At 45.1% G+C, this 121,984-nt stretch overlaps 1 protein-coding gene across 2 annotated transcripts; it reads right to left on the bottom strand.

Annotated features, from left to right (window-relative positions):
• Positions 1 to 3,060: 3,060 nt before the first annotated feature.
• GSN (gelsolin) lies at positions 3,061 to 96,606 on the bottom strand. 2 transcript variants are annotated; one of them, XM_029611119.1, is made up of 18 exons: positions 96,455 to 96,606; positions 59,309 to 59,513; positions 58,802 to 58,956; positions 54,090 to 54,251; positions 51,737 to 51,886; positions 34,641 to 34,730; positions 33,452 to 33,584; positions 32,928 to 33,016; positions 30,697 to 30,912; positions 27,904 to 28,037; positions 22,390 to 22,480; positions 21,557 to 21,583; positions 14,088 to 14,258; positions 13,481 to 13,655; positions 10,026 to 10,147; positions 9,687 to 9,764; positions 4,235 to 4,295; positions 3,061 to 3,441 (listed from the first exon to the last, which is right to left on the bottom strand). In XM_029611119.1, the coding sequence occupies exons 2-18, from the start codon at positions 59,502 to 59,504 to the stop codon at positions 3,272 to 3,274; spliced, it is 2,220 nt and encodes a 739-aa protein (XP_029466979.1). In that variant the 5' UTR covers positions 59,505 to 59,513; positions 96,455 to 96,606; the 3' UTR covers positions 3,061 to 3,271. The 2 variants fall into 2 exon arrangements, with proteins under 2 accessions (XP_029466979.1, XP_029466978.1); XM_029611118.1 differs by lacking the exons at positions 21,557 to 21,583; positions 96,455 to 96,606.
• Positions 96,607 to 121,984: the final 25,378 nt, after the last annotated feature.

The following is a 121,984-nucleotide window of genomic DNA, read 5'->3' as shown; positions in this document are numbered from 1 at the left end:
GCTAATTTGGCTGTTGTGTGCAAAAGGGAGATTAGTCCTGGAGGAATTAATTTATTTAAAGGGTCTCTTATACCGATATTAGTCGAAACATCATATCGGTTTACATCGAACTATAGGAAGGAAATTACAAAAAACAGGGGAGTGGGGAGCTATTGCAGAGCACAGTATTTGCACAGAATCCCCCCCCCCCCCCCCCGCACAGAAAATGGCAAACAGGAGACCCCAGCATGCTGCGAGCAGGGCACATCCTGCTCGTGGTGAAGATGAAGGCCCCGGTGAATGTGTGTGGGGGGGGGTGCTTGAGTGTGGGTGCCAGAGAGCCTATATGAGGAGGTTGTGAAGGAGTGTGTATGAGAGATTGGGAGCGTGTGTGTATGTGAGGGTGCTAGCCTGTGTGAAGGGATTGGGTATGAGACATAAGTAGCCTGTGTGGGTGTGTATGCAAGAGAGGGACCCTTTTATGTGAGAAATGACTCCAGGTGTTGCTATTTCAATAATATGGCAGGAGATTATATTTTAATCTTAATGATTTTATACACGCTGCTAAACACACTGACAGACTGAGTCATTCCTTCCCCTTCCCTTTTTCCTTTAGTAAACCACAGAATGTATCTGCTAAGAGCAGACAGCTAGAGCTAAAGAGGAAGGGGCACACAATCTCTTCCTGGCAGAGGACAAGGTGGCACATAGACCCCCCCCCACCCCCTCCCCTTTTTGAATACCTGCATAAACTCTTGTGATGCTTGAAACCATTGTCTAGGCTTGTTGGACCCCCAAGAGCAAAGAAACACTGGCCTCTCTATAACAAGAGGCACAGAACCAAAAACCTGCCCAGCCTGTGATGCACTTCCCTTTTTCTACCGGAGCCATTAGAGGTCAAATTAAGAAATATGCGCTTAGTTTTGCTGAGTATTAAGGAATAAAGTGTAAAATGCTGAAGAAGCAATCCCTCTGTGAAACCCCTCCCCCCCCCCCCCTTGCTTGCTTGCTTATGTTTTTGTGCAGAAACAACAAATTAGAGCAGCCTGCCACACGTGGCAAGAGATTAGGATAGAGCGAAAATGCTGACCGCAGGGATTAGCAGAAGGGTCTATAATCTGTGAGCTGATGCATGTAAAGCGTGCCCACAGTTTTGTGGTCACCTGGCTTGCAAGTTCGTAACAATAAAAAAATTGTTTCACCAAACTTTTGTGTTCCATATATAATTTTCTAAGAAGGTACCATACCGTTTCTAACATTTTATGAGGGGATGTATGTTTGTGAGAGGGAACCTGTATGAGGAGGTGTGATGTGCACTAGAGAGGGAGCCTGTATGAGGGGCAGTCCTGAGAATGGGGTCAAATTCTGGGAGTGGTGATAAGAGTGGAAAGGGTTGAGCCTAGAGGTGGAGGGGAGAGATACTGGCAGGTGGAGGAGTTGGGGCTTGAGAGGGCAAAGTGGCCAGGGGAGAGAGTGGAAGGGCCACTCTTAAAGTGATTTTCTAGAGAAATTCTGCTCAAAATATTAAAATTCTACATCTTTAAGTAATAATTTTTCTGTATGTATTTAAAATGTAATTACTTAAAGACTGTCATGTATATTGTGTTTATTTTGACCAATGTAAAGTATGCAGAATTTTAAGTTTTGGTGTACAGAATTCCCCCAGGAGTAAGAGGCATTTCATGTCTTTCAGTGTTTAGCCTTGGTACTGAACCTACTCCACCATGCTTTGCTTAATCTGTTAGATTAAAGCCAAGATGTTTGCAATGCCTTTAGTATTTTCATTGTAAGCTTTATGGGAAACTTGACCAGTGACAAATTTAAAGTGGCAGCACAGAAGGGAGGCACCTTTTCTGGCTAATGATGCTAGACATGAGTCCGAAGGTGCAAGGCAGCTCAGAATGTAGCTTAATAGCTAAACATCAAAGGTGAGGATATCCACCCTTAGAACAAATGGGTTCTCATAATTTGGGGGGGGAGGGGGAAGAAGGATGGAATGCATTGCTAGTAAGCAAGCACATTTTATTTTACTAACCACCCATGGGCAATTGTGATATTACTGTCTTGCATGTAGAAGCTTTTTGTAAACAAGTGTTCATGCAAACTGCTGCTGTTAGTTCTAGGCATGCTGAACTAGTCATGCCTGAAGGTGAATTAATAAGTGTGCCATGGCAGTGTTGTGTAGGTTAGGTTGTTTTTCTTTTTGGTTTATTTAAGACTAACCTTTGTTCTGGAGTTCAGTATGTCACTTGGTACTGCAATATCAAGAAAATTCAGATATGCATGGGTTAGCCTCCATTACCCTCTCTATATAACCCAGTCTGCTGTTCTCATAAGCAAACCTTTCATCATGCAAGTGCCTAACAGCAGGTGCATTTATATGGATGGAGTACATGAATACAATAGTGGGCTACAACCAGCTTGGTGCTGCAGATGCATAGCTTATAAAAAAAAAATAAAACAGCACTAAGTGTAGAGGTGGCTCCTTTATTGTTGATTTGGGTATTGCTGGTGCTCTACCTGTCCCAAAAGGTCTAATCAGTGAGTGCGCAAGAGTTCAGATTCTGTGATTGGCCCCAAGGGATCAAAACATGGCAGTGAAGACAAAGGCAAATGGTTCTTCTGCCCAATAATACTGAGAGAACTGTTTTTTTAAATAAGCATTTTTAACATGCTCTTTACGAATGCCTCTATGCCACAGTTAACTGTCAACCCGATTTTAGCTCATCTAAATTGTTTTAATGAGAAGTAAAATCTTCCTGCTGGCATGCTGGGGCCAGGAAGGAAAGCAGCCTGGGCAGAAGCAGTTCTGGGGTGGGGGTTCTCTAACGAGAAACATCTTTTATTACATAAAATTGTGAAAACAGTGAATGTGAGCACCACTGAAAGTTCAAATGGCATGGGCTGATCTCAAGCTATAAGAATGAGGCATCTAAAGGGCGTCTTCAAACTACTTCATTTCTAAAGTTTCCCCTCTCCCTGTCTACTAACTTGGCCAGAGAAAGGGTCTACTTTCGCCCAGTTATGATGCTTCCTCATCCAATGACGTCGTTAAAGCAAAACAAATTGAAGCATTTTGGGTCTGTTATGGTTTCCATAAAAGCTTTATTACCTTAAATATGTGAAACACAGCTTACTAGGCTATTGCTTGCAGGAAATGTCTATTATGGTATGATTAATTCATTAGAAGATTAAAAAAAAATAAATCTTAAAATGCCCCTTAGGGGTTTCAAATTGCTGTCTGAGGCAGTGAAGGCACCGATGTTTGTTTGGGGAGGTCCAGGATTTTGCATCAGGCGTTGAGCTCAGCCATGGCGCTTTCCAGCGGGTCAACACTCCAGTAATCATTGTCCCAGCCCAGGAACCAACCCGTAAAGGTGGGAGGCTCAAATCCTTGTTTCACGATAGCGATGGGCGTTCTCTTATCTCTGTTTGCAGGATCGGTCTCTATATACTTTGAAGCTAAAAATACATAAATTGAAAAAAAAATAGGCATTAAAAATTTTTTTTTTCTTAAATCACTTTCAGCAATGTCGCCACCGCCTGCATGTGCCTGCACAACCTTTGTCTCTGGGAGGTCCCTACTGCCCCTGCATCAGGTCTTCTGCCTGCTAGGGTGATCAGGGATACTGTGCAGACACTGTTCACAGCTCCCCGGGGGTGGGAGAGAGTTGTGCTCATCCCTTGTGGGTGATACTTATGGGCTGGGTTTACTGCCTATAACTACTTAGTGCGGAAGACAGTCCTGGTGTATTGCCTCTTACTGAGGACCACTGCTGCAATGACTAGGCTAGCTATGTTGGAGGGGGGGAGGGGGAATATTAAAAAAAAAAAAAAGCAAGGGAGAAATCCCCAGGTACTTGCAAATGAAGGCTCATGGTGCCATGATCTCACCCTCCAACTGAGCTTGAGCAACAAACAAAAGGAGGAAACTATTGGGTCAAAAAATATATATTCTGGATTTTAGTTCCATTAGCACCCAGAATATCTAAGTCTTTTCAACAAAGCTGTCTCTACCTGCAAATAGGTCATGCAAATGCTTGCCAAGTTACTCCATGGCTGCACAACATGGCACAGCTCCCCCTTCCATGTAAATCCAGGAAATGAGGACCAATTAGCTCAGCTCTCTGCCTTTGGGACAATGGAAAAGTGCAGTAACACACCCAGGATCTCAACACACTGCAGCTCCATTGGCATGAGAGAAGGAGACTGTGTTGTAACCTCCCCCCAACACTCTACCCCCAAAGTCAATTACCAGATGCCAAAGCCTCTTTCTTTTCTTCATCTTGGGCTTCAGTGCCAATCCAGACAAACACCTAAACATTAAAAACAAACACTCCTTGAAAACAACCTATGACAGGAAATTACAAAGAGAAAGATGGATAACAAATGTTTGGACTGAATTTATGGCACTGCATTAGCTGCAACCTTCACTCTTTTGCCAAGAAAGCAAACAGTTACTGGGATTAAAAATTCTGTGTACAGAGTACCAAACACATTACTCCCTCATCGTAGCTGGATAATTAGCATGGACATATTATTTACCATGGAAGCTAGAAAGTTTGGGCCAAAAAGGAAAATTTCCTAGTGTGTAGACAGGACTTATAACCAGTGGGTTATGCTCCCCTGCCAGCAGATGTAAACGGAGCAAGCTGATGTCACAGTATATATGTTCCTGCAGTGACCCCAGCCTGCCAGTATTCTCAGTCTCCAGCAGATGGTGGATGTGCATATCCCTATGGAGATTACTTCAGATTTTAGGAGAATTTAAAATTGTAACACAAGTCCCGCTCTCCTGCGGCGATACCAAATGGTTCCTACCCCAGTTGAGAATTCCTAAGGTGATTTCCGTAGTCCCTCAGATGTGTGCCTTGGTCCGGTTTCCCGGTGTGGACTTGGCTGATTATACAGCTTAAAGGCAGCGGGTACAGGAGGCCGAGCGCAATGGTGACGGCATGTGCCCTCTCCTCCTGCAGCCGGAGACCGTCACTGTACTCAGTGGTAAGGGCTGAGCTCGGGTAAGTTTTTAAAAAATATTTATATATATATATATATATATATATATATATATATATATATATATATATATACAGGCAGAGACAGTGTAAAGGTGTTTGCAGGACTTTCTGTTCTTTGTACTCTGTGCGCCGTTCCAAAGTTCATTCCTGCTCCTGTGGAGGTTAGGGGAACTGGGTAGCCTGGCAGGTTGAGCGGCCCCTAGTGGGCTAGGTCCCGCAGTTAAGCTTTTTTCTTGTGCACCACGTTGTAGGCTGCAGTGCCATTTTCACATGTTTCTGTGCATGCTTTACTGCCTTCTACATGACGTCAGGGTGTGCAGTGCATCGGCTCTGCGCATACTTGTGCTCAGTTTTGGGCACACCTTTTGTGCGCACACATTTTTAAGCATTGGAGATGTGCCCAGATTTTGGTGCACTGTTTGTACGTGTATTTTTTGCAGCGCTTACTCGTGGGGCACCTGATTTTTGTGCGCATTAAGTTTTGTGCACTTTCAGACATTAGAAGACCTGTACCCCTCTGGATCCAATGGTGAGATAACGTTTGTGTTTTCCCAAAGTGGATGCACTAGTCAGGTGCCATCTCTAAGCGGACGACTATTCCTGTGGAGGGAGGAGCAGCCTTGAAGGATGTGCATGATAGGAGGTCTTTGAAGCAGTGGCGATGACTTTACAGATAGCTTCCTGTTACACCCTAGTGGCACGTTCTTGTCTGCTTCTCTCTCAAGAAGTTGATGATTCTGAAGTGAATCCCAGAGCAGTTATGGAACCCACTGCCGCCTTTTTGGCAGATGCGAGCTGCGATTTGGTCCATACCTCAGCCAGAGGAGTAGTTTGGTCCATACTTCAGCCAGAGGTTGTAGCAGGTGTCAGCCATGATATGGAATTGGTTGGCTGACGTAGTCTCCAAAGCTAATCTTACAAAAATGCCTTTTACAGGCTCACTCTTGTTTCGGAGCGAATTGGAGAAATTGGCCAGTAAGTGGGACAAATCGCCAGTCCCCTCAGTTGCCGAAGGATAAGAAGCAGTTGCAGTGCCCCTCTGGTATGAGGGGTCATCTCCGGGGTTCCAAGTGTTCTTGTCCCTACAGAGGATCGACCTTTCAGAGGGCTAGGCCTTTCGGTAGATCTCAATCCTTTTATCCCTGACAGCCCAAGAGAGGAGCAGGCTGGGGTGGTGGATCCACCGGAGCTTTCCAATGAAAGTTTGCCGACCCACCTTTGGAAACGAGAAATAGGGGGACGCCTCTCTCTTATCAGAGGTGGGTTGAGATCACATCAGATCAGTGGGTCCTGGAGGTGATACGAGAAGGATATGTGCTGGAATTTTACAGTATTCCTTGGGATATGTTCATGGTGTCTCCTTGCCACTTCCTGCAGAAGAAGCAGGTAGTAGAGTCTATGCTTCTCAGGCTCCTTCAGCTGAGGGCTGTGGTTCCAGTGCCTACGTCTCAAAGTATGGGGCAATATTCCATTTTGTTGTGCCCAAGAAGGATGACTCCTTTCGTCCCATCCCAGATCTCAAATGTCAACCGTCATTTGCAGGTTCCTCATTTTCGTATGCAAATCTTTCACTCAGTGATAATGGCCATGCAGTTGGGGGAATTTCTGACCTCCCTGGATCTGTCTGAGGCCTACCTTCATATTCCCATCTGTTTGGAGCACCATTTTCTGCGTTTTGCGGTGTTGAGGCGCCATTATCAGTTTTGGGTGCTGCCTTTTGTTCTAGCCACCACTGCCAGAACGTTTTCCAAGGCTATGGTGGTAGTAATGGCGGCATTGAAGAGATGGGATCTTGGTACACCCGTATTTGGACAACTGGCTAATTCGAGCCAAGTCTCAGGAAGAGAACCACCTGATGGCTCGCATGTTCAACTCTTTGTTGCAGGAGCTTGGTTGGGTGGTGAACTTGGCCAAGAGCAGTCTTCAGCCTTCTCAGTCATTGGAGTATCTGGGTGTTCAGTTTGACTCGAGGCAGGACAAAGTTTTCCTGCATCAGTTGGTGAGCACTATACGTCCAACAGTGTGGTCCTATCTGTAGGTGCTCAGTTTGATGGCAACAACCCTGCAAGTGGTGCTGTGGGTGAGGGCGCATATGCATCCTCTTCAGAGCTCACTGCTGTCTCGTTGGAACCTGCAGTCTCAGGACTATTCGGTTTGGCTCCACTTGCTGATGGAAATCTCCTCTCGCCTCCAGTGGTGGTCGCAGGAGTCTCATCTGAGAGAGGGTGTTTCCTTGACCTCCCCGAACTGGTTGATATTTACAACAGATGCGAGTCTCCAGGATTGGGGAGCTCAGTGTCAGGAGCTGATGGCTCAAGGATATTGATGCCGAAGAATCCCTCTGGAACATCAATCGCCTGAAAGCCCGGGTGGTCCAGTTGGCGTGCTTGCAGTTCAGCCACAGACTGCGGGGTCACACGGTCCGAGTGATGTCGGACAATGCAATGACGTGGGCCTATATTAATTGACAGGGAGGAACAAAGAGCCAGCAAGTGTCGCAGGAAATAGGCCAACTTATGGAATGGGTGGAAAGACATCTACAGATCTCAGCCTCTCACATTGCAGAAAAAGACAACGTAAGAGCAGACTTTCTTAGCAGGAAGAGTCTGGACCCAGGAGAATGGGTGTTGTCGGATGAGGGGTTTCAGCTGATAGTGGATCACTGGGGCCTTACATTTTTAGACCTGCTGGTGATTTCTCGCAATGCGAAGGTTCCTCGATTCTTCAGTCCCAGGAAGGATCTGTGGTCCCTGGGCATAGATGCTCTCGTAGAGGTCTGGGCAGAAGACAGGTTACTTTATGCCTTTTCTCCGTGGTCCTTGTTGGGCAGGATCGTTCGCAAGATCAAAGGCCACAGGGGGCTGGTACTCATGGTGGTGCTGGATTGGCCCAGGGGACCATGGTATGCAGATCTGTGAAGACTCCTGGTGGATGTTCCCCTTCATCTTCCACCACACAAGAATCTGCTGCAGCAGGGACCTGTCCTTCACGAAGATACGACTCCGTTTCATCTTGCAGTCTGGTCCTTGAGAGGGCTCGCTTGTTAAAAGTGTAGATATTCTTCTGCGGTGATTGCTACCTTGCTCCGTGCTCAGATGTTCTCCAATTCCTTGGCCTATGTGCTGGTTTGGAGAGTGTTTGAGGCTTGGTGTGTGGATTGAGGTGTTCTTCCTCGTTCGGTTAAGATCCCGCTCATTCTGGAATTTTTACAGGATAGGTTAAATAAAGGGTTGGCCCGTAATTCCTTGAAGGTACAGGTTGCAGCTCTTGCCTGTTTCAAAGGCCCGGTGAATGGTGAATCCTTATCATCTTATTCTGATGTGGCCTGTTTTTTGAAGGGAGTGAAGCATCTACAGCCTCCCTTGTGGTTGTTGGTTCCATTGTGGAATCTTAATTTGGTGCTGGACTTCTGGCCAGGCCCTACGTTCTGACTTCTGCATAACCTTTCCTTGCGGTTATTGACCTTGAAGACAGTGTTCCTGGTGGCTAAATATTCTGCCCGTCAAATTTCTGAGGTGCAGGTCTTGTCTTGCCAGGAGCTGTTCCTTCGGGTGACTCCAGGGGCATTACAGTTGCGTACTGTTCCAGTCTTCTTGCCTAAGGTGGTCTCTGAATTTCATTTGAATCAGTCAATTTCCTTGCCATCTCTGGATAAGGTCAGACACACAGAGGAGTATCGCCTCCTGCTGCCGTTGGATGGCAAGAGCTTTGTCATATGGTATCTGGAGCTTTCTGAACCTTTCTGAAAGACGAATTGCCTGTTTGTCCTTCATGGTGGAAGGAAGCAGGGTGATCTACCTTTGCAGGTTCACTAGCTCAGTGGATTAAGGAGGTAGTTACAGCCGTGTATGTGGATGCTGAAAAGCCATGGCCTACTCAGGTTAGAGCTCATTCCACTAGGGCTCAGGCAGTTTCATAGGCAAAGGCTGGATCATTATCTCTCATCGATATCTGCTGAGCTGCGCCGTGGTCCTCCTTACATACTTTTTCCAGGTTTTATTATCTGGCTGTGTAGGCCCGGGAGGACGTAGCCTTTGCACGGGTGGAGTTGACTGTACCATGGGCGCCTCCCACCCTTTTCGGGAGTAGCTTTGGAACATCCTACTGGGCCTGAGTCCACCTGTCTACATGCTTGGAAAAGAGAAATTACTACTTACCTGATAATTTAGTTTTCCTTAGTGTAGACAGATGGACTCAGCTTCCCACCCTCGCCTTCTGAATGATTGTGTCAATGGTCCTCCTGTGGGGCTATGTGCTCCAAGGGATTACTGGTAAGTATTCATCCAGATCCTAGATTGGGGTACATACGTTTCTTGCTTGAGTTCAGTGTTTCTTGTTGGTTGAGTACAGTAATGGTTGACTATTTAATCAAGTTTTTTGCTATTCTATCCACAGTTGCTTTTGAAGAGAATAGTGGCAGGGTCACTGCAGGAGTATATACTGTGCTGTCAGCTTGCTCCGTCTCCATCTGCTGGCAGGGGCGAATAACCCACTTGTCCTGAGTCCATCTGTCTATACTAAGGAAAATGAAACTGAGGTAAGTAGTAATTTCTCCTTCTTTACCCAAAGGAGTTTTCACACAATGCAAGAAACTTTTTTAGGTTTTTTTTTCAAAGAGAAACCAACAGTGATCTGGCTAAACCTTAAGCTACAGCGATGGCGGCTGATCTACACTTATACGACACCTACCTGGTCCCAGGTATCAAGGAGCATGACATCATCTGTTGCTAAGTCATCTTGAGTGTTTTCACCAGGCACTTCTTCAATCTGAAAAGCAGAAGAGCACAGAGTAGAGAGGATCTGAAATTCCCAAGTGAAGCCTTCCTTTGCTGCTACCTTATGCCCAGCAGCTCGAAACATGTTTCTGAGTTGCTGATAAATACTTTCATCTACATGAATTTGCTGGAATAAACATCACGTTCCTCCCGCTCTAGCCCCATCTACACATGTGTACCTATAGGTGCGTGGGTTAGCATTAGTGTGGCTATTACAGATGGATGTGTGTTTCAAAAATCAGGTGCAACATACAATGAATCGGCCAGTCTTGTTGGAGCAGGCAAAAAGGCGTGGGGGATGGGCATTCAATCGATCCTTCAGTCTGGAGGATGTGCGATAAGCTGCTTTCCCGCCCAATGCGGCCCAGAAATCATCTGTAAACAGAGACCAAGAAATACGGCACTTGAAGCAAAAGCCAGCTTCTACCTTCCTTCGCACAGACCTGGGTGCATGCATGCACAGAATCCATGTCAGGGCTTCAAATGAATAACTGGAAAAAGTTATGTGTATAAATACAATAGATATATACAGAGATAGAAACACCATGGAAATTAGCATGAAAATAACAAAAATCTGTTTACTAATTTTTCACAATAAAGTTAAATAAGTCATCACAATCTAAGAAAAAACTAGCTAGCACTGTATACTGGCTTCCTCGGGGGGGAACTACTGTTAAAACACCATACAGACATGCTGTGTTTCTGCAGTTTGAAAGCCTGATCGGTACTAGCACAGTGTTGCACAACACATCAAAGGAAAGATTTTCAATAGAGTTTAAGCATTATAAGAAATCATGGCATTCAAACCTTCAGCATGTCTGTACAGTGTTCTTGACACTACTTCCCCTAACCCCCCCCCCTCCCCCCCAGGAAGCCAGTATGGGTGAAACAGCTGAAGGCCTGTTCCTTCAGTGGAGTCCTTCTGCTACATGTTTATCTGTGAATATTCTAATACTCTACAGACTCTTGTTTTCACACAGCAGCCTTTGCCCTGAACGGTTGAATTCACACAGTTCTCCCGTGGAGCAGCTAATTTAAGTAACATTTGTGCTGCGCCTATTTCCAAGTAACTTCTTACAATTTGGAGCAGGTTTCTGCTCCCACAGGATTCATATAAAACTTTGAGTTAACATTTTTCCATATAGACATTTTGGGATTCTTCACCTCTCAGTCTGGCCAATACAGTAAGGGCGCGTAAGAAAAAGTGCGGCAGTGCCGGGCGCCCGCTCGTTTGCCGCGCGCATGGTTCGGATCACATACCACTCGATACAATATTTAAATGGCATGCAAATGCAAGCCGCGTCCAAAGCGCAATCCATTTTACTGTATAGAGCGCTATACAGTATCCTGGGTGCGCTGGTACCTGTCATTTCACATGTTCAAATGACATTTGAAATGACAGGTACCAGGAAGTGGATGGTTCTCTTACGCTCGGGCATCGGGGATTGCCAGTCCTCTCCCCCCCCCTCCCGAAGCAAGGCGTAGGGCGAAAATTGACTTGACATGTTATTAAAGCAAATAGAAATTGTAACAAAAGTAAACTTACTGCATGCTTCCAGCAGCCCCAGTCCTCTCTCCCCTCCTCCCGAGGTGCCCACCGCGGCTCCCCTGCCTCCCGGGGGCAGCCGGCGGCGAAAGCAGCTTCCAGCAGCCCCGCCGGCGAAGATGGATGAACGCACGTCCAATTTGGGTGCTCAAGCAACGAAGGCGCATGAGCGCACGCCGTGACCTCGGACGTCCATCCGGGCGCTCAAATGTCGAGTTGATTTTCGCCCTGCGCCTTGCTTCGGGAGGGGGGGGGAGAGAGGACTGGGGCTGCTGGAAGCATGCAGTAAGTTTACTTTTGTTACAATTTCTATTTGCTTTAATAACATGTCGAGTCAATTTTCACCCTGCGCCTTGCTTCCTTTGTCTTTGATTTAGATAAAGAGTCTGTAATGCATCTTCTCTTTAGAAATAAGGAATGTTTGTTTATGGGACAAAAAATATGGTTCTTTCCTGATGCTTCTTATGAAACTCAAATTAGGCGTAAGCAATTTTTCCAAACGAGGCAGGAAGTTCCCCATTTGAGTGGTGAGGGGTTTTTTCTCTTCCTTTTCCGTGTTAATGCCCAATCAAATTTGAAAAAGTTCACTGTATAGTCTTTGACCCAGCACAGACGTTTTCTTGATTTGAAAATTGCTGTAGCTAATACTAATGCTACCAATTAGGATTCATTAGTTCTGCTTTAACAGTGATGAATACCTTTAGTTTCACCTTCTCTTTCTTATTTGATTTCTTTTCTATTATGTTGTCTTTTATGTTTCCTATTATTTCTTATGTTTCTACTTTCATTGATAAGAGTCTCCGGGGGAATTCTGCTCTACTGCGGAGAGCAAAATCTATGCAGAATTCCCTCCTGCACAACTGTGTAGAATTCCCCATTGGGGGGGAGAGGGGTGTATGTGTGAGAGGGCCTGGGTGAAGAGGTGTGTTGGGGTGGGGGTGAGCGAGAGAGGGAGGGAGCCTATGTGTAGGTAAGTGTGAGAGAGACTGGGAGCCTGTGTGAGGGTATGTGTGTGTGTGAGAGAGAGGGAGCCTGTGAGGGCAGTACTGAGAGAGGGGTCAAACTGTGGAAGTGGAGATAGAGTGGAAGGGGTTGAGCCTAGAGGGGGAGGGAAGAGATAGTGGCAGGCGGAGGAGTTGGAACCTGAGACAGCAAAGTGAAAGGAGACTGGCCAGGGAAGTAGGGAGAAAAGGTGGAAGAGACACTCTTACAGTGAACTTCTAGAGAAATTCTGCTCAAAATATTTAAAACTGCATATTTAAGTAATAACTTTTTTCTTTTACATTTTAAATTAAATACTTAACATAATATACAAGATAGTCTTTATTTTCACCAATATAAAGTATGCAGAATTTTGCAGAATTTTAAATTATTTTGCACAAAATTCCCCCAGAAGAAGCTATTTAGAGGTGTATATGAGAATTGACTATTTCTTTTAAGATATGATTTTTTTGTTATTTTTTTTCTCTTGTTCTCTGTATCCTAATTTCTGCATAAATGATATTTTATTCAATTTTCCCCATGTCCTTACTGTTTATCTCTAATTCAGGCAGTGCAGACAACTCATGCAAACCAGGAGCATTTCAATTTGGTCTGAATTCAACAGAAATTTGAGATGCCCCTATATCAAACTTGACTAAAGGGTTTTGGTGAATCCACGTGAAAAGATCTGAAGGAAATATATAAAAATGTGCAATTTAAATTTGACAAATCCTTTTCGGCTTTTCAGGCAACTCAGAAAGCAGGCCTGCCAACGTCATCTTCCACGTGCCTCTTCCAAAAAAGATTCAAGTAACAACTGGCTAAAAACGGTTTGTTCTTTGTTTGTTTTTTGAGAGGTTTGCCCATAATGCAATCTAAAATCCAGAGCTGCAGCTGCAAATTGCAATGGCCTCTCCAAACTTTCTTTCTGGAAGAAACGGCCCTGACTAGCACCATTCTACATCCACAACCTTGGCTTGTGCTTCCCATTGCCAGAATATACAATGATCTACAGCTGTCCTGCACAAATCAGACTAGCCAGAACAGAGAAACCACAGTGATCACGTTAATAACAGATAATCTGCAAATAATTCTGCCTGTGATGTAGCTAGCTGGGGCTTCCCCTTTTGATGGCTTCTGTGGGAAGCAAAAAGAAGAGATGCATGTCTCTACATGTCTACCTGTCTCTCTGCCTTCTGCGATGCTTGAGGCTTGCACTCCCAGGATGCTCAGCAGTGCCTGCGCTCCCCGCTTCTCCGCAGCACTGGACCCTTGACCAACCCAAACGTAGGCGGCCGCTGATGTTTTCAGGACAAAGACATCATTGGAGTTCAGGTTGCTGGCAGTGGCCTCCAGCTGGAAAAAAAAAAATCCAAACATTATTGACTTTACTCGCTTGAAACACTGGGAGCTTTCCACATTGCCTGCAACTCCTCAGAGCAGGGGGATGAACCTATACTCAAAAAAGGTTTTCCCTTTAGTGGTCTAATTATACTACTATAAGCAATACAATATTACATAGGTGCACATAAATATACCAACTAGTCATAACCACTGTTAGAGGGAAATGCACAGTTCTAATACATAGGAGCCTGCAGCATGGGTCAACAGTCTGATCCATGTATGCTCTCCACCATCCAAGGCAATTTAGATCCTAAAGAATAAATTGTGAGCTATTTATGTAAGGAATCCTTCAACAGATCTGTGTGTGCAGTTGTCAATTCAGCACACATAATGTTAATCTCCAAAAAAAAGGTTTTTACATGCTGTTATTGCCTCAGGCTGTACCTCTATTGCTCTGGTGCAGCCGGAAGAGCTGGCGCGGACTTGGAAGAGCCGGGTTTCAGCAGGCTCCGTCTGACCGCCTTGTCTGGAGGTTCCACCTCTGTATACAACCAGCGGCTTCCCATCGAACATGCTCATCAGGTGAGCGGGCTCCTTCCCCTGTACCACGCGTACCTGAGGCGGGAGAGAGGGAGATAACATAATCAGTCAGAGATGCAGGACTGCAAGGAACATGGAACTGGCTCGGAGAAGCATGTGGACATCCACTGTAAGGAAATTGAGATCTTCCCAATTTCTAGTCCAAAGTGGGGGTGGCTGAAGCAACAACCAAATCTGGATCAGAAAGGAAAAGGGTGATCTGTTCAACAATGAATGTTTAGTTTATAAGATACCTATGAGCTGTAGGTTTCACATCTTTTCATACTAAGGTATGGATCTCCTAAAGGGTTTGTTTTTTTTTCATTTTGTGTCTATGAGGAAAATGCTTAATTCATCTGGCCCTAAGTCACCTATGCAAATCCAACCCACAATTCAGTCAGAATGCTGTGGAAGTGTTCAAGGTTTAGCTTTCTGATTAAGACGGGCAAGCAAATGTTGCTCTGGGACTCATCACTAAGTTTTCATAGCCAAGTTGGAATGACAACAGGCCTAACCTTGAACCACACCCTGTGCACCAATGCCTGTCCTTGGGCTGATGATGCACAGACCCAATCCTCCTCTCTGAATACATGTTAGCATTTGCCTACATTTTTTCTTTCTGTCCATGTCCAGTTTCTGGTTGGGTGACTCTAATGTAATACTGCAATTTGTTCTGTCTGATGGCCACATAGAGACCAAATTTCAAAGTTATGTACTTAGCTGAGCACTTTGCTCTTTACCTAACTGCCCATGCTGAAATTTGCACACCTCAACCCAGCTAGAAGTGTGCATGGGCTTCCACAGTATGCCCACTTTTAGCCTGATTGTGCACCTACAAAATAATTTGTTTTTTTTTCATTTTCTATCAGTCATGTATCCGTGGATCACATATTGCCAGCAGAACTAAGTAAGGCAGGCAAGCTAGGGAAACAACACATGTAGACTGGATTTTCACATTTATGTGCAATGTTTGACGTGGAAAGTTTGCCCACACAAAAAAACCACTATTTAATCTGCGGTCCTCATAGGCAATTTTCCAAAGGAAAACCATTTCTGTTTGAAAATGAGCTGCAAGGTCTGCAGGTAAAAAGATCAGCAGACTTTACAGCCACGCAAGCTGTTTGGAAAGTGGCCCCGTAATACTTAAAATATCAGAGAGAGACACTTTTTAACACCATACCTCTTGCCATCTCATAAACTGCATGTCCTAGCCTTGCTACTGCTAACCGATCTTCTAAGAAAGGTGTGGAACGTTTACACATATCTTGCGGATCTGGGTTGACGCCATCATGGAATGAAGATGGTAAACAAAACCACTGAACATTCATTCCAAACCTTATCAAGGTAGAAATACACTACCTTCAAACAAAGCAAAGTATACCAGAGATAACATCTGACCTCTGTGCATACAGTGATTATAAAACTATAAATGCTTCTTTTCAAGAAAACACAATAGTGATTCAAGGTAATGAAGAAATAAAACCATTTTTTAAAATGTTCTCTCTGAACATGTTCCAATCACATGTTAAACTTCATTACATTTAAGATCTGCACTTGTGGGCATGGAGAAAAGAGGATGGTCTTGAGTTGCAGTGATGACAGGCCGGTATACTGTGGCAGGTTGGGAGTTGTGGGGGTCACAGGGTTTAGGGCTGGCTCTAGGCCAAATTGCCCTATGTGAAAATTGTTGATGGTGCCCCTTCCCCCCCCCCCCCTCCCCATCACGACCAGCTGATCCCTGCTCCTCAGAAGCAAAGGGTAAGGAAATCAGACTGGGAGGAGGAGGAGGGAAAAGGACAAACACCTCCCTCCCGCTTCAAATTGACATGGATTAGCGGTAGTGGGAACACTTTATCTCTCCCCTTGACCTCAACACTCTTCTCATTCCCCCCCACCACTCCAGTGCTGGCCTTAGAAATATATAAATACATATTCCCTAGGATATAGAAATGTATCTACAAAATATAAACATTTTTTTTTCATTTTCTATCAGTCATGTATCCATGCCAACAGAACTAAATAAAAAATCTCCATATAAATTTTGGCAGCCAAGGGCGGAAGCTGAATTCATCTGCCTAGGCTAAAGACAAGAAACTTATAGGTAAGTAGTAATTTCTCATTTCTTAGCGCCCAGACAGTTGAATTCAGAACCAGTGGGATGTACCCAAGCTACTCCTGAATAAGGTGGGTGGCTGCCCTGTACATCCAGACGATAATACCTGGAAAAGATGTGTAAGGAGGACTTTGTCGCAGCTTGGCAAATGTTGACGGGAGACAATAATCTAACTTCCGCCCATGACACTTCCTGAGCCCTAGTGGAATGAACCCTAACCCAACTATGTATCAGCTTTTCAGCATCCACGTACGCGGCTGTGACTACCTCCTTAAAGCAGCAAGCTACTGTAGCCCGCAAAGCTGGCTTGCCCTGTTTACCTTCATTGTGGAGGACCAACAGGCGATCCGTCTTCCGGAAAGGTCTAGAAACATCCAGATACCTCATGATATGTCTCTTGACATCCAAAGGTCGCAACAAGTGATATTCCTCCACATCTCTTTCCCTATCCAGAGATGGCAGGGAAATATTCAAGTAAAAATCTGAGACCACATTGGGCAAAAAGGAAGGAACAGTACGCAGTTGAATCGCCCCCGGAGTCACTCGTAGAAACAGCTCTCAGCAAGATGAGGCTTGCAGGTCGGATATGTGACGCGCAGAACAAATTGCCACAAGAAACACAGTTTTCAAAGTCAGTAACTGCAAGGAAAAACTATGCATCAGTTGAAACATAGGGCCCGCTAAGGAATCCAAAACCAGATTAAGACTCCACAAGGGTACCGGTAACCTCAAGGGAGGACGAAGATATTTCACTTCCTTAAAAAAACAGGCCACATCTGGATGAGCCAATAAGGATTCACCACTCACCTGACCTCTGAAACAGGCAAGAACCATTACCTTTAAGGAATTAAGGGACAGCCAAATTCAATCCATCCTGCAAAAATTCCAAAATGAGCGGGATCTTAACCGAATGAGGACGAACCCCTTGATCTTCATACCAAGCCTCAAACACTTGCCAAACCCGCACATAAGCTAAGGAAGTGGAGAACTTTCTCGCTCGTAGCAAGGTGGCAATCACCGCAGTAGAAAATCCATGCTTCAGCATGCAAGCCCTCTCAAAGGCCATATGACAAAATCGAGTCAGAACATCGTGAAGAACATGTCCCTGCCTCAACAAATTCCTATGCACCGGAAACTGGAGGGGGGAGTCTGCCAGAAGACTTCACAGATCCACATTCCATGGTGTCCTGGGCCAATCTTGTGCTACTAAAAGCATCTTGTCTCTGAGACTCTTGACCCTCCAAACCATTCTGGCCAACATGGGCCATGGGGAAAGGCATACAGCAGCTTTTCTCTGGCCATTCCTGCATGAGAGCATTGATACCCTTTGGATCTCTCCTGCAACTGAATAATCGAGGAACCTTCGCATTGCGAGAAGTTGTCAGTAAGTCTAGAATTGGAAGGCCTCAGCGATCCACTATGAGCTGAAACGCCTTATCTGATAATATCCATTCTCCCGGGTCCAGACTCTGTCTGCTGAGAAAATCCACTCTTACATTTTCCTGCAATATGCAAGGCTGAGATCTCCTGAAGATGTACTTCCACCCATTCCATAAGTTGGTCTATTTCCTATGACTCTTACTGACTCTTGGTTCCTCCCTGCTGATTGATGTTAGCTACTGTCATTGCATTGTCTGACATTATCCAGACCACTTGACTCTGCAGCCTGTCGAACTGTAAGCATGCCAACTGTACCGCTTGAACTTTCAGCTAATTGATGTTCCAGGCAGACTCTCTTCTGCAATCCAGTGCCCTGTCAGTTCCTGACAGTGAGTTACCCACCCCTGGAGGCTCGCATCTGTCATGAGTATTAACTAGTCTGGTGATTTTAGGGAAACTCCCTTTCTTAGATGATCCGCTTGTAACCACCAATGTAGTTGAGAGCAGACCTTCATTGGCAGGTGGAGCCGAATCAAATAGATCTGAGACTGTGGGCTCCAATGAGGCAGCAGGGAGCGCTGAAGATGACGCCTATACACCCTCACCTATGGCACCACTTCCAGGGATGCCGCCATCAAACCGAGCACTTATAGATAGGGCTACACTGTCAGGCGTATTGTGTTCATCAACAGACGCACCTGTGCCATCAACTTCTAAATACAACTTTCTGGTAGGAAAACCCTGCCCTGCTTTATCTTGAACCAAACAGCAAGATACTTTAGTGACTGAGAATGCTGAAAACTGCTCTTGGCCAGGTTCACTACCCAACCAAGCTCCTACAACAGGGATATCACCTTGCGATCACCAGGCGACTCTCTTCCAGAGACTTGGCCCAAATCCACCAGTTATCCAAGAAGGGGTGTACCAGGATCCCATCTTTTCTCAACTCTGCTGCCACCACCACCACCATCATAACCTTGGAAAAAGTTCTGGATGCGGTGGCGAGATCAAAAGGCAGCAATCAAAACTGATAATGACATCCCAAAACTGTGAATCACAGAAAACATTAATACACTATTCAGATGGTAATATGCAGTTACACCTCGGACAGATCCAAGGATATCAGAAACTTCCCTGACTGCATGGCCATTATCACTGATTGCAATGTTTTCATGCGAACACGAGTCACCCGCAAATGACGCTTGAGCCCTTTGAGATCCAAGATGGGATGAAAGGAGCCCTCCTTTTTGGGCACAATGAAATAAATGGAATATCAACCTGTATTTTCTTGAGACGTGGGCACTGGAACCACAGCTCTCAGATTGAGGAATCTTAACAATGTACCCTCTCTGCCTGCTTCTTCTGCGGGGAGTGCCAGGAAAACACCATGAACCTGTCCCGAGCAATATTGAGAAACTCCAGCACATATCCCTCTTGTATCACCTCCAGGACCCACTGGTCTGATGTGATTTCAACCCACCTCTGATAAAAGAGAGAGGGATAACCCCTCTATCTCCTGTTCCTTGGGGTGGGTCAACAAACCTTCATTGGGAGGCTCCACTACCCAAGCCCGCACCCCATCTGGGCTGTCTGGAACAAAAGGACTGAGATCTACCGAAAGGTTGAGTCCTCTGACAGGTTGCTCCTCTGTAGGGTCGAAAATGCTTGGATCCCCTAGCACAACCTCTCATGCCAAAGGAGCTTGACATCTGCTTCTTATCCTCCAGCAACCGGGGACTTGCCCCACTTATTGGCCAGTTTCTCCAACTCACTTCCAAACAAGAGCAAGCCTTTAAAGGGCAATTTCGTAAGGTTAGCCTTGGAAGTCGCATTGGCTGACCAATTTCTCAGCCATAACTGATGTCTGGCCGCTATTACCAAAGCCACCCCTATAGCTGAGGTGCGGACCAAGTCGCAGCCCGCATCTGCCAAAAAGGCCAAAAACTCACTCCCAGATTCACTGAACTCTTGAGAGAGAAGTAAATAAGACTGAGCCACCAGGGAGCAACAAGAAGCTATCTGTAAGGTCATTGCCACTGCTTCAAATGCTTGCTTAAGGATGGCCTCAGTCCTTCTATCAAGTACATCTTTCAAGGCCGCTCCTCCCTCCATGGGGATAGTCATCCGCTTGGAGATGGCACACACAAGCGGACCACTTTTGGAAAATGCAAATGTTATCTCACCACTGGATCCAGGGGGTACAGAGCTTCCAAAACTTGACCCCCTTTGTAATTAGCCTCCGGGGCGCCCCACTCAAGATCATTCAATTCTTGAATGGCCTCCATAACAGGGAAAAAAAACAAGAGGCCTTACACAAAGAAACCAAAATGGGATTCTTCTTTGGCTCAGACATGGAATCAGCCCCTGGTACTCTCAGCATCTTTAATGTCTGGGAAATAAGAGCCGGTAATTTATCTCTGTGAAAGAATCACAACATAGTCCTATATAGTTCCAGTCCTGGAGGAATTTCCCCATCTTCCAAAGAGTCAGAATTGGCCTCATTATCAATGCCATCCGGTTCCCTATCGGGAAGACCGGCTGCCAATCTAGGTGTACTCTGGCGCTTAACAGTAGCACTGGGCAAGGAAGAGGTCACCACCTGCGACTCTGACCTGGCAAGATTGGTCGGGGCTGAGGACTGTGCCTGAAGAAAAGGATTGAAATCTTGAAAAATTTCCACCCAAGAAAAGGCAGAAGGATCCATGCCAAAACCAGAAGGCACCTGTGCTGTGCCCACTAAGCTAACTTCCCCCACTGACGAACCAGTTAAGGGAGTTCCAAGGTCAGGTGCCCCTCCTGACATATCTTTACCCAGGCCCTCATCAGTCTGGGAAGAACCATGCTTAGTAAAATCATGTGAATATAATTCTCCCTGGGCCTCTAAGTAGCACTGGCACAAGTTAGAGGGCACACCAGGCTGAGATGCCCGAATATGACAGGCAGCACAGAGGGAAAGATGCTTAGGTTTCTTAGCTATAGGTGCCATCAACCTGTCAGTACACTTAACAAGCAACTGAAAAAGTATGCATCCAGCTGAATTCACAGTATAAAATATATGCATCCAAAATTTAGGCATCCCAAACATAGCCGTCCAAACTTAGGTGTCCAAAACGTATGCGCACAGCCAATGCAGCCCAAGTTGTGCGTACAGGTTGTGCACCTAACACAGATACCTCTACCCTGGACACCCAAGCAGGCATACGACTAAGCATCCAAAAACTGGATGCACAGCCAGACACGCTTGCATGAACCAACGGTCCTGAAGAGGACAGCCTAACATGTAGGAAAAAGCACATGAAAACACCACTGCGGCCTATCATGTGGCACATGGAAAAAAGCCATGGGATGGGGGTCCAACGTGGCCCTTCTGGGTCGTTTCTCTGCCACCGCAGGGTCCGCAATGCTGGCAGTGCTCAAGGTGCCCCTCAGCTCACGGTGCCCATTTGACCACCAAGCCACCCCATGCCACTGCACGATATGCTTGGGAGATTGGGGGTGGGGGGAAAGAGTGTTGGGTGTGGTTTTTCACCACTGTGAGGTTTCCGTGCTCTGTGACTGTTCCACAGTTCCTGGAGTTTTTTCAACTAGGGATCTCAGACGTTGAACCTTCCCTCAAGGCCTCCACCCTGGAGAGAAAGCCACAGTTCCCCTTGTTGAGCTAGTAACTCACATTACCAAAGCCTGACAGCTTGTTTTGCTTGAAGGAGATGAGGTGGATGTGTGGGGTATAGTGATTGTATTAAAAATTTCAAACCAAAATTCCTCCTCCTCAGAACTGGCAGTACATGCAAAACCATGTTTCAGGGGTCAAAGGCATGCAAGTCTAGACATGCAACAATACCTGCGACCTTGATAGACTGCCCAAGCTCTACAGGACACAAAAGACAAATATTTTTTTTTTTTCAATTAAGCAACACTTTGAGCTGATCAAACTGTTCCAGGTGTGGCCATGGATGCAGTGGGACCAAATGTGGGTTTTGGGGATAGCAATAAGGCTTCCACCTGGATATTAATCGCTAACATTCATTTTACACTCACTGATGGCCCCCCACAGCCATGCCTCAGGCCAAGAGATCCTTCCGAGTCAGCTAGACCGAACTGCTTTCAATAAGGGGGATTCTGGCATTTTTCAGATAACAAAGATAATAGTTCATAGTTTAAATATACTCTTTACAGCAAATTACAGACTCACATAACCTCCTGGCCATAAGCTGACAATGGTTTTAAGGGGGGGAGGGGAAATTTTCAAACTATGCATTATGGAACACAGTCCATGGGGTATTTTGTCCCAATTTTCAAAGCAGAAGTGCATGTGGTTCTTTCACTTTGCAACTTGTGGTGGGTACAAAGTACTTGTAGACATTTACACCTCTTACACACTTTCCAGTAGCAAAACTAGAGTTTTAACTGTCCATCGGGTCTGCACCATCCATAGAGCTGTAACACATGCACAGTCACAGACACACACCTGCTTTATGGACTTTTACTCAGTTAACAATTAAATAATCTCCAAGTTAACACTTAAAAAAACAAACCAAAAAACGGATGGCACTAACTCTCCGGACTGGGCAGGTATAGAAATGTCAACTTATCACGCAACCGCCTGAGTAGGAAAGTCTGTGTCATGCTGCCTTGCATGCAGTGGCTCAGGTTACATTAGTTGATATGTCTTACCTGCACTGGTCCCCCACCCAGTGTCTCGTCCAGCTGAGCACTCAGGAAAGCAGACGTAGTGATCTCATCTGGGGTGGAATCAGCACCCTGCCTGAAGGGGCAAAGAGACAACAACATTCTCAGCGAGATCCTATGACTTTATTCAGTCCCGCCTCCACGAGGTTGTGGAAAACTCAACGAAAAAGCAAGGGACACAGTATATGGAGCCCGAAAAGTCGAGGCTGTGGGCTCTCACGGAGACGGTTAACTTTGAAAAGGGGCACACATGTGCACACGTTTGCCAGTTCGTAACATACGCGTGTGTATGCATGCGTGATGTAAAATAGGCTGAGCACCCGTACATATGCGTGCAGTTTTAAGTGGATGCGGGCATGTGCGCACAAAATCCCGCTTCCACCGTGGGAGGATTTTAAAAGGGGCGCATGTCCACGCCACTGCCAGTTTCACCAGTTCGTTCCCAGTTCATCCAGGCAAGAGATAGGACTTCCCAACCCCCCCTAGTTTAATAGTCTCCCCTTCCCCCTGTTAGCCCCAAGCCTTAAAACCCTGCTGGCTAGCCTAGATGTTTCAGTTTTATTACTTACACGCCATCCATAGCAGTAGTAAAGTTGCACAGCAGGGGAGCCCAGCCCGCGCCTGTGCACATATGGTTTTACGTGCACGTCTCTCGGTCTTCACCCAACATGCCCACGCCCAGACCCTTTTTCAAAAATTCTGACTTGTGCGTGTAGCAGGAGATACGTCTGTAGACAGGTGGCTTATAAAATCCCCTCGGCACACGCCGACCCAACTTGCCCACGTATCTCCTAGCTTTGGCACGCCCAGGACTTTTACAATTTGCCTTTTGAGTGATTCGGGGTGGGTTTTTTTTATTTACAAATGCTTTTATTTAAATCTTGAAAAAAATATCATTTGAAAAAATATGGATTTGCAAACTATGGTATGTTTTTTTAAACTAGGAAAGGGTTTGCATTATTGGTAAAAGTGTCTGAATGAAAGAGCCGTTTGGGCTACCAGCGCTTTGATGGCTCATGACAAAAAGAAGGGCACAAGATCACAGAACATAAGTCACTTCTTCTCATCTCCCCGTCCCTCAATAAAATAAAACAAGAACATTTATAAAAAAAAAATAAATCACAGGACATATCATAGGAAAATGCCCATAATCCTGATCCCATGGGAATCACAAATCATGCAGACCCACATATAGGGAGATGAACAGAGACACAGATGGCAACACCAAATGAATTTACAGAAGGAAGGCGTGCGGAGGAGACGGGACCGAGGGGTCACAATAAAGGAGAAAGAGCAGTTTGCATGGAGGGATCTTCCCGCACCCCTGCTCAGGGTTCCTATTTTAAAACTTAAGTAGCACGTAATCCCCTCTTAGAACCCGCAAGCCATCACCATTATCATCCATTTCTTACACGCTTTTCAGGTTTCGACCCCCCCAGAATCTATGGTACGATACAGCCGTACAATAATAATACAACAGGGTTAACCTCTAAATGGGGCTGAATTAGGTAAAGGCATAGCAAGCACAGGATAAAGTAATTCAATATCTGAAATACAGCAGCAAAAAGATGAGGCATAAAGACAAATGTAGTGAGCAAAAGGGGATCTGCTACTTTTCGGACAGTCTTTTTAAAGCCTGCTTATCCTTAGGCACCTTGCTAGCCACACAAGTATATCCAATAGTGGATGCCAAGCTTGTGGACACTGGGCAAAAGCCATAATGCCTGGCAAGAAGTTAATAGAAATTGCCTTTGCTGAATGACTAATTTACCGTCACTATACTTGTTTATTGTAACTAAGTCTCCCTCCATGGGTGACTGGGCTTATCCACACAGAACTTCTTTAGATGAACCAGAAACTAGGGGCTACGGTGCACTGGTTTTATGGCTCTGGGCCAACTGGCTCCCTGGTGCTCCCACAGTAACCGCTTGTTGTTGCTAGTTCCTTATAATAATGGGGCATGTTACATTCAGGGCCGTGTTATGCAGTGTCAGTTTCTCTGTCCTTGTGCTGAGATGCAGTCAGCTGCTGCCGCCTCCCAGTGCCGCCTTCAGGCAGGCACCTTCCTTGCATCTAACTGACCCTCCCGCACTTCTGCATCAGCCAGACCGAGGAATGGAAATAGTATGGGCTCAGTTCACCAACAGCCATTCTAAATCCCACACTGCTCGGGCAGTCTGATCCCTAGCGGCAGAATTTTATGGCAGGAAATTCCCCATTCCCCCCCCCCCCCCCAATGTGTATCCATTACTGTACCTTTGTATATCATCCAGTTAACCCCCCTCCCCCGTTCATTGTAATTTCCTTTCTCAGTTACTTGTAAACCGACATGATGTGTCCTACGAATGCCGGTATAAAAAAAGTGTTAAATAAATAAATAAATTGCTGGAAGATTCCATGGGGCTCAGGCTGCTAGGTGGGGAATCTGGGATTGGATCCCGTATCGGATGGGACCAGCCAGATCTAGGCACACTGCACAGGGGGTGCGCTCATGCTCAGCTAGGAATTGGAAAAGCCATGACTGCTTCAGTAGCAGCTCCTACTAACAACGAGTGGAACTGGGGTGCCTCAGAGAAGGTGCCCCTCCAACCCTTGGGCCTATGTACCACCCACATACCACCTGCGGTGGGAAGAAAATAAGGGCAAAAAAATGATAGAAATCGCAAAAAAAAAAACCCAAAAAGGTCCATCATCACTAGAGTCACGCTGGCCATTCGGGCCTAAAGGCTCCTCTCTGCAGAGGAGGGACATGAAAGATCTACAGGAAATCATCTCAAGATCCAGGACTCAGAGGTAGACAGCGAGGGCTGCAGCCACCATAGGAGCCAACTTCTGAAAAAGACTGCAGGTGCTGCACTCAACACAAATTGCAGCGCCCCCAGTAAAAAAGAAAAAAACAAAACAAAACAGAGCACAGTGGGTTGTGAATGTGACTGACCAGCCTGTATGAAAATATCTAGAGAGGAGCAGGTAATGTAGGCATGGGGCAGACTCATATGGGTACTGGCCGGGCCAAAACAAAATCCCACCAGCCATTCTTCTCCCTGCTCCATTCCCCTCCAATAGCTCATCCACACCAGAGTCTCTTCTCCCACCCTCACTTTTCACCCCCACTCTCTCTCATTCTTCTGATCTCTTCTTCCTCTTCTCCCAGTCTTTTGTTGTTCTCCCCCCTTACTCCATCTGCACTCTTAATTCTCCCCCTCCTGCATGGGCATACTTTGAATTTTCTATTTGAGGGGAGAGGGGATTAATACCTTCTCTTCCTGCTCCATTCCCTACATCCCCTTAGCCTTCTCTACTTCTCATTTCCTACTGACCTAGTCTCTGTTCCCCTCCTAGTTCCTCTTCCCATCCCTCTTCACCCCAGCAGGTTCCTCCTCACTCCTCCTTAGCCAGTTGCCCTCCTCTGCAGGCTTGGTTCAGCCATCCCTTCACTGATTTCCACCCCCCCCCCCCCCCCCATCATCATATTAGGTTTCCCTTCGCTGGCAGGCTCGGCTCACCTTTCAGTTTGTGATTCCACCTCCTCCACAGGCTTGGATCACTTCCCTGCTCCGCACTCCCCGAACCCGGACACTTTTTCTTCTGGAACTGCTCCGGCCTCCCCACCCACTGCAGCCCTTCCCCCGGCACTGGCAGGTTCCAGGCCCCAGCCAGTCCCAAGCCTGCAGAGTCCGCAGGAGACCCTCCACCACCTGCATGCCCTGAGCCCTAGCAGCTCAGCAGTCAGTGCCTCCCCAGCGTGCGGCAAACCCCAGAGATAACTGCTGTCTTGTGGGATATATCAAGGGAAAGCTGTACTTATTTTTGCAAACAGGGGGGGGGGGGACGGACGGACAATGTTAACTAAATTCCCCTTCAGCTCAAGCCCTGATCACAGCCCCTCACAATACTGGAGCTGCAATTTTTGAGGGCTTTTGAGACTACAATATCACCTGCCACCATGACCGCCTTCCCCCTTTCCTGTCCTCTCAGTAAAATTACTTAATTACTCTGGAGACTACAGGGCTGGAAGAAAAGGGCAGATATCACCTGCCGCCCCACTCCCTTGACCCTGCCCAGCTGGCACATAAATCGAAGTTTGAATAAACAATTTTCTGACCTTTGTATCTATCCTCTGTTTCTGCTTGCACTTGGCTTTTTCTTAGTTTCCTTTCTGCTTCCTGATTCCTTTCAAAGCTTAGTTTCTGATCTTCCTTTCATTTCTTTGCTATTTTTCTTCCATGTGTACATCTCTTTCAGTCCAGCTATCTTTCCACAGCTAATTATCCTCTCTCATCTCCTCCTAGTCTCCCCCTCCTACCACTTCCATCTCTCTCCTCACCTTTTCTTGCCTCTTCCCTTGACCATGATCCCCTATTTTCTCACAGACTTTGTCTTGATTTACTTCCCCATCAGCCTCCTCCTCTCTGTTCACAAGGCTCCTCTTCCTCTCCCACAGCTGCTTTCCGTCTTTCCCTCACCCAGCCAGGATTCCTTCTGTCAAGTCCTCTCCCAGACCCTCCTAGCAGCATTCTCTCTCCCAGCCAGCATCCCCTTTTAAACCATCTTCTAGCAGTTTTCTCAGCCCTTCTTTCACCTCCTTATAGCGCCCTCTTTTCCTTTCCTAGTTCCTCTATCAGCAGCCCGCCTCATCACCACTATACCTCAAGAAGAGTGCTACTGTCTGGTCCCCCCTGCAGCCCCCTGGTCAGAAGACAGAAGCCGCTCCTTACTGCCCTCTCCAAGAGCCCTACAGCATGGAGCTCACAGCTACCAATATACAGGAGTGCAGGAGACAATATCAAGCGTCCTCAAACACCCACAGAGCTGGTGCCTATGGCAGCCACCACAGCTTATCTCTATTCAGTAATCTGCTCTTAACTTCCTTCATTAGGGCCAGACCAGATGGACCCATTGGTCTTTTTCTGTCAACACTTATTATGTGACTGTGTAAATGCTCATATTTAATTCTGTGCAATGGGTGGTGAGTCATCAGAGGTGAAAAATAAAGACAAACTCTAGGGAATGGCAGGTCCTGAACCCGAAAAGGCCCTTTCTTCTGCACCGCCAGATCATTTTTATCTAGTTTCTTCACCATTCGGTCAATGTACAGATGGAACATTTGCATCGTTGCAAGTAGCACATTTAAGACTAATCGGAGAAAATTCTTTTTCACTCAACGCACAATAAAGCTCTGGAATTTGTTGCCAGAGGATGTGGTTAGTGCAGTTAGTGTAGCTGGGTTCAAAAAAGGTTTGGATAAGTTCTTGGAGGAGAAGTCCATTAACGGCTATTAATCAAGTTTACTTAGGGAATAGCCACTGCTATTAATTGCATCAGTAGCATGGGTTCTTCTTAGTGTTTGGGTAATTGCCAGGTTCTTGTGGCCTGGTTTGGCCTCTGTTGGATACAGGATGCTGGGCTTGATGGACCCTTGGTCTGACCCAGCATGGCAATTTCTTATGTTCTTATGTTCTTATTTTTGGCAATTGTCCCGTTGATAAGTCTACTCACCAAGTGTAGATAATTTGTCCTTGTTTTCCTCCATGCTTGAAGTTATAAAGAATAATGTAGCTGTCCCCTCCATAGAACTGACCGTAGTGGGCGATATCCACAGGAACCTTGGCAGATCCTTCAATGCGCCAGATCTAAAAGAACAGAGAAACAAATGTATGGGAAGGGAGCCATGGAGCGAGACAGTGATGTGTTTGGGATCTACAGGGTACTCAGGACCCAGATTGGCCACTATCAGAGACAGGATCCTGGGCTCGATGGACCTTTGGTCTGACTCAGCATAGCATATCTTATGTTCTATCTAAATAGAAGCTTCTGGCTTGTAGTCTGCTGTCAGTCATAGCTCTCTCACACCATCTGCTGGGTGAAATTAAATGAGCTGCGCTCTCCCGTCTATTACTAAAGTGTAAAAAGGAGTGTCATAGATAGCTGTATTAGTCCATTTGAAAGCAGACAAATAAAGGTTAACAAAAAACTATAATATAAGGAGATGCATTTTTATTTGGATAAATTAATATATTTTCTAACTAGCTTTCAGGAGGTAACACTGACATCCAAAGAAAATGAGCAGGTGAGTGCAAGAGATGCCACTGCCAGAAAATACAACAGAATCACAGAATACACTGCAATGGTAGTGCAAAGGGAAAGGGGAAGGTTGATGTGTTAGAGCAGGGGTAGGCAAACAGGTCTGGTCTTCAGGATATCAGCAATGAAAATGCATGAGGTATATTTGCATGCACTGCCTCCACGGTAAGCAAATATATCTCATGCATATTCACTGTGGATGTGCTGAAAACCTGACCTGTTTGTGGCACTCCAGGACTGGAGCCGTCTACCCCTGGGTTAGTGTGATAAGACAGGCAGTAGATTTATTTCTGGTAGTGATTCATTTGTATTTTCTGACATGCTGTGACATGCTTAGGAAGACTCACATTATATCATTTTTCGTTTGTTAACCTTTATTTTTAATTAAAAAAAAAAAAAAAAAAGGGTAATAAATGGTTTCATCCTTCTATGCCTTAATGTCTGAAAGCAAAGCAGAGAGCAACTATTAAAAAAAAGCTCAGACCCAAGGCAGCGAGTTAATTTTAAAAACCCCTAAGGAGCCTACAAGACAAGGAGTTAAATATAAAAGAAAAGAAGACCCTTTTTATTGTTTGCTTAATTAATTCTTCAGCTGTAGAAGGATTTAAATAATCATCATGTTCTAGCAACTTCAATCCATTCTCCACCTGAAATCACAAGCCCACAAGCACCCAAAGGGATTTTTCAATGGGAGACAGGCCTTGACAGTTCAACAGGGAGAAAAACTTGGTGAAAGAGCCAGTGTAAGTACAGCTACCCCACGAGAGTCGGCTCTCTCTCTCTCTACGTTATAGGCCTCCCTTCCAGGACTGATGTAACCAACTGGCTGGAAGAAGCGGAGCACCCTGGAGCTATTATACAGCTTCTTCCACCACCACCGCTTCTCCAACAGACAAGATTCAGAGCACCTCCCTTGCAAAATGAACTTCGGTTTCCTCAGACGTGTCATTTCACAGCCGTGCAGAAATGCAAGGATTTTTCTGGGGCAGTATTTTACCTCCCCTGCCACCCCCACCCACCCAGGTATTTATGTTTAAATAAAGCTGGAATCTGTGCAGGCTGCGATACCTTTTACTGGACCCAACACAAGAATGTGCCAAAGATGCTGCAGTCCTTGGGCTTTTCAGACTATAAATATCCCGTCATCACATGTGCCTAAGAAGAGCTGTCCAAGGTAGAGCTACTTATATAGAGAGCGCTGGTCAGGCAAACTTGTACACAGATCGGGATAACGCCTGTGTTGGTCCAATATGGTATATTACAACCTGCAAAGAATCCACTTTTCTCCAAGACCAGTGTTACCAGAACTAAAACTTTCCATATTTTCAACAAAATAACCCAGAAGGGCCCACTTAGAGCTGCGGGAAACTGCAGAACCAAATTTTGGGTTTCTCCATCAGGAACTGGCTGTGTCCTCTGGCAGTTTTCCTTATCTCAGGCTAATCTGAAGAATATTTACAGGCTGACACCATGATGCCATTCTCTGAGGAATTACAGGGACCCTCTAATAGTGTTCACCAGTAGGGCACTTCTTCCTCATTACATTTTCATTATTTAGAGTCTGCTGCATGCACAACATAAAAGTAAAAAATACTAGAGATGTGCTTCGGGTAAAAATTTCATGTCGGGCTTCGTTTCGGGCCCCCCCGCGGGAATTTCATTTTTCCCACGGTTTGGGGTTTTTTTTTCGGGGGCCCCAATTTTCAGGTTAGTGCGCGCTAACCTGGCAGAGTTAGCATGCACTAACTGGAGTTAGCGTGCACTAACTCAAAAATGAATTTTTTTCCGAAATTTTGGAAAATATTCAATCATTTTTCAGTTCTCCCGAACCATTTTGCATTAGGCAATTTCGTTGACATTGCCTAATTCGGGCAAAACGATTGCACATCCCTAAAAAATACCATGCTTTCATCACTAAGGAACACCAACACAACACACTGCACCAAATGGAAGCATCACCTAACAGCTTTCACTGTAGTTGGTATCCTCTGTGCAAGCCTAGTATTATACCACCTAATTTTAATTCGGGGGGGGGGGAGGGGCACCAAAATGCTCTGCTCCCTAAAGTCTAATTCAATCAGACTTGACTCTTGATTCTCAGTCTTACAGCCAGCTCATCAAGGCTGGACAGGGATTGCTCAGATTTGGATACCCATTAGGGGTCCCTCAATCATCTTATCTAAAAGCTGAACTGCTTCAGAATTCTACCTCTTTCTTGCCCGAACCATCGTCTACCATCCCGTGTTGAGCAGCCATGGCTGGAGATGTGTGAAGACTGGACACATCAAAAGGCACATTCTCAATCTTGGCAATGTGGTTCGAAACATAGGCAACGCCCAGCCCTTCTGTCTGATCCTTGTCACGCCAGTTCTTGAAGAATTGCTTGAATAATGGGGTCTCCCCACTCTCAGGAAGAACTTGGATCTGTAAGAATGCACAGAAATGGATCCTCTCTGGTACTGCAGGTCCAGGAGAAGGCTAGAACCATTCTCTCTGTGACACAACATTCCTAACCAGCACACTCACAAGTAGTCTTACAACTACAATGCAATTTGGCCTAAGCATCCCGAGGTCCATATTCAGAAACATTTAGATGGATAACTCAGGAGTTATTCAGCTGAATGAATATTTTGGCATTTATCCAGCTATATTTTAGCCAACTATCTTATTATCTGGCTAAGATTTAGCTCTTAACTTAGGAGCATTCTGAGAAGGAATTACATTAGCCGACTAATTCCAATTTTCAAAGTCAGTTGGATATTCGTTGACTGAATATGGACCTCCCCATTCCCAACAGAGTCAAAGTTTGCATATTCTACTGTGTATTTATTTGATTTATATTCCACTTTTCATCACATCAAAGCAGATTAAGTTCAGGTATTGTAGGTATTTACTAAAACCCAACAGTAAGATAACAGTCCATGGGAAGCAAGGAGGTTTAACTATCTATACCTTCTTCTAACTGCAAAACAATCTGCACATTTCCAGTCAAATACTAAAAAACTACATCCTATTTCTCTGTCAAGAAAGCATTTGATCTCTTCTGGACTGCTTTAACTATAAACACAACAAATCTAATTCATGTAAATATCTCACATTTTATTTTTCATACCTGGCACAGTTTGTTTCTGTTCTGCTAACAGAACTGACTAAAATTTTATTTTATGATAGATTAATTTAAAATGCACACACAATGGGGCGGATTTTCAGAGCCCTGCTCGCCTAAATCCGCCCAAAACCGGGCGGATTTAGTCGAGCAGGGCCCTGCGCGCCGGTGAGCCTATTTTACATAGGCCTACCGGCGCGCACAGAGCCCCGGGACTCGCGTAAGTCCCGGGGTTCTCCAAGGGGGGTGTGTCGGGGGGGCGGGCCCGGTCGTCGCGGTGTTTAGGGGGCGTGTTGGCGTTTTGGGGGCGGGTATGGGGCGTGGCTACGGCCTGGGGCGGTCCGGGGGCGTGGCCGCACCCTCCGTACCCGCCCCCAGGTTGCGTCCCGGCGCGCAACAGGCCCGCTGGCGCGCGGGGATTTACTTCTCCCTCCGGGAGGCGTAAATCCCCGGAGAAAGGTAAGGGGGGGTGTAGACAGGGCTGGGCGGGTGGGTTAGGTAGAGGAAGGGAGGGGAAGGTGAGGGGAGGGCGTTGGAGGGAACGGGGATAGGCTGCGCGGCTCGGCGCGCGCCGGCTATACAGAATTCATAGCCTTGCACGCGCCGATCCAGGATTTTAGTGGATACGCGCGGCTCCGCGCGTATCTACTAAAATCCAGCGTACTTTTGCTTGCGCCTGATGCGCCAGCAAAAGTACGCCTATTCGCGTTTTTTGAAAATCTACCCCAATGTTTCCAAATCACATATGGTAGCTAGCAGCTAATACACTAAGGGGTAGATTTTAATACATTGGCGCGTGCGCGCTTCCCGGTGCGCACCCAAAGACATGCTGATTTTATAACATGCGCGCGCCGGCGTGTGCATGTTATAAAATCAGCAGGCTGCATGCAAATGCGCGCTGGATTTCATAATCCACGCGCTCATGTGCGTGCCGTGCGTGCAAGGGGGGTGGAATAATGCAATTTTTGTGTAGCGATGCATCCCAGGCTTCCCCAGTTCCCTACCCCCTTCCCTAACCTCCCTTCGCCTTCCCCTCTCCTCCCCGCCCCCTAATTCTACCCTACCTTACCTTTTATTTTTTTGTTTTTCAAGTTGCTGCTCCAGCTGTACCAGTGCCTCCAGCCCCGCCCCTCCCCGCCCCCGGACCACCCCTTTAACTGGGCCCGGCACTTCAGCACGTAACGAGGGTTACACACGTGGCTGAGCCCCTTTGAAGATGCTCGCTGTGCGCGCAAGGCCCAGCCTCACACATAACCCCCGTTTTTCATGTGCGCAACATTTTGAAAATCTACCCATAAGACTTTATAGGTGGATTTCCCTGGCCACCTTTTACCTGGGTTTGCTTAGGATATCCCATCTTTGAGATAAATTCTGTGGCAGTCTTCAGAGCCACTTTCTTTTCTTCAGTATTGGCGCCTTTGCCTTTAATGAAAAACACAAGGAACTGAATGTCATCCTGGAAGGATTCATCCTGCCCATTACTGCCCAGTTCTTAAGGCAGAGAAGCTTCCCAACCTACAAGCCATAGCGTCCAATCATTTCCCCCCACATGTGGATTTTTTACGGAATATCAAACTCAACATTTCTAACAAGGAAAATATATTGGCGATTTGTACAGTGGTTTCCTCGCTACTGCCCATGGCGAGTTCATTGATGGCGCACCAGATATTTTGCATATGCATTGCTATTAGGGCCCTTGTGAATTAATTAGAAACTGGAAAGAACTTTAAACATTTAAAAGGGGCCTCTAAACAGACAAATTATCAGCTTGAACCGCATTGGCAACCCACAGCTAAGGCCAATTTGCTTGCTACATCTGGAATACGCCAGCCATCATTTCCATCAACAGGCCTTCACCTTTCCAAACGAAGATCTTGCCATCTGAGCCATGGTCCAGAATGAAGCAATCTCCCGAGTTCAAGGCAGACTGAGTGAAGGGGTTCTCATCTGCCACCAGGGAGACAGACATGGCTCCACTGCCATTAGAGACCTTCAAGAGTTAATAACAAAGGGTCACATTTATTACACAGATCTTCTTTTCACAGCAACATACTTGATGATGGCAGAAAGAGACCATCCAGTTTGCCCCGATATTCTTGTCCAGATGGCTAAAGATATATCCCAGCTGCCAGCAATACAGCATGACTGCCTATAGGATATCACTCTTTATCTAAAATAGTTTTTGTCAACTTCCTCCTTTGTACTGCTTCCTCCTGGGAAGATGATCATGAAAAACCCCCTCTTTAGTGCACCCCCAGCACCACGCCATTATCTAACCAAAACGTTTATAATAATCTAAATAGTTACTAATATTAGCATAGATATGAACTAAATAGTAATCACGGAAATACACAAAGAATGCAAACCAGCACATAGTATAAGGGGTAATTTCCTTTACACATTGGTAACAGGCATGACAATGATTGACAAAGTGACTCTTCCTATGTATTCTCAGCTGTGCTCAAGGCCAGATTTACCTCTGGGGTGCTCCGAGGTGCAGAATTAGGATATTGCTCCGGAAACTGTGGCACTGGGTGCACCATGATCAGTGGGTGCCTCTTTCTCCGGGCAACCCTCCAGACACAAGGCACCCCTAGGCAGAAGCCCTAATAGGAAATCCACCCCTGCTTATGCAATCTTAAACAGCAAATTTTGCAAGCTTCCACTGGAGGGTAACAAAGTGGTTCCACATGATGGGAAGTTTAACATCACTTTTGCTATTGCTAAAGTGCTGCTAGTACCCCCATTCCCCAATCTCACCTTCCCTAAATTAGTCATATAAGTCTGCCGCTGAATGCAGTGCAGCTAACTAATACAGTGTAAAGATGGATTTCAGTCCACAACTTAGTTAAGAGAGATTTGTGGGCAGAGCTGTTATATAAAATCTATCCTGCTTCAATTAAATAGAAAGACAGATGATCTGCAAACTGTTTTCTTCTTTAGTTACACTGTAGAGACAGGTCTACGCCATCATTCTCTGTCAATATTATTGCAACCTTTTTTTTAGATTCCAGAGCTCCCCATAAGACCATTTACTTGCCATTACCCTATAAAGTTTTGCCAACTTCCTATTGGACGCATCAGCTTTGATATCATCAGCGGGACCCTCTGGCAGATCTGGCTTGTCTCCCATGACCTGCAGAAAAATAGAATGAAACGAATTTGAAATGTCTTCTCTTCCAATCTCTATTTAAGACCTTGTACATTTCAAACAAATAAAAAAGGATAAAAAAAGAACCCCTCAGAATTTTACTTCATATGGGGCCTTTTGCATAATGCTCAAAATGCTTTCCAATCACTGGGAAGTTCCATTTGCAAGAGAACTTGTCTATGTTTTCAAAACTAATCATCTACAGCAACTGTATTGTTTGTCAGAGGAAAAAAATATGTCTTGCAGCTTGTTTGTAATTCTACAGATGGATCGGAGAAAAACAAACAAGAACCTCAAGGCATGCAAGGCCGACTTAACGCTCTTAGGGGAACATTTTCAAAATGTCTGCAGTGGGATAAAGTCCACCTATTTGCCGCCTAGAGCTGTGGATTTGGGCGACATATAAATAAGTTGCCTAAATCCACAGCTCTAGGCGGCATAAGTAAGTTTTAAAGCCAAAATATGCACATACTTTCGCACTGAAAACAGTTCCTTTGCACCTACTCTTTCTGCAGGTACCTTTGTCATGGAAAATTCCATGCACAGATTTGAAAATGTAATTTATGCACAATATTTTGCTACCCTGACCAAAACACCCCCCCACCCCCACCCCAGGAAGTCACATCTGTTGTTCTACAGGTTTCAGGTGACCAATTTACACAGGTAAAGGGAGTTTGTGTTTCTGTGGCTTAGATGAGACCAGAATTGTTTGGTATGGTGAGGTACAAGGGAAAATATCCTGCTCTGCCCCCATTGTTAGAGGGGTATATGTGTGTGTGGGGGTGATTCCTGTGGATACAGAAGGGCCGATGCAATAAGATGCGTGTCAAAAATGGGTGCTTGTACTGAGTGCCTGTTTTCCTAACGTGCATGCAGCCACATCCCCTAGGCGCCCAATGCAGTATTTAAATGAGGGGCTGCATAAAAGGATGCGCTAGGGGAGAATTGTGCGTCCCTAGCACTCAAATGCTTCGGACGCCTACAATTTCAACGGGTGCTCAATACGAGCGTCCATTTTTATCCCACTTCTTCTGGCCGATTTTGTAGAGTTTGCTGAAGACACCTATAGCTAAGCGCCTCTTGCTATGGGCATCTAAATTGTGTGTCCAGAATTTTTATTTTTTTTTAAATTAAGCCAATATACATTTACTTTCAACACTGCAAGCAGTACATTTAAGTGTCACAATGATACTAAATAGGAGGAACCACAGAGGACCGTATTTTTAAATTTTTCTTGAGCCCTTTTGGGCACATAATTTTGGACATGTTAATCTCCTTATTGCATTAGGTTCTAGTCTAGTGCGTCTGAAACATTTATTTATTTTATTTATTTAAGGTTTTTTTATACCTGCATTCATGATAGCGCTCACATCATGTCGGTTTACATGAAAACAGGGGTGTGATGAATACAACCAAGAACATAAATAAACGTGATGAAGAGATGCAGTTACAATTAACAAGGGCTGATGAACTGGGGTGGAGGAAATAAAGAGAGATAGATGAGGTTAATTATATACAAGAGTACAGTATATATACATAGTCCAATATATACAGCTGCTGTGTAGAGTAGTTATTGGTGAGGCGTGTTAGGTGGAGTTCGGGAAAGCTTGCCTGAACAGCCATGTCTTAAGTCTTTTCCTAAAGGTTAGGAGGCATGGCTCGTTTCTGAGATCTGGAGGGATGGTGTTCCATAACTGTGGGCCTGCTGTGGAAAAGGCTCGGTCTCTTAAGGTGCTGTGATTAGTGGTTTTGGTAGGAGGAACAAGGAGGCATCCTTTGTAGGCTTCTCTGGTCGGTCTTGTGGATTTGTGTAAACGGATAGGAATTTGTAGGTCAATTGTGGTATGTTGGTGAATAATTTTGTATATTAAGGTGATGGATTTGTAAATTATTCTGAAATGAATTGGTAACCAGTGGAGGTCTTTTAGGACTGGGGAGATGTGGTCTCTATATCTGGTGTTAGTTAGTAGTCGGGTGGCTGCATTTTGAACCATTTGGAGTGGTTTGGTGTAGGAGGAGGGGAGGCCAAGTAAGGTAGAGTTACAGTAGTCTAATTTAGAGAATATGAGAGCTCATATTCTCTAAATTATGAGAATATGAGAGCTCATATTCTCATATTCTCTAAATATTCTCATATTTAGAGAATATGAGAATATTTAGAGAATATGAGAACATGCATCCAATTGCGTGTAAACTTGGGCGCTAGGCTGTGTGCACTTTATTGGATCGTCCCCAGAGTATATATTCACAGAACTGGAAGTACAGGATTTACACTGGGTTTATCTTGCACACACCATGACAAGAATGAACCTCACTCTTAAACTAGGGTATATTGGGTATGAGCTCAGGATCTCAGATTCACTTCTAATGCTTTTAAGCTGTTTGGCTTCAGAAAGAAGCCAAACAGCTTCTTTCTGAAGCTTGTACAGTGTAATATACATAGGCAAAATATTGAGGTGAGCCTGAATGCTCTTTTTAATCAGGTGAGTGATTCTGTATCTTTAGACCACATTTTCTTAGTCTCTGAATACACCTCTTGGTACTTGATGATGATGTCTCTCCATACATAGTACAGAACAGTCACTTAGTGCTGACACTTTTATGAGAAATGCTGTTTTTGTCATTTTGTCCCTTACCACTATGTCTGGTTTTCTAACATCAATTTTATTGGTTGGTCTGGGAATGAATACATTTATTTATTTATTTATTTAAAGCTTTTTTTTTTTTATACTCTATAGCTGAAGAATTTATAAGAAAAAATAACATTAACTGTAAACCTAAAGTAAGAAATTGGCAGTAGGGGTGGAGCTATGAGCAGAGCAGGGGCGGAGCTTGGTTGCCCCCCCCCCCCCCCCCCACAACCATTGCCCCTGCTCCGTTTTTGCATTTTGAGTTGGCACTGGAGCTTAGTGGATACAGAGGTGTGAGCCTTGAAGACTAAGGGCACTACATAAACTGTCAGAATCAAGAGTTCAAATGATATTTTCTTTGTTTAAAAATAATTCAACATTTGAAAAGTAATAAAATGCACAGCCTAACACTACTGCATTTCATAACAAAGTGGCTCTTCGAATAGTGTCACGCCTATCCTGGAAAAAAATGTCATTCAGGCATTGTCATCTTTGTCATCATTGTCATCATTCAGGCATTGTCATCACTGACAAGACATCTGTCTTGTCAGCAAAGTCTTTTTTTGCTGCAGGTTTTGAAGAAGGGAAAACAGTTAGACCTCTATGTTCTAAACAAATGCCAAGAAAAGTACATGAAGGGACCTATAAAATTTAACGTGGAAAACAGCCATGACACAAAATTACTTCCTCCCCAAGGAAGTGAGATCACAAGAGGGATCTGCAGAGGATGGCTGGTGACCGGGGAAACAATGTTACAGTCTGCCAAAAAAAAACCCTTTGTGAATATTTCTGCTTTGAATCAAATTGCCTGGGTATGATGCACTTAATGTATGAAGTAAACACAAAACACAAAAGCTTTTAGAGGCCGAAGCAGTAATCTGTGCATTAAGAACCTATGCGCTGGATTTCAATTTCAACACATAAGTTACAATTTTTTTTAACTCCTTGAAGCAGTAAGCTAATGCTGTGCTATTGCATAAGGAATTACAAAAAGCATGTTGAAAGGAAAATGCGCATTCTGCAAAAGCCAAACTCCTATTTTAACTCAGGAAGGTAGGGGAATCGCTATGGCTGTCAGAAGAAAGTACTTATCCAGTTAAGTGGCAGCCACTGCCATTTAGCTGGATACATAGAAACATAGAAAATGATGGCAGAAAAGGACCATCCAGTCTGCCCAGCAAGCTTATGATAGCACCCCCATACTTAGTTTCCCAATGTTATGGTTTTGAGGTGTTTGAGTGGATTCTTGGGTACTGTGGAGATGACCACGCCCACGAGGAGGAGCCCCGTGAGGGACCACAGTACTAGGCTAGACTCAAGACACACAAACACAGAGAAACACACAAATACAGCTGAGATATACCACCAGAGGTGGCAATAGTGAGGTGATCCAGAAGTAGCAGTCCAGGGGCCCTCGGCAGAGAAGACCCATCTCACAGAGATAGTATAGGGAGATCTGGATGCAGGTTCCCAGTGCAGCAGAGCTGTAGATGAGACAGACTGACAATGTTAGATTACTTATTAAGGGCAGATCTTCAAACCTGCACATGGGCGTAGATTTGTTCGCCCAACCTTTGGTAGGCGTAACTTGTGCGCGCCGGCCAACTGCCGGTGCGCGAACCTCCGGCATTGCAGCTGTGCCAGAGGACTTGGGTACGCCCCCGGCCCTGCCTCCATGCCCCGGTCCCGCCTCCATGTCTGGCCATGCCCCGGGCTGGCACCATGCCCCCGGCCCCACCCCTGATCCACTCATTTTCAAAAGCCCCGGGATATATGCGCATCCCAGGGCTTGTGCGCGCCGTCAAGCCTATGCAAAATAGGCTCGGCACGCGCAGGGGCAGATTTTCTCGGGTATGTGCGTATGTTACGCGTGTAGCGTTTGAAAATCTGCCCCTAAGTTGGTAGATGTATAGGTGGAGATCCCAACAGGCAGAAGTAGTGGTATACAGACACCAAGCCAGGGACAGCAGACCCTCGAGGAGCGAGTACCTGATCCCAGATAGGCACCTGAAAGAAAGCAAAGGGCCCCCGAGGAGCGGGTACCCAAGTTAGAGAAATACCCCGAAGGATAGAGAGAGCTTCCAGCGGCAGCAAGGAAGCAGCAGAGTAGCTCAGACCGGAGGCTTTCCATCCATTCACGATTCTTGCTAACTCGATTAGCTAGCAAACGAAGGGCAGGCTAAATACCCAGATGGCGTGACGTCACTCGAGGGGGACGCCCCCGAGATTCCTGCCATGACATGGATAAAGACGTGGGTGGCGTGCACGCGTGCACCCTAGGAGGCCTTCAGGAGAAACATGGCGTGAGGCTTTGCCATTGCCGTTCCGGGGACGACGGAGAGAGCGGCATGCAGATGTGGCGGTAGCCATCTTCCCAAGGCTAGCGGGGAGAGCAGAGAGAAAGGTGAGGCACAAAGGTCGAAGCCGTCTGAGACCGACGGACGCAACACCCAAACTGTCAGGGCCCTTGCTGGTTGCTGAGTTCAATTCCCTATTATCTCTTGCTGTTGAAGCAGAGAGTAGTGTTGGAGTTGCATCCAAATTATCAGGCATATTGGTTAAGGGTAGTAATAGCCGCATCAGCAAGTTAAATCTAATTCCCCTTTTCCTCTTTCCCCCTGCAATTAAAGCAGAGAGCAATAATGGAGTTGCATCAACAGTATGAATGGTAGTAACTGCCACACCAGCAAGTTACCCCCATGCGCTCTTTTCCTCATTTCCATCCTCTGGCCTTTAGGGATCCTCAGTGTTTATCCCATGCCCCTTTGAAATCTTTCATCGTTTTTGTCTTCACCACCTCCTCTGGAAGGGCATTCCAGGCATCTGTGATGAAATATTTCCTGACGTTGGTTCTGAGTCGTCCTCCCTGGAGTTTCATTACGTGACCCCTAGTTCTACTGATTTCTTTCCAATGGAAAAGGTTTGTCGATTGTGCATCATTAAAACTTCCAGGTATTTGAAGGTCTGTATCATATCTCCCCTGCACCTCCTCTCCTCCAGGGTATACATATTTAGCTCCTTCAACCTCTCTTCATAAGTCAGTTGATGAAACCCCCACCATTTTTGTCACCCTTCTCTGGACCGCCTCCATCCTGTCTCTGTCCCTTTTGAGATACAGTCTCCAGAACTGAACACAGTACTCCAGGTGAGGCCTCACCAAGGACCTGTACAAGGGGACTATCACTTCCTTTTTCTTACTGGTTATTTCTCTCTTTATGCAGCCCAACATTCTTCTAGCTTTAGCTATCACCTTGTCAAATTGCTTCACCGTCTTCAGATCCCTAGACACTATCACCCCAAAGTCCCTCTCTTGCTCTGTGCACAACAGCCCTTCACTCCCCAAGACATACAGCTCTTTTGGATTACCGGACCCCAGATGCATGACCCTGCACTTCTTGGCACTGAATCCCGGCTGTCATATCTTCGATCACCGTTCAAGCTTCCTTAAAACACTTCTCATTCTCTCTACTTCTTCCGGCATGTCCACTCTGTTGCAGATCTTAGTATCATCCGCAAAAGGACAAACTTTACCTTCTATCCCTTCCGCAATGTCACTCACAAAGATACTGAACAGGACCGGCACTCTGCTTAACACTGCTCTCTCTTCAGAGTAGGTTCCATTTACCATCAGACACTGTCTTCTATCTGTCAACCAGGTTGCAATCCAGGCCACTACCTTGGCGCTCACTCCCAAGCTTCTCATTTTATTCACAAGCCTTCTGTGCAGGACCATATCAAAAGCTTTGCTGAAATCCAAGAAGATGACATCAATCATTCTTCCTCGATCCAATTCCTTATTTAGCCAATCAAAAAAGTGAATCAGATTTGTCTAACAGGACTTTCCTCTTGTGAATCCATGCTGCCTTTGGTCCAGCAATTCTTCTGACTGTAGATAGTTCACTATTATTTCCTTCAGCAGCATCTCCATTTCTTTTCCCACCATTGATGTGAGGCTAACTGGCCTGTAGTTTCCAGCCTCCTCTCTGCTCCCACTCTTGTGAAGCAGGACCACCACTGCTCTTTTCCAATCACTTGGCACCATTCCCATTTGTAGGGATCTATTGAACAGGTCACACAGTGGATCCGCCAGCACATCTCTGAGCTCCCTCAGTATCCTCTGCTGAATCTCATCTGGCCTTATGGCTTTGTCCACTTTCAGTTTTCCTAGCTCTTCCCATACATTCTCTTCTGTAAATGAAGTTTCTTCTACTCCTCCTCCCTCCGTTTTCTTTTCTTGTTAACTAGCAACAGTCCTTCTCCAGGATTTTCTTTAATGAACACCGAACTGAACAATTTGTTTAATATTGCTGCCATTTCTTTGTCTCTTTCCACACATTGATCCTTTTCACCTTTCAATTTCACTATACTACTTCAGACCTTTCTCCTTTCTCTGATGTATCTGAACAGTTAACACTTGCCCATGGCTGTTCACCAGACTCTGTACCTGCTATTGAGTTTGAACAGCCCCTTCCCCAGATAAGTTGACTACCTAGAAAAACAGAGAGATTACAGGGCTTGCACTACAGAAATGCAGAAGAATATCACCAAGAAAGCTAAAATAAGGCTAACTTTAACTTTAACTTTTTACTTAACTGGCCACAAGAATCTATAGTTATGGCTGTCTCCTTGCAATCCAAATCAGACTGAGGAGTTCTTAATGGCCCCCTGCAATGCACATACATACTGACTTATCTGGCTATCTGGCCACGGTTTTGCCACTGCTTAACCAGATAAATACTAGAGATGTGCATTCGTTTATTATGAATTAGGCAATTTCGTTGAAATTTCGTTGAAATTGCCTAATTCGTTGTGGTTCGGGGGGACCTGAACCAAGAAACGAATTTTCCCCGAGCTCCTGACCTCCCCAAGACTTTCCAAAAGTCCCTGGTGGTCCAGGGGGGGTCCAGAGCGATCTCCTGCACGCGGGCCGTCAGCTGCCAGTATTCAAAATGGCGCCGATAGCCTTGCCCTTACGATGTCACAGGGGCTACCGGTGCCATTGGTTAGCCCTTGTCACATGCTCCTACCGTGTGACAGGGGCTGACCAATGGCATTGGTAGCCCCTGTGACATCGCAAGGGCAAGGCTATCGGTGCCATATTGAGTCATAGCAGGCCCGACAGCCCGACGGCATGGAGGGAGAGATCGCTCGCGGGACCCCGCTGGACTACCAGGGACTTTTAGTAAGTCTTGGGGAGGGATCGGGATGGTGGGGTGGGGGGGGGGTTTAAGAAAGTAAAATTTAAGGTTTGGGGGTTTTTTTCCCCTGATTCACGGTTTTTTTCCTGATTCGTAGTTTGGTTTTTTTTATTCGTTTTTCCGGTTTCAGGTTCGAGTTCCAGTTTCGTTTTTGGCAAAAAAATGATCCATGGGAAAACAAGTTTTCCCACAAAGCAACCGAACCGAAACCCGACCCAAGCCAGAAAAACAAAGCTCATCTCTAATAAATACTGACTTCTCCACCTAAGTAACAGTGAACTGCAGCCAGATAGCTGGTTAAGTACTGACTTATCTGGTGAAGTGGCAGCGGCAAAACCACAGCCAAATAGTTGGATAAGTCAGTACTTATCTGGTTAAGTGTTCCTGACTTCTTTTTTTATCTTTTTTCTCAGGTTTTAAGTGCCAGCTCAGTAGCGCTGGAAACTTAACTCCATCTCTGAACTGACGTTAAGTTTCCAGAGCTAGGAAATCCAAGCTGGGCCAATGCACATCTCTGCATTGAAGAGTACTACTTAATGCCCTCACTTGCATGGAATTCCATGGGAAGGCGCTCAGCAGTACTCCCATTTAGAACACACAATTTCTATGCACAAATCTCCTGATTGTATCATCAGTAAATCTTGCGCATAGAAAATGTGCTTTCAAGTGCAGGTATAACAGTGCATTTGGCTGAACACACCTTTCTGCATCGGCCTCTCTTTTTGTAGACTGTGCTGCAGACTGGTCTGAGCAGACACAGAATGCAACAAACAGCCCTAGAAGAATGATGAATTCCAGATGTTGGAAACCACAGGATTGTGAAGCATGCTGTGAAATTATTTTTCGGCCTGGCAGTAGCAGAATTTTCAAACAGGAGCATCAAGGGCAACCTCGGCTCTCCTGAGTCCATGGGTACATTCAGATCACTACTTATGGCGTCAATAGTTTTCATGGTGGAGCATTGCGATATCCTTCTTCCCCCTCTCCCCCGCAATTATCTCTACAATGGTCATTTCTTTTACAGCTGTCTCTTAGGGTGGAAAGATAGCAGGAAGACTCCATATACTCGTGTTAGGCAAATGCAATATGAGGATAACTTTCAAAAACTGTTCACTCGTGCCCATATACTCATGAATATGGGTGCGTGCCAAGGGGCAGATTTTAAAAGGTACGCCGGATTTTATAACATGCGCGTGCAGCAAGGCAGGTGTAACTTGCAGAGGCCTCTGGCCATGGCCATGCCCCTGCCCCGCCCATTTTTTCAAGCCCCAGGACTTACACGTGTTCCAGGGCTTTATGCGCGCCGCCGGGCCTTTTGAAAATAGGCCCAGCGCGCGTAACTCCCGTACGTGCGTAAATCCTCCTGGATTTACGCGCGTAGGGCTTTTAAAATCTGCCCCAAGTTGCAATAGTATTTTATCACCTGCCCACAAAAGATATGTACAGGTTATAAAATATGAGTACATATATGTGCAAAATGCGAGTCACACAAGTTCAGTCTTATCCGGCTAAGAAGCGGCAAAAGAGAACGCTATTTATCCAGTTAGACAGTCGGATAAGTCTAAAAAGCGCTGGACATGCGGCTAAATCAGTTAGCCAGAATAAGTAGCACTTTTCAAACTTATCCATCTAAGCAGTGCCTGCTGCTACTTAGATAGATAAATTGGAATTTAACTGGATAAATGTCACCACATATCCAGATAAGTTCAAATTTGTCTAAGTAGTGGGAAAAAAACTGGAACTGGTTTCTAGTACTAGTTTAGATAGTTTTGGTCCGTTAGAAGATGAGGTTTAAAGTATAAACAGAGCTTTCCGCTCATCACTCCATTAAACCACTCCTAAGATTATACATATGAAAACCTGATGCAAGCACCTCGTCCCCAGACCCTCTGTGGAATGTTTAAAATAGTCTTTCCATTAGAACAAAGAGAGTTTATCCGTGCTAATGAGAAAAGTCCCCAATTTTCCTTACAGTTTAGGCATTTCCTTTAAATATTACCAGCTTTCTTTCTGGTGCTGCTGTTTGACATTTAAAGGGGCACCATCAAAGCTGATATAACGGGAAAAGAGGAATTTTGAAAAGAAGAACCTCGGTATCCTAAATGCTTTGTTTCCTTTGGCAGGCGTAACTTTAGTGAAATCATGCAACCGTTGTTCAGCTTTTTTTGCCTCTTTTAAAAACATTTGTGTTATACATCTGAAGAGGTTGGCGCTTCAGTGAGCCACCCTGCAGTGACCGGCCTTCATTTATGGAGTTGGTGGAGTACAGAAGGATTGGCCAATCCTGTTGCTTTTATTTGCATCACCCTGCTTGCCCACCCTGGAGGACCATGAGAGTTAAAAATAAAATAAAAAAATAAAACATTTCGAAAGCAATCCAATAACTGCAAAAGATTATTCATTAGAAATGAAGAGGTTAATTTTCAATAGTCCATACAGAGTTAAAGTTTGCAAAGTATAAAAAAAACATGCAGGCTTTAGCTTGAATTTTCAATACGGACTTATACATGTAAGATGTGTGGACCCTTGCTGCTGTGGTGAGGTTGGTTCAGTCTATGCAGGTCAGAGATGGTATAGGTAAAGCCCTAGTTCCAACTCCTTTCCCCAGGGACAGGCAGGTCATAGGTGAGAGTCTCTGAGAGAGTGGCTTAAGCGATGATACAGGGCCAGGCTAGGGTCAAAGGCAGGCAGCAAGCAATACTGGACAATGTCCAGGCAAGGGTGAGAGGCAGGTGGCAAGTAAGAATAGTCAATGTCCAGGCATGGGTCAGAGGCAGAAGTCAATCTGACTGAAAGGCTGGGAGACAAGAATCCGGACTGGCACAGTAGGATAGGCAGGAAAGCAAGAGGAACTGGATAAGATAAAGCAAGACAGGGTAGAGAGACAAGGCAAGGAACAGGAACCAGAAAGCAGCGAGACACACTACACAATGATGTAGGAGACCCATTGCTGAAGCAAGATAAGGGCATCTGGGGGCCCTTATAAGGGCAAATATTAGTGAGGTTATCAAGGGGTGCCGCGGCCCTTTAAATAAGCTGATGTCAGGTGTGCCTAAGGAGGAGCAGCAGAAGTAGCAGTCTCAGCAGCATTCTGAGATGCGCGCAAGCTCCAGCAAGGTTTCGCCATGGAGGGGAGGCCCAGCTGTTTGCAGCATCAGCGGTAAGTGCGGCAGCTTGCAGGGACATTCTGCTTTGGCTTCTGGGGAAGCAACAGTGGAAAACTTTTAGTAACAAAGGTGTGTGAAGATTGACTGCTGGTTCCCAGGAGTTTTCTTCTGCACCATAATCTGTACATGCAATGATATATTCCAGTTTATTGTGTCATCTGTGGGAGTCCAAGATTTCCTGTACTTCATAACAGGTGGCTTCTTCTGAAGTTATCTCTGCAGGTTTGGGGGACTTTTGAGAGGGCCAGGAGAGGACCAGGGGTTTCAGCAAGGAAACATGGAATACATTGTGTATTGGTTGGTAGCTTGGGCTGATAACCAACAGATCCCATTGTTGCAAGACCAGAAATGGACCTATAAATCTGGGTGCCAAACGAAGGGAAGGAACTTGGAGGCACAGATTCTGCGTGATCACCACACTAAGTCTCTAGCCTGGTATTAAGGAGCTGGTCTATGTTTCTTATCAGCATGTTTTTTCACCTGAGTCGCTGTCTTGGAAGTCAACCAGTTGGCTTAAAGTCAAAGGTCCTGGGGCTCTTGGGTTGTGAGATGGGCTGCAAGAAAAGTCACTGAGAGAGGAAGCGGCAAAGGAACCCCCGGATGCTTGCCGTACACAACATGGAATGGGGAAAAGTCAGTGGCACTACTGATATGAATGTTGTTTGAAAACTCAACCCAAGGTAGGAAAATGGTCATCTTGTCTTTCATTGATATACAGTACAGACGAAGGAAGGTCTTGAGAACCTGGTTAATTTTTCTGTTTGGCCATTTCCTTGTGGATGGTAGGCTGTGGTGAGATCCAAGGTAATGCCAAATTTTTTACAAAGACCTTTCTAGATTTGGGCCATGAACTGAACACCTCTGTCAGAAAGGATGTGAGAGTGCAGTCCATGCAATCGAAAGACATGTTGAACAAAGAGACAAGCTAACTCAGGGGCAGAAGGCAAACCTGGGAGAAGAATGAAATGTGCCACCATGGAGAATCTGTCCACCATGACCGATATCGTGGTGTAACCATGAGAGAGAGAAAGATCAGTGATAAAATCAGTGAACAAGTATGTCCAAGGTTTTTTGTGGGCTGGTAATGGCTGTAGATCATGATCTGGTGTTTGGCCCTCTCTAGAAGATGCCACGATTCTTCCAGTGCCAGTTTTACTATGTGGAGCTCGCAATCCCCAATCATGTAATTCCTCTCTGCCAGAGAGAACTTTCTGAAGAAAAAGGAATATGACAGGAGGCTCCGTTTGTCACTGTGTTGACTGAGGACAGCCCCTACCTCTAGGGTAGAGGCATCTATCTCCAGGACAAAGGGACGATTAGGATTTGGGTGTCGTAGGCAAGGTCCCTGGAGAAGGCTTGCTTGAGAACCTAGAAAGTGTCAATAGCTTCAGTGGACCAACACTAGGTATCTGCTCCCTTTCTGGTTAACGCAATGAGAGGCACTGTGAAGGTTGAATATCCCAGAATAAATTGGAGGTAGTAGTTAGCGAATCCTAGAAAGCACTGTAGTGCCCAAAGGGCTGGGGCTGGGGCAAGGAACCAAAAAGCAGCAACACACACTACAAAATGATGTAGGAGACTCGTTGCTGTGATGAGGTAAGGGAGTCTGGAGGGCCCTTATAAGGGAAAACATTGGTGAGGTTATCAAGGGGTGCCACAGCCCTTTAAATAAGTTGATGTCAGGTGCACGCGAACCTAAGGAGCAGCAGCAGAGGCAGCGGTCCCGGCAGTGTTCCACCACATGCATGAGCTCTGGCAGGGTCTTGTTGTGGACGGGAGGCCCTACTGTTTGCGGCATCGGGGGTGAGTGTGGCAGCCTGGGAATGTAACAATGCATCTACATACATTTTGAAAATTAGCAGGTGTGCACGGAAGTCAAAGTGGTATATGCGCACACATTTACACCTGCTTGTTGCTTCCCTGCTCGCAGACCCCATCCCGTGAGCAGGCCCTCCACCTTACCTCGCTGCAACGCTGCCCTCCACAGCAAAGGAGCTGCTGATGCCCCTGCCTTGATTTTCGTGGCCGTAGTGCCACCCTGGGACACTTCATCACCACGGCCGGGAGGCCGCCGACGTAGCCCACCTTTGAGGCCTTGCTGCCGCTGCTGCCTTCTCGGATGGGAGGAGCCGCCGTTGTCTTGCTCGTCACAGCCTAGTGCCGCTATCAGGACATCCTCTTCTGTGGCCCAGAAGCCGCTGCCAGGGATCCTATTCGCGGCCTGTGCTGCCATCAGGACGCCTCTCTGCTCTTGCTGCTGCTCCAGCGGCAGGGAGCCACCGCTGCTGACGCCATTCTGCAGCCTAGAGGCTGCCCCTGAGCCTCTGCCTGCTCCTTCATCCTCGCAGCAGGGATGCTGCTGTCCTCGGTGCTGCCTCACTCCCAGGGTCCTTCTTTAGGCACGCAGCTGCACCTCTTCAACTAATTTAAAGGGCCAGAGGCGGGAAAAGCCCGCGGCCCCACCGGAAGCCGTCAGCATCCTGTTTCCTGCTTCAGCCCTATATAAGGGCTCAGTTACTGTTCCTCGGGGCCTTCGTATCGGATCCCATGGTCATCCATGTTCTTCTTCGCCGGTCAAGGTCCTCTGTGGTCTTCTAGTGTCTTGATGGCTCTTTGTTCCATGTCTTTGATGTTCCTGGTCGCATTCCTCATCGGAGCCCTTCTTTGCCTTTTCCTTGTTCCAGATGTCCTGATGTTCCAGTTCCTTGGACATGATGTTCAGGAGTCCTCATGTTCCAGAGCTCCCATTGTTCCATGTCCAGAGGTTCCATTGTTCCGCTTCCTGAAGTCCCGATGTTCTTCAAGTCCTGATGTTCCTGATGTCTTCCAAGTTCTGAGTCTTCCCATCTCAAGTCCTCCAGATGACCACTGAGGGTAAATCTGTATTGATCCGGTTCCTGTCTCTGGCCATTGGAGCCTCATTTTGGTTGGATCCCCTTCCGGCGCTTGTTCCGCTCCCGCATTGTCCGCTCCCAGCCTTCTCAGGTTGTGTAGGGTACGCAGTGGGACAGGGTGGTCCATGACTAGCCCATGGGGGGCTGTGTAGGGTGCCCTGAGGGACAGTGCCTGCCTGTATCTTCTAAGCATCTTGAGTCCTCATCTGAGTCTTCCAAGCTCCTGAGTCTTCATCTGAGTCTTCCAAGTTCCAAGTCCTAATCTGAGTTTTCCAAGTTCCAAGACCTCATCTGAGTCTGTCAAGTTCCATGAGTCTTCGTCCGAGTCTTCCAAGTTCCTGTCTTGGCTTGTTCCTGCCCTCAGCCTTCGTCTGGCCTCACGCACTCGTCCTTCCCAAGCGGTGGGTCCGGAAGGGCTACCGAGTGGCCAGAGGGCTACTCCTAAGACCAGCATTGCATTGCTGGGTCTCATTGGTGTGTGTAGGTCCAGCGGAGGGCTGACCCTGCCTTGTTCCTGTTTTGAAGTTCCTTGCCTTAGTTCCAGTCCTGCCTTGTTCCTGTTTCGCCCGTGCTTGCATGCCCTCACCTCCCACTGTGTTCCTTTGGGCTCCTCCCCGAGTCATGCCGTGGTTCAGGGGCTCACACTCTCCTATGAGCTAGCGACCGCACCTCCATGCTCTCAACATCAGCCATAGGCTGCGCTCACAACACTGCTTGATAATAGGTGTAAATGTTTATGTGTAGACTTAGGCGCATACTTTTGAAAATTGAAAGCATGAGCGTACATGATTTCCCCATCCCAACTTCCTCCCATCTCCACACTCCCAGAATGCCTCTTTCTGATGTACATAAAAGTATGCGTGAAAACTACTTCTGTACCTAGTTTTACATGCACAATCCCCAGATGATTTTCAAAAGACCATTTACATGCATAAAGCCAAGTTTTATGCATGGAAATCCTTTTGAAAATCAATCCCATAACCTAATTATATTCTCATGACAAATTAAATTAGTCTAATTTCTGAGAACATTTTCAGAAAAGGAACACACTACTGTATGCTTTGCTCCATTTCTCTTTGAGGTGCAACAGAAAAGATATGCAAATAACAGAAACATGATTGCCCACCCTCGTAACCAGTTTCCAATGAACTCTAGTTTAGAGAAGTCTCAATTAATAAGGAGCTTTATCAAGCCGCGATAGGGCTATAACATACATTAAACAGCATGTATCGTGCGATAAACACAATCTCGCGAGTTGTTTTTGCATAAAATCCATCCCTATGTAAATTAGCTGCTTTGAATACATTTGCATGCACAAAAATCACATAATATATGGAAAGTAGCTAATGCATAGTAAATCCTATGCATAAAATAACACAGCTGACTTAGAAATTTTTCAGTCACATTATTTTATCTACATTTTTTGGGAGATAGTTATTCTAGTGCAGGAGCATCAGGACCCTAAGCCACTCGGGGGCTATACCAGACCCTCCCACCCACCCTGGGGCCGCCATTGAAGGCAGCCCTAGAAAAAGAAGTAAAAAAATATAGTAAATCTGGCACACGATGCCCTCCCTCCCAGGCCAAAGCTTTCCCCATTAAATCCTACCCCGGGTGCAAAAATTACCCTCCTCCTTAATGCAATCGCTTCACCCTCATGCCCACCCTTTTCCATTAAATCTACACTGGTTGGCTAGTGCTCCCCACCCCAGACCCTTCCAACCCTCCTGGCCCTCCCTTACCTTCCAAAAAATCATTGGCGCTCAGTGGAGGGCCTGGGATGCCCCCTAGCTCTAAGCCTGATCAGCACCATTTTCCAAAATGGCATCAACAAGCATTTTCCTCTGTCACATGGTGGGGCAGTCAGTAGCATTTTGGACCAGGAGTTGGAGTGAATGGGAAGGGGTTTGGTCTGGGGGATAGAGCATTGTCATGAATCAGATTTACTCTATTTTTATACTTCTTTTTGTGGGGCTGCCTCAAATGGTGGCCCCTGGGTGGCCGAGTGGTCTGATAAGACCCTTGTGGCTTTATTTCAACTTTGGCAGTGGGGGTTGTGTTGAGCTGCATGGCCCTTTATAGTAATGATGGCCCCATGCGTTGGGAGCCACCATCACACGTTTTCAAGGCCCCTACCATGTTCTTTTGTCTCGAGAACTTTTTACGAGAGACAAAAGAAGGTAGTGATACTACCGCGACAGTTTGTCGGAAAGAGGCAAAATATCGTGGAACTGCCCTCTGCTTCCCCTCTACGATACTGGGCCCCTCTCGTGATAAAATATTGCGGCTTAGTGAATCTAGGCCTGAGTTGCTGTCTCTTCCATATAAAAACGCATTAAAAGCAGCGTGAGATACACCCACAGCTGCACAACTCTGGATAATCTGAATCCAGTTCTCTTTGTATTGTAATTTATGTCTGTTTCTGCTTATGTTCTTTAGTTTTGTTAATTGCTTGGTTGCAGCGGACAACGAGTGGTATAGTAAATGAAATAAATGAAAAGAAATGCCACAGGATGTGGAAAATCTGTGGCAGCAGGTTCTGACAAAGTATTTTTTTCCAAGGTAAGAAGCAAACCGAGTACAGCCTTTCAGCTGCAGGGCAGTGCCACAGGACCATCCTCACCAGATGCAGTTGGGCAGTAAATGATTTGACATCAAAGCAACAGTTCTAGCTAGAAATCTTTCAAACAGCAGTTTGCTCTTTAGGTGGCTCAAATGCTTCCCTCTTAGATCTTCCCAACATCTCCTTTCTTTCTTTCTTTTTTTGTCTTAGTATAATTTATAGCCACCTCCACCTATCATTTAAAAAATAACCTCCTTCCTATAGTGCACTTGACAATGCTCCCTGCATTCATGAGAAAATGTGATGCCCGTAGATGACTCTACTGTAGGTCAGCGCACCAATATCCCAGTTTACCCTGGAGCCTGTGTCCAAGCAGAAGGAGCATCCAAACACCAATACTTCCTCAGGATTGAAACAAAAGTTAAAAGTTAGAAACAACTTATTTAGAGCTGCCAACAGAATTATTTAAAGGAGAAAAATGTTTACTACTGCTGTCTTAAATGGGAAAAAAAAAATCTATAGGAAATTAAATGTAGAACCTCCAGCATCTTCTCCCGCTCCATTCCTTCCTCCATCACATAGACCTTGGCTCGCCCACTCCTCTCATTGTCCCGAATGCCCTTGGAAATGTTCGTGGCTTTCAGTTTTTCAAATCGATTGGATTTGGAGCCACACCACTGGTAAATTTCCTACAACACAAGACAACAAAATGGACGGTAGGCCTTCAGTGGAAGAGACACAAAAATGACAACTGGGAAAACCCAAAGAGGCAGATGCAGCGTAATTTGGCTACAAGTTTATCAGTGAAAATGCTCCAGGGTTTTCCCTGGCAGATATGCTGCACTACCAACAAAACTTGGTTACATCTGAATCGGGTGCCGGAATCACTTCCGGTTTCGGTATCGTGCACCTGCAGGAAATTTCGTTTCCCATGGTCTGGACATTTTTTTTTTTTCGGCTGTCCCAAGCCGAAAAAAAAACAACCCGCCCTGACCCTTTAGAGCTAATTATTTACAATACCCTACCCTCCCGACCCCCCCCCCCCAAAACTTGCCTTATGTCCCTGGTAGTCCAGCGGGGGTCCCGGGAGCAATGTCCGGGCAATGAATGGCGTGGGCCAATGAATGGCGTGGGCCATTCATTGTTCCTACCATGTGACAGGGGCCAATGAATGGCGTGGGCCATTCATTGCTCCTACCATTTGACAGGGGCCAATGAATGGCGTGGGCCATTCATTGCTCCTACCATGTGACAGGTGCCGGCCAATGGCTCTGATAGCCCCTGTCACATGGTAAGGGCAAAGGGCCATTGGCATCATTTTGTTTACTGGCAGCCGACGGGCCCGAGAGCGGGAGATCACTCCCGGGACCCCCGCTGGACTACCAGGGACTTTAGGCAAGTTTTTTGGGGGTCAGGAGGGTGGGGGATTGTAAATAATTAGATCTAAAGGGTCGGGGTGGATTTGGGGGTTTTTTTGTGTGTGCCCTTTCTTCCCCCCCCCCCCCCAAACAATAAGAAAACCACACGAACATTTCATGGAGTTTTCCTATCATTTTCGGGGACCCCCGAAACATGACGGATTAGAAAATATCATACGATATTTTTATCTGTCAAAAAAACAATGCACATCCCTATTACAAATTCCAGAGCGGCTCATCTTTAATGAAGGAAAACTAAATGTTCTTCTGAAGTCACCAGTATTTCTAACTGCTAATTGCTAGGCAGTCCCACTGAATAAATGTCATAGCAAAGGCGTATTGCAAGTTATTCAGAATCATTAAAGGAATGGTTTTCTGTAGAGTATTACCAGCAAAATCTGCTGAGCTAGCCTACATATGATTAACATTAACTAAACCTTCAGAAAGCACAAGTGTGAAACTACTGAACTTACGTCTGTTCATGTACAGATGAATAAAAGAACTCCAGGTCAGACCTGCATTGGAACTGAAGGATGAGGTCTCCCTTTAAGTTATAACCAAATTCCCAAGTGAGAACTGATGGTTAGAAGAGGAGCATGAAAATCAGGGTTAAAAGAATTTCTAAGTCTGTGCTTATACAAAACAGACTAGAAAATACACACAAGATCTGCTTTTCTTGGCTGGCACCTAGTTTCTGGGATACTCTACAATTACAGTTACGTTGTGAAAAAAACTACTTAAAATTTAGGAAGGCTTGAAAAGCTTTTCTTTTTTCTAGGGCTTTTTCTGATATTATTTAACTACAATCATTTCGAATGGCCATGGTGTCCAGTTCTTCTTTTTAAGCCTGTTTTAGTAGGTTTGGTCATTCACATAATGTAGTTGTTTACTATTGTTGTATATTGTTTTCATTTTGGCCTGTTTATTCCTGTTTTTATTGTACTTGAATTTGCCTCTTATGGTCGTGGGGAGGGGGGGTTCCTTCATTTTATCAATTTCACTTTGTTTTAACAGTTTTTAAGATTTTTTTCATAATATTTACATATTTTATTGAGTACAACTTTTTTTACTATTATGTACATCGGTTTGATTTAATTTTAAGAAATGCGATTAATCAAGTTATAAATTGAAATTGAACTGCTTTTCTGTGACCCTAGGCAGTCCCCTTTATCTCACTGTGCCTCACCCAATTTTGCTGTTCTAAACAGACTAAGATCCTTCTTTGCTTTTTACCTGAGTAGGTGACTTGAAGATGAAGCACCAAAATTGGTATTAAAAGCCATATTGACTTTTCTGTACAACATATCCCATTGGTGGGATTAATTATTTGTTCCTGTTTAACTTGGTTTGTAACTGGCCTAACATTAGCAGTTAATATTCAGCTAATCAAAATGTTTCTTAATGATAATGATAACGTGTTTGCAACATAATAAGTACAATAGCTACAAGGCTCTCTGTGGTTCAAACAACTTACATCACCCAGATCCAGAATAAAACAGTCTCCTTTGTTGAAGCTCTCCCAGGTCACAGGGACTTCAATGGCTCGGGCTAGCCTACGACCTTTGACCTGGAGCAATCTTCGGACAGTCACCTCATTAGGAACAACATGAGTGAAGCCAGATACCACACCCCCAGCCTATAAAGACATGTAGGAGATACCAGATGTTTTCACTACTGTATGCAACAAAAAAATGAATTCTAACTTCCATGGACACTGACCGGTGTTCCAGCAAAGGAATACAGAGACAGCACAGAAAAACAAGATGAGGAACTTTTGTGCAGGATAACAATACCTGCCCAGGTTATCTAATCTGCTTCTTAACATAAGGGCTATAGCTTTTCTCTGCAATAATGAGCTAAGACCTGCCCAGGGAAGGAAAACTCAGGTAAAAACAACGTTAACCCCTCGCCCAGTTCTGATCTCCCTGTTAAAATGTAACTTTCCAATCTTAAGCTGTTTACTGTAAACCGACATGATGTTCAAAACTAATGCCGGTATATAAAATGTTTTAAAATAAATAAATAAAATAAAAATAAGTCTGCCGGGAGACCCAAAAAGACAGCAGGGGAGAGAGGGCTTGGGGGGGGGGGGGGGGTGACTGGCAGAAGAATGCCATACACACCAGCCGAAGACGATGCCTGAGGCATCACCCCTGCTCCTCCTTGCAGCGAGGCAGAAGAGCTCCTCTGTCCTAGAAGTCTGCAATAAGAGAGTCCTGCCTGTTACCTGGCTGCACTTCAAGCCTCCTTAGCTCAGCAAGTGACAGGGACCAAGAACCAAGCTCTCTTCTGCAAAGACTGTCTCCAAGACATCCAGCCAGAGATTGCTCCAGCGTGAAACGGAAGGTAATCTCCTAAGGTTATGGGGATAGTTAGCTAATTATATTCATTTATATACCCAACGCAAGCTGAAGTCTCTGATATGTTTATGTTTACTAATGATAACGAGCTTTACTCAGTATAAACCTGTGCTGTGTTAAGGACATTAGAGGCTAAACCTGAAAAGTCTGATAAATAAAAGTCTGATTCTGTGGGGAAACCCTGTAGTCTTTTCTGTGCGATTTGGATTGTATAGGTATAGGAGGTGATTGTCTGTGGCACTGCCCTTCCGATAGATGTGGGGGAGGGAGAGGAAGAAATGCACAGACAAGTCCATTAATCAAATTTACTTAGGGAATAGCCACTGCTATTAATTACCTCAGTAGCATGGGATCTTCTTAGTGTTTGGGTAATTGCCAGGTTCTTGTGGCCTGGTCTGGCCTCTGTTGGAAACAGGATGCTGGGCTTGATGGACCCTTGATCTGCCCCAGCATGGCAATTTCTTATGTTCTTATTTTACAGAACACCCTTATATTGCTTTCAGACATATGAAGTAAGGTACTAGTCATCATGTGATACATCATGGAAAGTGCAGAGGATCTCTAGTTGTGAAGAAGAGAGGAGAAAGCCAGAGACCAGCCGGTGTCAATGGCCCTCCAGTAGGAATGAAGTTGAGCAGACTAGATGGGCCTTATGTTCCTTATCTGCCATAATATTCTATGAGGTCAATAGTGAGTAATTTGGCAAGCAGGAAAATTACCTGAGTGAGTTTACATAGAAACATAGAAACATAGAAATGACGGCAGAAGAAGACCAAATGGCCCATCCAGTCTGCCCAGCAAGCTTCCCTCTTTTCTTCTCCCATACTTATCTGTTTCTCTTAGCTCTTGGTTCTAATTCCCTTCCACCCCCGCCATTAATGTAGAGAGCGGTGGAGGAGCTGCATCCAAGTGAAATATCTAGCTTGATTAGTTAGAGGTAGTAGGAGTAGTAACCGCCGCAATAAGCAAGCTACACCCATGCTTATTTGTTTTTACCCAGATTATGTTATACAGCCCTTATTGGTTGTTTATCTTCTCCCCTGCCGTTGAAGCAGGGAGCTATGCTGGATATGCGTGAGGTATCAGTTTTTTTCTTCTCCCCTGCCGTTGAAGCAGAGAGCTATGCTGGATATGCATCAAAAGTGAAGTATCAGGCACATTTGGTTTGGGGTAGTAACCGCTGTGACAAGCTAGCTACTCCCCGCTTTGTGAGTGTGAATCCTTTTTTCTTCTCCCCTGCCGTTGAAGTTATGCTGGATATGCGTGAAGTATCAGTTTTTCTTTTCCCCTGCCGTTGAAGCAGAGAGCTATGCTGGAAATTCGTGATGTATCAGTCTTTCTCCCATGCCGTTGAAGTAGAGAGCCATGCTGGATATGCGTCGAGAGTGAAGTATCAGGTACATTTGGTTTGGGGTAGTAACCGCCGTAACAAGCCAGCTACTCCCCACTTTGTGAGTGCGAACCCTTTTTTCTTCTCCCCTGCCGTTTAAGCAGAGAGCTCTGCTGGATGTGTGAAGTAACAGTTTTTCTTTTCCCCTGCTGTTGAAGCAGAGAACTATGCTGGATATGCATTGAAAGTGAAGTATAAGAATGGAGTGATCAAGCTAGTTGAAAGGCATCAGGAATAGAGGAAGGTGGAGGTAGTAATTTGGATATTTGGTTTGGGGTAGTAACCGCCGTAACAAGCCAGCTACTCCCGTCTTTGTGAGTGCAAATCCTTTTTTCCACATTTCCTCTTGCTGTTGAATCTTAGAGTGATGTTGGAGTCACAGTAACCATGTGTATGTTTATTGACTAAGGGTATTGTCTCCAGGCAGTAGCCATCATTCTGGCGAGTCACCCACTCTTCATTGGCGGCCTCTTGACTTTATGGATCCACAGTGTTTATCCCACGCCCCTTTGAAGTCCTTCACAGTTCTGGTCTTCACCACTTCCTCCGGAAGGGCATTCCAGGCATCCACCACCCTCTCCGTGAAGAAATACTTCCTGACATTGGTTCTGAATCTTCCTCCCTGGAGTTTCAAATCGTGACCCCTGGTTCTGCTGATTTTTTTCTTATGGTAAAGGTTTGTCGTTGCCTTTGGATCATTAAAACCTTTCAAGTATCTGAAAGTCTGTATCATATCACCTCTGCTCCTCCTTTCCTCCAGGGTGTACATATTTAGATTCTTCAATCTCTCCTCGTACGTCATGCGATGAAGATCCTCCACCTTCCTGGTCGCCCTTCTCTGTACTGCTTCCATCTTGTCTTTGTCTTTTTGTAGATACGGTCTCCAGAACTGAACACAGTACTCCAGGTGAGGCCTCACCAAGGACCTGTACAAGGGAATAATCACTTCCCTTTTCTTACTCGATATTCCTCTCTCTATGCAGCCCAGCATTCTTCTGGCTTTTGCTATCGCCTTGTCGCATTGTTTCGCAGACTTCATATCATTAGACACTATCACCCCAAGGTCCCTCTCCTGCTCCGTGCACATCAGCCTTTCCCCCCCCATCGAATACAGTTCATTCGGATTTCCGCTCCCCATATGCATGACTTTGCACTTCTTGGCATTGAATCTCAGCTGCCATATCTTCGACCACTCTTCCAGTTTCCTTAGATCCCGTCTCATTCTCTCCACTCCTTCCGGCGTGTCCACTCTGTTGCAGATCTTAGTGTCATCCGCAAAAAGACAAACCTTACCTTCTATCCCGTCCGCAATGTCGCTCACAAAGATATTGAACAGGACCGGTCCCAACACCGATCCTTGCGGTACACCACTTAAAACCGCTCTCTCTTCAGAGAAGGTTCTGTTTACCATCACACATTGTCTTCTGTCTGTCAACCAATTTGCAATCCAGGTCACCACCTTGTCACTCACTCCCAAGCTTCTTGTTTTATTCACCAGTCTCCTGTGCGGAACCGTATCAAAAGCTTTGCTGAAATCCAAGTATATGACATCGAGCGCTCTTCCTTGGTCCAATTCCTTGGTTACCCAGTCAAAAAAGTCAATCAGATTTGTCTGACAGGATCTTCCCTTGGTGAATCCATGTTGCCTCTGGTCCATCAATTCTCCGGACTGTAGATAGTTCACTATTCTCTCTTTCAGCAGAGACTCCATTACTTTTCCCACCACCGAAGTGAGGCTAACTGGCCTGTAGTTGCCAGCCTCCTCCCTGTTCCCACTCTTGTGAAGCGGGACCACCACCGCTCTTCTCCAGTCTCTCGGCACCACTCCCGTTTCTAGGGATCTATTGAACAGGTCACACAGCGGACCCGCCAGAACATCTCTGAGCTCCCTCAATATCCTTGGATGAATCCCATCAGGCCCCATGGCTTTGTCCACTTTCAGGTTCTTTAGCTCTTCCCACACATTTTCTACTGTAAAAGGATTTTCATCTATTCCACTTCCCTCCAGTTTCTTGTTGTGTAGAGATGGTCCTTCTCCAGGGTCTTCTTTAGTGAATAACTTTACCTGGATATTCAGTGGAACACTCCAGATGAGTGTTTTCCTGAACATACCCAGATAAAGTAATCTGGGTAACTTTAAGACAGGTATTTTTTTTCAACCAGAATTACCTGGAGAACTGAAAATCAGCACTGTCTGAAGGAAGTGAAACTATACCCCTGAAGCCCCCTTTTTACCCAACAACATTTTGTGCAGGTAACAAGTTGTCCAGACAAAATTTGGCTGGGGAGTGGGAGGGAAATATTAAAATTCTGTCTGGGTAATTCCAAAAGTTAGCTAGAAAGACCTTCTGAATATTAACCTGTATGTTTCAATGGAAGGTGATACAATTGTGAGGCATTGTTTAAATGTGGTTGTTCTTCCCAGTTCTTACGTACTTTATATTTGATACCAGATTTGAAGTACCCTAGGAACGTCGAGGATTCATATCCTTGCACCTCCCGGTTCTGGATAGGCTTCCCACACAGGTAGTCATCCATCTGTACCGTAAAAATGGCCGCCGCTCCACTCTCATCCTGAGTACAGTAATCCCCTGAGGAAGAAAAAGGGCAGGTGGAATAAATGACATAGTTAGAGACAGAAGAACCAATACAACACCACAATATACGATCCATTTCTAGATCCTAAAACACAGAATTTTCTTAAACACAAACATGCTTTGTTTTCCAACTAGGGATGAGGAGATTAACACTCAGAGATTTGTGTCAAAAAATTGATTTTCAAAAACATTGTTCATAAGCCTTCAGAATCAAATTTCAGGGAATAGGAGGACCTAGCAACCTGCAGACTGCAAAGAGGTCCTGATTAAAAGCTTTCCTGATCCATTCTTAGTGGTCATAGAAGTAGCCTCAAGCATATTGTTAGAGAGAAGAGAACTGTTTTACCTAACCAGAAGTGCAAATCATACTGCAGGTTTCCAGAACGCTGCTTAATAGTGTTTAGGACTAAGTAGGCATCTCCGGTGAAGAAGTCGCCATACAGATTCTTCGGCACCGCCACCAAATCCATCTTCTCTACTCTCCAGATCTGAAGACCTGGCTCCTTTCCGGCCTTCTGAAACTCAGGGTGCTCCACCACCATTTTGGCAGGCTGGAGAAGAAAGCAAAAGGGAGGAATTAAGGCACTGCAATGCAGGAAAAGTGCAGGCTTATGCAATCTCAAAGAAAACCGTCATTTTCACAATAGATAGATGGGAAACTGAAAACACCTGAATACATTTTGTGCCAAAAAAACCTCAACAGCAACCATGAAATAGATGAATGTTTAATTGTATGCAAACACCACTACTGGGAAAGAAGCCATAAGAACAACTGATGTACATATAGTCCCTCACTCCTGAAATTAAGACATCTATTAATTTAACAAATAAGGGGTCCTGGCCCTTAAGCATTTTTTTCCACTGAAAATTAAGTTAAAGTTCTAGTGGTAAAAAAAAAAAAAAACCTTAAAAATATATAGGATAATAAAGTGGGGGTCAAAACTTCTGATCGCATTACTACTCCTAGACTAAATAAGAAAAATACAAGAATTAATTAAAAAAAAAAAAAAAGCCCTTGGTACGTCTTCTAAACAGCTGGGATTTACATTTCTGAGTTCCATAGTCACAACAGCTGCTGTAACCCTGAAGCACTTTCACGGATGCTGTGTCAACAGTTTAACATCTGGGCAAAAACAGCAGGAGAGATGGGAGGGGGAGGGGAGTTTCCTCACCGATGGAGTCTGAGATATGAAATTCAAGCAAGCCAAATTCCATATACAGTGCACCGATATCACAAAGCCAAGCGCTGTACATGGCCGTAGGACAAGAATCAAATGCTGCAGAGCTAAGTTACATGCATGTGTGGGGAGACCCCCAAAACTGTGCCTCTTTTTCACTTTTGGGTGGGGGAGACCGGGGGGGGGAGACCCGGACCGTTACTGCCCGACGTGTTCTGAAAACATATGGATGTTTGACACTGTAGTTCTTCAGCATGACCACTGGATGGCACTTGGTGTGATGCTGAGTAATGGTATCTGCTAAAGGGAAAGACACCTGAATGAAGGTGTTTGGTGGTGTAGTATCCCCCTTAGTCGATAGGAGGTTTTGATTTGGGAGGGAGGTGTCCCGGGGATGTATAAAGCTCGGGTCAATTTGGCAGGAGTGGCCCTTTCTAAGTTGGAGTTTGAGAGAGAGAGAGAGAGAGGGACCTTCAGGACATAGGTTTCTCTGGAGTAGCCAGCCCGTGGGCTGATGGGGCCTGGGGACCCCTCCCAGTGTGGAGTGGGCCCTGCAGGGGTCTTCATCCCTCAAGAGAACAGACCCAAGGCCCTGGAATGGGAACGAGGTAGCAATTCTTCCCTTTGAGGAAATGGCTGGAACAGTGGAGTGGTAGGAGAGTCGTTTCCTCTCCCCGAGGAAAAGAGCATTTGGAGTAAGGGCCAAAGAAGAGAGAGCCCAGGAGAGGCCATGGATAGAGGAGAAGATAAAGGGAAGTCCTAATAAGAAGGAAGCCCTGAGGAGAACGAGAGCGGGAGTATGGAGGAGGCAGGGGAATTCTGCACATTGTCCAAGCGAGAGAGCCCAGGATGAAGGGAAACATTTACCTGTGGGGTGAGTAATCCTGGTGTGAGAGACCATTGGGGCATTAGGGATATAAATTCTATGTCCCAAAAGAGGTTGATGAGAGATAAGAAACAATGGGAGTGAAAAGTCTGGATTTCTGAGATATGTGGTATGGATGAGGTATGGGGAGCTTACAACCCACAATTTTGGAGTCTGTTGTTTAAAAGGATGAGGAATCTGGAAGTATGTGATTCACCTGTCCTTGGCAGAGGAGGGAGTTTGTGTTTTGAAAGGACTCCGTGGTAACTGAATATTAGGGGATGTAAATTCTAAATTTTAGTTAATATCGTTTGGTAAAAAAAAAAAATGAAGCAGTAAAATGTGGGAGGATGGGAAGATTTAATTCCTGTCCAAGTGAAGTCTGAGAGAGTGGTACAATAGCCCTTTAGGTGCTAAATAGGATATTATCGTTGATGTTTACTCTGACTGTGTATCCTATGGAGTTCTGAGTATTCAGTGTTGAAATGCCTGCCCTATATGGAAGCGTCCACAGCGACTGGCTGTAAAACCAGAAATAAAGTTGAAAGTTTGGGTTTTACCTGAGAGAATGGTGAGACTGTTTACAGGGCTTTGTTTGTGCCAGCTCTGATGTATAGCCACAGGAGCCAGATTCAAGGAGGGGAGGGGGTTGATGCTCTCCCTGACCGGTCAAAGGAAGGTGAGCTACCCCTACTGCTTCTAGCGCCATCTGCATGACCCATACATTGGAACCCACTAAATGAATTTGGTAGTCTGACCTCACTCATTCAGGGACAGTACCTCTCATTTCACGTACCCTGGAGTTGGGGCTGCGCATGTTACAATAAAGAGCCTTTGGATGCCATAAGCATGAAAGTATCTTTTAAGCAAAATAAAGGACTATTGACTGTGCCTACTGTACAGAGTACACATCTGACATAAATAAGAGATCGTGTGCTTTCCATAGTGGGCCCAAAGTTGTGGAATTCTCTACCTGAGACGTTACGTTTGATACCAGAAATAAATTTAAATGTGAGCTGGCTATTCAAAAATGCTTATGATCTAACTTCAGATCTAACATCAGAGTGCTGAGAACTTAACTATCAAAAGCAAAGATAAAATTTGAAGAATGAGTAATAAGTAAGGAGAGATGTTAAGTATCTTAAGATGACTCACTGACTAGTATGTGAAAATTATTGAAATAGAACTGTGTTACAAACTGTTGTTCTAGAGCATTAGTTAATATGCATTAGAAAATCACAGTAGATATAGTTTTATATTAAGCCCTGTTGTGTTGATCTATAGTATGAATGTTACTTTTGTAAACCTTTGTGATCTTCATTTGGAGCAACGGTATAAAAAATGTCTAAATAAATAAATTAATGAATTAAATATAGTGCCTTCACTGTCACTTACAGATCCCGAGGCACTAATCCAATTACAAACCTTCCATCCAAACATAATTAAATGTCTTTTAGCTTAAGCATTTTTTTTTTAAACTTTATTTATCATTTTAAGTCAATTTAACAAGTTTAAAAAACTTGACAAGAAATGGAATACAGAGATCACACAATTTAGGAAAATACCTTACACAGGAATATGAAATCTCAATACTACCCTGTCAGACCACAATTTGAGGAGAATACCAATAGAAATTATGAGAAGAAAAATTAATTATTACAAGACAGAAGAAAAAGGCCGCAAACACAATAAAGTCTCGAGCCCTCAAAATTACATCGGGTCGCAATAACTATGGGCTGGATGTAAGGGTAGACGGAACTTGACTAACTTTATCATTTAGAAAAATATTAAGCTGGGAAGGGTCAAAGAAAACACATTGACCCCACAATGTTTAATGACACACGTGCAAGGAAAATATAACCAAAAAGAAGCGCCTAAGTTAACAACAGCTGGACGCATTAATAGGAAACATTTTCTCTTAGCCTGTGTTACTTTGGATACATCAGGAAACATACGTATCTTAGATCCTAGAAATGATACATCCCTTTTGCAGAAAAACATTTTCAGTACAAAGTCCCGATCTGAGTCCAAGGCAAAGCTGACAATTAAAGTAGAAAAAGTAATACCTTCTTCATTGGAATTCTCAAGAAAAGAGGATAACTGAGACAGATCGGTGGAAACAGCATCTATAGGTACATTATTCAAATTAGGAACTTTTACATTTGGCAGAAAATAAGCTTTTCAGATAGGTGGTAACAAATTTTCTTTGATGGATAATACTTCCATGAAATATCTACGCAGCATCTCAACCGGAGTAATAAGTCTTTTTCTTGGAAAATTTAGAATCCTAAGATTACAGCGACGTATAATATTTTCCAAGTTCTCCATTTTATTTTGTAGATACAAATGTCCAGCCGAAATAGTATCAACTGATTTCTGTATAATTGTCTCCTTGGACTCCAATAATTCCACTTGAGATTTTATTTCTGATATTTGGGACTGAGAAGCATTAAAGGTGTTTGAAAAATCACGATATTGAGAGACAAACTGTGAAACCTGATTAGACAGGTTTGCAATCGCCTCCCATATTATATCCAAGGTGATATTTGAAGGTTTGGATAGAGAAACAGTTATTACCTCTGGTGTTGCCACTGCACAAAACCCAGCCGTTGAAGATATAGGGGAAATAGCCGACAAGGATTCTGCTCCCTTACTGAGCCGGCGACCAGCTCCCTCAGATTGTGCCTCCAGGCTGGCTCCACCCAACGCTGAAACTGCCGGCTGATCACCATCATTGGGGTACGACGGGAACACACTGAACACGTCAGCACCACCCGTGGGGGGCCAGGTTGAGGAGGCGTCCGACCCGGCTCTGGAGAGAAAGATGAATCCAAGTCCGGGGTTGTCAGCGAAGGAACACCTCTCAGCTGACCGCCCAAGGATGCATTCATGGAGCTTGACAAGGACTCCTGGCTCCGCACAACATGCTGATCCATCGGGCCCTGAAGAGAAGTTCCCACCGAAACTTCGGGGAACACTCTAACCCTGCCTTTCCTCTTGCCCATATTCCAGGTAAAGAAATTTATGACTCTTAGCGGCAAAAAAATAAAAGGGCAAGGAAGGAGTCGGAGCACTTCGCTTTAGCGTGTGGCCATCTTGGATCCTCCCCTTGCGTGACCGTCCTAGCTTAAGCATGTTATAATGCAAGAGAACCTGTAAATATCCAATGAAATCCAGACTCAGGGAAAAAGCGTTGTCTGCTGCAAAGTTAGGTTACAGGAGTAGCAAGTAAATTTATTATTGCTTAAACCTCTTTACAGATAATGTCCTCCAATTGTATTTTGCTATGTATATCTGAGCTATATGATGACTTTAATTGAAAACTCTTATTTCATTTGGCTAACACAAACTCACCATGCCAACTGTAAAACTGTATTATAAAAAAGTCTAGCTAGAAAATGCAAGTATGTATTTTGAACTGGGGAAACCTCATAAAGTGCCAATATAAAGATGCCTCCTATGGCTACTTAATCCAACTCCAATGTAAAGGTTGTTGGAAAAAGGTTATAATCATTGGAAAACCCCAGCAGTAATGTAGCAGTGATTTGCTGCATCAGCAAAAGCAAGCGACTGTCCACCAGGGGAATGCTGAGATCAGGCTCTCACCTGCAGCGCCCAGGTGAACTCACCCCGCAGCAGTGCTGTCGCGTTACGGAATCTGCAGGAACCTGCGGGGAGCTGCAGCTATGAGGCCACAGCTTGCTGGTGTCTGTGGATGCTCCTCTTCCGTCTGCGTCTATCAGTCTATCAGCTCCCATCAAACTAAGTGCAGAACATTCAATGCTAAATGCCGTGACTCTGATGCTATGAATCTCCACTATTGCATATGCCCTTCAGGTAACGGGTCAAGAAACTGTTTGTCCTTCTTGATCAAGCCGCATGAACATTCACAATCTTTTAGAAGGGATAAAATTAGCCAAATTAAAAAAAAACAAAAAAAACTTACCCAGTAGTTGGGCAGAGAGAATACCTTCATTAAACTAATCGAAGTTTAAAGTTGGAAACATTTGGCACTGGCAAGGGAAAGGACAAAGATATTCCGCTGAGCTGCTGCCCCATCTCTGCAGTATCGGTTTGCAAGCAACTTTGCTAATGTCCCACAGCTGAAACCAAACATTAGCCATTGGGACCTGACCTTAAACATTCAATCTTTGTATTAAACATATTATCCAAAGCAGTTACAAGGCTAAAATAAAAGTGTAAGGGAGAAAAATAAAGGGAATAATAGAACCAAAGGATTTTAAATTTCAGTTTTACCAATGCTGATAGTCTCCCTTTAAGGGACAGTCTCATTCTAAGCGGTCAAAATGTGTCTTCATAAACCCTGCTCTTTCTATCCCAACCCAAACAAATCCTTCCCTAATTTATTAACCCTCTATGGGATTTGTTGCGGTAATGAATAGGCATCAGACAGCAGCATTCATGGCAGGCAGGAGGAGGGAAGGCAAAGAGGGCAAAGAGAGTTTGACCTCCCGAGCCTCTTCCTTTTATTGTACATTCATACAAAGGCAGATGATGTGTCATTACATGATTGGCTACTTTCCCATAGCAACAGAAGAGTCATTACACCATTGGCTTTGGCTCAGGGGGTGTGCACGGATCATATCATTGGCTGCTGAAATCTATACCTCCTGACTTTGTCCTGCCTCTGACTAGGGAAAACCCAGCCCTTCTTTCAGGCTAACAGGATTAATTATAGGCCAGAGAAATACATGAAGTCAGGTATCCTCTCCTAGGCAGAGGGGCTTAAGCACAAGTGATGCTTTTATTCAGGCAAATGTCAGGGAGAAGGGAAGTTAGTGTTTAACCCTGATGAAATGGCTTGCTGGCAAGCGCATATTTCCCACATCTCACCCTTTTTGTTTTTGTTTAGGGCAGCACAGTAAAGCTTTAGACCCTTACTGAAATCTGTTATGTCTTGGTATGGGCTGGAAATAGGGGAAGAGGGATTATGGAGAGAAGAAAGCTATAATTCGACGTGGTGTGCCAGCTGTCGATGAGCTTCTGAATCTCCATATCACCCAGAGCTGGTGCAGGTGGTGTGCCAACTCTGCAGGGCTCCGGATTCCCTATTAGGCATCTTACAAGACATCTTTATATCCGGGCTGAGAGCAAGGTTTCAATATGGATATGAGGGTTGGGTATGCACTGAATACAGCATCACAGGCAAACAATTAAGATAATTACAGTAATTATAATAGAAATCACCCCTTTTGAGACCAGAAATATCAGGGAGTCAGGACCATAGCCAGTCCCATGGAGAAGTTGGTATTCTGTCTGAAAGTGGTGCATCAGCAACCATGGTTTCTATCTGCTCTATGGTATGTGTGAGGTTTGCTTTATAAACTGATATGTACACACAGCAATGAGATCCAATTAATGCACAAACACCATCCTTTAAGGCTAAAATAGCTTCTAAGGTATAGCTGTTCTGTAATGCTACTTCTCTAATCTGAGAGACTTCTGTTGTGAGTAGTTTTAATGCATGGACTGTCTGATTAAATATGGCAGTCGTCCAGTTAGCTAGGATGTGTAAGTCTCTGTAATTCATAGCTGTCCCCATTGGGGGAAACAGGCTTCTAGCTATCTGAGTTTCTGTATACTTTTCTATGGGATTATTTATCGCCTCCCTTTTGTTACGGAGCCTTGCTTTGGGTAAATTTTTATGACTGCATAGTATGAGGGGAGGATGTAGCCTAAAGTGCATCTGTCTTTCCATCTTGGGGAAATGTACATATATGCTCTACGCCCACATAACATCCATATGTTTCCTAACAGATTAGTGGACATGTCATTGGTTATCATTTGGGCTATATAACTACAAAAGGTAAATCTTTCATCCCCTCTATACTTTCTGTACCTGCTTGGGTCTCCCACTGCACATCCTGAAATCTGCCAATTGCATACATATATGGTATAACTATGCAAGTGTTCAGTGATTAATACAAATGTTCGGTTACAATATGGATATTTCCCACCTGAATCCCTTTCCCATCCCCTGTATCATAGTCCCAACAAAGAGCGGCAGTCTCTTGAATACAGCTACCAATGTGTAGTATGGTATTACCACTGGAGAAGTAATGAAAACCTCTCTGTAAAGGATAATTAGTCCATACTGTAAGGTTAAATGGTACAGCATGTATCAGTAGTTCTCCGCAGGCTTGGGTTGGCATATGTGTGCAGATCCAACAGTCTGTTCGATTCAACAGGTGTGAAAAGTTCTGTGCAGAGGATGTACATGTTGTTCTGTCAGAGTCCTTGTTCTGAAATCGCCATAGCTGGAGAAATAAGGCAAAGGATGAGGATGCAGAACACAATTGTTAATGAGTTGGCATTCAGGCAAGAAAAAGCGGCTAATAAGTTCTCTGGAGTTTTCTCAAGGCCTTGCTGTTCTAAGAGTTGTGCAGATTGGTTGGATAGGGCCTTGATCTGTCCCCAGGTCATGTGGTGCTGCTTTTTGCAAGGAGTCCGGTCTCTGTCCTTCTGAGGGCTGTGGAGGCTCAGGGAGAAGTTTGGGATCGGGTCCTGTAGACCTGGACACCTTTCCATCTTTCCACGGCTTGATACCTGTGGAAGCAAGCAGAGAAACATATCCTCGTTCCCCATTTTAAGGGAACGGGACCATACCAGACATTAAATATTCTATACAAAACTGATGGCTGTGGGTGACTAACCCTAGTCCCATAATGATTACTCATGGCTGTGGTCTTAAATTTATTTTAAGTGATTTAAAACAATACTTTGTTCAGCCAATCCTGTTTAGGGGAAAATCCAGGGGCAATCCCCCTTTTTTCTTTTTGTTTGGTCCAGAGCTCTTAAGGGTATGATTTGCTCTCTCCACAATGGCTTGCCCTGTGGTGTTGTAGGGGATGCCAAATAAGTATTTAATGTTCAATTATTGACAAAATTCATGTAAAGGAATGGCTGCAGTAAGCAGGGCCATTTTTAGTTTTCAGAAAAGAGGGTAACCCCATTATCAAGAAAGTTTTTATGCAGTGATCAATTTTCATTCAGTAAAATAGCAATAAATGTAAATTAATCATTTAAAGGAAAAGTCATTTGCAGTAAGCAGAATCAAATGACAAGTATATTAGACATTACATTAAACATATGTTACACAAGACTGACATATATTCATTCATCTTGCAAATATTAATTTACACAAAACTGACACATTCATCCATATTCATTCATAGTCTTCTTGGCATCAAGACAGACTACAGATAACACATAATATGAGCTAAAAATCTTATCAAAAAGTTATCAAAAACAAAATTAGATCAAGGATCAAAAATCAAAAGTCAAAAGGTGTTAGAAAAATGTTTGAAAATGTTAAAATAAACTGCAAAGTGTCCATCTTCACATCTCTTCATGGCAGGAAGGCTGTAAATCTGGAAAATATTAAAAACTGGCATACAGCAAAAAATTTAAGGTAAGGATAAAAGTGAAATTCTTACTTTTTTAACCTTGAAGAAATCAATTCTATTATTAAATGTAATAAAATCAATTTGGATTTGCAAGAAAAGGCTTGGGAGGGATTGCTTTAGATGTAGCAACCTCTGTCAGTAAAAATTTTAAGGTTCAGAATTCTGTAAAAGTTTTGTGAAAAAGAAAATAAAACTGAAGTGTCCTTAATACAGAAGGTCTGTAGGCCTGAAAAATAAAAACTATTATACAACAGAATTATTAAAACAAAAATATAATATACTTGTAGAATAACATAGCGCCTCCTAGTGGAGACCCCATCATTACTTTATAGATTGCAACTATTGTTCCAGGTTGCAATCAATAATACTCTGAGCTTAAATTCAATGTGGAGTATCAGAATAGAATTTCTTCTTATAATTATTAGAATAGGAAATTAAACATGCTGTTTGCTCAGCTCTGTCTGCTGCATGCTAAAGTTTGAAAGTATTAAAAGATTAAAAACATATAGAAAGTAGAGAGAGAAATTGCAGGACTAAGTCCAGTTTTTTTCTTTTCAAAAGTTCTCCCTCCCTCCCCCATGAGTGGCTAGCAAGAGTTACAGAAGACAGTAAAGGGGGGGAGGAGCAGTGTTTCTCAAAAGAAAAGAACTACACCCAAGGAGTTAATCCTTCAGTCAATAGAAACTTAAAGATAGCTTTGTTTAACAATTGACCACAGACAATGGCTGGCCCAGGATTTGCTGATTCTTTGCAGACAGATACTATTTTTCTCCTGTAGAGAAAATTGCAATAAGAATCTGAGCGCTGGCAATTCAAGCAATTGCTTATAAACTTAAATCTCAGAGAAATGGAGTCATTTTAAATGTGAGCCAAATAAACTTTGCAAAAGGGAAACTTTCACATGTAATTTACACAGAATATTATTCAAATCTCAGTACAGTTTTTAACATAAGCTCTGCATACACTTTGTGGGGGAAAATATTCTCAAAGTATGCAGATTTTTTGTAACTGAATTCAAATAGGAATAGAAACCATTTTTTCCAAATTTGTACTGTTTGTAAAGAGAAACCATTTTTTTTTTTTTTCATAGTGATATTTTCTTTGCTTGTAACGCAGGAGTCTAATTAAATCCTTTTTTTCATAATGATATTTTCTTTGCTTGTAACGCAGGAGTCTAATTAAATCTTTTTTTTCATAATGATATGCTGATTTCTTTGAAGACCTGTGGGCATAGCCACTGCACATGGCACTCAACTCTATTGCTGCCACACCTAGTTCTTTGTTTCTTTCTGTAATGGGAAGGGCTTGAATCCCTTTCAATAATTCCTCTCTTGTGAGATTTCCATGTTCTAGGTGAAATCCCATGGTGGTTGGTGGGGGAAGGGCTTGCAGGCAAGATGGAGGAAAGCTAGTTTTTCTGACCTCAGTGTTTTCTATTTCCTGGGGCATTTTCTCTGAGGTGGATGCAGAGGAAGCCACAGGAGCCATGTGAGTGTGTGTCCCCAGATGTTCTATTTCATTTTCTGTCCCCCTTTGTTCATGGTTCTTTTCTGAGATGGGGAAGGCTTGAAGTCCTTCTAATAATTCTGTTTCTGTAAGGTTTTCTTTCTGCAGTTTCTGCTGAAATTCAATGCTAATCGCCCCACCCAGGCCAGGTGGTGGCTCTATTGTTCTCAAGGGTTGCTTTTCTGAAGAAATGGGGAAGGTGTGAATTGGTTTGGGTGTGGGTAGTTGAGGATACAAAGAATTTGCTGTCTCTGAGGAAGACTGAGAAGATGGGGGAAGGGTATGTCTGCCTGCTTCTAAAAGCACATGGTTTGAAACTGCTGTTTTTAAACCTTTTTTTTCTTTGCATTCGATGGCTTCTGTACATTTTTGCCAAATTAATAATTGCTTGATGGGAGCTCTTGGAGCTGTATGAAGACTATTGCCTATTAAAATCCAGTCCTGGATATTCAGAGTTCCAGCCTCTATTGAATACCATGGGCAGCGGCAAGCTATTTCACTTATCAATTCTTCTAAATCCCCTATTCTGACTTGCGCTATTTCCCCCCTGGTGACAAAATAATGATTCTTGATTATTTTCTGCAGCTTTCTTGCATGACACGTCTGCTTAGCTGACAGATTTCCCCCCATACTCACGATTGTTGGGAGCAGATTTGCTGAAAAATTACTTACGATTAGGGAGCAAAATTCTGCTGCTATGGTAGCTACCTAGGCTGTTCCAGCCGAGTGAGCAGGGAGCATCACGGCGCGGGTCACCACATGTAGGAGTAATGAAGAGCTTTCATCGCAGGCAGGAGGAGGGAAGGCAAAGAGGGCAAAGAGAGTTTGACCTCCCGAGCCTCTTCCTTTTATTGTACATTCATACAAAGGCAGATGATGTGTCATTACATGATTGGCTACTTTCCCATAGCAACAGAAGAGTCATTACACCATTGGCTTTGGCTCAGGGGGTGTGCACGGATCATATCATTGGCTGCTGAAATCTATACCTCCTGACTTTGTCCTGCCTCTGACTAGGGAAAACCCAGCCCTTCTTTCAGGCTAACAGGATTAATTATAGGCCAGAGAAATACATGAAGTCAGGTATCCTCTCCTAGGCAGAGGGGCTTAAGCACAAGTGATGCTTTTATTCAGGCAAATGTCAGGGAGAAGGGAAGTTAGTGTTTAACCCTGATGAAATGGCTTGCTGGCAAGCGCATATTTCCCACAGGATTCCATTTGAAAGAGGCTTAAAATGGGATAATCGCTTTACTGACTACAGTTACCAGGGAAGGCATCATATCCTCCATAGAGACAGGGTGTAGCTTATTCAGGCCTGCTGCAGCCACAGGAATAGTTCAAGAATTCAATAAGATTGGACCAACTTAGTTATGGGGCAGGTATTTATTTACAGTGCTTCAAAGATACAAGAATCAAAACAGTAGCTCACCTTGCATCAGGCACAACTAACAAGTCACTGTCTGAGTGAATCCTGAGGTGCTATCAGCTCTCTGGGGCCTTCTGAAGCTCTCTAGGCCTGGGTTCTTATGGCTTTCTGCATTAAGGAGACCTGGGTTAAAAGCCTGAACCAGGATCCTGAAGGTAGAATGAGGGAGTTGTCTGTACACTCCATCACATACCCTCCCCCTCAGCTTGACCATGTCTGGTCGAGCGTCCAGACATGCCCGGGGCATACCCAGGTTCTGTCTCAAATTCTTCCCCCCTCTGGCTGTATTGTCCCCAACACCAATTAGTTGTCTCCATAACGTTGCCAAATGGGGATAATCTCGATCCAGAATTACTGGGTATGGAAGCTCAGAGAGGACAGCCGCTTCTTACACGGCTTGTCTTGCAGCAGTTGTCAAGGGGACGTGGGAAGTTGAACTTTTTTTTTGTCCTCATGTATACGTTACTGTCTCTATTTTTGTATCATTAATATGTCCTTGAAATAGTAAGTCCTGGTGAACGAGTGTTTTGCTGAAGCCGGAATCTACCAAGGCCTGGGTAGAGGCTCCCTCCAGTTCCACCTGGATTATAAAGTTCTTAAGTTGTCCATGTGGGACCCCCACAAAATTGCAGCTTTGGAGTTTTGACAACTTGTGATCCCAAGCATTTTCCCATGTATCATTAACATTCTGGAGCTCCGTCCCCGTTCTTTGCTCCTTCTCACATTGTTCTGTTAATTTGCATTCAAACGGAGCGTCCTCAAGCTAAGGACATTCTTCCTTTGCATGACCTTCTGTTTTACAGAAGGAACACTCCTGTAAGCCGATCAGGTTTCTACTCTACCTTGTTCACTTAAAGACTCTTTGGTTTCCGGCTGCCTATATGGATAGCGGTCTTCTTCGTGCCTGTTCTCCATGCAAAGGGCAGAAAAAGAGAGGGTCTGCAATGCCCTGTTTCTGAGTTGTTTTCGCCTATCTGGATTCCTCTTTCTTTTCTGGGTTGCAGAGCATTATTTTTAAGTCTGCGTACTTCTTCCTTGGGCATTGGCTGGGTCACCAGGCTAATGTCCATAGGTTCACTTTGGTCTTACCAACAATCCCTTGCAAGTGTCCTGTCTGTCGACAGTTAACACATGTGAATGAGATTGGCATCTGGCCAAGCACTCTATCTCGTAGGTTCATTGCTGAGGTCCTCTACCTTCTGTTCCACACCAGGGCACTGTTATGGGTTGTCTCTCCAAGCCCCTTATGCTAGCGGGCATTGACTGTGCCTGGTGGAAGGCTTCCGCCACTTTCAGGGCTCTTTCCTGGGTAAGCCCAGTGTATCAGCAGACCCAATTCCACACAGGCTGGTCCAGGCCATCGAGGAACTGCTCCAGGAGTATTTGATGAGTATTTCCAGTCCTGACCTTGCCTCCAGCTGGAGCCACTTCCACCCTGCCTATTTCAAACGATGAAAGAGATTTCTGGGACTCTCCTCGGGCTGTAGGGCTGCCCGTTGGAACTGCTGCTGATAGTATTCTGGGGAGTACCCAGCTCTCTGTGGTATAGCGGCCTTGACATCCTCATAGGAAGCCCTCCCATCTGGATTAGCAGCCTGGAACATTGCTTGACTTTTGCCAGTGCACAAATTAGCCTAGTAAGTTGTCCAGCTAGTCTCCTGCTAGGCTGAGAGGCAGATGGTCTATTCAAAGTTCTTTAGAAAGACCTCCGGTCTTTTCCTCCCTTCATCTTAAACAGGATATGCAAAGTTGAAGGGAACTGAGATATTCTGGCCATAGCTGTTTGTAGGGCCTCGGCTAGCTGAGCTAAGACTTTGCCTTTTTGCCCAGTCTTGTAATTGGTCTTGTAGCCACTCCTGTTTATCTATTTGTGTTTGTACAGTGTTTTGAAGCTGTTGCTGTCATGTGGCCAGGATCTATATTACCTGCACCATTTTATCTCCCTTTGGGGCCAGCTCCCAAACAGATAACTCACATGAGTCAGAGGAAACAAAAAACATCTGCTGGTCTGTCTAGCTCTAACTTACTACTTGACCCCTGACTGCTCAGGCAGGGATAGCCCCCTTGGCCTGCTGTAGTAGAAATTGAAGTCAAAAGGCCCCAGGAAAAAAAACTCTGCAAGCAGTTTTTTTTTTCTTTTTGGAGGCTGTGGGTTTTTACTTGTGCTTCCCGCTTAAGCAAAAAAAATCCCCGAACTGATACCACGTGTAACTTATTCGGGTCTGCTGCGGCCACAGGAATAGTTCAGGAATACAATAAGACTGGACCAACTTAGTTATGGTGCAGGTATTTATTTACAGTGCTTCAAAGATACAAGAATCAAAACAGTAGCTCACCTTGCGTCAGGCACAACTAACAAGTAAACGTCCACTGTCTGAGTGTATCGTGAGGCCCTACCAGCTCCCTGGGGCCTCCTCAAGCTCTCTAGGCCTGAGCTCTTAAGGAAGGATGAAGGGAATCTCCCTTCACCCAGAATTCCTTGTGGCCTTCTGCCTTAAGGAGACCTGGGTTAAAAGCCTGAACTGGGTTCCTTAAGGTAGAATGAGGGATTTGTCGGTACACTCCATCACACAGGGCTGTATATGACTATCTTATCTGAGTCAACTTTCCAATCATGGATCTCCATCCTTCCAAAAACCTACAAACTACCAGCTCCAGAAAGTGTGGGGACCTTCCTAGAGATTGCAAACTATCTGCATCAGTAAAGAAGAATTATTTTCTCCTAGTGAATATAATGCTCTTGAACAATGCATGACTGACAGCACTGAAAACCAAACTCCTACATTTATCCCCAGACCAGGTACAGTATGGGCAGAGTCACCAAAACTGTCCTTCACGCTATCTCAACACTGCTCCTGGGGCCCCAGCTCTAAGGGTGAGAGAGTCATTTGAACTTCATGTCTGGGCAATTTTTGGCTCTTTGCCAAAAATACCAACAATAGAAGAAGATAAGCAAGTGGTTTTGGACTGAGAACCAGAAGAACTGGGTCAGATCCTGTCACTACCACTCGTGACTATGGGCAAGGGAGGATAACTTGCAAACAAATGTATGCGGTGGCATATATGCATGTATATGGTTGCAAGCAGATATACGCAAGTATTTTATATCCTGTGCATATGATATATGTGTGTTTTATAAAATGCACGTATCTTTACCCTGCAACATATATGCGTATGTAGGCTTATGTGCAAATACATGTAGTGCATTGAACTTGCATACTTTTCCTACCTATTTTAAAAATATATGCACATATATTTTACACGTGGAAGTAAAGTAGGACTGTGAGGGAGTATACAGAAAACTCCCTCAGACCACCTTAAGGGACCAGGCAGTCTCACCTGGTCCTCCTTAACATTGAGACACACAGGGAATCCCTGGTGAAGGGAGGAGCCCTTCACCTGAGTATAAGACCTCAGGGCCTTGAAGGATTAAGCATAGCCCAGGGGAAGAGAGTGAGTCCCACCATAAGAGAAGATCTGCTATGTCTAATGTTTGAGAATGACAACTGTTAAGACCTGCCAGCTTTAAGTTTGGAACTTTCCTGAAGCCAAGGTGAGCTGCCTAAGTTGTTTTGTTTGACTGTGCACTGCACTTTCCTTTGTTTTCAGTGTAAATAAACTGCACTTGTGGAACAGCCAAAGTCTGCCTTCTGTTCTCGCTGTCCCCAAGTCGCTACTGCTCAAGTTATCACAAGGACTTATTCACCTAAGTCCCAATTAACATGCTTAAGTCAGACAATTTTAAAATATGCACACGTAAATTAAAGTAACCAGTTTACCAATTAGTTCAGCAGTTCACCCAGGCCTTTGATACCTTCCTGGTTCTTCAGCCTGAACTTCCCTTAGCTCACCCAGACCACCCACCCAGTCAGTGCTACACAGTAAACACGTTTAATATCACTTATGCCAGATAATTAACAGGTGTAAAAATATACGAGCAACTTGGCAAATGTACATGTGTAAGTGTTGGCACTGCTCCAGAATGTCCCTTTTTGATGCGCATATATGTGTGTGTTCGAAAGTGAAAATATGCGCACATTTTCGACTTTCACAAAATACAGTATGTGCAAGTAGCGGCTATTTACACTCGTATATGCTAATTTTTACATATGTAAATTCATCCCTTAGATTGCAAGCTCTCTGGGATAGAGACTTGTACCTGTGTGCAATTTGCTGTAAAGTACCTGGTTTAGGGTGCTCTATAAATGCCAAAATAATAATTAAAGTAATAAGTTGAATATAGGATAAACAGTAAAAAACTGGGCAACTTAATCATTTCAAGAATCTAGCCAGTGCTGCTGCCTTTAATATAAAGTCAGGAAAAAAAATGTTATGTTATACTTTTGTACCGATTTTCTCAAAACAAGTTTGACTCATTGGTTTAACTGACTGGATCAGTACATTGGCAAGAGGAAATTAAAGAATTTCCATGTTACCAACCTATGGGGCATAACTGCGATGATAAACCCAGGCAGAAACCAAGAGGAACAAGAAGACAGCTTCTCCCACTGCACCAGTATGCAGAGCAGACCAGAGTTCATTTCGTTTTAGTTTGAACTGAATAAACCGGATTAAATATAGAAACGAAACAAAAATGTTAAATGAAATGAAAGAAATGATCCACACACATGCCTACTGAGTAATCCATTTGCTTTGGAAATACAACAGTTCACATAAGCCCAGCCTGCATTAGCCTTTTGGCTAGGGCCATCATTCAGCTATATGCCACCCACTGCATGCTGGAATTGGTTCTTCCAATTTGTTATTAAACATGCACCACAATTCCAGGAATGCAATGGGAGGAAATCCAGCAGTAGCTCAGCTCCTCCCTACAGACACAGTTCCTTAAGCAAACCCTCCCTCGGCACTGACAACACAAAGTGCTGCATTAGCAACTGGCATGAAGGAGTTAATTGTACATGCTACATGTGTTTCCTATTAAGATATTTTGATATTTAGAGCCCAGTTCTCTCAGCTTTTCTTCCATAGACACTGAATGGGGGTAGAGCTGCAGTGAATCAGGCCTGTAGCATGCAGCCACAGGCAGGCAAGAGCAAGTCACAGCGTGGATATTACGTAAGCTCTCTTACACTTGGCTAACCGCGCAGTGATGCGGACAGAAAAACCTATATTCAGGAAGTGATCTACACAGCCAGGTCTGAGCCAGTGCAGCTGCACGGGCTGCACAAAAATTAATTAGACAAAGATTACTGTCAAAGTCACTTAGCACTGGCTTGTTTTTTTGGGGTGTAATTAACACCATCAGATGACAGGTACACAGTGCTTGTTTGTACGCCCTTGCAGACTAGTGCTATATCCTGTATGCCTGACCGGAGCTCACTTCAACAACCTCCGAGCTTCATGTCCAAGACCCTCAGGGTGGAGTTTGGGTAGAATGCATAAACAGTCCGGGGGGGAGGGATGCGGGATAACTGCCTGTCTGAAGAGGTCACCAGAACTAGGGGATGTGACGTGGTCATTATTTATAAAGATTTTTTGATTGACAGTACGAAAAGACAAATTCTGAATTTCCTTGTATAGTTTCAGGAAACAAGGAGGTGTGATTGCCGTATTAGTCCACTTGGATATGCAGAAATAAAGTCAATAGAGTACCCTTGTAATGCATCCTACAATTTACCTGTATATTGAGATCTCATTATGCACCATCCTGTTAAAGGGAGCACAGCACCGGAAAGCTCATCACATTTGTATTGAGTTAGTCCAGTTTAAAGGTTTGATGATCTTGATTTCTATGTAGGAAAATTGTAGTTATTAGTTTAATAGCTAAATTAAGAAACAGCAGATCAAGCAGACAGAAGTCCAGCAGATACACTTTGTGGGTATCTTCCAGGAAGGGAAGATGATAAAAAGTGACAGAAATAGAACTAGAGTATTCAGAGGAGATCTCTGCTTTTCTGTGTTATTACATCCTGCTGTTCTCTGCTCCCTGATGAATTTCCCATGCCCTGCAGGTACAGTCATTTAAAAACTGACAGATGGAGTTCTCTTAGGAGAGGCATCAGCCCTTCTCATCCTGTAGGTTCAGCAGGGTGTGGCATAGTTACTGAGCACTGGCATACATGTAATTTACCGTGAGCAATTCTGCCAAAGAAAATTAAAGGTGAGCTCTTCAAAGCTCTGAGAAAAAGGAAAATGAAAATCTCAGAAATTGTCTTTCCAAAACACAAAGGTATGGTGTACATTTTATTAAACACAGTGAGGTACTGTAACTTCCAGAAAATCCACTCCCCTCATTTCTATTGCTTTGTGAAGGTACCATTTTATGAAGACTCTTACAGAGCTCTGTGGAACTGGTGACGTACAAAGCAATCACATGTCCCAGTCAGAGGGCACGGCCAATATGTATGCACTCGTTTCATGGGTAATGTTTGTGCCAGCAAGAGCTCAGGGGTTTGGTTACCAGCTTTCTGCTGCACTGGCCTGATCCACCTTTCTCAAATATTCAAATGCTCATAAAAATAAATAAGTCATTCAGGTTTCCCAGTTTTGACTAAGACTGCAGCATGGGCTAGGCATGCAGAGAGCAATGCTGAAGCTTAGTCATGTAATGGAAGGATACTTAGCTTCCTTGGCATGATCCCAGTGCTTAATCTTGCTTATTTCATGAACCACTTCAGCAATGAGCCGAGTTTCAGTTGCACAGACATCCAGAGAACGTCAGCTTGCTGACAAGAGACCTTGCTGCAGCTGGTTTTCTGCCAGTTTAAAAATTCTGTGGTCTGATTAAGGGGCCGGACTGAGAACCTCAGCTACAGATCAGATATGTTGCAACCTTCCATTAACTTCCTCCAGTGAATTCCAGTGAATTCAAAGCTGGCTGATAGGTGGTGGAATGGATTACAAATTGGTAGAGTGGCAGAAGACAGAGAGCAGTGGTAAATTGGAACCTACTCTGAAGAGAGTTCTAAGTGGAGTGTTTCAAGGTTCTGCTCAATATCTTTGTGAACAATACTGCGAAAGCATTAGAAGGAAATGTTTGTCTTTTTGTGTGTTGACACAGATCTTACTCCTGGGGGAATTCTGCGCAGAAAAAGTGAAAATTCTGCAAACTTTATATTGGTCAAAATAACACAATTTACATGACAGTCTTTAAGTAATTACATTTTAAATTAATACAGAAAAAAAGTTGTTACTTAAAGCTGCAGAATTGTAAATATTTTGAGCAGAATTTCTCTAGAAATTCACTGTAAGAGTGTCCCTTCCACTTGCTCTCCCTACTCCCCTGGCCAGTTTGCCCTCTCAGGCCCCAACTCCTCCACCTGCCAGTATCCCTCCCCTCCACCTCTAGGCTCAACCCTTTCCACTCTATTGCCAGTTCCAGACTTTGACCCCGTTCTCAGTACTGCCCCTCACACAGGCTCCCTCTGTCCCTCCCTCTCTCACACACATGCTCCCTCTCTCTAATACATATACACACACCCTCATACAGGCTCCCTCACATACACAAACCCTTCACACAGGCTAGCACCCTCACATACACACAATCCCTTTTTCATACATACAAGCTCCCAATCTCTCACACACATACACACTCCTTCTCGATCTCCTCATATAGGCTCCCTCTCTCTGAAACCCACATTCAAGCATCCCCCCAGCCCCCCTCTTTTACCTCCCATGCTCTCTCTCACCCTCCTGCTCTGTCACCCTCCCCTCCCCTCACATAGGCTCCCTCTCTGAAACCTACAAGCATCCACCCCCACTCCCCCTCTTACCAACCAAGCTGTCTCTCACCCTCCCCCACACACACATTCTCTCTCACCGGCATCCCCTTCCCCTCATATAGGTTCCCTCTCTCTGAAACCCACACTCAAGCATCCCCCCACCCACCCTCTCTTACCTCCCATGTTCTCTCTCTCACCCTCCTGCTCTCTCTCACCAACCATGCTCTCTGTCACCCTCCCCTCTCTCACACATTCTCTCTCACCGGCATGCTCAGGATGCGCTCCGTTCACGGCGAAGATGAAGGACCGGGCGCGCCATTCGCGCCATTCGCGGCACAACGGGCCTTCCCTTTTTGCCGCAAATGGCACGCCGGGCCTTCATCTTCACCACGAACGGAGCATGTCCTGTGTGCCGCGGGATGCGCTCCGTTCACGGCGAAGATGAAGGCCCAGCGCGCTGTTCGCTGCACACAGGGGCCTTCCTTTTCGCCGTGAACGACACGCTGGGCCTTCTTCTTCGCTGCAAATAGAGCATGTCCTGTGTGCCGTGGGACACACTCCGTTCGCGGTATGCCAGGGTCTCCTCTGCTATTTTCTGCCGTGCTGAGATGCCCCCACTCTCGCGATGGCTGCTGTCGTGCGCTTCCAGTTTTGGAGGGAGGAAATCGGCAAGGCGACAGTGAAAATCTACAGGAAGGGCGACGAGGGAGGAAATCTGTGAGGTGAGAGAGGAAATCTGTGGGAAGGGGGAATTCTGTGCAAATTCTCCATTCCGCAGTAGCGCAGAATTCCCCCAGGAGTAAGATCTGCAACAGGCAGCAAAGCAATGTGACAAGATGGTGGCTAAGGCCAGAGAGTAATCCTGGGAGAATTCAGCACTACTGCAAAGGGCAGAATTTGCGCAGAATTCCTCCCTGCACAGAATTGCAAACTTCTGCACAGAAAATGGCAGAGGAGACCCCGACATGCCGTGAACAGAGCATGCACCGTTCACAGCAAAGATGAAGGCCCCTGCATGCCACGAACAGAGCGCGCACCATTTGCGGCGAAGATGAAGGCCCTGGTGAGAGTGAATGTGTGTAGAGAGGTGTGTGTGCATAAAGAGGAGGGTGTGAGAGAGAGAGGGGGAGGGGGTATGAGAGAGAGCGAGCAGGGGAGAGGGGGAAAAGAGAGAGAGCGGGGGGGGTGAGAGAGCAGGGGGTGAGCAGGAGAGTGTGAGAGAGAGCTGGGGAGGTGAGAGAGCAGGGGGGGTGTGTGAGAGAGAGAACAGGGAGTGTGAGAGAGAGCAGGGGGGACTTGAGTGTGGGTGCCAGAGAGAGGGAGCCTATATGAGGAGATTGTGAAGGAGTGCGTATGTGTGTGAGAGATTGGGAGCTGGTGTGTATGAAAAAGGGATCGTGTGTATGAAAAAGGGATCGCTGGAACCAGGCCCAAGGGGCCCAGCCTGTCACTGTAGTGCATCTTCTAAAAGGAGGACATCATTTGTAGGCCATGGATCAAGACAAGAAGACATCGAAAGGCCCACTCCCAGGCCTAGGACTTGGGCGGGGCCTAATCTAAGCCCAGGCTGAGGTGAAGGAATCCAACCTCAGACTCAGGCCTAGGCCTATGCCTGGGTCTCAGTGAGCAGGACCCAGGCTTGGGCTAAACAGGTCCAGGCCTTGGCAACCGGAAACTGGTGCATCCTCTGGGTGGGGTATGTCATTTGTAATCGATGGATCAAGACAAGAAGATGTTGGAAAGCATACTCCCGTGTGTAGGCCTCAGGCCTGGGCCTAGCCTCAGTCATGCTTCGGCATTGAACCCACATCTAGGTCTCAATGACCAGGACCCAACCTGAACTGGGCCCCAGGACTGGACCCGGGCCTTGGTGTTGGACTCAGGTCTAGGCCTGGGCCTTGGCAACCAGTTCCTGGCCTCATGCCAATATTGGACATAGGCCTGGGCCCAGGAGCATGCCTCAGTAATAGGACAAGACCAGGCCCTAGCATCGGACCCTTGCCTAGGTTTTGGACCTAGGTCTGGGCCTTGACCAAGCCTTAGTATCTGACCCTGGCCCAAGCCTGGGACTCGACGACCAGGACCCAACTTCGGGCTGGGTAGCAGCATCTGGGCCTGGGTCTTGTTGACCAGACCCAGCCTCGGCTGAGCACCAGTGTTGGGTCTTGGCCTCGGCAACAGAGGGGCATTTACACAGAGAGAGAGAAGTATATGGAAATAGTCAAGTCTGGACACAGATGTGGCTGAGAACAGCTTTGTTAATGCATATTAATTATTTTGAACAAATCACAGTAAATTTTAATTTGGAATACCCAACCAGAGTGTCCTGCCTCTTCCAGCCAGTGCACCTACACTTAAGAATCATCAGTAACACACAGGGAAGGGATCTACATGACTAGGGCCTTGAAAATCAGCCTTCCCCTGGGCAAAAGGACTGGTACAACTGGGACGTAGCCACAAGACTGAGTGCGTGGCGCCTGCCCATTTCATACAAAATTAAAACAAAAAACAAGCCAACATCACACAAACAAAGTCTCCCACTGCAGGTTAAGACAGATGATGTTTGACAAACACAGGACATATTTTATTTTCATTTATATCTGAGCTCTGTAACATCTTTAGTTAAGAGCAGTAAGTGTTTGCCAACTCTTCGCTCTAAACAGGAAAGTCACTGCTCAGCGTACAAACAGGAGCTTTCTTCTTAAAATGAGAAAATCAAATCAGGAACATTCTGATTCCTGCTATCAGCCCCCAACATTGATTTATTTATTTGATTTAGATTCCGCTTTTTTCAGAACGGAAGTTGGGACCTTCATTGTCTGTTTTTCTTTTATTTTTCCTGGGAATTTATCAGTGTTTATTATAAGAACAAAAATTAGATAAATCAGGGGGGAAAAATGACTTGTAATTTTTCTGGGTAAATGTCATTTTTATTCTTCTTGTAATAAACACTGATAAATTCTCAGGAAAACTAAAATAAAAACAGAAAACAAAAATTCCTAAAGATAAGATCATTTTTACATTTTTCTTTTACAGAAAAATTTACATTTACAGAAATATTTTACATTTGAATCTTAGTCTTTAGTTTTCTATATGTGCATGTTTTTTTATGCAGTATTATGTACTCATTTTACTGCTGCATTATTTATATGATGTATTTTTATTATTATTATTGTTACTATCCTTAACAGAAGGCTTGGGGGTAGCCTGCACAGGGCAGCAGTGGCTACTACCCTTAAAAAAATAATAATTTAAAAAAATAAAAAATTTGCTGGACAGACTAGATGGATCATTTTAGTCTTTATCTGCTGTCATTCACGACGTTATTATGTTACTATATTGTATTTATTGCTTGATGTAAACCACCTTGGGTTGAATTTGTTTCAAGGAAGGTGATATAAAAGTATAAGATAACATATCATGGTTATTACTCAGGCTGGTTGAAGAAACCCAGAAAAAGGGTGTGTTGGGCTCAGTGCTCCAAATCTTCTTACTTCCTTCTAGCTTTTTAATCAAACTTACAGAAATCATCTTATTCCACAATTTCTTTGTGTTTGAAGAAAAATACTACTTACAAAAACATGGAGTAGCCATGGGGTCCCCTGTTGCTCCTGATGTAGTGAACCTCTTTGTTGCTAAATTTGAGGAATCATTCATATACACATCTCCCTTTTTTGCCAATGTCACGCAGTGGTCAAGATACATTGACGATATCTTCTTCATATGGACTAACACTGAATCCCAGTTACACATTTTTCATGCATGGTTGAATCAATCTCATCTCAATTTGAAATTTACGCTCTCATACCATCAAGAAAGCATTTCTTTCTTAGATATTTATATACATAAACACAGGTCCGTGTTACAAACCACATTGTACAGAAAACCAACTGGTAGGAACAATCTATTATGATTTGACAGTCACCATCCACACCGGTTTAAAGAAGGCCTCCCTGTAGGCCAATATTTCCGGATTTGAAGGATTTGTTCTGATAAAGAAGAGTTCCATCGCCAAGCCACCAGATTGAAATTGCGATTTCAGGAGAGAGGATATTCCACACATACAAAAGAGCTACATTTTCTGACAGAGAATCCTTATGACAATATAGACAAAAACCCATCACACCCAATCTGATTTGTGTGTTACAGCACTCTCAACTCACAGAACAAATAAGACAAATATTACTTAAGTATTGGCAAGTACTTAGTCCCCACTCTGTGTTCCAAGAAGTACCTAGGTTTGCTTATTCCAGAGGACTTAACATAAAACAACATGTTGTGAGAGCAGTATCGTCAGATCCTAAAGCCAACACTGGGACGGGACAATCGATATGTGGCAAATGCACTTTTTGTTCTGAAGCCCAGCAAGGCTCGGTTTGGCAACATCCTCTCACTGGATATAGAGTGAGACGGTCCAATGATGTCAATTGTAACACTGACCATGTTGTTTATGTACTCCAGGGTCTGTGTCCCAAAATTTATATAGGGTGCACTAAACGCAAAATCAGGACACGCCTCACTGAGCATAAGTGCCGCATTAATAATAAAGATGTTAAGGCACCTATAGTTCAGCACTGTATCGATAAAGCACACACTTTTGAGAACTTGCAATGGGCTATTATTGAACATGTCCCCATGTTGTGGAGAGGAGGTGATACAGCCTCCACTTTAAATTACAAAGAGTATGCATGGATCTACCAGCTTTAGAACCATCGGGGCTCAACGACAAAATTGAATGGTTCTCTTTGATATGAGACAGTCCATTTGTACAACACAGATTGCATATTCCTTGGTCTATTTCAGGGGATGGCTTCCCCAGCCAGAGACGCCGTACTACATCACTTCCAGTTGTCAAATTTGACAGCAGGAGGGATTCCCTTAAAAATGGCGCTTCTCTCAGCGTTTTCGCGCCAGTACAGGGTTTTGAATCTCTCTCGCGCTGGTAGCCGTTGGCACCTCAAATTGTAAATACTGATAGTTTTTTCAAGAAACAGCGCCCTCCCTTGTTAGAGCATTATATGAGACCTTGTTTCTTTTTAAATTCAAATGTTGTTTTCAGCACGAGCAATAGCCAATTGCACCACTAAATACGTGTTGTCAGTAGACAGCCATCTTTCCGCTTCTGGCACTTCAACAACACAAGTATGTGTCTCTTCCATTTCACAATAGCCATATAATTTAATTGTGGATACAACATTTAAAGGATGTTCTCATCTTTATATTGTGCAGACCGTCCACCTATCGACCACCAACATTAACGCCGAGTCCTTGAAGAAGGGGTTTACATGCTCCGAAACACTGCGATGTCGGTGGCTGTATTAATCTATGAGAGTGGATTTAAATCAAGATAAGTGTGACATACAGATAGCTTCTTTGGAAGAATTCCACACAACAACACAATATTATCAAGTCACCTAATGATTATAAAGCCTTTCAATTTGTGGGGGCTTATCAGCACGATAACCAGCATTTTGGTATCGTATGAAGGTTGACTTGTTCATCTAATGAGAATTCCTACTATAGCAAGTTTAATATATATCTGTTTATAATACATGCTATATATTTGGGTCTTGTTTTGAAGTATATTTTCAATATATTATAAAGCATTTAGGAGTTTCAAATTTGTAGCTGCTTATAAAGTTGTGTGTCTATGCATGTGCTTAAAGACAGTGCTCTCTGTGCAAACATAGAAAGAGTCCCTTGGCACAGCGATACGGCCCTTCTTAAAAACACCAAGACCGACCCGATAGGCCTACAGTAGAGATGTGAATCGTGTGATCGATCGTCTTAACGATTGGTTTCGGCTGGGAGGGGGAGGGAATCGGATCGTCGCCGTTTGGGTTTTTTAAATATCGTGAAAATCGTGTAAATCGAAAACCGGCACACTAAAACATCCCTAAAACCCACCCCGGCCCTTTAAAATAAATCCCCCACCCTCCCGAACCCCCGCAAAATGCCTTAAATTACCTGGGGTCCAGAGGAAGGGTCCCGGTGTGATCTTTTACTCTCGGACCTCCGGTGCTTGTAGAAATGGCGCCAGCGCTACCTTTGCCTTGTCATATGACAGGTGAAAGGTAGCGCCGGCGCCATTTTCTTTTTTGTCCCCCGAGGTCAGGAGCGTAGGAGATCGCTCCCGGACCCCCGCTGGACCCCCAGGAACTTTTGGCCAGCTTGGAGGGGCCTCCTGACCCCCACAAGACTTGCCAAAAGTCCAGCGGGGGTCCGTGAGTGATCTCCTGCCGCGAATCGTTTTTCCGTACGGAAAATGGCGCCGGCCATGGGGGTCATTTTCCGTGCCATTTTCCGTACGGAAAAACGATTCGCGGCAGGAGATCGCTCCCGGACCCCCGCTGGACCCCCAGGGACTTTTGGCCAGCTTGGGGGGGCCTCCTGACCCCCACAAGACTTGCCAAAAGTCCAGCGGGGGTCCGGAACGACCTCCTGCAGTCGAATCGTGTTGTCTACGGCCGGCGCCATTTTGCGCAAGCGGCGCAAAATGGCGCCGGCCGTAGACAACACGATTCGACTGCAGGAGGTCGTTCCGGACCCCCGCTGGACTTTTGGCAAGTCTTGTGGGGGTCAGGAGGCCCCCCCAAGCTGGCCAAAAGTCCCTGGGGGTCCAGCGGGGGTCCGGGAGCGATCTCCTGCCGCGAATCGTTTTTCCGTACGGAAAAACCAAAGGTAGCGCCGGCGCCATTTCTACAAGCACCGGAGGTCCGAGAGTAAAAGATCACACCGGGACCCTTCCTCTGGACCCCAGGTAATTTAAGGCATTTTGGGGGGGTTCGGGAGGGTGGGGGATTTATTTTAAAGGGTCGGGGTGGGTTTTAGCGTTGTTTTAGTGTGCCGGTTTTCCCGCCCTCCCCCTTCCCCTGATTTACGATTTTTTGACGATAAATCGGGGGAATTGTTATTGTATCGCGGCTCTAACGATTTTTGACGATTTAAAATATATCGGACGATATTTTAAATCGTCAAAAAACGATTCACATCCCTAGCCTACAGTGCTCTACAGCAAGATGCACAACACTGGCTGCTAGTGTTACTCACACCTTAGCTTTCTCATAGCTAAAAATAATACCCAAAATGTTCACAAACATATGATGAGGCTCTGAGACTTCAACAACCCCCTGGAGATTCATCTCTGCTGGTATTCAGTGTATACTGCTTGAACATTATTAAAAAAAAAGAAATCCTGACCAACATATGTTTTGTTTAAACTCTTTGTTTGGTTAATTCTACAATTTCCTGGATGACTCAGATTCTCCTAATATGAATTGGCAAACTACATAGCTGAAAAGGGCCCAAGTACAGAAGAGTAACAAACAATACTAAGAGGTCTTCATATCCAGGACACCGAAAATATAAGTGACCCAGAGAAGGCTCCCAACCACTGAGAAAATCTGTGCCAGAGATTTAAGAGCAAATTCAAAACTCCCAGATAACCCTATCACACTTTCTTGCTTCCTTTTCACCCTCTTCCTGACATTGTATACATCCAACAAAGATGAAACATCACCTAAGATTGTATTATAATGTGTCCACTGTATCCTGGAAAGAAAGACATTCTCATCTCCTTTAATGCTTATTACTGAATGTCCCCATGTACAGAAGTGAGCAATTTTGCTGAACACTGAATGATACAACCAATGCTGTACATGAAGCTCAAGGATGAGTATCATAGTTGCACAAGTCACTAATGCTTTATGGAATTGCATGATGCTGCTTTCCTCCACCCTACCCCTCTATCAATAACCTCAACCCTGGCATGAAACAACCACCCCTCTCTAGAGAGATAGAGATTTCATCCAATACCTTCCCAAATCTGGGCCTCTCCTATGCACTGAATGGCAGCTCGCTGGAAGAGTTCTTTGTTTAGAGTCCAGAGGTTAGGACAGGGGTCGCCAAACCCACAACTCAGTCTGGCTTTCAGGATTTCTAAACAATGGATGCAGTGCATGGAAACAGAACTCATGCATATTCGTTGTGTAAATCTTCAAAGCTCAACTGGGTTGCAGAGTCCTCAAGGACTGAGTTTGGGGACTCCTGAGTTAGATGGTCAAATGCCAAGATCCCCAAGCTGGCATGCTAAAGAGTGCTGCATAACACGGACACCCCCACAACAAAGCCACAGCAAATCCCAAACGTCTGTGTTACCCACAAATGTTTATTAATACATACGAAGCTTTGAAGCCCAATATCCCTAGGATAAAAGCTTGTGACGGGCCTGCCTAAACCCCACTAAGTTATCCTGGCTCAGTCCAGCTGACCCAGACTAGTCACATGGCATAGGATGCCACCACCCTCCTGATGAAATTATTTTGCAGGTGTTTCATTGGCCTTATTCCTTTCAGTTAAAAAGGATCAAACAAATGGATGAAAGCGATCATCTGACTTTAACTGAGATTAACAGAACTTGCAACAAAGGGCTCAGAAACAAACTGTGATAGTGCAAGAGCAAACAAAAGGCACCCTCTGGCTAAATCTTAAGGTACAAGGTAGCTAATGACTTGAGTTCCAAGAAGTCCCTTTTAAAAACGTTGGTATTACGGTGTCCAATGAGGATCAAAAATAAACTATATCCCATACCCAGAGAAAATCAAACTACTACCAAAATTTCAGAGACAGCTACCCAATGGCACTTTCAAATCCTGAAGGAAAAGACATTTTTTCCAATTTTACCACGTCTACCTATGTGGATAGCATAAAGTACCCTTGAATGATTTCTGTCATATTATTGAAGACTGATCAATGTGTTTGATACATACCAGTTTATAAACTGTTGCTAACTGGCTGAATAAATCTTTAGATTAACCATAAAATGGTCCGTCCATGATGCCCCTGGAAACTAGCTCTGGGTTCCATTAGGCATACTCTGACATAAATAAATATACCAGACAAAAGGGAACCGAAAGCAGAGTTATGGCTCTCTAACAGGACAACACCTCTAGAGCTATCCAGGCAGCTTCCATTTGTTCCAATCTTCCTTTCAGCTGGTAATGTCTGTCTTCATAACTCTCTGAACGTCACATTAGCATAAAATCTGAACAAGCAATGCCACAGCAGAACTTTGTGTCTGCAAAAAATGTGCGGTAAAGAAAATAAAAAGAAAATCGTTTTTCCTTAAGCACTACAGGCCATCTAAAAAATCCTTTACAGAAGGGCCAATGCCTATCAAGATGCCAAACAAGCTTTTTTATTTCAGTGTAAAGAACTCATGGAAAGAATGCACTAGTAGCTAACCTTGTTTCAGAAAGAAAAAAATGATACAAAATCTTTCAAACAGTGTACAAACTAAATTGTATCAATTTGAGATCCAAACAGCTTTAGATGGTAATGATCACAATGAAAAGCAAGAAGCTCCCCCAGGAAATGCCCCACTACAAGCACTGGGGATGAATTTATTTGGCTCTTTTTTCAGTATTTCAACTAAAGTGTAGCTGCAGGAAATAAAGCCACAGAGTAAGCAATGGAATTTATACGCTGTGACCAGGCAAAAAAAAAAAAAACCAGAGTCTATTTTTATATGTGGTTGACACATAACCTCTGCTCCTTGAGGGCTGCATACCAGTCAAGTTTTCAGGGTATCCCTAATGAAAATGCAAATGAAATTGAAGCAGTGTGCATGCAAATCTACCTTATGCATTTTCATTAGGGAGGGCCTGAAAACCTGACCAGTGTGCAGCCCTCAAGGTCTGGAGGTTTCCCACCCTTGGTCTACATGCAGAGCACAGCCCTTTTGCAGCTGTGTCTTACTGTTTCATGTGTCATCACAAGCAAGCTTGGCTACAAGAGCCTCTGGAGCAGTGGTTCTCAACCCAGTCCTTGGGACACACCTGGCCAGTCAGATTTTCGGGATATGAGGTAGATTCACATACCCAGCCCCCACTGCATGCAAATATATCTCATGCATATTCATTGTAGACATCCTGAAAACCTAATTGATTAGGTGTGTCCCGAGGACCGGGTTGACAATCCCTGCTCTGGAGAGAGAACTATAAGCAGTGACATTCCTGAAACAGTAAGACACATTGACAGTAACCACTGTTAACATATTATAATACATTTGTGGGAATTTTATAATCTAGTTTTATATATTACTTTAAAATATTCTGTCACCAACAGTTACACAGTCCAGCAGTTGTTTCACGTGCACTAGTGTATGTGGCACTCAGAGACAGGAAGGCACATCAACCCATCCTTCTGTCTGGTGATAGACCATGCCAGAGAATAGACAGCAGGCGACAAAATAATCCAGTTATTGTCTGTTAAATCCAGAGTTTTTGATGGTGAATTATTTGTTGAGGAAGAAGATTCATCAAAACTAGCAAAACTCAGCTCCCCTTTCCTCTAGCATAGTGGTTCTCAAACTGGGGTGAGGGGTGTCTGGCCCTCAGCCCAGAATGAATTTCTGAGACACAAAACATTTTGCAGTTCAAAAAGATAATTTTATCCCCGCCTTGAACTTTTTGGAGAGTGGAGCTAAATTTATTACAGAAAAAATAAAGGTGGGGGGACGACAATCCATAAAGTTTAAGAAATGCTTAGAACAAAACTGTTCTGTTCTGTTCTCTATAGTTTCAGAAACAGTAAATTCTTGCATCCATTCAAACACTAAGCAATGCCTACAGAGCAAACGTTTGTACCTTTCACCAAGACACAAAGAGCCATGAAAAGTACTGACCTGTTCCTAGCCTACTGGATATCCTTCAATAGCCCATCTGTATTGAAAGGAAGTGCACCTACCCTTCTCAGGCAGCAAACCTCTGAAGTGCTGGCGTTCCCCATTTTTTGCAGTACTGAAGTTCCAGGCTGCCTCACAGCTCTCTGGAAGTTGTGCGCCTTGTGCTGCTGTCTACACTGGCAGCCAGTGACTCATGCTCTCCCCTGGCAGATGCCAATCCAGCCACAGTAGCCACTAATTTCTGGATGCTCACCCATCACCACATGCATCAAATGGAAGTCACGGAGGGTGCCACCAAGATGTTCAGTGCCACGTTCAATCACGAACTCCACTGTGGTTGCCGTAAACTCCAAAACGATCAGTAATGAAAGAGGAGGTTTTCCCAGCGAGGTCCTCTCCGAGTTATTTATACACAAAAAAGCTGTCTCCCATATGCTTATGTCTGCAATCTGACTCTCATCAGTACACTAGAACCAGACCACAGTAGAGCCATTTCCGGTATTAAGGGATTCTTAAGGAAAGCTGAAATCTTAGGTTGTGATGCCTTCTTTAGGACCAACAGAGGAATGATCATGATGGGTGGAAAAATCATTAGAAAACTGGGCACCAGTCAAAATTTATAGGAGGCAGGACAAAAAAATGTGGTTTTCCTTGTCATCGTTTTTTCTTAATTTTTCAGATTTTCTTCTTTTTTTTTTTTTTGCTCTTTTAGCTTTTTGTTTTGTCTGTTAGATGTTTTTTGTCTTTTTCACCTCCTTGCAAAACTCTCTTTTGTGAGGGCAGGGAACAGTCCAGAGAACAGCAGCTGCCACTCCTCCTGGGCCCAGTTTCTCCCGTCAGACCTGGAGTTGGCCCACTGCAGCAGCTCCTCATGGGTCCAGGTCAGTGGGAGGTGCCAGGCACACATTTTTTTAAGTATCCAGGAATTCTCCATCCGGATATACTGCAATATATTTTGATTCTTCTTCCGAAAGTCAATTAAAAAGCATCCAGTCCCACTAGATTTCCAGGACCAGTTTGGTTACCAGAACTCTCTGCCCCAAGGAAACCAAAGGCACACCACTACAATGCTTTATTTTCTGCAAAGACCTATCTGACAATTACGGAGAGGGCAAACAAAATTTCCAGCCCACTCCAAAATGTTGCACACGTTGAAGTGCTTCCCAAGGGGGGGGGGGGGGGTGGCGGCACTAAAATTGCAGCGCTCTGCTACCTCAGAAGCAGGCTGCTTTTCCATGCTATTCTCCAGAGCTTTAGGGAGTTTGCTCCGGGTGCTGTGCGAATCGCCACACTCCGGCACCTCTCAGCAAGTCACTGCAAAAGCAGGCAGCGCTACCATAGGCTCTGAGCACCCCTGGAGGGCCCACCAGGCAGGAAAGACAGGTGCTCTGGTGTGTGCCTGGCCTCCTACTGTGGAGAAAATGATTTAAAGTGCGTTTGCCCATTGCTTTGGATTTCATATTTACATCCTAGTGCAGTTAAAGGGACTCTTTAATATGACTTCCTTAAGTAAAAGTGCAGAGGATTCATTATGTAACAGGACGTAGCTTCTCTCTTAACAAAAACAAAATCACACCAAACACATCCTGTCTTGGGAACCAGATCTCATGAGTTTTTGTGATGCCCTTGAAAATTACTTGCATCTGGTATCTGTAAATAAGAAGGCTTCATTTACAGGGATTTTCTCTTAATAATCTGCCCAATTCGGCAGCAAGGGTTAAGGTCTTCACTGTGATTTCGGGGGGAGAGCCATCCCCAGCACACAATGGTTATTACTGTCACACTGCATAATGGAGGACATTGTTGCCCTGGAAAATTACATAAGGATCCATATTGTAACAAGGAGGAACCTCACCTCTGCAACTCACAAAAAGTAACTGTTCAGTGTAACAGTTTATTCATCATTGAAAAAACATTGGAAAGAATCAGAACTTGATAAAACCTTCACCAAACTGGGGATATTATCAGAGCACTTCAAGGCTAGAAGGATTATCCCATAGATCAGTGGTTCTCAAGCTTTTTTCTGTCGGGACACACCTGACAGAGGTTCTCACATGCGTGACACACTGACCCAAGATCAACACGGGGCTAAATATAAAAGTACAGTTTGCATCCACAGGAACCCCCCTGACCCACAATAATGGATGTAAAGCAGAATTATGACATTCCCCGTACAACTCACCCTACAGAAAAGATATTCTGGTTCTGGTGTCATCTCAGTAAAAGCAACACAAACTCCTTCTACTTCCAGGCTCAATAGCCCTGCTTATGAAAAGACAGCAGTTTACCACCAATGCATGTCCTCTTGAGAAAACACAACAAATAAGACTGATACAAACGCTTACATGCTATTAAAATACCTCACCTCGGTCACACACACACACAGAACTGACCTAAAATACTCCCAGGATCTGCAGTAATGCACATAAACTAATCCACACACAGTTACACCTGTATTATGGAATATATTCAAACAGGAGCAACCCTGTCTATGAAAAGACAACACTACAAATATTAAATCAGGCCCTAAACACCAATATACTTCCTATTAGGAAAACAGAACTAGTCAAGCAGCTAAAGATCCTCACACAGAAATAATTGTAAAACTATACTAGTAAACAGAATAAATGTTTCTAAACAGCTATGAACAGAATGACATCCAACAATTAAAAACTCATAAAAATTATTACAAATTCTCCAAACACCAATAACATATTTCAAAACAGCAGACACATCACATAATATTCAATAATTAAAATGGTAGTCAATCAAGAAAAATACATTTTAAAAGCCACCTTTACTTACCCCCTCCAGCAGCTCTCCTACTCCTGTCCTTTTCCATGCAGGCCAGTAGCACACACCAGAAGCAGCAGTAGTGGCTGAAGCTCTGTACTCATGGTCCTCTTCCTTAGGTCCCATGACCAGTCTCTCTGTCTCTCACACACACAATTACCAGTCACACCCCAAATGATCAGTTTTTGTCTCTCACACACCAATCATTTCCCAACCAGTCTTTCTCTTATACACACACCAGTCTCCTTCTCGAACAGTCTCTCTCTCTCATGAACGCGCGCGCGCACACACACACAAACACACACACACATACACAGGCTTCTCACTCCCATGCTGTGTCTCACACTGTTGTGCCGTTGGTTCCCGACGCCCTCTCTCCGCCCTCCTTACCTCTTTGGCGCCTCCCTCTTCGTCCGCAGGAAGATTGGCTGCCGCGGTGTCCTTCTGCCGAGGCCCTCCGGCGTCCCCGGACCGACTAGATGCTGCAACCCACCATGTTTCCTGGAGGCCTAGGGGCGCGCACACTGCGCGGCCCCGACTGAAATACCGGCGATGGCGCAAACCTCGGGGGCGTCTCCCTAAGATGACGTCATCCGCGACAGATATATAAGGTCTTAGAAATGTCTAACAGATCGAGTTAGCAAGGAATGACTACGGACTCGCTTCGACTTTCCAAGCTACTCTGCCTCCACGGACTTACCAGGGGTACCCACTCCTCAGGGGCCTCGCTCTCTTCTTTGTTTTTCAGGTGACAGTCTGGAACCGGTACTTGCTACTTGAGGGCCCTCATTCCCAGAGTCACTCGGTACTCTCTTCTGCCTGGAAGTCATCACTGCCAACTACATCAGTGAGTTACCATCGCTCTCTCAGAGCTTTCCCTGGAACCAGGTACTCACTCCTCGAGGGCCTATACTTTCCAGCTCCTGGGCTTCTATGAGACATTGTGTGAGTGTTACCATCGGGTTCAGTACATGAACTCTGCATACCCTGCCTACTCACTATATTTCAGTTTCTCTTCAGCTCAGCCTCCAGGGATCGCTGTTTCAGCTTCTGAGGGACTACAGCCCAGCCGGGCATTCCAGCTCACTACTGCCACCTCTGGTGGTTCAGTATACTGTCTAATAAAAGAACTAGTGTGTGTCTGTCTCCATACTCTGACTGGTGGTCCCTCTTGGGATCTCCCCCCCTGGGGGCGTGGTCATCTGCCGCTGGTCCAAGGATCCACCCACAAACTCTCCTAAATACCAACAGATTGCTAACTTCCTAGCAGTCTGCCAACTCTGAAAACAACACACACACACCCACACACCCAGGTTTCTCACTCCCATGCTCACTCTCTCCACATGCACAGGCTTCTCATTCCCATAATCACTTTCTCTCTCTCTCACACACACACACACGTACCAGTCTCTCTCACTCCTATGCTCACTCTTTCCACATGTACAGGCTTCTTATTCCCATAATCACTTTCTCTCTCATACACAACACTAGTCTCTCTCTCTCTCACACACCAGTCACCTCACCAATCAGTCTCTCTCATGCATACACATATACACAGGCTTCCCACTCCCATGCTCTCTTTCACACACACACCCATTCACCAGGCTTCTTTCTCCCATGCTCTCTCACATACACAAGTTTCTGACTTCCATGCTTTCTCTCTCTCACATACACACACACACACCAATCACCTACCTGACCAATCTCTCAGTATCTCACACACACACCAGTCATCTCCCTGACCAGTCACTTTCATTCACTGTCACATATACACACATATCACCTGACCAGTTTCTCTCAATAGCACACATGCTCTCTATCGAATACATTCTCTCACTTACACACAGACTGGCTGGCTGTCTCTATCTCTCACTTCCTGCCCCCCCCCCCCCCAGAGCACAAATGGTAGCTGCAGCAGCCTCCTCCTCCAGCCCCCACAGGCCAAGAAAGAAGAATCCCATCAGCCACGGGAGGCTAATGCTGCTGTCTCCTTTGCTGATTGCCAGCTGCTTTGGATTATGCTCCAGGCCCACCCTCCTGCTCGGGGCCAATGCTGACGCCACTACTTTTCCATGCAGCATGGCTCTTTCTTCTTCCCGCGCATCCCTCTGCACATCACTTCTTGTTCCGGGCCACAGGGGCAGGTGCAGGAAGAAGAAAAGGCCCAGCCGCAGTTTCCAGCCTCCACTAACACTGCTGCCGTTCCCATCCGGGCTTGAACGAGCTAATAGCCCGGGTGGCAATGGCAGCAGTGGAGGATTGTCTGCCTCTCATTCAGTGAAGGAAGAGGAGGGAAGAGCAGCGGGAGAGACCAGTAGCACGCGACACACCTGCGGGTGCTTGGCGACACACCAGTTGAGAAACGCTGCCATAGATAACCAAATGTAAATGCCCTGCTAGAGGGTCCCAACCTGGTGCAGTTTGGCACTCACTGCTGTACTTTATTTATTTATTTAGAAACTTTTATATACCGGTATTAGTGGGGACATCATACCGGTTTACATTTGAACAAAAAGGCTTGAAAATACATGTTAACAGGGGAAGCGAACTGGGAGGGGGATAACAAGGAGCAGCGTTACTCAAAGGCAAGCAGGGAGGATTTCAAACCTGTTTGCATCTTTGGTTTATTCTGACATATCCATCCTTGCACAGTTGTTCATTTTTAGAAACACCTCTAAAAAATATCCCTGCTTTCAAGTCAAGCTCAACAGACTACAATTAAAAAGTACCTGCAACACTAAAGATCTTTGCATCTGTCTACATAAGTACTTTTATTGCATCACATAAACAGTGGTGTTTAGCATTTTGTCTTAAGCATGTGGAAAAAATGAAAGAAATACAATGTATTACATCAGGAACTGGAATACACATAGAAGAAAAGCAGGATGAGCCTACAGCTAGTTTTTAACTATTTGTTGAGGTGAATAAATGCACCAAAAACCAGGAAGGCAGTATATGCGTCTTATTTAATACTGTTAGGAAAGCATTATCTGAATAAAATTTGAATAAGTCTGGGTGCTGCAAAAGAACATACGGCACCGGGGGCTAAACATTTAACCCCAGGTGCTCACGATCGTTAGCCTCAGGCAGGCAGGCAGGATGTAGCTAGAAGCACATACTGTAAACGCCCTGCCTGAGATACTCAGACAAGACAGCCGGAAAGCTCGCAGTTTTTCAACAAGACAAGCAGGCATGAGATGGAATTGGATTCCACATTCTCTGGGAATCCTGCATGCGTCCCGGCAATTACATTTTTTTGCACAGTAAGCGCTTTGTTATTGACCTCAGTAAGTACAAAACCTATAAAAGAGGGGTTGTTAACCTAGAATTAGCAGCGGAAGACTAAAAAAATGCAAGGAAGATATCTAAGTGTATGTGTGTGTGTTCGGGGGAGGGGGGTGGCAAGTACACAGTACCGGAGGCTTTACAGCAGCCGAGGCGGGGGCAAAAAGTTTGCAGCCTTTTTAGTTGTGAGAGAGCGACTACGTCATTCCTTCCCTTTACAACACTTTATGTCTATATATGGGTTAGTTCAACGTTAAAAATCGCTTCCCCCCCCCCAAAGTGAATCTAGCAATCAATGAAGTAGCTCAGGGAGAAATTCAAATCCCCACGGTGGTGACGCAATTAATTCAATTAATCCTGCATAGAGAAAAACGATAACCGCAAGGTCCAAATGAAAGCGGATTGGTTATAATATAATACAATATAATATAATATAATGTAATGTAATATAATATAATATAAATGCCGATCGGAGGCTTTGCAGTGATTCCCGGAGGGCTACGGGTTAAGCCCATCGCCCGTCTGGATCGCGAGCGCAGTCCGGTGCCGCCGGCCGGGTACAGGAACCGGTAGCGGGATGAGGCGCTATCGGAACCGGAGAAGGAGGGTTAGCGCGGGGGTGGGTGGGGGGCTGCAGCGAGCTCACCTAGCCGAGGAGCTTCCTAGAAAACCCAGCCGATCCCGAGCCCAGGCAGCGCAGATCTGCAGCCCGCTAGGGGGCGGGGAGGGAAGGAGGGGCGCCGCCCTCCCCCCGCCTCGCACGAGATCCTGGGCTCTCCCCCGGCCCCGGGAGGTGCTGCACGCCGGGGAGCGCGTGTACCGAGCCGGGCAGCAGTCCAAGGAGGATCGGGCAGACCTTGGTGCGCAGGAGCGGGCCGTGCGTCCTCTGGACACCTTCTGTAGATCCCCCTGGGGTTTGGAGGGGGAAGCTTTCTGCTCCTTCCTCCCTTTGTTGCTCATAACCTCCATGTGGGTTACCGAATGTTGGAATCAAATGTTGCCCTGTTGATCCCAGGGACGGCTGGATGCTTTGAAATATATTTTAATGGGGCAACTATAAGAAATTATACAGACGTGCCATGGTAAAAATTATCTGATAGGCCTCGTAGATAGTTATTTTCTATTCCTTTCCGTCTCTAGAGATTGCCCAGAGTGGCTTAGCAGCAGAATTAAAAATATATATATATATAATCGCGGGAAGTATGGAAACCCGAAAAGTATTGGACAATAATATTTATGTACTATTGATTTCGGGTTGGTCGAATAAAATATATTAGCTCCAAAAGATACTGTGCTCGGGGTGCAAGGAGAAGTTTTTATTATATATATATATATATATTTTTTTATTTTTTTTTTTTTGCGCCAGTTAAGTTGGGAGGGTGACATTTCTGGAATGTCTGAGTTTCACCATTTGCAGCGGGGTTTTTCACCCACCAGTCCGTGGAGGAGCAGCATCGCCGCGCACCAAGGCCAGCGGCCTCGGAGATTTTTCCTAGCCCTTCCTCCCTGCCTTACGGACCTTTTATTGGGTGGGTCCTTGTTGCCCTACTATTTTAAGGAGTAGTAAGCATGGCAAGGGTGGATCGGGCCTTTGCCACAAGAAAGACGTTAAGGCCCTGCATCTGGCAGAGCTACGTGCGGAGGCCTAAACGTTCATGAGCGGGGTCAGGTGAGACTTGAGTTCAGGGTGTGCCCCTCTCCCAGGCCCCATCTTCCCTAAAGAAGTCAGGGAGAAGGGTCCACTGCAGGGACCGAGAGCTGAGCTCCCTGACTCAGTCTCATGCGGTCTCATTAATATTCATCTTCACTTGTTCCCCTTCCAAGCATTAGGCCTTGGGACCAACTCCGATTGAAAAAAAAAGGTTCATAGGGCAGGGGTATTTTCTTCTGCTAGTGTTGCTGACTGGCAAGGGGTCGGGGGAGAGGGAGGTTTTCTCCTTTTTTTCATGACAAGTTGGTGGCTGACTGGAAGAGGATGAAAAATAAGGATTATTTTTTTCTTTGTTTTTATTAATGACCAACTAGTGGATGGGGGAGAGGGATATACTTTTTTTTTTTAAATAAATGAACAAATGGTGGATTGGGGGAGGAAGACGGATAGGGAAAGTTATTTTTTATCTTTTTTCAGGACGGTGCTGTTGGCTAGGTAGGGGAGGGAAGGGAGTGTTTTTTTTAATTTTTAAATATGCTTAACACAGGCTACAAGGATGAAAGAGGTTTTTTTTTAAATATATCTTTTCAAATGGGAAATGACAGAAAACAATATAACAAATGTGGATGTTTTTATGTGGTTTTAAAATGATGGATGGAGAGGACTCCAAACACCCAGGGAGTATTAACCCATCATACTGTAAATCAGTATTTCTCATTCTTTTGTGTGCCAGGAACTGGCTAGCTACCATCCTTAAATTACATGGCCCAGTTGCAGCACTGATGAGTAGAGGAGGGGGTGAAGGGGTTTCCTAGAAAATTAAAGAGTGGGGTAGGAGGATATATTCCTTCCCCATCTGCTCTTTATTCTCATGGGTGAGCTGGTCTGTGTCATTTTATTATTAGTAGTAAATAGGTGCATTACAAGTACACACATCATAAAAACAGGCATATTGTTAAAACAGAGTATGCACAAACATGAAGACACAGTGTACATGAGAAAACAAAACTATGACATAAATCTGGGGGGAAAAAAACAATGGCACAAGACAAAATTGTTTTCCACTCACAGCCCTAACTTGGGGTGCACCTGCAATAAGTTCTAGAGGGAGCTGCAGCCTTTGACCAAGGACTCTTGCTGCCATGGCTGTACTAGACAAAAAGAGTTGATGGGGATGGTATTTAAAAATGGCCAGAACAACTTCACCAGTTGCAAATGAAGGCTCCGGGTGCCACAGCCCTGCTTGAACTGGAAGCCCAGAGAAATTGATGTGCCAAAAATGAAAGGCCCAGCTGAGAATTTCTTTCAAAATATTTGATTGGTTTCTAAATTGTACTGACTAGCATTTCTGCCCCCAGTTTTAGCAAGATCCTGCTAATCAAACGTTTTCTGAAGAGGTAAGCAGCTGATAAAGTAAGTGGGCACATGGCACATCTGAGTGGGAGGTGTTCTGTGTATGTATCAGGGTGTGTGAAAGGTGTGCAAACAGACTCTGCTGAAATCATTTCAAGACTAATAAATCTGCACTGTGACACTTGCAGAGGCTAGCTGGAGAAATTTAGTTACACTCCAAGACTGAATTGTTTCATGTTATGCATCAAACTTAATCTTGGATTTTTATTTCTTAAACAAAAATACAGACCATGCTTCAAACTAAATTAACAAAGTTAACATCAGATATAGCGATCTGGTTATTTAGCCCTCACTGATACTTGAGAAAGTGAAGTAAGCTACTCCACACTGATGGGAGAGAAGAGAAAGTGAAGAGACTTGGGGGATAAGAATGGAGAAGGACAAATTCCAGGAGGTGTCCAACCTGTGCAGAAAGCAAGGAGACAACCAGGACAACCTGTTCCAACATCTTTTCAAATATTAATATTCTCCACTGGTGTGCTTAAAATAATCTATGAATTTTAAAATGCAGCTGTCTTGTCAGACTATAATGCATCTCCATGTTGTACGAACTATCTTGATCCACCATGAGCAATTTTATTGAATATAGCAGAATGCAAATCTATATAAATAAAAATGTAAATGTTCGTTTGTTCAAAATCTTAAATCTCCGAAAGTTCTTCACCAATTGCTTTGAAATTTTGACACAACATTGCAGTCAAATATGCGCGTGTTTTTATATACCTATATCATATAGATGTCACACCTGTGACAGGTAAAAACATGCTTTTTTGGAAAAACAGCACCATCTGTTGGACATTAAAGCAACACACGCTATCTACAATATAAATGGGCTCTGACCGACGGACCACAAATGCGCAGTAGAGAGCAGCTCTACCGCGCATGTGCGGACCATAGAGCTCTGCACTACATGCTGGGTGTCACAGAGGGGAGGAGAAAAGGGCAGACGAGTCGCCGCTCCGAGAAATGGCTCAGCCTGTTCCTCCGCTGCTGGGGAAGGGGGGAGGGAGTAGGGACTGCCTGGCAGTTACACACACAGGAGGAGGAAAGGGTAAAAGAGTCGCCGAGCCAGTCCGTCCACCGCCGGGGAAGGGGGGAGGGAGTTGGGACGGCCGGAGCAGAACTAATGCGTATTGTGAAATTAAACCAGACTGAACCATGGCAATGCGCTCTGAGAAACGGCTCAGCCTGTTCCTCCACCGCTGGGGAAGGGGGGAGGGAGTAGGGACTGCTGGACAGTTACACACAGGAGGAGGAAAGGGTAAAAGAGTCACCGAGCCAGTCCGTCCACTGCCGGGGAAGGAGGGGAGGGAGTTGGGACGGCCGGAGCAGAGCAAATGCAGTAGAAAGCGGCTGTGAAGAGATCACAAGCAGCTGCAGCCTGTAGCAGCCAAAACGCAAAGAGCTGAACAGAGAACAGCTCGCCCTCCTCCCCGCCCCCTGAGTCCCGCAGATAAGGAGAAGCCAAGTAAATATCCCGCAACTGCGGGGGGGAGGGGGAAGTCAGTGCTGTCAAGCTGCCCGTGGGTCTCAGCCACCACGGGAAGAGTTTACATGGGCATCGCTCCACCCCCACTCCTAGCAAAGCACCATCACGAAAGTGAAAGCATCTAGAAACGGATTGCTTCTCACATGGATAATTATATGTTGCATGTTCTAGAGTCGGTAAACCAATCTCTATATCTGCACAGACAATGGAACAACAACAAATATTGTATACCCACAAGCATTGTGAAATTAAACATATTAAAAATGTGCGCTTTCTCTTTTCTTTCTTTTCCATTTAACCAGACTGAGCCACAGCAACGCGTGGCCAGGTACAGCTAGTGTATTAAATAAATAAATAAATAAACATTGTATATTTCAAATTACTTGTAATTGTAACCTGTTTAGAGCAAAATATTTAGGATTGGTGAGCTATAAATTCACTCAGTAAATAAAACCATAACCTTATTAGGGTAGCACAGCACAGATTCTTTATCATGTAAAGGTGCAGGTTTCCTTTTGAAGAAGCCTCAGTGCTGCAGCCTGTTTTCCCCATTCAAGGGTCCAAACATTTTAGCCTCTGACTACAAATTGAGCACCGATGCAAAAAGTTGAGCATTAAAACTGCGTTGAAATTCAGTGCAGAGTTTCTCAATGCACAAGCTTTTTTTTTTTAATCTCCCAATGCAGTAAGCTAATGGTATGCTAACGCATTGGGACTTAAAAAGTGTGCACAAACCAGAAAATGTGCACGATAAAAAAGCTTTGTGCACAGCAAAATATGATTTGTGCACCGGCAACATGGTTGTATGCACAAATCATGTTTTCTATATATAAAATATGATTTATGTGCACAAAAGCTTTCTGTGCTGAAATAGCTAATGCCATTAGTATGGAATTTCCATGCGAGGACGCAAACCTAAATGCTCATTGTTGTGCGCACATATTCTTTGTGCAAAATTCTTTGCTGCATCCGCAATGAAGTTTCATGCACTTTAGATGAAGAAGATGCTGAAAATGTAGTCATGCGATCTAAGGATTTGTGGACATACTCTGATGCAGCCATTATTGGTGAAATGTGAATCCCGTCATCAAGCTCCTATTATTTAGCTATATGCTACAAGAATCACAAAAGATAAATCTGAATGTTTTCTACTTGGCTCAAAATAGCATGTAAAGTTTTCAGAAAAGAGGGATGAAACATTGTGCAAGGAAAGATAAGGTTTATAAGCACTTTCATGTGGTCAAAATCACTTTTAAGCTTCAGTTAAAACTAGAGAGAGATAAATGACTAGTGATGAGACGAGTGAGATGATGCACCCTGCTAGATGAAGTCTTTTCTCTCCTAAAATTATGTATTTAAATGATAAAACTTGCATCTGATTGAATCTGGTCTTCTTTTTTGTTGGCACAAAAAATGTGCACACAACCGAGGGTTAAACTGTGCGTTGTGCCGAGCGCACTTTCCTGCATCGGCTTCTAAGGATTCTGCCACTGAGCCCCTGGCTGACTTAGTAGGAGGTCCCTGCCGACTGCTTGCTCATCTTCCTTTCCTCATTATCCCACTAGCTCAACAAACAGAGGCCAACAGAAGGAATCCTGTAAGAGAATGGCCCTGAAGAATTTCACTGCTAAAATCCAAACTTTGTTCAGGGCCCAGCTGTCATTTCGGATTTTTAATCTCCTGGATCAACCAAGAGGTATTTGTAGTAATCCAGATCCAATCCCACAGCATATGCATGACCATCACCAAATGCATCTGTTTTTCTATTTCAGGTTCACATTTTCAAAGGAGTTTTATAAAAGAATGAAAAAAATAATCTTGCTGCTGTGGGAATGAATATATTTTCCATGTTAATTATTTGATTTGTTTGAGGCATTAAATGACTAGAAAAATAATATTTTTTATTAATGTTTATAACTGGAGAGCACTGTAAAGCTGTTATGAGTTTACAGGAAATACATTATCACATCACTAAAATAAAACTGAGCTCAAACTCATCTTCCCCAACTGTAATTTATGGAGAAGGTTTATTAGTTTTTCAGAGCATTGAGAATGAGTAACCATTGTAAATAAGCCCTTTGGTGCCACAGTATGAGTGAGTCACTGCCTTTCTTCCTCTGCACAGCATCAGCCATGACAGAAATAAAGCAGCCTTGCTCCGCTAATCAAAATGCAGAAGTTATTCATGCAGGGAAAAGGCTGATGTGGTCTCAAAGCGGGGAAGCCTCCGCCCTGCAAGGCATTCCTAAAACAGTGCATGTTTCAGGAATGCAGACGGCTCTTTCCTTCATTTCCCAGGGCCTTTCATTCAGCTGGCAGCTGGGAACCGGGAACCAAAAGCCTTGGCTTCCAATCTTCTTTTCTCCAGGCTGGCTACCATTTGTAACTTTTCACACTGAAGCTAGTAGAGGTCTGCAACTGTTCACGCAAATCACTTCTCAGAACTCATCCACAACGGAGAGGCTCCGGGTGACTAGAAATTCAGCCACAAAAGTTGTGGATGAGTCTCAGAATGTTTTTGTTAGTGTGAACTCACTCGCTCTGCAGGAGCCACCACCAGAGAGTCATCCTCCTAAGCGAGGCATTCGCCAACCTGAAATGCAACCTCACCATATGGCTCTGAAGGAGAGATTCATGTTATTTTTAAGGATTATTTTTCAGAAATCAATATAAACTCTTGCATTTATAACTCCAGAACTGGTGTCCCTCACAGGACCCCTCACAGGACCCCAAGGACCACACTTCAAACACAGTTCTTGCTATTAAAGTCCTCTCCTGATGTTACTCCGCTCTATCAGGCCGATGCAATACTGTGCGCTGGCTGCAACACATGGCCCAACGCGCGATTGGATGTGCATCCATAACCCCCGTTGCAAAACGGGGTTAGCGCGTCCAAAACATGCGTCCAGTCACGCGTAGGTAATAGTGCTCATCACATGTAAATGCATGTTGATGAGGCTATTATCCATTCCCCCGATGCAAAAAAAAAAAAAAATATGCACCTGATGCACACATTTTTATTTGCCAAAATTAATGCCTGCCCTGAGCATGCGTTAATTTTGGAGGAGCTTTTCTGTACTTCCTCCAACTTAATATCATGGTAATATTAAGTTGGAGGAACTAAAAAATTAGAAATGTCCCCCAAAAATTATTTAAAAAAAGGGTGCCGGCGGTCAGGTTATGAAAAGGGATGCTCTAAAATTGAGTATCCGTTTTCCTAACAGCTGACAGCGACCTCTCCCAGGCACCCACTGCTGAGGAGGCACTAAGGGTGCACAATTTCCTTTTTATCATGGCACCTGATTTAAATATGGCACCTGATTTAAATATTAAATCAGGCGCCCGGGAGAGGTGAATCGGTGCTCATTGAGGGAGCGGGCACTCATTCATGAGCACCCTTTTAACACGCACACTCATTCATGAGCACCCTTTTAACACGCGCCAATATTGCATCGGCCTGTGAGTGCTCAGAATTCCCTGACTGGAGGGAAGATGACTCTTCTAGGTCCTGTGTGTTGTTTGTCTTCAAGCAAGCATTAAATTTAATGGTAAACTTTAATCACACTGGAAGCTGATGGGATTTCCAACTCATACTTTTACTGGTTAAAGATGGAAAATTTGATGAATAAGTTCCTTAAAGCTCTTTGATATTTACAAAGTCATTTACAATTTTAGATCTTCAATAAATTTGTGACCTTAGGCTTCCAATCAATTTATCTGATAGTTAAAGTCAATTTCAATTATGTAATGTATTCCCTGTCCTTTCCAAACACTGGCATACCTTTTAAGCCTCCTCCCAATAGATAATTCATAGGATGTGCAACCCAATTTAGTTGTGTTAGTGTGAAATCCCATTTTGATGCCTTAACTGTAATTCTTCCATATTCTCCTCTCTCCTCTGTTTTGTATCTGAATGATAGCTTCCTGCTTCACTCTTCCCTTGATGATCTCATTGAGATGGTCATGGATATAGCTGAGGGATGCCACTGGTCTTCTTCTAGCTTCACTTGCGCCTTCTCGCCGGGCATGAATGATGACCCATTCCTCTAAGACAGGGGTCAGGAACCTTTTTGGCTGAGAGAGCCATAAACGCCACATATTTTAAAATGTAATTCCATGAGAGCCATACAATATGTTTAAAACTAAATACAAGTAAATGTGTGCATTTTATGTAAGATCACACTTTTAAAGTACAATAAGTCTCTGAAAATATTACACCAGGCCTTAAGACACCAATACATCTCCTATTAGGAAAACGGACCAAGTCAGGCTGCTATAGAGTCCTACACAGAAACTACACGCCAGCAGAAAACCTCACCTGAATCACGTGCTGTCCCTCACCTAACATAGAATAAAGAGACCAAAACGCATAACAAGAAGCATGCAGACAAAAACTGAATTGGAAACTGCAACAAGCCAGAGTCTCTGTATGCAGTGTAACAAAGGAAAAAAGAAACATCACCCATCCTTATAAAACAAATCAAGAAATATAAAATCATCAGCAGTAAAACTGTACTAACAAAAAGAACATATTTCGAAACAGCTGATGAGTGGAATATCCAATAATTAAAAACTCATATAAAACATTTCCAGATACCAACAAAATATTTCAAAATAGCAGACACAAAGATCCAGTAATGAAAAATAATAAGGATACAAAAATTTTTTTGCTCTGCATACCTGGGAACGTTTGATATCCAGGTGTCCTGAGATTGTTCTGAATTAGCAGGAGGTGGGGTGGTTTGCTTGGAACTTTCTCCTCTCTCAGTCACATACAGCGCTCTCTCTCACACTGGCTCTCAATGACACACCTATACACACATGCTCTCAGTCACTCACATATACAAATGTTTTTTCTCTCTCACTTATATAGGCTCTTAATTACACATTTACACACATGCTGTCTATCTTTTCACGCTTACACACACACAGGCTTTCAATCACATAAATACATGCTGTCTTTTTCTCTCACACACAGACTCTCATTCACATGCTTACAAACATGTCCTCTCTTTCTCTCATTTACACACAGGCTCTCAATCACATACTCACATGCTCCCTCACCTAAATCAGCTCTCAATCACACACATACACACATGGTCTCTCTCTCTCATTTAAACACAGGCTCTCAATCACATACTCACATGCTCCCTCACCTAAATCAGCTCTCAATCACACAGACACACATGGTCTCTCTCTCTCATTTAAACACAGGCTCTCAATCACATACTCACATGCTCCATCACCTAAACCAGCTGTCAATCAGACACAGACACACATGATCTCTCTCTTACTTATACACACAGGCTCTTAATCATACATACACATGATCTCTCTCACACACAAAGGATCTCAATCATACACACATACTCTTTCAAACAAACAGGTTTTCAATTACAAACTTACACATACAGGTTCCCAATGGTAAACTTACATTCATGCTCTCTCTCTCACAGGCAGGATCTCAATCACAGACATACTCTCTTTCACATATACAGGCTCTCAATCATTCACATACATGCAATCTCTCACTCACACACACAGGATCTCAAACACACATGCTTGCTCGCTCATTCATTCACTCTCTCTCTCCCCCCCCCCCCCCCCCCCGGGAACTCGCGGCAGCAGCAGCCACCTCCCAACACTAACCTCCTTCATTTTCAGCCCTCGCGGAGGCGAAGGCGGAGTCCCATCGGCCGCGGTTGAAGATTTTCATTTTCCTCCGAGCCGCGCTGCAGTCTTCTTCCCATCGGACACTAGCGTGCCTGCGCGGGTCTTCCCGCGCAGGCACCCGATGCTCTCCACTTCCTCTTCCGGGCCGCGGGAAGAAGAGAGCACCGTGCTCTCTTCTTCCCGCGGCCCGGAAGAGGAAGTGGAGAGCATCGGGTGCCTGCGCGGGAAGATCCGCGCAGGCACCCGATGACTCCAGCGCTGGCACCCGGCTGACACCCGATGACTCCCGCGCAGGCACCCGGATGACTCCAGTCGGCGTGCTCTCTTCTCCTCCCCCCCGCGGCCCGGAAGAGGAAGTGGTGAGCATCGGGTGCCTGCGCGGAAGAAGAGACCACGCTAGTGTGGTCTCTTCTTCCCGCGCAGGCACCCGATGCTCTCCACTTCCTCTTCCGGGCCGCGGGGGGGGGGGGGGGGAGAAGAGAGCACGCCGGTGCCGCTGACTCCAGCTGTCCTGCCGCGTTCCGCCCGGGCTGACAGCATTTTAAGCCCGGGCGGCGGAGGACCGGGGAGCAGCTGGGTCAGCGGGGAACCGCGAAGCATGGCGACACTTGTCTGCGAGCCAGATGCAGCACTCAAAAGAGCCATATCTGGCTCGCGAGCCATGGGTTCCCGACCCCTGCTCTAAGAGGACACATTCCTCCATGAGCGACAGCACTCCTCCAGAGATTAACCAAACTGAGCATTCAAGTAAAGGACAAAAGAAAGTTCTTTAAGAAAAAGGGAAAACCAAGCCAAGAGGAAGGAAAGGTGGAAAAAAAAACAAACTAATAAGAGGTTTCCAAAGACAAGGCAAAATTAGGTAAAGGTACCCTGCTTTGTTTTCTTCACCCAGGTCTCAGTCCTGGAGACCCAAAGTACTTTCCCTAGAAAAATCAACCAAAAGGGAGCATTAAAGAGAGGGTCGACTAAAAGATGGTGGGTGGAGTTTATACAATTTAGGAGCTCATCATCTTAAACTCCCACATCGGGGAGCTACATCCCTCCAAAAGACATTCCTCAAAGTAGGAATCCATAGGATTCTCTACATATTAAACAAAAGCTTGTCTTTTTTTCTTTTAATCATTATTAACTGACTTTTATTTTGCAGTAGCCTATGTCCCCAACACCTACAATCAGAGGATATTATACTAACATAATGTATTTACAGGGATGCTAAAAGCCAAATGCAGCAATATTTTTTTCCCCATTTTGTGGTTAAGGGAAAAATGCCGAGTACATCTGATTCTAAAACACCATGCCACAGAAGAATTATCACATAGCAGAATGATACTCAGGCCTGGATTTCCCAATAGGCACACTATGCCTCTGCCTAGGGCAGCACAATTTGGGGGGGGGGCAGCAAAGTTCTTGCCCCCTGGACCCCTAATCTTGCCACCCCTGCTCCTACCAAGACCCAATCCAATCCGATTCCCACTAGGACCTGAAATCCTTTACCTCCCGGCAACTATCTGCAAACTCAAGACTTGGGCTCTGGCTCCAGCTCAGTTGTTATAAAAAGGCAACGAGTGCAGGGACTGAGTCTGGCCAGGCCATGTGCTCACAAGCTCTGGCCCCTGCTTGGAAACGCAGAGGCGTCAGGGATAGTGCGTGCGCAGCCCAGCCTGGCTCAGTCCCTGCGCTCACTGCCTAACAGCGGAGCTGGAATCAGAGTCCCGCGGGAAGGAAAGGATCGCAGGGCTGCGGTGGGTGGGAATCTATTATCGTAAGTTTGCAGCGAGAAGGGAGCAGAGAAATCATAGGTTCAGTTGAGGGTGGGGGGAGAGGAAGGAGAATCGGAGGTGCACCAGTGTTTGGGTAAAAAATTGGAGGTCACCTGGGGGTGGGGGGGGGGAGAGGAGGTAGAAGGGAGTCAGTGGCTGGGGAGGGGACAGCATAGAACCACAGTGGCTAGGGACAGTAAAAGTTAAAATCTGTCCCTGTTTATACAGGTGAACATGTTTATTGGATTAATCAAATTATGGTGTTTATAACCTTCTGAATTTGACCCTGTGGCTGAAGTCAGAGCACTGTGCACTGTCAAATTCAGCAACCACCCTTCCCCCATCTGGTCAAGGCCAAATGGACCTGGGTGTGTTGTGGAGGTGGTGCGCTTAGGTACAGAAAGGAAAGAAGGATGGCTATTGCTTCAGTGCAGGCCTCCGCTAACAAACAAGCAACTGTGCTGGCCCATGGGGGTACCCCTCTTATCATGCTCTGGGCTGGCTTTTGCGGATTGTGAGCAGAGTGATTGCCCAGGGCACCGTTCAATAAAGAGCGTCACGAGCCCATTCCCTGTGATGTGTGTGTGTGTGTAACCGCTCCCCAAGTTTGGTGCTTTATCCTTCACTTTGGGGTGGTACGGGTCCAGTCTCTGAACTGTTTGGCACCTGTTGGAGGTCCTCCACCTTCAGTGGGAGCATTGAGAGTAAGGAGTGGACAGACACGCCAGAGGGCCCCGGAAGATGATTCTTCCTCCCCATCCGGACTGAACCCGGACCCGTACTACCCCAAACTGAAGGATAAAGCACCAAACTTGGAAACTGGTTACATGTGCATGCACAGCCTAGCAGGGCTAGCTGCGCACGGCACACACCTCAGACCATGCAGATTGGGAAGAGCAGTGGGAGCCTGTGCTACTGCTACCACCATTTCTTTCCATCTTGTGCCGACCCTGCGAGCATGCTGTAAACCTGTGGGCCGGCCCTTCCTTTATATTGATTTTGTATGTTGCCAGATCAGCAGAGGGAACGCGCAGGCCCTCATGCTCGCAGGGCCAGCACAGACAGAGAGGAACGGTGGCAGCAGCTCTGCTGCTAAACAGGTATTTTGCCTAGGGGGGAGGTAGGAAGAACAGGCAGATGCAACGGTAGCAGTTCAGGTGAGGTGGCAGATACAAGAGAGAAATGCTGGTAGGGGGGGGGGGGAGGAAAGGCAGGAGGCAAATATAGGTGATGGGGAGAGAGTTAAGAGAGAAGGGGAAGGATATTGGTGATGGAGGTTTGAAGCGCCAGGGGAGTGGATGTTAGGGATGGAGGTAAGACAAGAGAAAGGATGTTGAGGGAGTGTAAGAGGCAGGGGAGAGAATGCTGAGGAAGGAAGTCAAGAGGCAGAGAGAGTGGATGTAGGGGCAGGGATTAAGGAAGCGGAGGGGGTGGGTGCTGTGGGAGAGTGAATTCTGCCTCCCCCACCTTCCCTGCTCCCTTGCAGAAAAAACTTTGTGCACCCCCCCCCCCCCCCCCCCCACCGCTGCTAATCTACGCAAAAATCAGAGTGGGAATTTGTTGCGGGGCAGGTGCCGTCATCGATTTTCACCCAGGGCGCCCTTTGCCCTAGCGCAGGCCCTGAGCATGCTGTCTGGGGTGAGAAATCAAAGAGGGAAAAGAAAGTCCTAACAACACGAATTTTACAACCTCTCCGTCTCCCGACTCTCTCTTTCTCTCGCCCTCTCTGTCTTGTGACCTAGTCAATGTGCTGTAGTCATGTCCTCACTTAAACTACAACAGAAAAAGATAGATAAGTGTCGCTTTGTTTTTGGTTCAAGGAATGAGTATGGTTACCACTTTGTATGTTGTGAGGGAGGTCTTGGGCTCCATTGTTCCCCGTTTCAAATGTTTCCAGCTGCTATTCACAATATCTGCAGCCTTTTCAGCAGGCTTTCATTCCTGCCCAGCTGAGCTCTGCCTGGAATGTGCTGCTGCACATTCTTTCTTACCCCTTTATCTGATGCCATGGAGGTCAAACAGTGGCTGCTTCAGGCTCCTACCACAGGCACAAGCCCTTCCTGCAGTTGCTTTTTTGCTGGCAGCAGTAGAAAATGTTGCAGTTAGCTACCCAATAACAAGTGCCTCAGAGGATCAGACTCCGAAAACAACAGAGAGGCTCAGAGACGTTTCATCATTCTGTGCAATATGTGCAGTTTGCTTTTTATTTTTCTCAGGAAAACCCTAGTTTTGCAGGACTGGGACATGTGCATGGAACTTCAGTGTGCATTTTCTTTACACATGTGCTAAAAAAGAGAAGTGACTCCCGATGCAGTGAACTAATGTTATGCTAATGCATCAAAATTTTCAAATAATGTACTAACCCAAAAATGTGTGCACAGAAATATGCTTAGCAGGTGTAACCCCCCCATCCATCTAGGGTCACCTTCCCAGCTTCGGGGACCCTTGAGTAATGCGCCCAAACAGAGGAAATCAATTTCAGCTGGGTGGTGGGCAAGGGGGGGCAGATAAACTGCATGGCCAGACTGAGCCAAGGACACTCACACAAACACCTCCACAAATTCACTGTCCACCACAGAGGGTGTGGTTCCAGCAAGAAGATTATTTAAATAAACTGTTTAATCAGTCCAAAAATTACAGAGATCACACTTCCAGAAAACAAATCAGCAGTTTCACTCTCAATCCTTTTTCAAAGAATTCAGCACAAAGTCAGAACTAGGCCCGACTTCCTTAGCATCCACAAAAGATTAAATCCAACTTGTTATTCACAATTTTTAGGATGGCTACGAGGCAACTCGCTTCCTCTTCTGCAGATGGAATGCATCTTCCCAACCCTGCTCAGAGGCTCCAGTCAGGCACAGATTCCTTTCTGGTCCTGAAAGCCCTCCTTACAGGCCAATGCTGTAAAACGTGCACCCAGCCTAGAGCATGAGTTGACGCGCGCATTTTGAGTACGCAAGACTAGCGCCTGATGCAGTAAGGAAATTAGCACATCCAAAACACTTGCCCTAACAAAGGAGAACCTGCTAGCACCCAATGCATGCAAATTCCATTTAAGATGAGGACATTAACTATTACCACCTGATCCAGGAAACGCTGGGCGCCTAACGCATATTTTTCAATATGGGGGATTTAATGCCAGCTCCAGAGGTGGAGTAAAGTTAACTCACAGTGCTCATGAGAAACATCACAAAATATGGTCTTCTGTATTGCCATAAATGTGTCCTCCTCCTTCGTATCATCACGGCTTTTGAATTTATTGCTTGTGGTGGCGAAAAATAAATATATCTTGATTTGCTCAAAAAGAAGTGAACATCTCTTATGACCACACAGTTTAGATGCCCGTAGCAATGGGTGCCTGATATAATCAATTGCAGCACTGAAATCGGCACCTCAGCGAAATAACCAAAAGAATGTGATCAAAACGGATGCTTGTATTGAGTGCCTGTTGTAATTGTGGGCACCCAATGCAATAACTTCTTTTGAGCGCCAGATACACACATTCTCCCATTGCCACCCTTTTTTACGCTGCCTCTCATTTAAATATTGCAACACCAGGGTGCACTGGGATATGGTTGCATGCATGTTAGGAAAATGGGCGATCAATACGAGCACCCGTTTTCAGTGTGTGTTTTATTGCATTGGCCTGTCTGTAACTCCAATATTAAATTCTTCAGTTGTCTTTTCACTTTACTCAGGCTTCCTCAGACACCTGTGGGGTATCTCTGTATAACTCTGTATAACTGTATAGGGAGGAGGAATAGCCTAGTGGTTAGAGCAGTGGACTATGAACCAGGAGACCAGGGTTCAAGTCCTGCTGTTGCTCCTTGTGACCTTGGACAAGTCACTTTATCCTCCATTGCCTGAGGTACAAAAACTTTGATTGTAAGCCCTCTGGGGATAGAGAAATACCTACAGTACCTGAATGTAAACTGGTGTGATATCTCAATTGAGATCAAACGTTGGTATATAAAAATAATAAATACATTTCTCCTGTAACCCTGGAGAGGGTCACATCTACCTCCTTCTCCTGGCTTGGTGATTCTGCGGAAGCCCCATCTTACCAGGGTAATATACACTTTTCAAAAACCCTGCCCAAAGGGGTGATACCAATCTGTCTGTCAGAGAGTTACAAGACACTCCCTCTGACGACCTTACACTTTTTGGGACCTTTCCAATGCTCATTAAGAATACCCTTATAGGTTTCCCTTAGGAGGAAACGCCAGTCTTCACAACCATTTTACACTTTGCACCTTCTCTGTGGCACACGGGCCACACAAGCATAAAACCTGATTTATGGAGGCAAAACGTGTTTATTGCACCGACAACGTGATTCGTGCACAAATTATTTCATTTAAAACATGGTTTATGTGCATAAATAAATCAAGTTTTATGCCCAGAAAGTAGGCTTTTGCTTTATGTACAAGTCATAGTGTTTTTTTAAGACATAAATCCTGAATATAGGGCCCCCACACTACAAACTCCAGGTACAGCCCTGTAGACCATTGCTTCTCAACCAGTGTGCCCTGCCGAAGTTCCTCCTGTGCCGTGGCGCTGTCAGCCTCAGCCCGATCCTCTTCCCTCAGCTCATGCTCTGACTCTGTTAGACAGTGCCCCAAATTTTTTTGCTTGCTACTCCAGCGCCTTCCTCCTGTCCCCAAGGCAACCAGACTGCAAGGGAGAAAGACTGTAAGAGAGCAGCAGGAGGAGAGAGCCTCTGATCTCTGCTCCAGCCCTTCTCCACCTGCTGTCTGGAGTACAGGGCTCTGCTTGCTCGGAGAGTCACTGCCTCAGGTCTTAGATGTCTGTGCTGCAAGGATTTGGGACTCAGCTGACAGCAGAAGAGGGAGTCATTCAGAAAGAGGACAATGATATATGGGAAGGGAAGGGTGTGAATGCTGACAGGAGGTGAGGGAGGAAGAAGAAGAGGGTGAAAGCTGTAATGGGAAGTATATCCTATTCCTGGTGCCTATTAGGGGCAAGGACCTGTGAGGGGGTACGAAAAGGACAAGAAACGGTTGGGGGAAGGGAATCTGACAGCTCCCTTCAGTGTGACCTAAACTGCAGGACAGGATGTGAAGGAGAGCAGAGCCCAGGTGCTGACTGACCTGAGTAAGGAGGAGGAGGAAGAGTCATGGGGGGGGGGGGGGGGGGGGGGAGGAGAGCTGTGGAACCAAAAAGAAGGGAGACTGCTGAGATAAGAGAGGGGTTTCAACAGGGACCTCTCGGATAAACGGCAATGTCGTCTTGACTTCATGACCGTAAGGAATAAGGATTGCCTAGGGGAGGTGCAGGGACAGGCGGCTACAAGCCAAAAGGAACAGAGTGAAGCTGTCAGCCCGTCTGTCCTGCAGGTGGGTGGTGGCAACCCTCCCCCAGCTGCATAGCAGTGCCGGGGGAAGGGAACTTTAGGGTGTCTGCGACTGAGTTTGAACCCTGAAGTCAGACAACTTGACTGAGCTGTATTTGGAGGAGAAGTTGTGCTGGGACAAGCAAAGCTTTATGGAACTGAGTTTTCAAGCCTTTGCTGTTACAAGCTGCGGTGCTGGGACAGGCACAGCCTGACTGAACTGTGTTTGAGAGCCCTGCTCGTTCAACCGCTGGGCTGAGGAAAGTTTGAAAGTACTGAGGGAGAGGCCTCATTTTCTGGAGAGACTCACCCTGGCACTCGGGAAGTACTGAAGTCTGTTCTGAATTGGACTCTTGGCAGTATTGAGATGTCATGGCCACCCCCTAGGTGGCTGAGGGTGCATAACACATCTGCCGCCTTTGGGCCCCCCCCCCTCTAGTTTTATTTCAAAAAGAAGTCCCAGCTTCTGGCCCTTGGGACCGCTGTGGTGAGGAACAAAAACAGGTGGAACATAGGCCAAGGAGGGGAGAGGTGGGGCAATTAGCATAGCAAGCCTGTTTGGTCACAACAGAAAAGGTGGGAGAGAAACAGAAAAAGAAATAAAAGGGTTAAGGCACAGCAGGAGAAAGGAAAGGAGGCAACAGAGGTTTTACTTCTTCAGCTGGGAATCCCGTTTCTTTTATTTGTTATAAGGTCACATGGACATTGCTTATAAATTTGTTATAAGGTCACATGGACATTGCTTATAAGGAATGAAGAGTATGGCAGTCCCAGTACAGTAGCAACAGGTTCTGAGCAAGGGAAGCAGGAGAGGAGATTGGCGCATGGATTCAGCGGCTGGATACCAGGTACATGGGATGGACTGTGAAGTAGTTCTCCTCATTAGAAAGCAGGTTGAAAAGACCTGGAAGAAACTGATTGTGTGCGTGTAGTGCATGAACTTATGAAACTAGATTAGCGCAGTATAGACTGGGCAGCTGGTTTTTCTATTGCCACATGATATTACGATTTTCAGCACCTGGTGTTAGTGCCTATGGTTCTGTAAAAGCTGGGATGGGAATAAAGAAGAAGCGGATAGAGTCTCCGGACAGCGAAGGACTGGAGGAGAGAGAGAGATATCAGAAGGCATGGCAGGGGTCAGTAAGTAGGGTTGCCAACTGCCCGTTTTTTGACCCACCGGACAGCCAGGCTCCTCTTTCCTACAGCTTCCTGGTTATAGGGAAAGACAGAGACTCTGTTCCTAACCGCTTGTCTCCTTTCCTGTGTTGTGATTGGATAGGATGGGGAGAGGTGGCGAGGCACAGCACAGCCCCCAGTTCCCAGTGGCTCCACAGATCTCTGCAGCAATGCCCTCTGGGTCCTCCCTCTCCCTCACTGAGTGCTGGGCCTGCAGTGAGTCAGCTGAGGAATACAGGAACAGAGGAAGGGAAGTTAGAGAAAGAGATGGTCAGAATCATAGGGTGGGGAAAGGGGAGAGACGGGAACACAGAGAAAAGAGGAGGGAAAGGAAGATAGACACATGGGGGAGCAAGGGAGGAAAGAGACACAGTGGGGTATGAAAGGAAGGAAGGTCACAGGGAAGGGGAGAGGCACAATGGGAGCATGAGGGAAGGAAGGAGACATAGATGGGGGAAAGGAAGAAAGAGACAGAAGAGGCACAAAGGAGACAGGGAAACAAGATAGAAAAAGAGGAAGGGACTGAAGAGGAGAGGGAGACAGGAAGAAGAAGGAGGGAGAGAGACAAGAGCATGGGGAGGGACAGGAATAGAGACAGGAGGGCAGCACAAGAGAGGAGTGCACAGAGGAGGGAGAGGGCATATTGAGAGACAAGTGGCCAAGGAGGTGGATCCTTGGGCTGAGGTAGGGTTGACGCAACCCATAGGCGAGGGCCTACGGGTCCCCACCATCAGCAGGCACAGTGGGCTGAAGCTGGAGGCCACTGGAGCTTCACCTATACCAGCCCACATTCCCCTCGGGTTAAAGCTTCGGTTACGGGGCCGGCAGGACTTAGGCGGGCCTCAAGGTTAAGTACAGTTGGCGGATGGTTCAGCCCAGAGACAGCAGCCAGCAGGTGGCGTGGTCCTATTCCAGATGGGATGTGGAACAGGAACTCAAACACCAAGGAACAAGAAGGAATTGAAGGTGCCTGAGCAAAGGAAGGCCGAAGCCTTAATAGTCTGATTCCAGAGGATAGGTACAGAGGCGTCACTGTCAAGCTTGAATGGAAGCTGGCGGCACTTGGAAGGTGTAGCAAGCAACGTGGAACTCTGGACTCAAGAAAGTCTGAGGCGAAGTCGTTCATAGCAATGGTCAAGGCACGGAGAAGGCAGGCATGGTCAGACGTAGCAATGGTCAAGGCACGAAGAAGGCAGGCGTGGTCAGGCATAGCGATGGTCAGAACCAGGAAGTCAATCAGCACACAGACGAGACGAACACGGAACAGGAAGCAGGAACTTGGAGAAACAGGAACACGAAGCAAGGCTTACGGAGAAGCGAATACGAGGAAACCAGGAACAGGAGACCAAGGAGACCTGTTGCAAAGGCAACGGTTCAGTGCGAGGCCTGAGCATTTAAGCGCTCAGGGAACTGACGTCAGCATCCGGGTCCGCGGCCAGGTTCCCACCGTGGGCCCTTTAAAGGTTTCACTGGTGCGTGTGCACCTAGGGAGGGGTGTGGTGCTGCCGGCCGCGTCTCTCCGCGAACCCCGCGGAGAGGCCCGACAGATGGAGGCATCCTGGCTGGAGGTCCCGGGAAGCGGAGCAGGGCCGGAGGTGCTGGTGGAAGTCCGAGGTCGGGACTGGCGACCCACCGCCGCCAGCGACAAGGAACTGGAGCCTGAAGCTTGTGTAGAGAGGTGAGAGGGCCATACCACGGGGCTGCCGCAGGCGGCGAGTGTAACAAGATGAAAGGCTGGGAAAATGTTAAGGAAAGGGAGAGCGAACCACCTGTTTCTGAGAGAGGAGGCTGTGCATTTGACAGTGTGCATGTGTAGATGAGAGAGGAGGCTGTGTGTTTGGGAGTGTGTGTGTGCGTATAAGAGAGGAGGCAGACATAAAGTGGTAAGGGACCAGATAGAAATGCAGACAGACAAGGAGCAGCAGGGACACAGGAGATCCAGCTGTAGAACAGCACTGGATCAGGTAGAGATGCAGACAGAGGAGGTGTGGCCAGGGGCCTGAGAGAGATACAGCAGAGGAGCAGCATGGATATAAATAAGGTGGGGCAGAGGCCCTCATGGGCCCAGAGATCAAGTGAACTACTGGACTGCTGGAACTAGAACATGAGAGGGTAACCTGCATGGAATAGCAGTTATTATCCTTAAAAAAAGGCATAGGGGTAACCACACGGAATGGCAGTTACAACCCTAAATAAAAGGTATGGGAGAAACTGCACAGAACGGCTGTTGTTACACTTATCCAAATGCATGGACCCTTGCGGATCCAGAGATCATGGACTTCAGGAATAGAAAAGTATGTAGGGCGTGATTGTGCGCACACACAACAGATTCATACCCACAACAGGTTCAGGAGGCAAGGAGTAGAGAAAGTAAGTATGATGTGAGTGTTGCACGCACACACACAAGAGATTCAGGAGCAGAAGGCCTCTTGTGGGACCAGGGATCAGGTGGACTACAGGAACAGAGAATGTAAGTATGGTGAGGGTGTTTGAACACACAGACACACAGGGACTGGAAGGGAAGGGGTGAGAGTGGAATACCTCTAAGATGATTGTCTTCTTTAAAGAGAAAAATGCTGTGAGAGTCCTAGTAACAGCTAAGTTTTATAAGCAATTTATATCAATTTGTTAAGTTAGGAGCAAGGACATACAGGTATTAGTAGTGAATTACGGCAGCATGTGGAATGGGGACTTTTGGCAACAAGCCAGAGGTAGTAAAGCAGATTATCTGAAGCTGTTTTAGATTTACAAAAGCAAGAAAATGGATGGGTTCCCCAGTAATACAAAACTGCAGTTTTTTTTATTAAAGAGTCTGATTCTATAAAAGGATCTGAGCAGTAGCAAATTCAGTAGTTAGGGGTTGATGGAAAAATATGATGAGAGCAGGCACCTTGTTTTTGTTTTAGGTAGGGGGGATAGGTGGTAGGTATATGTATTGTGTGCATATACCTACCACCTTACTAGCTTACATTATATGATACATGCTGAATTGCTTAGCTAGGATGGGATATATATTTAATGAACTTTTCACTAGGCTTGACCACAAGTTGTATCCTACTATCCTTCAAGGGGTTAACAAATGACAGTTTACAGTATAAGAAAATAATAGTTCAGTTACATTTTCCTAAACTTATTTGTCAAGTTTACTTTGATGTTAAATTATAACTTAAGGGGCAATGTAAGAAAACATGTAGTTTAAAACTTTCTGGAGAAGATTGATTTAATTTATAATACCAGCAATCTTTCAATGAGATAAAAGATTAATCCAAGGATGGTTTCATTTACAACTCTAGCTATTGGCTCCTTTCAGAAAAGCTGGACAGGCAGCAAGTCAGCACTTATGAAAACAGCATGTAGGGAATAAACAATGCTCAGTTTTGTTAAAAGTTGAGGAGGCTCATGATATATACAATGGGAGCTAACACAGGAGACCAGACATGGCTCTTTGCTATACAATATAGTCTTGTAGGAATTCTGTGCTACTGTAGAGTACAGAATTCCCCTACTGCCCAGAATTTGATAGGCCCCAGCGTGCTGCGAGCGGGACGGACTCATCTCGTGGCATGCCTGGGCCTGCTTAATTTTCACCGCAAGCAGGACAGCCTCCTCTTGCAGTGAAGAAGAAGCAAGCCTTGATGTGCCACAAGCGGAGGTCGTCCTGCTCGATGAGAAGGAGCAGGCTCCGCCATGCCATGAGAGGAGGCTGTCCCGCTCATGGAGAAGAAGGAGCAGACCCCGGTGTGCTGGGAGCAGAGGTCATCCAGCTCATGGAGAAGGAGCAGGCCCTGGCGTGCTGCGAGCGGAGGTTTCGTTGAGAGTGTGTGTGTAAGACTGCAAACCTGGGGGTTGAGAGAGAGCATGTGTTAGATGGTGGGGTGCCAGAGAGAGAGGGAACCTACGTGAGGAGAATGTGAAGAAGTGTGTAATGTGTGAGAGATTGGGAGCTGGTGTGTGTGAAAAAGGGATTCTGTGTATGTGAGGGTGCTTGTTTGTGAGAAAGGAAGCTTGTGTGAAGGGCTGTGTGTGTGTGAGAGAGAGAGGGAGCCTATGTATAGGGAGTAGGTGAGTGAGAGAGGGAGCCAGTGTGCAGAGGTGTGTGAGAGAGAGACATAGGGAGCCTGTGTGAGGGTATATGCGTGAGAGAGAAAGGGAGTCTGTGTGGGTGTCTATGCAAGAGAGAGAGGGAGGGAGCCTGTATAAGGGGGTATGTGTGTGTTTGTGTATGTGCACGAGAAAGAGGGAGCCTGTATGAGGGGGTGTATGTGCACTAGAGAGAGGGAGCCTGTGTGTGTGTGAGAGAGAAAGGGACAGAAGGAGCCTGTGTGAGGGGCAGTTCTGAGAGAGGGGTCAAACTCTGGGAGTGGAGATAACGTGGAAGGGATTGAGCCTGGGGGGGGGGGGGGGGGAGATAGTGGCAGATGGAGGAGTTGGGGCCTGAGAGGGCAAAGTGAAAGGAGACTGGCCAGAGGAGTAGGGAGTGAGGGTGGAAGAGATACTCTTACAGTGAACTTCTAGGGCAATTCTGCTCAAAATATTTTAAACTCTGTATCTTTTAAGTAATAACTTTTTTCTGTATTACATTTTAAATTAATTACTTAAAGACTGTCATGTATGTTGTGTTATTTTGACCAATATAAAGTCTGCAGAAGTTTGCAGAAATTTAAGTTTTTGTGAGCAGAATTCCCACAGGAGCGACAATAATGGGACCAGAGTAATGCAGTGGGGCAGTATATTCACATCTTTACCAGTGTCTGCAAAACTAGCTTGGAAATTACATTGGGACATGCTGTATGGATGCAAGAGTCAGAAATCAACTGCAGGGTAAAAAAGTGGAGCTGAAGTTTGAGATAATTTGAGCAAGACATGTTAAGGTCATGTGAAGAAGAGGAAATCATAGAATGTTTCAGTTTAAGGGCTGGGAGTCAGATAGTGATGTCTGCAGAGCATTGATGGACAAAACCAATTAACTACTTAAGAGGTAATAAAGCCAGAGCCAAGAGGCCCACATTCTAGCAAAGTCCATTGTGGGAATGCTAATGGTTGTGGAGAAGAGAAGGATAAGATTGGGAACCAATTTTCATGCAATAAGAAAATTCAGTCTGCTTGTGAATTTAATGCAAAGCAGAGTTGATATTTTGCAGCCTTTGGGGGAGATCAATACATTTTGATTAGCTACTTTGAGGATACAATTAAATTCTGCTTTTACTTAAGGCGGGGGGGGGGGGGGGGGGGGGAACAATTAAGTGAGGCTGATGGTTATTATTATTCAGGAAAGTTTTGGGGACACAGAGTTAAGAAGTAAAAGATTTGGAAATCTGTGTAGCCAGGGTCCCTCCCTTCTCCTGTTTGGGGAAGTTTATTAAGTGGATCCTTTCTTCCATGGGTGAGGAAGTCTCTCAGGATTGTTGAAGGAATGAATGGTGGAGAAGAGGATGCTTGATACAATTTATTTCAGCTTATCTGCTGATACTAAGAGAATGCATCATTATAGGTGCATGGAGGGAGGTGGGAGCATCAGGTGCATAGGCAGTCATATGCATAGAAGGCACTATTCCTACTTCGCTACCATGATCAACCGAGAAGGGATGAGCAGTCATTTTCAGAGCTGGGGTTGCAAGTTGCCTACACTGGGGGCACTGGGAATGAAGCAGTATTTCAAAGTCTAGCTCAGGTTAACACAAACCAAGGTGCCCCTCTATTTACTGCTGTAGAGAGTAATAACCTGCACATAAACAAAGGTAGATCAAATCCCTTCCCCACATTCAGGCATGCTGCTATATCTGCTTCAAGAATTGGGCTTGACATGTTTTAGAATAATTGCATCTTATGCAAAAGGTGACGTGTTTACACACGTGCAGTTGTTTTACTGCAGGTGACTGACATCTGAGGCAGAGGGGTGAGCCCAGAGGATCCCAGCACGGTGAAGGGGTCTGGGAGTTTTCTTGGTGTGGTAAAACTCAGTAAAGCAGAAAGTGTATGGAAGGGCTACTGGAAGTCTAGGAGAAAATTCAAGTAGGTGGTTAAACATAGGGTTTTCATAACCACTCAAGGGGGGGATCAATCTATTCTGATCATGGTTTTTGGCACTGGGCTATGTTGTCACTACCAGAAAAACTGGGAGAAGTTTCAATAACTTGGCATCAAAGGGGTTTAACTTAAAAAATATAAGTACAATACAATGAGATATACATAAGCAGGCAAAAGTTTTATAAAAGTGCAAGTGTAAAAATAATTTCAGTAACAGCAACAAAATAAAAACAAAAGCTGGGTGGCACCATATTCAATGCAGCGGGTCAATTAAGTGAGGCTGGTTTTAAAAAAACAAGTTTTAATTGGTTTTTGAAAGATGCATAAAAAGAGGCAAAGCATTGCTATTCAGGGCAAGAGATGCAAATTAATGCTTCATTAGGACAACCACTGGGGCATTCACAATAAAGCAAATAAGGGAAGAAGCATTCAAGGTCCATAACAACAAGCATCTGGGGGAAAAGGATGGAGATCCTGCTTGAGATAGCAGGAAATAGCTATTAGGATGAACTATTTAGAGAAGAATTCCTAATCCACCTTTGGGGCATTTAAGAGTTAGTGAAGTGGTACCCAATGTTCCCTCAAATTTTCTTACTGTTCTACTTTTTATAAAACAAATTCAAATTTGTGCACGACGAGCCAGTATCATGCAGATAATATTGGGATTTCTTGTGTGCACAAGGTTCACAATCTATGAATCCGAACACACGGACACAGGGAACAGTGGTTGTGCTATAAACTTGTTTTAAACCTCATGGTCCAGCGTTTGCAAGAGATGTGAATTCAGGGGAAGACTAGGTAGAGGTGTGGCTGTGTCAATCCAAAAACAGATAGAAAGAAAGGAGAATGCAAAATAATACCATGAAAGACACGGGACAAAATATTATGCCCAGTTCAGCTTCAGGAGGAGTACAAATTCAGGCCTCCCGGGGAGGGTCCAATTTTAAACACAAGGTTGGGACAGCACTTTCACAGTTCCAGTTCCAGGAAGTATTGTCAAGCTACCTTGAGATAGCAAGCAGGGACACCGAGGGTTATAGGAAACACTTTTGGGATTGGGATCACATCACTGGCCAAGGATTTGGGTAAGGAACATAGGCAGACGCAACCAAGCAGATGCTGGGAATAGGACAGGTGAAAAGACTTTGTGAGGAGTGAGCAATATTGGAAATTAACATGCTATCTTAGATAAATTATCATACTGAACACTGGCCCAAAAAATGGTTGTCAGTCACGCCGTTTTATATCGGGAAAAGAAAAGAGCGTGGATGGGATCAGGTGGCGAAGGACTGAGCACACCTCAGGAAAAGGCGATTGTGAAATGGATGCGGTGGAGAGGAATAAAAGAGAAACAAGCTAATTCCTATGCATTTGCAGATGGCCAGGGAGCAACTGAGCCTGACAGTATCATCAATGATTTGGGGGTGATGATTTGGTAACACTAAGAGCAATAAACTTGATAATAACAATAAAAGGAAGCCATAGTTGATTAATATGGTAAGGGACCAAGAGTAGAAAAGGAATGGTGAAAGGCAGAAAAAGTTTACAGAGAAGTAAGCAGTCACATGGGGGAGCTGAATGAGACGCTACAGAGCATGGGAAACTAATAATAATCCAGTGGGAAAGTTTAGTTAGGA

This window comes from Rhinatrema bivittatum, chromosome 8, assembly GCF_901001135.1.
Source record: "Rhinatrema bivittatum chromosome 8, aRhiBiv1.1, whole genome shotgun sequence".
In the NCBI taxonomy this organism is placed as follows: domain Eukaryota; kingdom Metazoa; phylum Chordata; class Amphibia; order Gymnophiona; family Rhinatrematidae; genus Rhinatrema; species Rhinatrema bivittatum.
This window is presented reverse-complemented; position numbering and strand designations above follow the sequence as displayed.

What these genes read in the sequence shown, in the direction of transcription:
- GSN (XM_029611119.1), bottom strand. Translation starts at nt 59,504, where the DNA reads ATGGTGGTGGAGCACCCTGAGTTTCAGAAGGCCGGAAAGGAGCCAGGT. An exon ending in GGACAAATTATCTACACTTG is followed by an intron (nt 22,481 to 27,903) that starts GTGAGTAGACTT and finishes TTGCCCCTTCAG; the next exon opens with GCAGGGTGCTGATTCCACCC. An exon ending in ACAAGACTGGCCGATTCATT is followed by an intron (nt 9,765 to 10,025) that starts GTATGTTGCACC and finishes TCTGCTTTTCAG; the next exon opens with ATTGAAGAAGTGCCTGGTGA.